The following is a 144179-nucleotide window of genomic DNA, read 5'->3' on the forward strand; positions in this document are numbered from 1 at the left end:
TATCCCCAGGTAAAAATCTTACAAAATTATTTGCAATTTAGTTCATTATCAATTAATTAGAAGGGTAATATATTTCACATCATTTTTTCTAGGGGTGTAACTTGGGTCTAGTTCAAACCGAGAACCAAACCAAACCGATAGTTTTGGGTGGTTTGGTTTGGTTTGGAACAAGTTGTGGCTCGGTTCCAGATTACGAAAATGGAGAACCGATCAATTTGGTTCGGTCATCGGATCAAACTTGTATAGAACCGAACCACTATGTAATAAATAAATATATATGTATATAATAATTATTATGAATTATTTTAAGAATTAGTACATAGATTAGTGATTTTTTTATGGATAAACTAATGGTTTTTTATGGATAGATTTGTGATTTATTATATGAAATTTTATGTTTATTTTTTTCATTAAAAAATATTACTTATAATTTATAAAATATTTGCAATCCGAGGAATTGAACCGAACCAAATCGACTTTAATTTGGTTTGGGTTGATTTGGTTCGATTTTGGTTCTTATTAAGTGGAACCGACCTATGTCAGTTTGGTTCCAATTTGACATCAAACCGAACCAAATTACACCCCTAATTTTTTCATTAGGAAAATTTTAGTTGGCTAATGCTGACTATCTATTGATGGATGAGTACTAGACACCTTATCTAGGTATTCGTTATTATCTATAAGAGTAGAGAAATGCACTAGCTAGTGTGAAGAAAAGATTATTCATTCATTTGCATGATTCCTTTCGTAATGTCATTTAACATTATTTTGTTGTATTAATGTTATTTTTGAAATGTAGGATTAGAGAAAATAAACAAAAAATTATGTGAAATAAAGTAACAAAATAAATTATAAATACTGTAAAAATATTATCTTAATGTTGAAATGAGCGAGGTTTGTATTAGACACAATAGTCTTAAGGCAGATTTTGCCCCTATGATGTGGTAACAGTCGTTGGACGTCTGTCTCTCAAGATACAACGCTCCACACGTGTACAAGGTAGCACTCGTAGTGTACACATACAATTGAACTTGTACTGTAAATTATACTCTCAAGGACACATGAAATTTTTTTTTTTTTTTTTGAAAACGTAAGGAGTTAAAAAGTGTGTTTGGGTTGTGACTTTTCGAACAAGCACATGTAGAGTTGAGATACCATTTGTGTCTCTTAGAACGAGTTGTAACTCATTGAGTTCAATTTGGTCCAACAAAATTTTAGCAAAAATGGGTCTTTCATGCGCATTCACTTGAAGATTTGCACCCCCTCCGGTCGCATTGCATCACATGCGCACTAAGATTTTTCGGACCAATGAGTTTAAATCCCTTTTAAAACCCATGAGCCCTCATGTGCACGTGGGCTTAACTCATATCTTTCTCATACTTACTATACTATGTGAGAGTTTTTATATAAGAGTTACACTTTTTAGTTGTTTTTATCCGATGTGAGATTAAAATTTTACACAAGTTACAAACAAACCACTTAACTCTTATGTTTACTTTTTTACTTTTACTTCCACTTCTATTCAAATATTGGGATAAATCCCACATTAATCCAATAATTAAAAGTTAGGTGACCAATCTTGAAGAACAAGCCTTCCTATACATTTGAGACATAATGTGACATTACAAAACTTCATCACGAAAGATGCATTAACAAATGCAGAGTTTGCAATATATGACAAAGAGGAACTCATGAAAAGAAGCAACAATTATGATGGTAATATCCTTCCAACAATGTCTAAACAATTGTGAAAGTACACGGGAAAAAAGAAAGACGTAATAGTAGATGCAATCATGATTGATAAAGATATAAACAATGACATAAAATTTTAGAACAATGTTTTAGTGTGTATGTGATATTAGTGTAACCAATTTGTACGGATTTAATTAATTATATTTAACTTTGTTGATGTTCAAGTGAATAACATATATTATGTTCTTTTGAATGATTATTGTTCTTTACTAATTTTGAATGAACGTCTTTTATTAAGATACATATATTATATCTTTCAATGAAATTAAAAGGTCAATCGAGATAACATTAAACCAAAAAAAAAAAAAAAAATACAAACAAGTTTAGATGGTTTGATTGATGAAAGTGTGAAACTTGGGGATCATACATAGATGGTTTGCTTATTTCGGCGGTGTTCGGTGGCAAGCTATACAATTTGGCAAGATAATTGGTGGGTTCTCTGTGATTCTTTTTTGGTCAATGCACATGAGTGAGTGAGTGAGAGAGAGAGAGAGAGAGAGAGACTTACAATGGGGAGAAGTCAACCTTCTAGGTGAGGAAGATGAAATGGGATTGAAGGGGGTAGAGTTTTAGACGTTTGGGTTTCTTGAGATCTTTTTTAATTTTTAATGTTTCGTGTGGTAAATCATTTTCCATGGAGGGATAAGAAAATGATTTGTTGCCTGAAGTAGAACATCTTGTGTGCGGGTAAATTCTTTTTCACTGCAAATTTGATTGCTTTTTTGAATCAAACACCATCAAATAACCCTTTTCCATGACAAATCATTTTTCATGGAGTTTGTGTCACAATAAAAAAAAAGCCACAAGTTTGTGTCACAAGTTTCATCTTAGTATTGTTTGTGAACGAGATAAGTATTTTCGTTGAGACCTTATTTCTAGTTCAAATATCATAAAAAAGAAAATTATACAATTTTGATATAATTGAGACGACTCAACGACTCATCTCAATATCTTTCATGACCGAGTTTTAAAACCCATGCTCTAAAGAAATAACCCAAAACTCACCAATATGCCGTCATCCGACACCTCATCAATGGGTGTGGGGCCGTATGAGACGTTGAGTGGGTCCATCTATTATTTTAGCGGTCCACATCTCTTGATTGCCTACTACATCCATGGTTAACACCGCACCTGTGACCATACCATAAGCGTGACAGACCGACCACGCAATAATCGTTTCGTACGACTTTGGTTTTATGGTCCATCATCACAAACTGCACACCTCGCACGTACCACAACAACAACATTGGACACCAAAGTGTCCAATGAACAACTTGAAGAAATACACGTGGGATGTCTTAATAATATGAATAATGCTGAAGTGACCTCAAGACTGATCCTCACATCCCACATCATGACTTGAAAGTTTATGAGAACCATAGATGCTTTTCATCGAGATACAAGTGAAAAGACATCTATGATTCCTATCCACTTTCAAGTCAAGAAGATGTGCCATATCTTATCATCTTAACCGTTCATTTGAAACAGAATATTCAACGGCATTAGATACTGTGACGGCTTTTTCTTTTTTTAATTAAAGAAAATTCTAATTCCCAATTAACGGCTGAGATTCGGAAAATTTTCTGTAACTGATTTTCTAGAAAAGAAACACAAATCCCTAGAAATTCTAAGGAATCTCTTAAGGTCCGAAGATGTTGGACACTAAAATTTTATTTATTTTAATTTTGACAACAAATTTCAAACGAATTACGAAAATGCAACGGAGAATTTTTAAGGAAAATCCTAGTAAAACCAACGAGCCGCTGAGATGTGAAAATATTCATAGGGATTCACGTAACTGATCCGAGACGAAAGCTGTGCTCTACACACTGCTGGGAAAAAAGTAAACAGTGGCATTATCGTAATTTTAAGAAAATTATGCTAACTAGACTTTAGAGGACTGAGATGTGAAAATATTCCTAGAGATTCCCAAACATCACGAGTGTCCAACGTCATTGGACTTGATAGAAAAAAGTCCCTCAAAGAAAAAAGGAGAAGGGTATTATCGTAATTAAGAAAAACTAGGGGAGCATTAACGACATTTCACAAACATGTTTATTCAAAAAGTACAGAACCCTATCCAATCCACTTTTTATTTCACACAACTCTCTACTTGTCTACTTCTATAGCTATTCTGTGATTCTCTCTCTAGCATTGAACCTGACATTCGTCCAACATCCTCTCTCTTCTGCGGAAATAGAGAGAGAAAAATCCTTCTTCAGCCCTATAGTAATGGCGGGACTAATATACCCTCAATCTTATCGCAAAATCCCTGACACATCTTTTTGTATTTCTTCCTCAGAGATTCTCCTCTTAAACGTCAAAGATCCCTTCATCTTCGTTGACTAAATTATAATATCTTTTTTTTTTTCTGCTTATAAGCTGGTTGTTAAGCGGTCCCACTTTTTTTTCTTTCTTTCTTTCTTGATCTTTTCAAGGTTTCTTCTTTTGCTTTTCTTTTAGATGAGAGAGGGTTTTATCTTGATTTGGTAAAAGAGAGAGAGAGAAAGAGAGAGAGAGATGGATTTGATTGAAGGAGTGGGAGAGAGTTCTTCTCCGTTACGGAGTGCTTTTGGGGGTTTTAGTGGTTACGATATAAGGAACGATGTTTATAATCGATTGGTGGAGAGCGGTAATGAAGACACGATTTGTAATCCAGAGTTTCGTGATCAGTTGGATGCTCACTTCAATCGGTTGCCCGCTCGGTAATGATCTTTAATTTCAATTTTTATTTATTTATATATTTATTTAAATAAAATTGATTTTGAGTGTTAAAATTTGTTATTTATTTATTTGGATTTGAATTCTGTAATTGAAGTTATATTGTTTGATTTTGATCAGTTTATTGGTATTTGAGTGTTGGAATTTGGTTTTGGTCATTTTGTTGGTATTTGGTTCTATTTGGCTTTGAATTTAGTAAACTGAAGTTCAATTTTTTGATCATTTTCTTGGTACTTGAGTTTTGGAATTTGGTTTTATTATTTAGTAAATTGAAGTTCAATTGTTTGATTTTGTTCATTTTTCGTACTATTTGAGTGTTCAAATTTGGTTTTAGTATTGGCTTTGAATCTAGAAATTTGAAGTTCATTGTTTGATTTTGATCAGTTTCTTGGTATTTTAGTGTTGGAATTTTGTTTTGCTCATTTTCTTGTATTTGAATGCTGGAATTTGGTTCTGTTTGGCTTTGAATTTAGCAAACTGAAGATCTATATATTTGGTCATTTTCTTATTATGAGTGTTGGAATTGGGTTTTTTTAGTGGCTTTGAATTTAGTAAGTTGATGTCTGTTGTTCGATTTTGATCATTTTCTTGGTATTGTAGTGTTGAAATTCATTTTTTTTTTTATTAGCTTTGAATTTAGTAAATTGAAGATCAATAGATTTTGATCATTTTTGTATTATTTGACTGTTTGAATTCAATTTCATTTGGGTTCAAATTTAGTAAATTGAGTTCAATTGTTGGATTTTTGAGTCGTAAAAAAAAAAGAGATATTGTGCTGTGCCCCCTAATCCTAACACGAATCCCCATGGTGAGTAATGAGGGTTATCCAGCAGGTAAATAATTCTCTCAAGCTAACAATCCCTAACATGCAAAGGTAATCATGCTAAAACCTTTGAAACAATAGTGTAAATTTCTCAGTTGAAAGCAATAGTAAATGTTTTATAAGTACTCTAGAATTGTAACTAAATCAATCTGAACAACTGAAAAGTAAATCAGTGAAACCAGCAAGTTATCTCTTATAGAACTAACTACAAACAATGATTGTGTAGTTGATAAGATTGTTGAGAATCACGACTAGATACCTCCCTGTCGGGATACAAAATTTTCAAGTATTTCACCGGTGTGCAACCCCTCTGTTGATTCCTGATTTTGTGGTCGATCGCTGCACTTATCATACTTGGATGACCATTTATCCCACTTAGGTTAGCCATTGACTTTGACAATAAGGTACAAGTCGATCACAAAGTGTCAATATGTTTGACTACTCTAGTTTGTTAATGAACATTGAATAGCCATCTTCGTCTAAGCCTATCAAGCAAACATATGATTCTCAAAAGTTGTCTCTACTCGTTCACAAACTAACTTTTACATTACATAGTTCACTGGTAAATATAGAACGAAATTTCCTAAATTGCAAGTATAATGCTATTCTCCTATCTATGCATCCCGTACTGCATAGGACTTTTAGCATCCTAACTGTATATCCTAGAATAGTATGCCACTTCGAAAGTAGATGATAAAATATTCCTTTAGGCTTTCATAGACTCTTTGACAGATCTCAAAATAGCTACATAACACAGTTTTATTTGAAAAAAAATGTATATAAGCATGCACGTCGCCTCGTGATAACAAAAATTAAATATTAATCCTATATGTCCATTCGCCAACACACATCCAAAGAGAGCCTACACTATTTTTCCAAAGAATCCAAAACATAGTACCTCCAATGCTATTATCCAAAACTCTAAATCCCAATCGTTCCTTTCCCATTTAAACCGTCAAGTATAATATTCTCTTTTAAAACAAATGAAAATAAAGTTTAAATAAAATTTAAGTCCCAATCCCTTGAGAAAAACACATTTTAAGAAAAAGCTAAAACATGTACAAAAACAAGGTCTAGAGGCATGTGGCAGTGCCACCGTTGTTGGGTGTGTCCGACGTTTGTAGAAACCTATTTTTGGGTCCACCTCCAATACAAAAGTTTTTCCCAAAACTTGATTTTTGGCCCCAAAATCGATTTTTCTTTGACCAAACCTTCTTTAATCCATTCTAAACTCAATTTTTATCACGAAAATAATCAAATAACATCTCCTAAAGATAATTTTTGTGAAAAACATGATCTTGCCTTGATTTTTAATAATAAAGCTAGGATTCTTGAATTAGAATTAACATGCATTGAAACTACAACTATTAGGAAGATTTAGAAGTTACCTACTTTGAATCCAAGAGGTTTAATTGATGAAACACGAGATTTTTAAGAGAATCCTTTCTCCAACTTTAACGAAAGCTCTACTTCTTTGGTTCTAAGTGAAGCTTGTGACGAGTTGATCGATTTCTTCAACTACCCAATTCCAAATGAAGCTTCTAGGTAAATGAATTTCGCGGAAGAAGGTAAAGTGTGACTACGGTTTTGTTTTGGAGAAGAAGAGAGAATGTTAAAAACCTATAATATCTTAAGTGTTGATATTTATAGTGTCCCAGGGACGTAAGCGTAATTTTAACGTTTGTTTCCTTTTGATGATAACTTGTTGCTCAGGACCCCAAATTTCACAAATTTATAGTCGATTCTTAGTAATTTTTCATTGTAGATCTAATGATGTGATTGGATGTTCCCAAAAGTCCCATTTTTGGTAGAAATCTGACACACAAATCAAGGATCTAGTAACTTTTACATTTGACCTCTGTTTGATGTGTGCATATAGGCTAAAGTATGTTTTTCGACTATTTCTAACCTAATGGTAATGTCCATTTTCCTCAAAAGTTTATAAATCAAAATCGTTATCCTTAATCATGGTAAAATTTTTAACTTCACAAGATCAAAACTTCAAATTCTTCCTTGTCATACGAGTTAAATATTTTTTTTTTTGATAAGTAAAATATCAATTCAATAGGGCGGTTGAGAAGACCGGCAAAAGAAACAATACAAAGAAAAGAAGAGAAAGGATTCAAGGGGGTTCAAGACAACAAATTCGCTCTCACGTAACTAGGAAATCTTCAAAGAAGACCCCTTTAAACTCCTTAAAAACCTTTGCACCAACAAAATAGTAAACCCAACACCGTAAGAATAATGTTATCCTCCTTCTTGCCATGTCCTTCAAAGACACGACTATTACGTCCCTTCCAAAGCCCCCAACAAATGGCGAAAGGATAACACTCCAAAGAAGTCTTTTTGAATTTCTAAACGAGTTCCCCAAAAAGCCCAAGCCTTGAATACGTCTTTGACCGACCACGGAAGACACCCTTTCACACCTAAAAAACCCACGGAATGGCTCCATATCCAGCTTGCTAATGGGCAATGTAGCAAAACGTGGTTTGCATATTCTTCGCTCTGCAAACACAAAATACAAACACTTGGCTCCATCACCCCTCCATTTTGTGTATTGGTCCATCGTTAAAATAAAGCACACCAAATGAATAAAGCCACCCTTGATGGAACTCTTGGACCCCAAACCGAATAAGCTAGGAACTTCGACAAAAGGTGATTCATCAAAGAACCATAAAAAGATCTCACCGAGAAAATGTCATCCCTCTCGCCTATCCAAACTCTTAAGTCTTGCACTCCACTCCTCAACTCTACCCCTTCCATCCTCTCAATCAATGAATTAACCCAAGCCAATTCCCAATAATTGAAATTTCTTCTAAAGCCGAAGTCCCAAGTCCACCCAATCCGAATCCCTTCCTGCTTAATGAAAGAAGCGACTGGCAAGCCCTACTTTAGAGACAACCTGAATAACTCTGGAAATTGTAAAGCTAAAGGAATATCACAACACCACTTATCTTCCGAAACTTAGTACGCTGCCCATCCCCTAGTTTCAAACCTACTGTTTTACAGAAGTCTGGCAAATGCTTGATAATCCCCTTCCAAAGATCACACCCATGTGGAGCACGAGAACTCCCACTCTCCCAACCACCTTCTAGCTCACCAAACTTAGCCACAATGACCCTCCTCCGCAAATTATCAAAGCCACTCTGCAATGATACAAGTTGAATATTTAGGTCATTACATATATGAAATTTAAAATTGGTCATTGCTGCTTTGGTTTATAACTGTATAATCTTGATCATGGTGTGTAATTTTGAGTTTCGTGACCAGTTAGTTACCTGCTCGGGAATGGTCATTTAAAAAAAATATATATTTAAGTTTTAGAATTCGGTTTTATTTGGATCAGAATTAGTAATTGAAGTTCAATGTTTGATTTTGATCATTTTTGTAGTTTATGAGTGCTGGGATTCCCTTTTTTTATTGGCTGCGAATTTAATAAATTGAAGTTCAATTGTTTGATTTTGGAGTTGTGTCAAAATAAGATACTCTATGAAATTTAAAAATTGATCATTGCTACTTTGGCTTATAACTATATATTGTCGACCACATTGTGTATTCGAAGCTTCACAATCATTAGATGCTCACTTTAATCTTTTCCAGTTTAGTAATTATCATTTTCATCATCTTTGAATGTCAGAATTCCGTTTTATTGTTGGCTTTGAATTTAGTAAATTTCAATGTTTGATTTTGAGTTGTCAAAAAATGAAGTACTTTATAGGATTTAAAATTGTTCATTGCTACTTTGGCTTATAACTGTTTAATCTCGATGATGATATGATATATGGAATTTTGCCTCACTTTAATTGGTTGCCTGTCCATTAATGGTTATTTTCATCATATTTGAGAGTTTGTACTCGTTTTTATTATTGGCTTTTGAATTCAATTTTTGATTTTGAGTCATCAAAAAGTTAGATACTCCATGGAATTTAAAATTGGTCATTACTACTTGGACTTATAACTATGGAATCTTGATTTTGGAATTCGATTTATCATTGGATTTGAATTTTGTAATAGAAGTTCAATGTGGTTTTTGAGCCCTCAAAAATTGAGATACTCTGTGAAATGTAAAACTGGTTCACACTTGACGCTACTATGGCTTATAACCATGAGTTTCACAATCAGTTTGATGCTCACTTTTATAAGTTGACCACTCAGCAATGTTCATTTTCATCATATTTGGGTGTTGGAATGTTTTTTTTTTTTTTGGTTGGCTTTGGATTTAGTAATTGAAGTTCAATGTTTGATTTTGAGTCATCAAAATGAGATACTCTCTGAAATTTAAAATTTGTCATTGCTACTTTGGCTTGTTACTGTTGAATGTCGATAATTTGGATGGTTTATAAGGAGTGACCTTGGTTTTGAAGGTATCTTCTTGGTTTAAAGGGTCTTGGAATGCTACGTTCAATGAATCTTAACTATACAGTTAACACTTATACTTTGATGTTCTTTTGTTAATTCATTTTGGAGGTTGGATTGCATTACTGGGTGACCTGAACACTTGAATTTGTGTTGCAGAATTTAACTCTTTATTTCTTGTTTGTGATGCAGTTATGGATTTGATGTGAATATTGAAAGAGTGGAGGATGTTCTGTTACATCAAAAGCTTCTTGCTCTTGCAAAGGACCCAGGCAAGCGACCTGTTTTCAATGTTCGTTTTATGGAGGTACCGTTTCTTGCAGGACCTAGTGTGGGATAGTGTTTTGTATTTAACTAATTCTATATTAAATTTAAGACACTATACCTGCATTTTCTTTTTAAAGAGAGAACTTGAGTGTTAGGATATCATATTTTGCTTTGTTTCTGTTGTTTCTTTTTACTGCTGACATGAATTTTGTTGAAGAGAAACCAAACATTAAAACATTAAAAGTGAGGACAGTGACCCAAGCAGAGTGTAGAAGAAGTGACCTATATTCAAGAATAAAGTATAAAAAATGTTGTAGATGTGTCCCTGGACATGGTCTCCCATAGGTTTTTTCCTCCAAAGTATGTGCTGGTAGGATGTGTTCATCCATGGGGTAAGCCTTGATTTCTTTTGTATGGTTCTCCAATTGTAAAATCTCCAATGATATTTTTCTAGACCCTACTAGGTTAATAATCTTCTTGAAGTCTCCCTTGATCATAATTGTGACTCCAAAAATTTAGAATTTGGAACATAACTTGACTATTCATTTAGGGCAAGCGTTTTGCTTATGGTATAAGTGCATTTTCCATGGTAATTGTCATTACCTTGGGATGCACTACAATAACAGTACATCATCTATACGTACAATGCGCCAATGGATCTCCCCCAACATATTTGCTATTAGAAAATTTTAAGGTAGATGTTTGATGTATGACAACCGTTGTGTCCCACATTTATGTCATAATATATGGTAAGTGTTAATAAATATTTTGCAAGTAAGGAAAAGAAAAACCCAAAGAAATTCCAAAATTGGAAATGCTTGACCAAAGTCTATGGAGTGTTGGGATTTGGCATGCATCCAACCTTGGTAATCTTGACATTTAGAAGAATCCATATAACAAAGGAAAGGAGTAACTCTTGACAGAATTAGTGCTTGTGAGATCTTCTCAACAAGAAAAGATATAACTACATACATGACATAATCATCAGTGCCTAAACTTTGACCTGATTATTGGGATATGCAACATGAATCCTATTTTTTCCATTTAACTTTCATGACCATGTCTTCAATAAAGGCATGCCTATTCATATAGTTTCTTAATACTTCCATTCGAGTCATTTTATATCTTCTTTGCCATTTTTTGAGCCCTTCACTTGCACCAAGCCACTCCTTTGTACTGTTGCTATTATTGGTCTTCATTGCACATGCCCAAAATATTTCAACGACTGTCCCTTTCTTAAATTTCCTCATCTGTAAACTCATTTCTAATTTTTTTCTTTCATACTCTTACCATTCATTCATCTCAGCATTCTTATCTCTACTTGCTCATTCTATGAATATGCTGTTTCTTATCAGCCCAGTATTCAGCTTGATAAAGCTTGGCTTGTTTTATTGCTGTCATGTAAAATTTTCTTGTAGTTTTATCATTATACGTTGATTAATAACTCCAGAAGTGATTCTCTTAATCCACTCAATACTAATTCTATGGGTTACATCGTCACTGGTTTCTCAATCTTTATGTGTGATCCTAAATAATGGAAGAGGTCTGTTTTAGGTATTACTTGCCAGCTAATCTTAACTAGTCTTCATCCTTAGAAGAGAAGAATTTGAGAATAATATTATCAAGTCTCTTTTTGAGAGCTTGGCAGAAATTTATATTAATTAAAAAGGTCAAATTACATAAAAGTCTTACGAATAATAATTAAATAAATGACTATCACTACTAAGAAATAATGACTAAAATAGCAAATAACTAAATTATTTTCAACACTCCCCCTCAAGCTGGGGAGAATATATCAACTAAACCCAGCTTGATAAGATGAGAATTAGTGATAGACGGATCAATAGACTTTGTAAGCATATCGGCAAGTTGATTTGAAGAAAGAACGAAGACTGTCTGAAGGTTACCAGATCTAACTTTCTTCCTGAAAAAGTGAATATCAACTTCAATGTGCTTTATTCTTTCATAAGAATGGAATCAGAAGCAAGCATAATAGCTGATTTGTTATCACAGAATAGAGTAGAAGAACCAGAAACAAGAAAATCCAACTCTGTCAGAAAAGATCGAAGTCAAAGTGGTTCACATGTACCAAGAGCCATAGCACGATACTTAGCTTCAGCAGACGAACGAGATACCACATTCTGCTTCTTACTTTTCCATGAGATAATATTATTACCATAAAAGGTACAAAAACCAGAGGTAGACCTCCTATCTGTAAGAGAGCTAGCATAATCAGCATCTGTAAAACAAGACAAATGCGGTTGAGTAGTGGAAGAGTAGAAAAGCCCAAGACCAGGACGTGACTTCAAATAGCGAAGAATACGATAAACTGCATCAAGATGAGATGTATGCGGAGTTTGCATGAACTGGCTTACCACACTGACCGCAAAGGACAAGTTCAGTCTAGTGTTAGTCAGATAAATCAGACGGCCTACAAGTCTCTGATAAAAAGAGGGGTGTGATAAAAGATTGTCAGAATTAGCTTGGAGACAATGATTCTGATCCATATGAGAGGAAGCAGGACGACAACCAAGCATCCCGGTATCCCGAAGAAGATCTAATGTGTATTTACACTGAGATAGTGATATACTACGACGAGAGCGGGCTACTTCTATTCCCAAGAAATACTTGAGTGGACCTAAGTCCTTAACCTCAAAGTCACGACCCAATAACATCTTAATCTTGTCAATCCACTGAGCATCATCTCCAGTCACAATGATGTCATCCACATAGACCAAAACAATAGTACAACAGCCATCCACTCGACGAACAAAACAAGTATGGCCTGAATAACATCTAGAAAATTCCATAGAAATAATAACCTCAGAAAACTATTGAAACCAGGCTCGCGGGGACTGCTTCAAGCCATACAAAGACTTAAGAAGGCGGCATACCTTCCCAGAATACTCCTCCTGAAGACGAAATCCTAGAGGAGGGTCCATATAAATAACCTCAGTCAAATCATAATTCAGAAATGCATTCTTCACATCAAGTTGGTAAAGTGACCAGAAGTTTCACGCAGCTAGGGAGATAAGAAGATGAACAGTAGAGAGTTTAGTAACTGGAGCGAACCCAGGAGTCTGTGTAAATCCCTTAGCAACTAGGCGTGTCTTATACCGATCAACAATATCGTCTGCGAGATATTTCACAATGAAAACCCATTTACAACCAACGGTCCGTTCCCTAGACGGAAGAGGCACAAGTTCCCAGGTATTATTGGTTTGCAATGCATCCATTTCAACAGTCTACTGAGGGTCTCGCAAAGCCTCTGATATAGACCGAGGGACTCGTATAGAATCAGTGACAGTAAGGTAGGCCTGATAAGAGGAAGAAAGACCATGATAGGAAATAAACTGGGCAATAAGGTGATCAGTAACACACCCCCGCTTATCGTTGCAAAAGGCAATAGGTAAGTGAGAGTCAGAAATAGACGAAATAAGAACAGGTATATGTGTGGAGGTAGAAGAGGGTATACCTGAATCCAAGGAGGAGATTGGCAAGGGTGTAGAGGGATGAGGGCGACGAGTGTAGATCTGAAGCAGCGGTGGAGACGGAGGAAAAACTGGAAAAGGTAGCACGATAGAAGACGAGTCTTGCAAAGTAGATGTAGCATGATAGTATGAAACATTTTCAAAGAAGGTAACATCAAGAGTGTAGATGACACGGTGAGAAACTGGATCATAACACCGATACCCCTTGGACATAGAAGAGTAATCCAAAAAAATGCATCGAATGGCTTTATTGTCGAATTTCGTACGATTGGGGGTCTTATCCTAAACAAAACACGTGCACCCAAATACGCGAGTTGTAATAGGGAACAGAGTACTAGCAGGTTGAAAGACATGAAGGAGCACCTGTCCCTCTAAGGTGCGACTTGGAACGCAATTAAGAAGGAAAGCCGCAGTAAGGACTGACATATTCCAAAATGCCTTTGGAACATGCATTCTGCGAAGAAGACATTGGACAATGTTCATGAGATGGCGGTTCTTGCGTTCTGCCACCCCGTTTTGTTCAGGATTATAAGGGCAAGTCAACTGGTGAAGCATACCATTCTCATGAAGATGGGAGCGAATGCCATCAGATATATATTTCCCCCCATTATCAAATCTAAGGGATTTAACAGTGATATTGTACCGAGTCTGAATCATCTTAAGAAAATTAACAAAAATTGGGAGCACCTCAGAACGTGAACGCATTAGATAAACTCAAGTGCAACGAGAGTAGTCATCTATAAATGTAACAAAATAGCGATGACCATTAAAGGCAATAACAGGGGAATGCCCTCACACATCAGAATGAACTAAATCAAATATGGCATTAAATCGATGCATACGAGCAATAAAAGTACGTGTGTGTTTAGAAAGTTCACACACAGAGCATTGAAATTTATGTCCACTACAAGCAGTTTTTACAGCAGGAAATAAAGAACACAAGTGTTGAAAATTGGCATGTCCTAAGCAAGCATGTCATAAGTCTAGAGTTTGTGATGTAAAAATATGACTGCCAGATGATGGAAGCATGGAAGCCGAAGCAACATTAGGCTGAGATCCAAACAAGTACAACCCATCCCTCTCATATCCCTTGACAAAAATCCTCTTTGAAGTTAGGTCCTGAAAAATGCAGTGAGTAAGAAAAAAGGTAACTGAGCAATTATGAGATTTAGTAATACTGCTAACAGAAAAAAGATTAAGAGAAAGGTGAAGGACATGAAGCACAGAATCTAGAGAAATCCCAGAGAATGAAGGGATGACACCCTTATTGTGGATAGGTGTAAGAGATCCGTAAGCAAGGCGAACCTTCCTATGGGTGGTAGAAAAAATAGAAGAAGTAAAGTGGTTAGACTCACCGGTCATGTGATCAAAGGCACCAGAATCAATAACCCATGTCAGAGGAGCAGAGCTAGACTAAGTGACATTGAATGCAGAGGATGTACCTGGAGTAGTAATACCTGAGGCCACAGTCGAAGAGGTTTTAGTATGAGCTTGGATTTGATCTCGAACAATATTGGCAATCTGAGTCTGTAGCTGTTGCAAGTCAATCGTGCCAAGTAAAGGAGGATCAGTGAGATGAACACATGAGGACTCAACTGTAGCAGCACAAGGAATAGTCTGTCCCAAAGATGAAGTGGAGGAAGATCGGGGTATCAGATGAAGATAAAGCTGAAAGCAACGAGCCTTCTCATGACCAGTCTTCCCACAATGACTACAAGTAAGACCATTCCCTTTACCACGACTACGGCCACGATTCCCTGAGCTAGGGGTACGGGGATCGGAGAAACTCGAGTTGGCAGTTAATGCCATCTGATCTGTAACTGGAGCAGAAAGAATGTCAGGAAGCTGAGTCTGAGGAGAAGCAATATGGCGACGACGCTCATCACTGTTAATGGTCGCAAATATCTTAAATAAAGAAGGTAAATGAGTAGTGTTGAGGATCTGTGTGCGAAGTGCCTCAAATTCTGGACACAAACCCATAAGAAATTGGTAGGTTTGATGTCAAGCAATCCGCTTGACAACATAATTAGCTACTTCTGAAGACAATTCAACCATAGACTCATAGTGAGAAAGTTCTTCCCAACGTGATTGAAGGTATTCGAAGTAATCAGCGACACTCTGAGTCCCTTGGGTAGCTTGGACAATGTCTCGATAAAGTTCATAAATTCTCGAGTCATTCCTGGCATGTGCATATGTCCGAGTAAGCGCCGACCACAAAGATGAACTGTCTCATGGTACATGAACATGGTATAAATACGTTGCTCCATGGAGTTAAACAACCATCCAAGGATAGTACAGTTGTCGATCTCTATGATTCAAATTTAGGATCCGTTAGAGGTGGTTTAGTAATAGTCCCAGAGAGCTACCCAGATTTCCCTCTGCTCCCCAGAAAGAGATGCATAGATCGGGACCATGACTGAAAGTTTCGACCATCGAGAAGAGCAGTGGTAATATGTGAGCTAAAGAGTTAGACCCAAGGACTGTAGCGGAAGTTGGAATTCCCTGTACCGAAGACATTGATTTGGTTTGAAGGGAGATCTGAGGAAGGAGTAGCAGCCCAAATAGCAGATCAATGTCCAAACTGCTATCGAACTCTGTCAACAGCCTGCTGCTACAATAACAAGTCGCAAAAAAAATTCTACTAATGTTCTACTCCTCCACAAGGTCAACTAGAGAAAACCAAAGTAAAAAAACAGAGAAAACATTGTCGCAGGCCCAAATTGAACCAGTAAATCAAAAAACAACAAAAAATCATAGTCACCTGGTTGCTGTGACGTCAAAAACACTGTCGCCTGGTTGTTGTGAAGTCGCAGGATCAAGAATGAAGCCAAAAAATTAGAAAAATCTTGTCGCTTGACTGCAGTGACTATTGTCTGGTTGCTGTGAAATCGTAGGACCAAGAACAAAACCAAAAAACCAGAAAAATTCCTGTCGCCTGATTGCAGTGACTATCGCCTGGTTGCTATGATGTCGCAGGACCAAGAACGAAGCCAAAAAACAAATGAATGACTGTCGCCTGACTGCAGTGAGGTCGCAGGGACCTATTGCAGGTTCAATCAAAGGCTCTAGGTTAGTCGCAGGCTCACAACGAGACCAAAACTGCTGTCGTTGGGTGAATCTGAAACTCTTAGGGCTGTCGTCTGGGTGCAGGACTGTCGTAGGTTCTAATAACAGTGGTTGAAACTCTTAGGGCTGTCGTCTAGGTGCTGGGCTGTCGCAAGTTCTAGTAACAATGCTTGAAGAACAAAAAAACAGCCACTATTGTGGCTCAGTTGCTATCGCACACAAAGAATTGGCTGTTACGAAGAAATAAACCCTAGCATAGGGTATAAACACAGCGCATTATTGCAGCATGTGATAAAACGAGAAGAAAAAAAAATATATAAAATACCCCGAAGGTGAGAAGATCGAATGAGATTGGCTCTAGATTAGGATTTAGTGAGTGAAGAGAAGAAAGAGGGAAAAGAGAAAATTCCTTGGCTCTGATACCAAGAAGAATTTGAGAATAATATTGTCAAGTCTCTTTTTGAGAGCTTGGCAGAAATTTATATTAATTAAAAAGGTCAAATTACATAAAAGCCCTTACGAATAATAATTAAATAAAAGACTATCACTACTAAGAAATAAAGACTAAAATAGCAAATAACTAAATTATTTTCAACAAGAAGTGGCTTGACAAAAGTTGCATTGTAAATATTTGATCACATTTTCCTATTTATCTTTGAACCCTTATTTTCTAATATTTCCCTCCATAGTTTCTATCTTGATCGGTGTACTTCAATTAATTCATACTGTCATGTTCGTGGGTATTGTGTAGGTCAGATGGTTATTGACACTTATAACTCTAGCTCCCATTCTCATTTATCTACATGGTTTGACTTTTCTGTTCATTTTTGTTCAGAACATATAGTTTTCGAGATCAGTATCATGACTTCAAAGTATATTTTCATGCTTGTTTTGGCATGCTTTTAACATTTTCATGTGTTTCAAACAACTTTCATGTGTATCTGTGCATTTCTACATTGGATCATATCCCAATGGCTGATTCTACACCTAAACTCGAAATCATTCTTTAAGTCACAGGAGTATCAGTTGATTTTTTTTCCGCCTCTTATGTTGTGTAGACTATTCAGACTAGAGGGGATGGAAATGATGACCTACAATCAAGAGACCCTTCTACTTCAAGGGCATGCTGTACTGCAGAACCCGAAGGAATTGTACAATCAAATAACAGGTATATTATCTCTGAAAAATCTTTTTATCCTGTTTATATAGTTTTCTATGATCTTTCCTTCTTTGGGTTTGAATGAATGAATGTGCTACTGCAGAATAGAGTTGACTGAAATGTTTTATCTTTCATTGGCATATGAATGCTGTTACTGGTTTACCTTTCATTTTGCATTTGATTTGATTGCTCATTAATTGGAGGCTTCTTTCTTTCTTGATGATTTGAAGCACTTCTATAAGCAGAAATAGAGATAGTGAGATTGATTTTGAACCTTGTTCAAAGCTAGAGGACTTAAATTTAGATGTTAGAAAGAATGCTGAAGACAACGAGAGAAGATGTCTCATGGAGAATTTTTCTGGAAGGTATTTTTTTCTGTGTACTTGCCTATTTTTCCTGTTGAACTTTTGTTGGTGTTTCTGAACTTTCTTTTCATAACATGTGTATTAATGATATGATGGAGCTTTTGGTTTATAAGTTCAATAGTTTTCAGTTTTCACTGTGTTGTTTTCCAAAATATGATTGTTTAAGTACGTTATTTTATTTCTGTCTTGTTTGTCTTGCTAGAAAATCTCCTCTCATCTTAGTAAAAGACCGGTTCTAATTATAAGAAAAGTCATATTTAAAAAGATACTATCAGTGGATGCAACTTTATGAGTATTACCCCATGATTCGCCATTTGATCCACTAGCGGAAAGAATTGGACTAATCTCTAAACATCTCGAGAGACCAACTGAAGAGGGGAGCTAACAGACTATGAAGAGAAACCATCTTCCATCATAACTTTTAGTGAGACACTTTTGGGAAAGCCTTTGTTTCATAGGGGGAGGCCAACCATATGAAATCCTCTAAAGCTATCGACACTTTTGATTGTAAATCTAGAGTGATGCTAAAATGGCTTGGGGTCCATCTTCTCTGTTAATTGTACAGCTCTTTGATTGCAACCTAGATGTTGTGTACTCCATGTTTCCATCCTGGCATACTTATCAAAGAGAGAAAAGAGAATAAAAGAACTGAAGAGAGATGTATACAACTACAACAACAAAACCTTATCCCAAAGATTTGGAGTTGTCTACATGAATCCCATTCCTCCATTCCTCTCTATTGAGAATCAAGTCTTTGGTTATTGAAAGTGAGATAATATCTTCTATCACCATCACTATCTCCATCAACATTCTTTTGGGTTTTCTTCTTGCTCTTGTAGGACCTTCAACTGGAATAGTTCTTCTAACTGGGGTGGTAATCGGATTTTGCTGAATATGTCAAACCATTTCAGTTGGCTTTCTCTCAAGTGATTGCCTATTGGATTTACTACATTTTTTTTTAATGTGTTCATTTATCATTTTATCTTTTCTAATCTTTCCATTCATCCATTGCAACATCCTCATATCTGCTATGCCTAATTTATTAACATGATACTTGTTGACTGCCCAACATTTAATTCCCTCAACGTTCAACTTCAAAAAGCATAACTGCTCTTACTCTCGTCCTATAAATTTTTTCCTTTAATTTGATTGGTATGCATGTGTTACATAACACTTCAGAAGCGCATCTCCACTTAACCATTCAGATCTGATTCTATGGGTAATACCTTCCTTAATCTCTTCATCCTTATGTATACTAGACCTGAGATAGAGAAAGTGATTGCTTCAAGTTACTTCTAGACCATCAATATTTACTGGATATTCCTCCTCTTTTGCGGCAAGGCTAAATCTACACTCCATATCTCGGTTTGGTTCTACTTATTCTAAAGCCATTGGACTCCAAATATCTCTCCATAATTTTAGTATTGTGTTGATTCCCTCTCTAGTCTCATCAGCAATACTACATCATTTGCACATAATATACCAAGGTACTTGTTCTTGAATATGAGCCATTTATAACTAGAGCAAGCGATATGAACTCTAAGCCAATCTCTGATGTAGACCAGTTGTATCTGGGAACTCATTCATCATCTCTTCATTTTTTCCTCACACTAGTCATAAGCCACTGCATACATGTCCTTAATTATATCAGTGTATCCATCCAAGACTCATTTATTTCCCAATACCCACCATATTAGCTCTGTAGGTGCTTTGTCGTATGCTTTTCTCTAACTCAATAAAATTTATTATGAAGGTTTTTCATCTTTTCTATATCTATCATTTGTCTAGTCTAAGCTAAAAGATTGCCGTGATGGTTGATCTACCTGGTGTAAAACAAAATTAGTTTTTTGATATATTTGTTTTGTTTTGCTTTTGTTTTTGTGTTTTTTTTCTAAGTTTTATTCAATCACACTCTCCCATGGTTTTGTAGTGTGCCTCATAAGTTAAATTCCTTGAGAGTTGGTACATCTCTGCATATATACAGCCAAAACTCAAATCCTTCGAAATGCTGTCAACTTAATTTTCCTTTAATTTTGGTACATTAATCATAAAAAAAATTAATTTGTCATGCTGCTTGCATATTTTCTCAAGTTATATGTCAGAATATTTGGCTATACATATCAGGTGCTTCTTTTTGTTGAATGTATTTTCATTTGCTTCTATGAAGAGAATAACTTCACATGGGGAACATAATGCAGGCAGGAAGTTTCACACGTTCCTATACATGAAATCATATTCTCTACCATCGACAAGCCGAAGCTTCTAAGCCAGGTACCTGGGAGAAGAATGCTATGGTTCTTTTCTTGTTTGTATATATGCTTCTGGATTAAATTTTATTTTCAAATTCAATTTTGAGCATTGTTGTTTGATTGACATTTCTTCATCCCATAGTTTCTCCTAAATTTCTGAAAGGATGGAACTCTATGACATAGTATTAATAGAATGATAAACAAGGTCCATGGAGGGGATATGTTACTGCATAGGGAAACCTTGTTAAATCATGTAACAACGTTATATAATCTCTTGGTTTTGTCTTGGAAACCTTGTTAAATCACAATTAATTCGAAAGATCCAACTTCACTTTTGTTGATATTATGCTTATATCAATACTATATATGAAGCTTCTAACGGCGTGGCATGGTCTCCTAGCTCTCTGCTTTGCTCTCTGACATAGGGCTAAACATCCGTGAAGCACATGTGTTCTCGACAACTGATGGCTACTCTTTGGACGTGTTTGTGGTGGATGGATGGCCTGTCGAGGTAGATTCTTTGTTTCTTGTTTAATTGAAAAATATAATATTTCCCCCACTATTAACTAGTGGTCTACCTGGCACTTTTTTTTCTTCTTTGCAAGACAAAAATATAGTTTTCTGTTTCTCAGCATTACTAATGTTATTTTTGTTTAACATTGATTTTTTACTATCTTGCTTGGTAGTCTCATCTGAAATGTTTTAGTGGTGTAAGATTTACTTCTTCTCTGCACCCATAGTTAAGTAACCAAAACTGGAGCTAGGTTCAAAATAATGTTTCATTTTGGTATTTTTGAGATATGAGAACAAAACATACAAGATTATTTTGAATGCTAGAAATTTTCGAATTCATATTGTTTCAATAAGTATTGATATTTTTTTATTTGTATTGTGACACATATTGATACAATATCAACGGAAGCTTGAGAATAAAAATCTCAAAAATCATGAATGTAACTCTCCTTGGTAAGTGGCAAATCTGGGTATCTGAATTTGGGTTGGGAAAACAGTTTTTCTAGATATTCTTACGGATGCAATGTTTGGACTTTGGATAACATTCTAAAAGTCTAGTTAGAATTTTAAAGATGCTTTAGATTTCTGATTAGTAAGAGAGATGTCCTCGTTTGGAGGGATTTATGGTGTGGTGGATCTCCTCTTCTTATAGCTGGCTTCTCAATTTTTTGAACTCTTCCCCACAAAGGAATGGTCAATGCAAGATTTTGCCATCTGGGATAAGAACAGTTTTTGTGGAACCTTGGATTCAGGTGGAATCTTATTGATCGGGAGATGGATACATTATCTTCATTCCTTTCTAGTGTAGCTGGATTTATTGGCACATCCTCCTCTTCTATAAAAGAATTGGATCTTGAATAAGATGGTGCCTTTATAGTTAGACCCTTCTATAGAGCTGTGTGTATACTTCTGAATTTATTTCCTTACTTAGACATTTAGGCATTATATTAGTGGGTTACTATCAAGCTCTATTAATGCCCTGAAATGCATGCGTCTTGTACCTTATCCTACGAGGACATTGACCTTATAATTTATTAAGGAGCATTGGTAGTCTATTTTTGTTATGACAGGGAGCCAGCCCAAATGTTGCTGACTTTGCAATGATGTGGTCAGGACACAGATGGTTTGCATGAAGCGGTGGAGAAAGCAGTTGGCAGAAGTGAGGTAGATTTTGTGACTTTATTCCAATGATATGATTTTCTTTTCATACCCTGTTGTTAGTTTGGTTCTAGTTTGCGGAATTTCTTTTCTTGTTTCATCTCTTTTTTGAGAAAAGCAGGTTCTTACATACAAAAACTTTTGAGCCATCATAATAGGCAAATTAATCAGCGTGGGAAAATACCTTCGCTTGCAGAATGTGTCACAATTATTTTACCAGGCTACCACTAGGTGTCAAAGAGTTGAACAAGACAACTATTCCAGTGTTTATGTGAAAGATATCTGGAACATAATGTAATGTTCTATAACGAGAGCCTGAACTTACAAAAAAGGAAAAAAAAAGATAAGAGAATTAACATCTTTTGGCGAATTGTTTTTTAGTTGATTGATGAGAAAAAATTCAGGCTATAATCTTTTGGCGAAAATTTAACAAATCCAGCACTATAATCTTTTGTCTACAATAAGGTATATCCTTTAAAATGGGCTTCAACTCGTAGCTCTGTTTATTGACATATTGAAAGTTAACTTTAAGGTTGTGGCTTCAAGTCTGGCTTACCCATCAAAAAGCATGTATTCTTTAATAGTTCTACATGGTATTATCTGGAGGTCCTTCGTGGGGGTAAGAAGCCATGGTAATCGATTCACATATTATTTGGTTACTATTCAAGCCTGAGCATCATTGTGTTCATGATTGATGATCCTTACCCGAGCTTTTCTTGGTGCTAAATGTCAAAGCTGATATCATACAATATTCTTGGTTTCTCCCATATTTTCATATTCATCTTTGTTGTATTTCCCACGAACATCTCATATATTTATCATGATTTGTATCCTAGAATCATTAGACTTTGGATGTAGTGCTTATTATGATGTTAGTCTTTAAAAATATTAGTTTGTATGCTCGCATAGTTTTAGAAACAGTGCTTTTGCTGCCCTGTGTACCAAGTAGATTGCATTTTTCTATAAAATGTTGTCAGATACCAGGGCCACACAAATATCTTGTTTTCAGCTATTATTCTAAGTCACTACCCATATGGATTTAATATGTATTACTTTTTTTCTCCTAATTGTACTTATAGTGCCTTTATTTTATAAGCTTAATGTAATTTTGAAATGTTTCTCTTAATATATCGGATCAGTTTGTCACAATTAGTATTTGATGGTTCCTGTCCATACCTTTTAGATTCATGTCCATGTCTAAGTTATTTAGCTAGTATAACATCTTTGGTTCACTTTTATTGCTTGAGAATTCATGTCATGTGTTTATTCTCCTTGCTTTTCTTAAACTTCCATCTCATGGGCTTACATGCATCTAGCACTTCTAAAATTTTATAACAACACTATTTCTACAAAGTTGGTCGAACTCTGTAATGGAGGACCACTATGAATATAATCACAACTCCTATCTGTTGAAAATATAGGGGTCATGGTCTGGTTCTTCCCCCTCTCATTCAGCCATAGAGAAGGCATTAGCTACACAACCGAAATCTGGAGATTGGGAGATCGATAGAAAATTGTTGAAGATAGGCGAAAGAATTGCATCTGGATCTTGTGGCGATTTGTGAGTTGGGAACTAAATAAGAAGCCAGCTCCTTTTGATCATTTTATTTTAAGTTTTCCATCCTTCTGTTGCTCACTTTTTCATGTTGTTTATGCAAAGATATCATGGAGTTTACTTAGGCCAAGATGTTGCTGTCAAAGTTTTTAGATCTGAGCATTTAAATGAAGCTTCAGAGGTAGAATTTGCTCAAGAAGTAACCATCCTAAGGTGAATGGATAGGCATCAATCTTCTTGAAGTTTACTTCATAATTTGTATTTGAAAAGAAGAATTATTTCTTTGTTGACCCATCTTACTGTAGCTTATTATTGTTTCACCTTCACTTGATAAATGAAGATCAACATGTTTTTTACTTGGCATTGAGGGTTTGCTAGATGCATTCTCTTGCTACAAATAGAAATTAGGTAACTCGACCTAAATTTATTCCCTTTTGTTTTCTTGTAAAGAATCGCATGAAAATGTTGAGACATTTTATGGATTGTTGAGGACAATTTAATGAATAAAATGTTTGAATTCTCTACTTTAGTTTTTAGAAACATACAAAAAATGGGTAAGTGTAATAGTTATAGGCGTAATATTAAATTTCAACATATTTCTATGAAATATACCAAAATATTTCCATTTTTGCAAGGTCAGACACGAAATTTAACTAACAACTTCTTTATGTACATATTTTGGCTTAAATCATTATTTATTTCGTGAAATATTTTGATGAATAGAGAATTTCGACCGAAATAAACAAATTTTAGGTATGAAAATGCAAGAAATCATTGGAAATATATCGATGAATGATAAACTTCGACCAAAAAATTCATATAAGTATGCTCATAAAATCGTCCATGTTTTAATTAGTTATATGTATAAGTAACTTATTCATACACATATTAAAGTGGCTACTAATCTTGTAGTTAATGTGACATTATTATTCTCATTTTCATGAAGCATATACTTATTTTATGTGTTGGAGTCGGATTCTTAGATACTTTTGCTAGAGTGTAGTATGAAAATTTCTCTACTAATCTTCATTTCCACAATTCATATGGCCGTTTATTGTAATTTGATAACTTACGATTATATTTTAATGTTTGTTCTATCATTTCCTACACTTTCAATGAAAAATTCCTCAACATTTCCATCATTTCATAATATTTCCATCTTTACCTTGAAAGCTGCATTGATTTCCACACTGGTCGAAATATTTCCATTTCCATGATGACCGTAATCGACATCAAAATTTAAATTTGATACCTTTGTTATATAGTACATTCTTTAAGCTAGTGTTATGTAAATTTTATTTGTTATTTAAGTCAATTAGTGCATTCCTTTTCTTTTTTTTTTTTTGCATCATTTTTAGTGGTGTTTAATTTTCTTACTGTAGGTTCATATTGTCAAGGTTTAAAACCTCATCTAGAGGCAATGTTTGGGTCAGGAGAATAATCATTAGACTTGCGACAGAAACTTTTTTTAGGTTTATTAGTAAGCATGTTTTTAATGAGATCGGTAACTTGATGTTGCTGGAAGTGTACCTAGTTCCATGTATCATCACCCATAGATGTTACTAACTAAGCTAGCTGTCACCTTCATCTCAACTGAAACATTTAATGTTTCGGATCAATGTTTCATCCCAGTTTTGGTTGAAATCAGAATGCTCTACTGAAACATTTTGAAGCATAATAGAGCATCTCTGTGTAAGGTGGATATTATTTGGTAGGTTAGAGTCTGTAAGGATAAGAAAAGGTCAAGGGATGGTGGATGTGTCAATTGAGAGTGGTAGGGTGTCTGTATTGAAGCAACACCTCATTTATGGATATCCTAATGTTGCAATTTGAGTTTTTGTTTAAGGAAATAAGATTACGAATGCGAAGACTTTTGAAAGGATAGATTGTAGATAAGCAAGTGATGGATCAAGTCAATGGTGCATCTTACAAGGTCATGATGCAGGACCACATCAGGAGCTAGAGACAGTTTATGATGCAGGCATTTTTGGTACGATTGGTTTGAAGGTGGTAGAGGGCGCATTATAGTCCTGATGCATAGAGTTTTCTCGCTTATAGTGGGGTACCAACTGCCTAGTAGAGAGTGAAATTAGTATCCAGTAGGCTGGATTCACTCCTCAATTTTTAAGGCAACTGGTTCTACAGGTATCAGCACAATGATTACTAGTCCACTTTTAGGGGTTTTCTTTGTACAAATAGCATGAGAGAGGCCACACCACAGAGCAAAAAGCTGCGCCTTGATCCATATGCAAATCAATGGGAGGATGCAAAATAGAAAAGATTCTTGGGGATGAGAATTTGAGGACGAATATGGAAAGAGTAGTGTCCAAACTCATCCATGTCAATTCATATATCTTTGATTGTTGCCAACTTATTGTATTATTGCATTATGTGAAAAGGCTGTGTGAGTTAAGCTAGGTATGAAGTCCGCAGAATGGGAGCGTATGATCACATTGTTGGAAGATGAGATGCAAAGAAGAAAGATTTCATAGTTGCTTGTAAAAGAAGTGGCTGACACAGAAGGTGACAGTTATTATCTAGGATGTGCAGGGCGTACAAGAATGTCAGTTATGAAATTCATCATTTACCATGATGGCATGATAATCATCCACAAATCCATCAATGCATTGAAGGTGAAAAGGATATGCATTACATTTAGAAGCTTAATAGTTTTGTGAGTCCGGTTAGGAGAGAGAACAAAGAACCTTGTGAATTTTCACCATCAGTTCTTCTTATGTGATGACTAAGAAGTACAACCTTTTTCTGCTGCTATTACAACCATGGCTATAAACCTTTTTTTGATGTCTAATAAATGTGGAGAGGTTAATTTGACCACTATTGATTAAGACAATGACAGTCTGTCAGTGTACATAGCCACTTGTAGAAGGTGGGCTTGAACATATCTAACTTAAAGGATTGGGATGTCTTCAAGTGAAATGGTTTTCTTTATGTGAAAGAGGTCAAGGAGATAGTGAATGTATCCTCCTTCTGAGACTCCATATGTTATGTTCCGATTACAATGGGTCTTGCTTCAAGGAACCTTGAGATGGTTGATGGAGACAAAAAGCCTACAGTGGTGTATCTGTACCATTCCATTGATCCCGTGATAGTTGATTAAAGTAGAAATGGATGGAACAGCTTGAACATCTCCTTCATGAGACTGATATGTTTTGTAGCTTACTTGAGACATTCATGGCATTTGCTGGTCATTGTTGCACTTCTAGGTTTGGTATTAGATTTCTTGAATGGATTACCTTGAATCCCAAGTGCTAGTACCCTCGGGATCTTGGTACTAGGGATGACTTTTTTTTTTTTCCGTGATGTGATGTTTGTTAGCAAAGTTGTTATCAAGTGATGCCAAATGATTTGAATGTGTTTTTTTTTTTCTAATATTTTAAAATTTTACTCGCATATTTATTTGATTTGTCCAAATAAAGTAATAGCTGTAGATATTGACACAAGATTCTTAAATTACAATTGAAGTATTTTGGAGATGTGACAGCATCATTTCAGCTAATTTACATCCATTAGTCTATTGTGCAAAAATTGAATTAATATTGTAATTCACTTTCATTTTATTACTAAAATAACTCAACTAAGAGATATCGATTTTTTCAGTATGGGATCTCTTTTGGAGTTGGTGTACTTCGGATTTCTTTCATAAGATCATATTTTGGAAATTGCTACCATTTGTTGCGTGTTGAAGCATATGGAGGGATCATAACAAAATGATTTTCTATGGAAAGGAAAGGAAGAGTCAATTAATATTTTGAATATTAAAACATCTTTCCTATTTCTGGTGTAGGCTTTTAGCTTGTAGAGATTTTCTATTCAAAGACGTCATATTCAGATGGAATGCTATTGTAGATAAGGATAGCTAGCTATTCTCTATTCCATGTGCGATCTTTATTTTCTCTTGTTTCTATTTCCTTGGGCAGGTCTTCTTAACATACTGGGATTGTACCTTTTCTTTTTCTTTCTTTTTTTTTATCTTATAAATATTTATCATAAAATACATGAAAAATTCCAATTTTCACTACATTAACTCGATAAAAAAAAATGTCCCCTTTTCCTTTTTTTTTATGGGTAAACTGGACGAAAAAAAAAAAAAAACTTTTATTAAGTTAAACAAAGCAAGTTTAATTTCTTTATATCATTTCTATGTATTACATATTTAAGATGTGATTACATTGATAATAATAGTTTTTGTTGTTTCATTGAACATATATCGGCCGCGTCCCATTCTATATTGTTCTTATTTTTTATATCTGATAATTCACTGAATAACAGATTTGTAGATTATTCTGTTTCATGTCGTAATTATAGCTAGACTGCTCTGTTGGTTTCATACTGTTGAAATAAGTTTAGATGTAGATGTCCTTTTTGGTCTTTTTACCTACTTAGATTATGTAAACACTTTAAAGCCTAATTAGGGCTAATTATTAATCTAATCTTTTCTCTCAACTTCTAACTTGGTATCAGAGCTCTACGATCTCTGTATCTCTGTCGAACCTCGTCTTCTTCCACTACGAACTAAATCGACTCATTCTCCTTAAAAGGAAAAACTCTACAGCACTTGTCTTCGACTCATATCACCCCTACGGGGGTTCTTTGTTGCTGCAAACCTCATGCGATAGGGAGTTAGAGCCTGCGATCACAGCAACGATGCTGTTTAGGGCCTGCGACACCTAAGGTGGCTGCATCTCAGTCGTGCGACACCCCTAGTGGCTGTCCTGCAGTCGTACGATACCCTTGGTGACTGTAGTAAGGTCAAACGACACCATTAGTGGCTGTAGTGAGGTCGTGCGACACTCTTAGTGGCTGTAGTGAGGTCGTGCGACACTCTTGGTGGCTGTAGTGAGGTCGTGCGACACTCCTGGTGGCAGTCAAGACATCTACAATCACAGCAGGTGATTTGTTGACGTGTTTTTTAACACAGCAGGTGCTGTTCTGACCTGTGCGACACAGCAGGTGGCTGTGTTTTTAATTTTTTGATTCCGTAGTGGTTATATGAAGGTGCCGGCAGTTTATTTGAACACCTACAAAGTTTTTCGATCACATCAGGGTGTTGTTTGAGGCTGTTCTCCCACTCATCTTGCACATTAATTCCGTATATTTGCCGTAATGGTTACTTGGATCACCCACAACAGTGCTTAATCAGCTCTTACAACTCTTTTGATCGTGTATTGTCACCTCTAGGGTGCTGCGATCACTTTATCATAGGGAGGTGTGCCCTCATATTCTCGAACTCTCTTCAATCCAAAGTACTCGGATTATTTAATGGCGTCTGAGTCCTCCTCTTCCTCGATCACTGGTACTAATAATGGATCGAGTGGGTTTCCGTCTCATTCAACCGATTTTCCTGGCATTCAAATCACTACCGTGAAATTAGATGGTCCTAACTATCTTCTTTGGGCACGATCGGTTGAAATGTTCATTGGTGGAAAAGGGAAGATCGGTTACCTCACAGGGGCGGACAAACAACCTACACAGACCGACAGTTCTTACTCCCAGTGGTTTGCTAATGATTCTATGGTTCGTTCTTGGCTGGTTTCATCTATGCAACCACACATTGCAGCTGGTTTTATGTTCTCCTCGACAGCAAAACAAATATGGGATTCCGCAAAGAGTATTTACTCGCAACGACAAAACAATGTCCGCATTTTTAACTTAGAGCGTGAGATTTCTCGTCTCTCGCAAGGTGACTCTTCTGTTACTACCTATATATCACAACTACGTGCTCGGTGGGAAGAGTTGACATTTTATTCCTCGTACTACACTTGGAAGGACCCTCTTGATGAAACATTGTATGCGTCAATTCTGGACAAGAATCGGGTTTTTCAATTTCTAGCGGGTCTTCGGGATGAGTTTGAGTATGCCAGGGTTCATTTATTGGGTATGGATCCTTTTCCATCCCTCCAGACTGCGTATTCTTATGTCTTGGCTGATGAGAGTCGTCGTGCGGCCATCCTACCTCTTTCTTCAGGAGATCATTCCGCGATGCTTGCTCGTCTACCTTCTCCACAGCCCTCTAGTGGATCTCTACCTACTCGTCAGCGACATAAGTGTGATCATTGTGGAAAGTTGGGTCATGTGAAGGCTCGTTGTTATGCACTTCATGGTCGTCCTACTCAGAACCGTCAACAGTTGCAACGATCTTCAGCTCATGTAGTCTCTCAGCAGACAACTGATTTAGCACATTCTTTAGCTCCTACTTCCTCAGTGGAGTCGATATCTCTATCCCAAGTCGAGCTTGACAAGTTCAGGAAATTCTTCAATCAGATGGAGACCTCATCTCAGCCGGTATCTACATTCGCTCATTCAGGTACCCTTGCATCTGCACACAGTGTTTCCACCATTTCTTCACCATGGATCATTGATTCTGGTGCCTCCGATAACATGACCGGTACGTCTTCGTTTTTTCAAACTTATAGTGTTTGTTCTGGTCATCGCAAGGTTCGCCTGGCCGATGGTTCTTTGTCTTCTATAGCTGGTCAAGGTCATTTTCCTGTTACATCCTCGTTATCCCTACATAACACACTTCATGTTCCTCAACTTACTACTAACCTTATATCTGTCAGTAGTCTTACTAAAAATTTGAACTGCAGTGTAACATTTTATCCCTCTCATTGTGTCTTTCAGGATCTGGGGTCGAAGAGGACGATTGGAACTGGACGTGAAGTGAATGGATTGTATCTCTTGGACGTACCCGGTTCACCTAGTACCCATTCTGTTTTTCAACTTAGTAGTAGTAGTCAGTCTAATAAGGCTCTTGTAATGCGGTGGCATTTACGCTTAGGCCATATTTCTTTTGGTTATTTGAAACACATGTTCCCTACTTTATTTACTAATAACAAGTTGCTTGATTTTTCTTGTGAAACTTGCCAATTAGCTAAACATGTGCGTTCGTCTTATCCTGTTAGTATGAATACTGCTGCACCTGCTTTATTTGACTTAATTCATTCAGATGTGTGGGGTCCTTCCCCAGTTGTATCCACCCTTGGTTTTCGATATTTTGTTTTATTTATCGATGACCATAGTCGTACTACTTGGGTTTATCTTATGAAACACAAGAGTGAAGTTTGTGTGATCTTCAAACAATTTCTTGTTATGGTCCAAACCCAGTTCGGTCGTACAGTCAAAACCTTCCGTTCTGATCATGGAACTGAGTACACCTATAGTGAGGTCTTAAAACTTTGTTTAGAGTCTGGCATTGAGCATCAAATGTCTAATGTTAAGACCCCTCAGCAGAATGGTCGTTCCGAACGAAAAAATCGTCATATTCTAGAATTAGCCCGTGCCATCTCTATTGGTATGAATGTGCCACAATCCTATTGGGCCGATGCCGTTCTTACTGCTGTATATCTTATTAATCGAACCCCCTCCAGGGCTCTTCAGTTTGCCACGCCTCTCTCTCAGCTTTGTCCAGATCGTCCCGTGTTTCCTCTGTCTCCGCGTGTGTTTGGGTGCGTCTGTTTTGTTCAAATTCTTGACCAAACACGTACTAAACTTGACCCTAAGGCTGTAAAGTGTATTTTTTTGGGTTATTCTTCTACCCAGAAAGGTTATCGTTGTTACCATCCTCCTTCTCGACGGCGTTTCATTTCTCGGGATGTTTCATTTTTTGAGCATACCCCATACTACAATGGGTCCGTTGGTTTTCAATCTGAGTGGTTTCCCCTAAACTCTCCTGATGATCCCTTGCCTGTCCCCTTTCCTCTCCCTTTACCTGTTCCTCCCTCTTCAACCCCTGTCAGTTTGTCGTCTCCTCCCTTACAGGTGTACTCTCGACGTCCACGTGATACTACCATCACTCCTATGCCAGCTCAGCTCGCCTCCTTGCCTCCAGCTCCGCCTCCTTCTGTTCTCTGTGATGATCGTCCTATTGCCACTCGTAAGGGTAAACGTACTTGTACTTATCCTATTTCTAATTATGTTTCTGATTCTGCACTCTCATCCTCCTATCGGAGTTTTCTTGCTTCTGTTTCCGCTATTTCTATTCCTACTACTGTTGCAGATGCTATTATCCATCCTGAGTGGCGAGCAGCTATGATTGATGAGTTGACTGCTCTTGAAAAGACTCAGACTTGGGAAATTGTTCCTCTTCCACCTGGACGGAAAGCTGTGGGATGTCGCTGGGTTTTCACTCTTAAGCATAATCCGGATGGTTCTATTGCTCGTTATAAGGCCCGTCTGGTGGCCAAGGGTTATGCTCAGACTTATGGGATTGATTATCAGGAGACATTTGCTCCGGTTGCCAAGATGACCACCATTCGTGTTCTTCTTTCTATTGCCGCTATTCGAGGTTGGTCTCTCTATCAGTTAGATGTCAAGAATGCATTTCTAAATGGTGATCTCCAGGAAGAAGTGTATATGGTTCAACCTCCTGGGTTTCTTTCATCAGCTTCTCCTACCCATGTTTGTCGTCTTCGCCGCTCGCTTTATGGACTAAAGCAGTCCCCCCGCGCATGGTCTGAGCGCTTTACTACGGCTATGCATCAGTTTGGATTCCATCAGAGCTCTGCTGATCACACTCTGTTTCTGCGTCACTCCCAGGGTAAAACTGTTGCGCTGATTGTTTATGTAGATGATATTGTTCTTACTGGAGATGATGATGATGGCATTGCTGCGGTAAAAACTTACTTAGGCCGTCAATTTGAGATTAAGGACCTTGGCAATCTTCGCTATTTTCTGGGTATTGAGGTTGCGCGGTCCCGGTCTGGTATATTTATTTCTCAACGCAAGTATGTCTTGGATTTACTGCATGACTCTGGTCAGCTTGGTTCTCGACCTGCTGATACTCCTATTGAGCAGAATCATAGGTTGGCTGATTCTGAGGGGGAGTGTGTGTCGGATATTGGTCAGTATCAACGTCTTGTAGGAAAATTGATCTATTTGTCTATGACTCGTCCTGACATTGCCTATGCTGTTAGTGTTGTAAGTCAATTTATGCACTCGCCTCGAACATCTCATCTTACTGCCGTTTATCGTATTCTTAGATATCTTAAGGGATGTCCTGGTCGAGGTATTTTGTTTAGTAATCATGGTCATCTTCGTGTTGAAGCATGGACAGATGCAGATTATGCTGGTTCAGTGACTGATAGACGGTCCACTTCTGGGTATTGTACTAAAGTTGGTGGCAATTTGGTAACATGGCGCAGTAAGAAGCAGGATGTGGTTTCTCGGTCGAGTGCTGAGTCAGAATACAGAGCTATGGCACTTGGAGTGTGTGAGTTGATGTGGCTCAAGATCTTACTAGCTGACTTGTGTCTTCCTGTGCCAATCCCATTCTTATTATATTGCGATAATAAATCAGCTATTAACATAGCGGCAAATCCGGTTCAACATGACAGAACGAAGCATATCGAAGTTGATCGTCATTTCATCAGGGAAAAAATTGTTTCTGGACAGATTTGTACTCCTTTTGTTCCTACATCTCAACAACTTGCTGATGTTCTTACCAAAGGTGTTAGCAAAATCACCTTTGACGGCATCATGTCCAAGTTGGGCGTTATTGATATCCACGCACCAACTTGAGGGGGAGTGTTGAAATAAGTTTAGATGTAGATGTCCTTTTTGGTCTTTTTACCTACTTAGATTATGTAAACACTTTAAAGCCTAATTAGGGCTAATTATTAATCTAATCTTTTCTCTCAACTTCTAACTACAATTATTACTGGTTGCATAACCTTTTCTTATTATAACACTTCATAATTCTTGTAGACAGATTTTATTTATCTCTTGGTTTTCTTTTTATGTAATCGCAGGGAGGTTCAACATAGGAATATTGTACGCTTTATTGGTGCATGCACAAAGCTTCCACATTGGTGCATAGTAACAGGTAAATAACTTCCAATTGGCATAAATTTATGTTAGTTTTCTTCTTCTGCAGTTACTTTTTTAACTTCACTGTTTTTCATTGTAAACCCCTAGGCATTCAGATTCAGATTACTATAAGATATCAATTTGGAAGTCATAGTATGAGTCATGCCTTGCACTCCTTTTGGTTTGAAGTGATAAACCTCAATCGGCCTACTCTAAAAAAATTGTGCATGGAACATATGCTTGATCGGAACTTTGTCACAAGAGTAGATTTTCAATCAAGATAACATATTCCCTTTTGAAATTGATCTTACTTCAAGTTACATGGCTAGGGATTCAATCACTCAATTTTCTGGCTCTGGAGCGGCCCTCTCTAGCAGCCATAATATATGGCTCTAGAGCTATTTTTTCCTGCAAGTTGTAGTTTCTTAGTCCTCTACCTATTCCTTTGTGTTGTGTGGTCCTTTCCTTTACTGTGTTTTTTTTTATTTTAAACTTTTTGATGGGTAAGCTGAACTTGAACCCATGACCTTAGAGTTGCTTTGCAATGTGCCAACCAACTGTGCTATGGGTCTAAGCCGGCCCATGCGGTACTTTTCTTTTGACAGGTAAAGATGTGTGTGTGTGTTAAAAGGGGTTCCAGCCAAAAATGCGAAAAGATCTTGTGAGATCAATATGACAAAAAGCTATCTTCCCACATTTACATTTGTGTCCAGTTTGAACACAAACTCACCATAGCAAAGATCTTTACAATCTTTGAAGAGCGAGGACCATCCAGACACTAGAGCCGACTTTTAGAAGAAAAGCACAAGCATGCCAACTCTGAGTTGCATCCATAGAGCAACTATTCATTTTCCAACACAAACCAAAGAAGTAGAAAAGCATGCCCTATACTTCCCTAGTCACACTAGAATGGAGGAGACGATACTCTATTGATTTACCTCTAGCTTTGCCCATGGGACGATAGATCCCAACAATCATCTTCTAGATATCAACTGTAGGAATTTTGTTCAAACTTAATATCCATTACAAAGAAAAACATTTAGTTATTATCTTGTGACCCCCACAAATATTCATAGGAAATACTTGATGGTGGACTAATCCATTGCCCTGCCGTATATAGTGAACATACTATAGAGGAACCTTTACAAACCCAAACCTAAATTGTCTTGTCCAATATAGAAGAAAGTATAACCTTATAGTGGAAAACTATGACAAAAAGAGATTATATCGATAAAAGTCAAGGGGAAGAAGAGTAGAAAGGTAGACAAGAATAATAGGAAGAACTGGAGATCATTAAGAGAGTTCTTATGACTCCAGAAACTTTTATATATAATATAATTAATCAAAGGGACAAAACTACCCCTAAACAATTAATAAAAGTACTTGCATATACATTAAAATAGTAAAATGACTATTCTATCCTTTCAACACTTCCCCTCAAGTTGGTGCATAAATGTCTACCACGCTCAACTTGCCTACACTGTTACGAAGTTGAATACCACTAACTCCTTTGGGGAGAATATCTGCAAGTTGATCTTCTGTCTTCACAAAAGGCGTGCATATGATCCTAGATAGAATTTTGTCCCTAATGAAATGTCGATAAACTTTTATATGTTTGGTTTTATCATGTTGAACTGCATTATGAGCAATACTGATAGCTGCTTTGTTATCACAATACAACCTCATTGGGTCTTCCACAAGAAGGCCAAGCTCTTGAAGAAGCGTCCTTAGCCATAACATTTCACATATTCCATGAGCCACAGACATGAATTTTGCCTCTGCACTTGACTTGGCTACTACATGTTGCTTCTTGCTTCTCCATGTTACTAGGTTATCACCTATAAATGTACATATCCTGACGTAGACCTCCTATCATCTAGAAATCCTACCTAGTCTGCATCAGTAAAAGACTCTTCCCTCATGTGCTCATTCTTCTTAAATAATAGACTCCTTCTAGGAGAAGATTTGGGATATCTCAGAATACAATATGTAGTTTCTAGATGTTGAGTGCAAAGAGAGTGCATGTACTGACTTATAACGCTAATTCTATATGCAATATTTGGGCGAGTGAAGGAAAGATAAATCAAACGCCCAACTAAGCGTTGAAACATACCAATATCCTATAGATGCTCACCACTTTGATTACCAAGCTTGTGGTGGAGCTCAATAGGAGTACCTACTGGTTTAGCCCCCCAACTTCCCTGTCTCATGAAGATCCAACACATATTTTCTTTGCAAAATGTATATTCCCTTACAAGATCTAGCCCCTTCTTTGCCCAGAAAGTACTACAAGTGCCCAAGTCCTTGATTTCAAACTCACTAGCCTAGTGCTTCTTCAACTGTTCAATTTCTTCTTCATTTTCCCTATCACAACAATATCATCTACATAAACAATAAGAATAGTAGTGATCCATGTCTAATAAATAAACTATGGTCTACTTGACTTTGTGTATACTCCAAACTTTGCGTTATCCCATTGAATTTTTCGAACCATGCTCTAGGAGATTGTTTCAGCCCCTACAAAGATTTCATAACCTACACACTTTCTTTTCTTCTCCTGATAGTCGAAAACCTGGTGTAGGGAACATATACACTTCCTCATTCAAATCTCCATGGAAGAATGCATTCTTCACGTCAAACTGATATAAAGGCAAATCCTGATTTGTTGCTAAAGATAGTATCACTCTTACAGAGTTTAACTTTGCTACAGGAGCAATGGTCTCCTTGTAGTCGATACCATAGGCCTGAGTGTACCCTTTAGCACTAATCTTGCCTTGTACCTCTCAACTATACCATCTGACTTGCATTTCACAGTATATACCCACTTACATCCCACATGTACCTTTTCCCTTGATAAATCAACTAGTTCCCACGTAACATTCTTTTCCAAGGCTCTCATTTCCTCAACCATAGCTTCCCTTTATTTTGGATGTTTCAGACCATCTATAACAGAGGTAGGAATAGACACAGACGATAATGACGTAACAAAAGACTTGTATAAGAGGGACAAAGCCTTATACAAGACATACTTCGCAATGGGATATTGAGTGCACTCTCATGTTTCTTCCCCAGGTCAATAGGAAAGTTAAAATCATCTACACAATGGTTATCAAAAGAAGAAGAATCACTAGTAGGAGACATGGAATTACCTGGATCCAAGGAATCGACTTGACCTAGAGATTTATCAGCTTCGGTTTTTTCTCCAATTGATAGTGTTTTCGGCTATGGACTTTAAGCTCCCGCTTTCCTCCAACACAACTATCATGATTAATAGCAATAATATCTGGAATATCAACAAAGGGGGACATATCAGAAGATAAAGGCACATGTAGAGGAATTGGAGGAAACCTCTCTTTGTTAATAATGTTGTTACTATGACTCTCTCCCATAAGAGATATAGGATTGCCTGTGGAGAAGAAATGAACAAAATCTTGAAAAATTACATCCATGGAGACCAAAACTTCATCATCTTCAACGTATCTTCATCTTTTTCAGTTTCATCTTCATCTGATCTCATCAAAACTTCATCCACATCCAAAGGCTCTTGACCCTCATCTTCTTCTTCTTGTATTTCATCTTCTTCATATAGTAGTTGTTGACTCGATCGGCCCCCTCTTCTTCTTTGACTTGAGCCCTCCCCGGGTACCGGTGTAAAAGTAGCTACCTCAACTTGCGACCAAGTGAGATTTTCTTATTCGAGCACTGACTCATCCATTGCATAAAAAATCCATGGATGATCTCCATTAAGCTTATCAAGGGAGATGGGGTCTTAGAACTCCAGTTGCTCCTTCCTCTGTGTTATTATTTAGAACATAAAGAGAGATTTAGAGGAGAAGCAATGAGAGAGACTCAATAGAAAATCATATTCTATGAGCCTCCTCTCTTATATTTATAAGAGAATTAAGGCTGCAATAAGTGGGACGTGTGAAATTGGAAAAGATCAGTTTGCCCCCACACGTCCTATACATACCAATAATACTCTCCTTTAAGTTGGAAAGTCCAACTTGGAACAAAAAACTAAAGGAAATAAACTAAACAAACTACAGAAAATAAACTACTAAAGAAAAGAAAATAAAAGAAACTAAAAAAAAAAATAACACTCCCCCTCAAGCTGGAGCATAAATATCAAGTAAATCCAGCTTGGAGCAAACAAGATTGAGACGACTACAGTTAAGTGCCTTAGTGAACATATCTACCAACTGACCTGCAGACTTTACGAACGGTGTACTAATTTCCCCACATAAAACCTTGTCTTTGATAAAGTGACAATCTGTCTCAATGTGCTTTGTTCGCTCATGAAACACTTAATTGGAAGCAATATAAAATGCAACTTTATTATCATAATATAATCGTATAGGAGTAGCTATCTTAACACCCAATTCTTCGGGAAAATTCTTAACCCATGTCAGTTCACATGTCATAAGAGACATTGTTCTATATTCTGCCTCTACGCTAGACCTTGCAACCAGATTTTGCTTCTTACTTCTCCAGGAAACCAAGTTTCCTCCTAAGAAAGTGCAATACCCAAATGTAGACCTCTTATCAGATGGAGAACTTGCCCAGTCAGCATCACAATACCCCTCCAAGTCCAAATGATTTTTGGACTTATACCACAAACCACGTCCTGGAGATCGTTTAAGAAATCGAAAGATTTGAACAATAACTTCCCAATGTGGAACCCTTGGCGTTTCCATAAACTGACTCACTACCCTTATTGCAAAAGAAATATCTAGACGAGTAATAGTCAAATAATTGAGTTTACCAACTAGTCTTCTGTATTTTCGTGGATCATCAAACAATTCTCCATTGTCTACTATCAACTTTGAATTAGGATCCATTGGGGTGCCCATAGGTTTACTTCCTAACATACTTGTCTCATCAAGCAAATCAAGAATATACTTTCTTTGAGATAGGTTAATACCTTTCTGGGATCTCGCAACTTTTATCCCTAAGAAACAATGCAACTTACCAAGATCTTTATTTGAAACTGTGTTTGAAGAAAGGCTTTCAGCTCCTCTATTCCATTAGTGTCATTACCTGTGATGATTATATCATTAACGTAAACTACCAGAATGATAGTCCCTGAAGAACTAAAGCGAACAAACACAGAATGATCTGTCTGACACTGTTTTAACCCAAATTGAACTACTACCTCACTGAATCTTCCAAACCAAGCTCGTGGAGACTATTTTAGGCCATAAATGGCCTTTTTCAACTTACATACCATGTCAGACTCGCCTTAAGCAATAAAACCAAGAGGTTGCTCCATGGACACATCCTCCTCCAAATCACCATTCAAAAATGCATTTTTAACATCCAGCTGACATAAGGGCCATTGAAAGTAGGCAGCAAGGGAGATGACAATACGAATAGAAGTCATTTTTGCCACAGGAGTAAAAGTTTTTGAGTAGTCCACATCATAAGTTTGAGTATAGCTTTTGGCCACAAGGTGGGCCTTCACCCGCTCAACAGTCCCATCAAGCAAATACTTCACCACATACACCCAATGACAACCAACAGTGTGCATACCAGCAAGTAAGGACACTAACTCCCAAGTACCATTGTGATGAAGAGCATCCATCTTAACTTCCATAGCTTGTCTCCAACCTGAATGAAACAAAACATCTTGTACACTACTAGGAATAGACACAGAAGAAAGAGCATAAACGAAACCACGATACAAAGCAAATAGATGAGATAAGGAAACAAACATAGATCATCATACTGTATTGGATCTGTAAAATATGATACAGAATAAAAAACTGTAACATCTACATTGACATAAACACGATGGGCTAAAGAATCATAGCAAAGATAATCTTTTTGGATACGAGAGTAATCTAAAAATACACTTCATCGAATGTGAATCAAACTTATCAAAATCAGGAGATGACTGATGAACAAACGAGACACAACCAAAGGTTCGTGGAGGTAAGGAAAATAAAGGACTCGAAGGAAACAAAACTGAATGAGGAGACTGACCATCAAGAACAGACATAGGCATACGATTAATCAAATAACATGTTGTGAGAATCGCATCCCCCCAGTAAAGTTTGGGAACTTGCACCTAAAACATCAGAGAACGTACAACTTCAAGAAGGTGTTGATTTTTACGTTCAGCAACACCATTTTGTTGATGGGTAAGTGTACAAGAAATTTGATGAATAATACCAAATGATGAAAAATAGTCATTCAAAGGTCCAGAATCGTATTCTTTAGCATTATCATTACAAAACAACTTGATTTGCACACCAAACTGAGTTTGAATTTTAGTATGAAACAATTTAACAATAGAAAATAAATCAGAGCAACCTTTCATTAAATAAAGTTATGTCATTCTTGAAAAATCATCTACAAAGGTAATAAAATACCGAAAGCCACAATGGGAAGCAATCCTATAAGGACCTCAAATATTAGAATGAACTAGATTAAACTGACTCGATACTCTAATAATAAACCTAGATGGATAAGAAACACGATGATGTTTAGCTAACTGACATGACTCAATCTAAATATAAATATGACTCAAAGTAAGAACCATCTTTTTTAAAAGTGGAGTGAAGGATGACCAAGTTGACAATGCCATTGTAGCAGAGTGATTGTGGCATGAAGAGCAAGTGAACTTCTACCACCATCCAAATAATAAAGACTTCTAGATTCATATCCCTTACCAATCGTCTTCGTCTTTAGATCCAGAAAAATACAATATGAGGGGTAAAACGTCACAGAACAATGAAGAGACTGAGTTAACTTACTGATGGGTATTAAACCGAAAGGAAATTTAGGGACATATAACCAAAGAGAAAGAAATAGTGGAACAAGGAACAACAATTCCAATACCAGAAACCCTAGAAATAGTACCATTAGCAAGCTTGACAAACTGAGACAAAGAGGAAGAATTTTGAATGGATGAAAACATACTTAATGACCCAGTCATGTGATCTGATGCCCATGAATCAATGACCCAAGGGGATGAAGATGAAGCAAGACAGGATATACCTGAGTGAGTAAAAGTAGTGTTGGAGGATGAGGCACCAGGTTGAGGAGGATAAAGTAATTTGGAATACTCATCACGAGAGATATTAACCATATCTGCATGGGAAGCCACTTGATGAAGAGGATTAACAGAACCACCACCATTAATGTCATTAAAAATAACCTGATTGGCCCAGTTTGTGGACTGACCATGTAAATTCCAACAGAAATTCACAGAGTGACCATCAAGTCCACAATGGGTACATTCCTGGTGCACCACGACCCCCACTAGAATTACGACTCCCTCCACGGTCTCCACCACGATACCCACAACCACCACCACCACTACGGCTAATAATATGGCCACGACCACGATCTGTACTTCTAGAAATAGTCAATGTTGATCGGTTAGATTCAGACACCAATGATGCAGCACCAGAACCACGAACAAAAGCTCTCTAAAGGTGAGAAAAAACTTCAGTAAGTGAAGGCAACTATTTATTGGTCAAAATCTAAGATTTAACAGAATCATACTCATATTTTAAACTAGAAAAAAACAAACAACATCCATCTCTTTCCGCTATCGACGTAGTACGGCCAAATCAGTAGTAAGGGGTTGATGTATATTGAGCTTGTTTCGTATATTTTGAAGGTGAGAGTAATATGCTGGCAATCTTTTGTCACCTTGTTGAACGGAAGAGAATCTTCAGGCAACTTATAAATCCGAGAAATATTATTCGCTCCAAAATACATCATGCCAACCTGAATCCAAATCTCCTTGGCAGAAGATAGGAACATCAAGTTGACACCAATGGTGGAATCCATACAATTCGACAACCACATCATAATCTGAGCATTTTCCTAAATCGACTCAAATTAGTGAGGATCGCCAATCTTAGGAGGATTATCTTTCAGATACTTCAACTTTCCCTTGGCAGTAAGGAACACCTCAACAAATTTCGACCAAGGAATAAAATTATCTCCATTTAATTTGATTGAGGTCATCTGAAGATTAAAAAACTCGGGAGGAGATAGAACGTTGGACTTCATCTCTATTAGAAATCACTCCACAGTAAACAGGTCGCACCAAATAAACCAGATCTGAAATACCAATCAGATATATTTTTTTTTATATAGCAGAACCAAATCTAATCGAATATGATCTATATACTTATAGATCAAATCATAGATGACAAAAGCCCCCCCTCCCTGCTTTTTTTTTTTGATAAATCACGGATATTCGAAAATTAGATCTGAATCTTCTACGGAAAAACACACCACCAAATTACAAAATACCAACTTCAAACATACTTACATATCGTAAGTATTCACCAACTAAAAGATTAAAATCCTAGGTTGTAATCAGAAGCCTAAGATTTTAATATCAACTAGATCAAAGAAGAAGAAGAAAAAAAAAAAAATAGGAAGAGAAGAGCAGGTTCTCAAATTTCAATACCTAAACCTTACTCTGGTACCATGTTATTGTTTAGAAGATAAAGAGAGATTTAGAGGAGCAATGAGAGAGACTCAATAGAAAATCAAATTCTATGAGCCTCCTCTCTTGTATTTATATAAGAGAATTAGGGCTACACTAAGTGGGACGTGTGGAACTAGAAAAGATCAGTTTGCCCCCACACGTCCTATACATACCAATAATACTCTGTAAGAATCTTTTGCGTAATTATTGATTGTATTGCACGAAGACCAAGTCATTGAGCTTTTTATGCTCAATTCGATTCCTCTTCTTGGTGTAAATCTATTATTTCTTTTCTTTATTTATTTTTGCTTTGGTAGGCCGCACGTACCAACCACCCTAGCATGTGTTCAACAGTTAAATATAGACACTTTTATGAAGAGTGACCTAGGAAGCAAATCTAGTCGCCCTTACCATCTCAATTCAAATAAACACGCATCAATTAAAATGTTTTTATTTGGTAAATTAAGAAAATAAAGTAAGAATTAAGAATTTAAAATTTAAAATTCAAAATTCAAAATTCAAAATTCAAAATTCAAAATATATATCAAAATAAAATTTACCATCTCAAATGTACTTCAGTTGCGCTCGCATCTGGATGCAGAACATGTTAGGCCAAGAATTCGTATGGCCAATTTCTTCAAACCTGGATACTTTTAAATTGGATCCACTCCATATTGTGCCCACCAATCAACTATCATATTTAATTAAAAAATATTTTAGTAATTTGAATTTGAACACTTGATGACTTGAATGAATCTAAATAAACCATTAAATATTTAATATTATTCTTACTTGGAGTTTTTGTTGTTCTATGTCTAATGACGATCTTTCTCCCGAAGATTCTTTCACTATTCTTGTATCGGTCTAATTGCAATGATATCTTGTCTTATTCATCTCTAGTTGAAATCATTCTTTCTAAAACATCAAGGAACCCAATCATGCATGTTGAATCTACTTCATCACGGTCAATGGCTTGAAAGTACACGGCTGAATTGAGAATTTACATAGTCGAATACAAGGCAGATGACATTTGGTTCCCCTATCTCTTGTTTATAATGTCAATTACAGGCTTATAACTCCTTTTTTAAATGCATGATTTTCTATTATTTTTAATTTAGTTTTTTCCATATAATCATAAATGTAAACCATTGGTGTTTTTTCATCACCATCCACCAATCTTATAATAGTAATTAGTGGTCCGGAATTTGTTAAGGCCTTACTACAATCCAAAATTTTTGAGAAAGAATTATTTGAACAATTATTTTTCTTTCATTATTTTTTTACCAAGGCCCATTATTCCAGTTGACTGACACTACAAAGCTTCTAAGTTCACTTTTTCTTTCCATATAAGGTTTGTAGTGTCAAAAAAGTCGTTGCAAATCGGGTAATAGCCGGTCTAAGTAAGTTTTCACCAATATTTTTTCTCATTCTTTACAACAATAAAGCTTGCTTATACATGAAAACAATAATTTTTCTAGCTCTTAACAATTTTAATATGTAACTTATCAATCTCTTTTAAAATAAGATTAATACAACGTACCGCACAAGGCGACCAATACAAACGAGGTCTCTTGTCCATTAACAAGCGACACACAACCACATATGCACTTGCATTGTCCGAGACCATTTGGACAACATTTTCTTCTCTGATTTCATCAATTACACTATATAGTAATTTATAAAGATATCCAGCCATGTGGGAATAGGCCAATGCATCGACAAATTTAAGAAATATTATTTCAGTCGATCAATTAACTAAAAAGTTAATTAATGTTCGGCTAGATCTATCAATCCATCCATCGGCCATTTGAGTACACGCATAGGTCTTCCATTTCTCTCGATATTCATTGAGGAAATCTTGAGTGGACTCTACTTTTTTCCTTTAGACACGATTCTCTAATTTCATGATTAGATAGTGCCTTAAGTCCCGGTTCAAATTGTCTAATTGCCTCAATCATGACCTTAAAACTTTTCAATTTAACAGTATTAAAGGCAATACCTGCTTGGTAAAGCCATTTTGCTATGTATTGGATACTATTTTTCTATACTTTACATGGCTCTCAATTGTGGTTTGTGCAGGACCTTTTCCCTTTTCTCTTTGGGTAACCACATCTTTGAGATGTGGCCTACACCATCTAGTTAGTGTATCTCTATGAGCTCTTTTAGATGCTCTTCTTGATGGTGCAATAGGTGGTCTAAAACGTCCGGTTGATGCGATCGTAGGGGGTATCATGTACATATGTCATTATCATCATCCTCACAAATCCAACCACTACCTCCACCCTCTATGTAATTTTCTAATATGGTGGCATCATCTCGTTTTTTCCTAGAGGTCTTTTCTAAATATTCCATTATTTTCCATTTGATTTCGAGACTAACTTTTGGACATGTCATAACATTTAACTCCCTGACATGTGAGCAAGGTGTTGCTTGTTGCTTGTGGCGTGCGATTCCTTCGTGGATTATGTTGCCACACTCCATTTGATTTTTTTTCGGTGGCACTACTGTAATGACCGTATTTTCAATCCGGATCATTAGATTTGGGCCTTAGGGAGGAGTTGGCTGATGAAGAAACCATGTTCTTCAAATGTCAAATAAAAAAGTAATTAAGTAAAATAATTTTATAAATATCTCAAGTCCAAGGCTTCAAGCTTATTGATTCTTGAGTCTTGAAACTTGGAGTCTTGCTTGCTCTTGAATCTTCTTGGATTTGGAAGAATAAGAAAAAGACTGTAGAGACTAGAATAGAGATTTCTAGAGAAATAGAGAATAGAGAGAGGAAAAATGGATTGGAGAGTGTAAATTTTTAATCTTTCTTCTTGAATAATCTTAATTGTTTTGATGCTTAGACTTGTTGAATGCTCAATGGAAGTTGTATTTGAAGTAGAATAAATGATGGTGTAAGAGAAGTATTTAGAAGCAAATAAGAAGACAAAAAATTATTTAAAAAATTAAGTTGCTGTCCAACGGCTATTTTTTTAGTCGTTGGATGCATATGCTATATGCGATCGTGTATTTTTTCTGTGCCATCGCATACATTGCAGCCTCTATATTTTCGCTAATATCACCATGGTATATGCGATTTACTCCTCAGATTTCGCATATGCGATCGTTTTTGACAACATTGGCCATGAGGTTTTAATTTCCACTCTTGGGTTGCTATTTTTTTGGACTAAGATAAACTCTGAGGGGTGTTATTTGAAGATTTTGTTTTTAGATGGGATTTGTTGTATGGTACTTAGTTTTTGGTTGGTCACCTTTACCGCCCTTTTTTATCTTTCTCTTTTTCTCAATAAAGTTTATATTTATAAAAATAAAATTAAAAAAACTGCATGTTGTTGCTTTTGTAGTGACTTCACAATTTGGATGAACGAATGATATCTGGGTTTATTTTGATAATTAAGTTGGTAGAGGATTATTAGCATTTTTGTCTATAATATAAAAGAAGTGTTCCTCTCGTTTTCTTTTTCTTTTCCTCCAGATAACATCCCAATTTTATGCTCTGTGCACCTAAAGAAATAAAATATGATTTGTTCAACATTAGGTATCTCCACTGTGAGATGTTGTGTGTTAACTCTTAGTTTAAATCACTTGATAGTGATTTTTTTTTCGTTCCTTCCAGTGCATGGATCATGTTTATCACCTTTTCAGATTATGGTTTAATATTCTTGTTTGCAGAGTATATGCCTGGTGGAAGTCTCTATGATTTTTTGCATAAGCATCATAACATCTTGGAACTTCCTCTGTTGCTGAAGTTTGCAATTGATGTCTGCAAAGGAATGGAGTATCTACATCTAAACGATATAATTCATAGGGACCTGAAAACAGCCAATCTACTCATGGACACTGAAAACGTATGTAGCATTTGTTAATTTAATGATTAACTTGAACTGCAACATGCTTGCCTTTTATATGTTTACTCATTATGTTATTTGTTTCCAATTGCTTGGGAAGTTGATATTTCTGTAAGAAACATTCTGCATACTGCATAGTGGAATTGTTTTAGATATTCTGTAACTTGAGAGAAGTTCGTCACCAAAATCTTATCCCAAAAATTTGAAGTCAGCGGAATGAATCTTGTTCCTTCATTCAATTCTGTCTAAAAGTTTTATCTTCGTTTCATTCTAGTGGTGTTCATATCTCTTGTTCTTCCATTCAACTCTGTAAAATCATATGTTTTGTTCATTTGCTCTCACTACATCAATATATGTTCTTTTGGTCTTCCTATCATTCTTTGAGAACCTTCAACATGCATGGGGATATAATTGGCTGTTGTTGCATATATATATTAAAGAATAAGATTTTATTAGACAAAAAAATAGGAGCATAGTACACCAAGGAGACCTACCAAATTTGAAGCAAAGAACGAAACAGCAGAAAGGAAAACAAATCAACACAGACAAACAACCACTTTACAATCCATCCCTATGCACGAGCTTCCACCTGAATATAAATTACTGAAAGATGAAATCCCTGAGTTCTGTAAAGGTTCTTTGCACAAACAAAACGAAAAGCCTAAATGTTATCATTAATGCACTGGAATGATTGAAAGAGTGCTCCTTCCCAGAAAATGTGCGGCTATTTCTTTCCATCTTAGTTGACTTTCCCTTAATTAATTTATCAGCTATTGGATTACTATATTTACCTGAATGCACTCATTTCCAATATCTTTCCTATTTTTCCACTCATCTATCTCAGAATCCTTGGTTCTGCTTCTTGTATCAGAAGTAGTTGGGTACTAACCACCATGTAAAGTATTTATTACGCAAGAGCATTAATATGTACATAGGAACAGCATGGAGACTATCTCTATTTTATTGGTTTCTGAAATCCAATTCAATTTTCTGATCAAGATACAATCACTAATGAAGGCATACTCAATTAGATCTGTTCCCAGATTCAGCTTGTTTTTTATTTATGTTCTACATACTTTGTTTTACCTAAACATGCCAATACTGTGTCATTAATCTCACAAAGTACGTATATCTAATGAATGAAAAAAGCATAGAGCATGGTGATTGGAACTAACAATCAGTATGCAAGATCTCAACAACATTCTAACATTGCAACTCACATGTCAAAGATAATAAAAACCCTTCATTAGGGTAATTAACCTTGTAAAAAAGAAGGCTCTTGGAAAATCTCTTTTTACTATGCATCAATATGGTAAAAGGAGTCTTTAATTGCCGAAGCGAAAACAAGTAATAGAGGGACTTTTTTAAACTGATGGAGAGTTTCTCTCAGATCCCAATAATAGGATAATTATCTTAACAAAGGCTAGAAGATTATGGTTGAAATATGTCATACTTGTCCTGCACAATTTCTTCCTGAGAGATTACGAAAGCCAAATTCGGAAAAGCTTCATAGAGGAAGGTCCAGTAAGATAGTAAAGAATGAACATGAGAGGATTAGGGATATTTTTTTAGGTGGTAAAGCTTTGGGATGGGTTCCACAGTTAACACAATATACGTGTAGAGATGGTCTCTTGGGGGGTATAGTAGGCCATTGTGTGATGCATCTGACCTTGTTTTCTGCTGGTCAGAAAATGAACGTGCTACCAACCTTTGTTTCTAACTGATCTAACTATTCTCCCTTCATTTAGACATGGCATAGCTATTTTTATTTAAACTTGGAAAATAAGCCAATCATTTTACAGATGCTAAGAATTTTAATCCTGAGGCAAAATATGCAATGGGTTGCTTGAGATTTAGACCTGGAAACACTCTACCTTAAATGCTTGTGGGATGCTTGGCGGAAGATCCTGTTTGGAGGTATAACAAGAATCCATCGATGGATTATCTTTTTGGATTGTGGACATGGTTCCTTCTTCTAATCAAGGTTATTGATGAAATTTATATCCAGGTCTGGAAAGCTAGCCAAGGAGGTGAAAGGGAAGAGAAGATGTTGATGGGGCGGTGGGTGGGCCATAGCAGCAGGTTTTTGGCAAATAATAATGAGGTGGACCAACCAGAGCGTACAAAGGTCAATTTCAAATCTAGATGGAAGGAATTTATAAGTTGAAGGTTCTAAAAGATTGAGAGGGTGGCCTAAAACAACGTGGATTGAGATATTGAAAGTTGATGTGAACACATTTACAATAACAAAAGACATGGCTCTGGACAGAATTTAATAGAGGAACATGCTTTCTTTAGCCATCCCAAAATGTTTCGGATAAGGCTTTGATGATGATAACTAGTAAGATATTAAGGAGGATGACGTGTAAGGAAAGTGGAGTATGTGTGCTTTAACTGGTATCAGTGTAAGCCTCTCCTGTGTAGGGGATCAAGAGGAAGGGTGTGGCATCTTGTTTGTAGGAGTGGGAATAGTGGAGTCAGCCTTTGATTAAGGTGTGGCATGAGGAAAACCATGGCTTATGGCCTTTAATATATAATTCCAAAATTTGAATTCTCTGATCCTTTTGAAGCACATTGATAATTCTGGAAATAGAAGATTATAGAATAAAAACAAGCAATCAGCTGAGATCCTGTAAGCATTCCATTCCAGGCATTTTTTTTCTTGGTGTAGGGTAGGTGCACTCTGAATTATATATCACAACACAAAATCTTGTTATATCAGTGAGCATCATAATTTGTTTTTCTCCAATAAAAGAGGTGATGGTGTAAAAATAGATAGTGTTATTAATGAAAGCGTTACCATAAATATACATAATGCTGAGCACACAATGTTGGCGAGTCCTGCACTAGCTACATGTGTCAGATTCTAATACCCATAACTGTCACACAGGCCACTAGAATATGGTGAAGGGTCATCATGTTTTTCTCTAATATCAAGAAAAAGGCTATAGTAGAAGTAAATTTTTTGTTATTTAGGGAATTTTTGTGTGCACATGTGCATGCGTCCAGTATTCGTGTGTGGAACTTCTTATTGTTGATAGAAACTGAAGGTATTTCTGGTTTCCCAACAAGTACAAATTGTATTTTTTTTTTTTTTTTCTCAAGGTTGTAAAGGTGGCAGATTTTGGTGTAGCCCGTTTTCAAAGTCAAGATGGTGTAATGACAGCAGAGACCGGAACTTACAGATGGATGGCACCTGAGGTGTTACTCTTTTAATTTTGCAATGTTTTTTTTACTGATTTATCTTATTATACTAAGCTTTGGAGTTTATGCATATGTTTTGAAATTCGGAATCCTAGTGACGTTCAATTCATCCAAACTAATTCCTTCTGCTGCTTTGACTTATTCCTCCTCAGTTCTCAATACGATATTTTTCTAAATGTCAATCCCTATATTGCGGTTTATATTGATTATGAATTTATCATTAATTTTCTCATGAAGCTTTTTTCATCTGGCACAAGGTTATAAATCATCAACCATATGATCAGAGAGCAGATGTGTTCAGTTTTGCTATAGTACTATGGGAGCTCACAACAGCCAAGGTACTCTAAGTTGGTTCAAGATCTTAAAATACAATTTAGTGATCAATTAAGTTTGGAACAGAGATTACTATCCTTGTGAACGAAATCTTCTTTAGCTATATCATTTGCACTGCAGATCCCATACGATACAATGACTCCTTTACAGGCTGCCCTAGGAGTGAGACAGGTTTGTGGTTTTTCCAGCCAAATTATACTGTTCACATTGCATAATTAAAAATTATTGCATCATGAAATGATCTTTGTCTCTACTACTTGCTTTGTTCAAAATCTCCCCTTTAAAGTTTAAACTTTGAAATGGGCTGTCTTCATATGAAAGAATCTGTACTGACATTGACCACCCCCATCATTGTCATCATTATGGATATCATTAAAGCCAGGCTACTTTCTTTGGTACTGGCAATCAATAGAACAGGAATGCTGTTGGTAGAAAACAAGTAGCTTATCTCAGGTAGCTTAGGGGAACTTGTACCCTCTGATTGGCTTAGCTGTTTAGACAGGAGAATGCGCCAAACAAGAAAGTGGGATCGGAGTACTACTGGTTAGGCAGCTAATAGTTGCTATTTGACTCCATTAGATGGCAAATAATGGGTTATAAGATAGGCCCTTTAATTATTACTGGTTAGGCTGGCAAAGTGAGTCCCAAATTAATATCAAGAGTTGCTTTGTAAACTCTTCATGACTGAAAATATGAGTGAAGTTTTCTGATGTTCCAGTGTTTGTGACCTCCAAAAATGGTTTAGTACTTTCAAACTGTATGGAAATAAATAAATTATAATTGTTTTCCAATTGTAGAGGGAAATAATTGTGTGTTAATCTCAACCGTACACGTGTCCAAATCGACTAAGTGGTACCAGGCGCAGAACAATATACAGGGCGCAACCCTACAGGCAAGGCAGGTCAGAGCAGGGACCTCCCTAGCCTGGCTGGCAGGGCAGCATAGCAATAAGTCAGACTAGGCTTGCCAAGTAGGGTAGGCCAGGTCATGGGAAAATCGTAGAACTGTTGCGTGCACGTCAATCCTGGAGATCCCGGAAGAGATCTCTGCAGGTAAGTACAATCAATTCAGAAGATCTCGATTAGGTAAATAACTTTGCAGAGTCGGTAGAAATCCCATGATTACAGCCTATAGAGGAGGAAACCCTATGGGCAGTTAGGGGGGATAAATAGCATAGTAAGCACTATTGAGAGGGATCTTTTCGGGGAGATTCAAATCTAACTAGTAAGAAGGATTATTCCTCTGCTTCTCTAACTTAAGCGTCGGAGTAATTTTGACAGGTACCACGCCACAGCGAGGAGGGAGGTGCTAGGAACGACTTCAGATCAGTGCGGTTGGATTCATCGTAGCCGTTCACTGGATTCTAACCACACACCAATAATATATATTTCTTTTAGAGTAGTTTGTGATGAAGTGAATATGTGTAATAATTTTTCATTGGTGCACGAAATATACAGGGAATCAGGGATAGGTCTTAAGAAACAAGGATTAAAGCCTTGCTTAGGGTCCCGATTGTTCAAAACTGTTTTCAATTCAAATCTGGTAGGAGGTCAAGTAATTTTGAAATGTCAAATTCGTTGGGGTTCACTCAGGTTATCTTGTGAATGACTTGGTCAATGAATCCAGTGCGAAGTGTGGTCAAATTGTGCAATAATCTCAAGGGAACTGACCTGTCTTGTCGGACTCCATGTTGTTCACTATTATGAAGGTTTAATACATCTTTATAACTTTCTGAAATATCACCATGTTGAATTAAACTTCTTGTTGGTATGCAAAATAAAAACCGAAACAAAACAGGATGCTAATGCTTTGCTTTGATATTTCTATTGCTATATTTTCTGAAAATTGGCTGTGCTGAGCACCCCTATCCTAACAGAGACACATACCTATGAATGAAAAAATATATATTTTTATGTCAAAATTTCACAAATACATGTTCTATGCCAGGGGTTGAGACCGACTGTTCCAGAGAATGCACACCCTAGGTTGTTGGACTTGATGCAGAGATGTTGGCAAGCAGATCCCAGTGATCGGCCTTCCTTCTCGGATATAATTATTGAACTTGAAGAATTACTTCAAGACATTCAGGTAGAATCAGTTTCTTGATTCTCGTTTAATGTTGTGAATTCCATTTGTGCAGCTATTGTCTAAATGGGTCCATATAATATTTTGAGCGGCGTACACTTGTGTTATCTTGAGTGCGGTGTTGTATTTTTCTTTTTTTCTTTTTTAACTTTTTCGACAAGGTGGGTTTGTCCCAGAGTTGATAGAGGTCACAGAATATGGAGGGAAAACAATCTGCAATGTTATTTTCAGATTCACTGACTGCTTTATGTTCACCACTTTGTAACATTTCATTGTGTAACGTGATTTTCATATTCCCACAGAAATATAAAAAGGTTTTAGATTCAACACCAGCATTACTTTCTTTTGCATTTTATAGTATATAAAACACCTACTTAATATGAATATTTGGTGCCTTAACAATTTTTCTTTGTTGTCTATGGAGGTGTTCATGTTTTTTCCACAAACGAAGCACGGCTGTGCTCCCGTTTGGGTCCATAATTAACAGAATCATAAATCAAAATGAGAACGATAAAAATGTGTTCTAAGAATATTTCAACTACAAGTCCAAGTCGATGATAAGGGTATTTTTAGTCCATTTTTTATAGTCTCTAATGGAGGACCTATATCACAAGTTTTAAAACCCGGTGATGGGCAGCAAAACCTGATTGATCTCGTCATTCACCTCTTATAGATGTAATGACCGTTATGCCCACCTTAAGTGGTGTTATTATTTTATGAATAATGATTTTCTGACGCCCCCATCACAGAATCATAGATCATTTGCCTCGGGATTTACAGAGTCATAAATCCTTGGGAGAATAGGGACCAACAGATTCCTTAATGGACTTTTAAAGACCCTGTTTTGGAAAACATTTTTCTATTATAGACTTTATGCAACATCCGTTACAATTTTTATTCAAAACTACAAGAAATACCCTTTTTATCTATATTATGTTATTATTTTTATCCTTTATTATTTAATAATTTACTGAAAATGCCTTTAACACTTTGTACGTTTCTCTTCCCCTCTCTCAAAATCTATTAAAAGAAGAGAGCTGCCATTGTTCTTAAATTATTTATCACATTTCAACTTTTAAATGTTGATACAATCAAGTTTTATTGCTTGACCCATTTTTCTTAAGGCAGATTTACCAAAACATGCACAACTTTTTGATTATTTAACAAAACGATACACTATAGCAATTAATTCCGAAAACAGTAAATTTACCGTCTTCGGAAATAATTTTTTTTACCAAATTGGTAAAAACAGTAAAAAAAAAAAAATTCAATTTCCGAAAATACCCTTTTTTGAATTTTAACTGAAATTACGATTCAGCCCTCTTGTCCTCTTTCATTATTCTGCTTTGGTGCTATGTGGCAAATCCTTGCGAGCCCACTTACTTGAATCCACTGGCCCAAGGGAGGCTGGGAGTAGGATTGCAACTCAACTCCAGGAATATAGGATCTTCACATAAATGGTGAAACAGTACTCATAGATGGCTAACCTTCAAGAGCATCAGCTACTGAGTTAAAGTTGTTAACTAGTTCCTTGTGAAGCTGTTCCCCAGCCCATATAGGATAAATAAGAATGTTCACTAGAACAGCTACAAACCCTCCCATGGCAATTGAGTATAACCGATCCATGGCAGTTCTCACCCGGTTCCCCGCTCGATAACCATAGACTATAATCAAACAGAAGGTGAACAGTATGACCCTGAAACCGTACTCATATGGGACGAACGACGACCACAGCTTCATGAACGACGTTAAGGTTCCTACGTATTTTTGCAATTTTTTTTGGATTTTAGAGGTGAAGAAGATGAAGTTCAGCTTTTTCTCAAAAACTTTTTTGGATTTTAGGTTCTTGTGAGGGTTATTAGTGTAAATCCACACTTAAATAAAAAAGGGCATTTTCGGTACATAATTTAATGTTTTTACTGTTTTTACCGTTTTGGTAAATATTTTCCAAAAATTTTATTTCCGAAAAGGGTAACTTTACCATTTTCGAAAATATTTTGTACAGTGTACCGTTTTGGTAAATAATTTCAAAAAGTCTACCGTTTTGATAATTTATTCTTTTTTAAAGTAAGATTTTATACTATTAATCAACAATTACAAATCCAACTCATTCTATTGGTTATGCAATTGCAAATCATTATCTCATGTTTTAATCCTACACTTCAAACATTGCTAAGATTTGTCTCAACATTACCAACCAATATAACATCAAACAAACAATTTTAGTAATTGTTAGGCTTATAAAATCCTAATCCCCAAAATAAATCTAGCAAAAAAAGAAAAAAAAGCTTCTTATGGCACCCCTACTTTTACTTATTCTCAATCATGGACTTAAAATGACCAAATCAAGAACTTGGGCCAACAATATTCAAATCAATTTTAAGGGTTAAAAAGAACCTTATAAAAAATAATGACTATTAGAAAAATCTTACATTAACAAGATTAAAAAGAGTCATATAAAAAATAGCAAATATTAAAAAAATCCTACAAAATTAAAATGATGCATCACAAAAATATAGTTCTTCAAAAGAAATTAGACTTCAAAATAAGAAGAATGTCATAGCTAAAAACCTATTTATATGGATGTTTAAATTGAAGCTTGGCATGTAAGACGATTATGCCCTTCTTCATGATAGCAACTGCAATGTATTGACCTTTTTTCAACTTCTTGTGACTTAATATGTCTCTTCTTCGGTCTACCTGGTGGACGATGAGTACGTGAAGGTTGTATGTCAGTCTCTAATGTGTCCACACAGATCGTATGTGATGTGAATAAATCATATATTGTGTATGCCTTTTATAACTATTATCGACATAAGGATAAACTGAACAATGTAATTTCAAAAATACAGCACATGCATGTATGCACAGAACACCGGTAAACATCCAATTGTAACATGAGCATGTCATGTCTTGTAGATTCACATAATGATATACTGATCCTCCACATACCTCAAATTGTGATGCTTGACAAACCTCCAAACTCTCGCTCCATGTATTTTTCTTTATTTTCAAATCTACTAAAGGACCAACTGTAGAACTGCATTGGTCTTCATGGCATCTATTAATCAAATCCATCATTTTTGTCCTAATCTTATTAATAAATCCTAAAATTGGCATATCGTGTGCTTCTATAATCCATTTGTTGCATGATTCTGCATAATTGGATGTAAACAAGTCATAACGCTTAGCCGGGAACTTGCAATTCTCCCAACATTCAGGTGATTATGTTATCACCCAATCATAGGCCTTAATTGAGATGAGCTTAATCTCATTCAATGTTTTTTTGTAATCCGCCTCAAACCTTGAATAAGTCGCTTTACTAAGTAGGTTATTCAAGGATTGTCGTGTTAGATATTTTTTCTGTCCCACATGACACTTTTAGTCTTTAATAAAAGGAAGTTACTGATCTAATCTCTAGAGTAGTGGTTACTAACATTTAGAGAAGTAGTTTTCCTCTATCTATTAACTTCTAACTTTGATGGGAAGTGGAGGGGCAGTTACAAAAACTACTCAGCAGTTACTAAAGGAAATGGGTCCTCTCTCTACCCATTTTAAGAGGCATCATACTATTTTCTATCATCAGTGAGTAAAATGCATTTTTTTCTTTTAAGAGAAAGGGTCAAGAGAGAGAAACTCATTGCCTGAAGAAATCCATATTTTCAGATCAACAATTAACAAAGAAATTGCTATGGATTCAGGTATGTTGTTTATCTTTATAAAATCATATATGTTATTTAAATTTGTATGTGAAAATCATGATAGTCAAGATCATAGAATATATTGATTGATGAATTTAAAATTTTACATGTGGTATCAGAGCATACTATTTTCCATCATCAGTGAGTAAAATGCATTTTTTTCTTTTAAGAGAAAGGGTCAAGAGAGAGAAACTCATTGCCTGAAGAAATCCATATTTTCAGATCAACAATTAACAAAGAAATTGCTATGGATTCAGGTATGTTGTTTATCTTTATAAAATCATATATGTTATTTAAATTTGTATGTGAAAATCATGATAGTCAAGATCATAGAATATATTGATTGATGAATTTAAAATTTTACATGTGGTATCAGAGCCACAGGTTAAGACTTTCTTGATTTTCCATTATGATCTATTTGTTGCAATCAATTATTTGTGGAAGATTTCATATATATATATGATATGATTTAGTTTTGATTTTAATTTTTTCTTTTCCGCTGCGATTATTAAAGTTTTCCACAAAATAAAATCTCATTTATTTTATACCCAACGTGTTTTCTATGGATTCTCATATATAAAGCATGATGTTGTTGGTTGCTTTAATTAATGGAGAAAATTACATATTTTAGTACATTTTCTACTTTCCATTTTCAGCATGATGTTACATATCAATTTTATTTTATTTTTATTTTTATTTAATTGATAATATTGCTCATGATTTGTTCTACAGTATAGAACACAACACACAAAATGTGTATCATTTATAAAAATCTGAATCATGTCCGAAATTTATGAGTAACATCTCTTGTATTGATTTGTTATAATAATAATAATAATAATTATTATTATTATTTTTTATAGTTTATTTGAACATGAAATTGTCATATGTATGAAACTGTTTAAATGATGATTTGATGTGATTAATGATAAATTATTTTACAAAGTGATTATTTCATCTTGAAATCCTATTTTATGAAATAGTTTGGTAATCACCAAAGTGATCCAACTAGAAAGTCATAGGTTTCAAGTTGTAGTTTTGATCTTAATACTCATATCCCAAGTATTAAGAAAAATGACTTTGCAAATTTTGAATAGATATTTATATGTATTATTAATCATGAGAATATTTTGGCTTGGCCCAAAGGTGCACCACTTTTCTTGTGATTAATATACTAAGGTAAAATAATTAATGTATATCCTTAATTGAGAAGTGGAATCGGATACCCAAAGGTAACGGACCTATCAGATTATGGATACATTATTAATTATTTATTTTATTTTAATAGGTGAAAGGGAATTACCATAATAGTTAAAAGTTTAATTTTTTGTATGTTGTAATTTTCATCCACAGATGTGTTACAACAATACTATTTATTGTTTATTATTTAACTCAAAGCATTAATGTGTGAGCATATATTTACTTGCAGTTTCAATTCCTGTTTCGTTTCATTCACATGCTTCATCTGTTCCGATCCTTAATGGAGCAAATTTCTCAGATTGGTCTGAACAAGTCCAGTTTCACCTAGGTGTACTGGATCTTGATTTAGCACTTCGGACTGAGAAACCGCCTGCTATTACTGAAGTTAGTAGTGCGGAAGAAAAGACTCTAAGTCATTCTTGGGAAAGATCGAACAGATTGAGCATTATGTTTATGCGAATGAGTATAGCGAACAACATTAAATCTACACTTCCTGTACCTGACACTGCTAAGGAATTTTTTAAGACTGTGGAAGAACGTTTTCGTTCAGCTGATAAGTCTCTTGCTGGGACATTAATGGCTGAACTCACCACCATGAAGTTTGATGGTACTCGTGGGATGCATGAGCACATCCTTGAGATGTCAAATCTAGCTGCTAAACTGAAAGCTCTTGGGATGAATGTGGATGAGTCTTTTCTTGTTCAATTTATTTTGAACTCCTTACCTCTTCAATATGGGCCATTTCAAATTCATTACAACACTATTAAAGACAAGTGGAATGTAAATGAATTGGCTAATATGCTTGTTCAAGAAGAGACAAGGCTTAAGCAACAAGGACATCATTCAGTTCACCTTATAGGCAAAGGAGCTAGTAAGAAGTGGAAGAAACCTAAGAAGGGCAAAATGGTAGAACCACCTAAATTCAATGGGCCTCCTCAAGGTATAGAGGCTCATCAGAGGGGACAAAACAGTATCAAGTGCCGTTTCTGTAAGAAGTTTGGGCATGTACAGAGAGATTGCCACAAACGTAGAGCATGGTTTGAAAAGAAAGGTAAGCCTTTAGCTTACGTTTGTTTCGAATCAAACCTTACTGAAGTTCCTTCTAATACTTGGTGGATTGACTCAGGTTCCACTGTTCATGTTTCTAATTCGATGCAGGGCTTCCTTACAATCCAGACTTTAAACCAAAATGAAAGTTCCATAGTCATGGGAAATGGAGTCAAAGTTCCAGTGGTTGCTACCGGAACATTTCGTTTATTTTTAGACACTGATTGTTATCTAGATTTGTTTCAGACACTTTATGTTCCTTCTATTTCTCGTAATTTGGTTTCCATGTCTAAACTTGACCTTGAAGGTTATTCTTTTTCATTTCGTAATAGAAGATTCAGTTTGTTTAAAAATTCTTCTTTCGTTGGTTCTGGTAGTTTATGTGATGGTTTATATAAACTAAATCTTAATAGTCGTTTTGCTGAAAGCCTTTTAACCCTACATCATAATGTTGGAACTAAACGTAACCTGATCAATGAAAGTTCTTCTCACTTGTGGCACAGACGTTTGGGTCATATATCCAAAGAAAGAATTGAGAGATTAGTAAAAGATGGGATTTTGCCTAACCTAGATTTTACTGACTTCAATGTATGTGTGGATTGTATTAAGGGAAAACAAACCAAACACATAAAGAAAGGTGCTACAAGAAGTAGAGAACTTCTTGAAATTGTCCATACAGACATTTGTGGGCCTTTTGACTCGCCATCTTTTGGTAAAGAAAAATATTTTATCACTTTTATTGATGATTTTTCTCGTTATTGTTATATCTATTTATTGCATGACAAATCTCAAGCAGTGAATGCTCTAGAGGTGTACATTGTTGAGGTTGAAAGGCAATTAGATAAAAAGGTGAAAATTATCAGATCAGATAGAGGTGGTGAGTATTATGGAAGATATGATGGATTGGGTCAACACCCTGGCCCATTTGCTAAACTCCTAGAAAAGCATGGTATATGTGCACAATACACTATGCCAGGTACGCCTCAGCAGAATGGAGTGGCTGAAAGGCGTAATCGTACATTGATGGATATGGTTAGGAGTATGTTAAGTAATTCATCTTTACCCATTTCATTATGGATGGAAGCCCTTAAGACCGCTGTTTATTTATTAAATAGGGTTCCTACTAAAGCAGTTCCAAAGACTCCTTTTGAACTGTGGACAGGAAGGAAGCCAAGTTTAAGGCACCTACACGTTTGGGGTTGCCCAGCGGAGGCTAGGATATATAATCCACATGAAAAGAAATTGGATTTCAAAACCATTAGTGGTTACTTTATTGGCTATCCAATGAAATCCAAAGGGTATAGATTTTATTGTCCTAATCATAGTACGAAGATTGTTGAAACGGGTAATGCCAGATTCATTGAGAATGGTGAAATCAGTGGGAGTAATCAATTACAAAAAACAAATATTCAAGAAGTTAGGGTGCAAGTCCCACAACCCATAACTTCTAAAGAAATTGTTGTTCCTATAATTGCAGAATCATCTGACAATGTTGAACAACAAATTATTGATCAATCACTCCCCAATGAGATTATCACTAATGAACCAATTATGGAAGAACCACAAGAATCAACATTAAGAAGGTCTCAAAGAGAACGAAGACCTGCTATTTCTGATGATTATGTGGTGTATTTACAAGAATCTGATTATGATATTGGGACCAGTAAAGACCCGATTTCATTTTCACAAGCCATTGGTTGTAATGATTCTAATAAATGGATTGATGCCATGAATGATGAATTGAAATCAATGGATCAAAACAAAGTTTGGGAACTTGTCGAATTGCCTGAAGGATATAAAGCAGTTGGTTGTAAATGGATCTTTAAGACCAAACGCGACTCAAAAGGCAATATCGAACGACATAAAGCCAGACTTGTGGCCAAAGGTTTCACTCAGAAAGGAGGTATTGATTATAAGGAAACCTTCTCTCCTGTATCAAAGAAGGATTCACTTAGAATCATTATGGCTTTAGTTGCTCATTTTGATTTAGAGTTACACCAAATGGATGTGAAAACTGCTTTTCTGAATGGGAGTTTAGAAGAAAAGGTTTATATGGATCAACCTGAAGGTTTCTCCATAAAGGGAAAAGAACACATGGTTTGTAAATTAAATAAGTCAATATATGGACTTAAACAAGCTTCTAGACAGTGGTATCTTAAATTCAATGATATTATTACTTCCTTCGGATTTAAGGAAAACATCGTTGATCGGTGTATATACTTGAAGGTTAGTGGGAGCAAGTTTATATTTTTGATCTTATATGTTGATGATATATTGCTTGCCAGTAGTGATCTTGGTTTATTGTACACAACTAAAAAATTTCTCTCTGAGAATTTTGAAATGAAAGATATGGGTGAGGCAACTTACGTGATTGGAATAGAAATATTCCGTGATCGCTCACGTGGTTTGTTGGGGTTGTCTCAAAACCGATATATTGAAACAATCTTAGAGAGATTTGGTATGGAGAACTGTTCAGCTAGTGTTGCCCCAATTCAGAAAGGGGATAAATTTAGTCTCATGCAATGTCCACAGAATGAATGGGAACGTAAACAGATGGAAAGAATTCCTTATGCTTCTGCTGTAGGAAGTTTGATGTATGCACAAACTTGCACCAGGCCAGACATCAGTTTTGCAGTTGGTATGTTGGGCAGATACCAAAGTAATCCTGGAATGGATCATTGGAGAGCTGCAAAGAAAGTAATGAGGTACTTAAGGGGAACAAAAGATTACATGCTTACTTTTAAGAAGTCTGATAATTTGGAGGTGATTGGCTACACTGATTCAGACTTTGCTGGATGTGTTGATAGTAGAAAATCAACTTTTGGTTATGTATATTTGTTGGCTGGAGCAGCAATTTCATGGAAAAGTGCTAAGCAGACTACTATTGCTGCATCCACAATGGAAGCTGAATTTGTGGCATGCTTTGAGGCCACAGTTCATAGTTTATGGCTGCGAAATTTTATCTCAGGACTTGCTATTGTCGACACTATTGAGAAGCCGCTGAGAATTTATTGTGATAATTCTGCAGCTGTATTTTTCTCCAAGAACGACAAATACTCTAATGGTGCTAAACACATGGAGTTAAAGTATTTTGCCGTTAAGGAGGAAGTTCAGAAACAACGGGTGTCTATTGAACATATTAAAACAGAGCTCATGGTTGCAGATCCACTAACTAAAGGGTTACCACCAAAGACATTTAAAGAACATGTTAAAAGAATGGGTCTTGATTGTAACCTTTGATGCCTGTTATGTTTTGGATTGCAATGTTTATGTTATTAGACATTTTGAGATCTCATTATTCATGTTTCTGATTTTTCCTGTTTTCCATTTTGTACGTACATCTATGAGAATGGATAAAAGATAACAGGAAGTCTTTTACAAAGACAATTTTGTCGGACCAATTATGGATACTTCTCATTTATGAACTATGGTTGATTGAATTGCTAGTTTTATAGTACATGGAAGGGACTATGTCGTCTTATTGATGTACAACCGCCATGACTTATACTAGTGATTTATTTAACTATAGTATTTATGATGACCAATTTAAGTTAGAGATTGATTAGTGTTTTATGCGCATAATGTTTACTTCATTGAGGCTAAAATGAAATTAGTCATATGGGCCAAGTGGGAGAATGTTAGATATTTTTTCTGTCCCACATGACACTTTTAGTCTTTAATAAAAGGAAGTTACTGATCTAATCTCTAGAGTAGTGGTTACTAACATTTAGAGAAGTAGTTTTCCTCTATCTATTAACTTCTAACTTTGATGGGAAGTGGAGGGGCAGTTACAAAAACTACTCAGCAGTTACTAAAGGAAATGGGTCCTCTCTCTACCCATTTTAAGAGGCATCATACTATTTTCCATCATCAGTGAGTAAAATGCATTTTTTTCTTTTAAGAGAAAGGGTCAAGAGAGAGAAACTCATTGCCTGAAGAAATCCATATTTTCAGATCAACAATTAACAAAGAAATTGCTATGGATTCAGGTATGTTGTTTATCTTTATAAAATCATATATGTTATTTAAATTTGTATGTGAAAATCATGATAGTCAAGATCATAGAATATATTGATTGATGAATTTAAAATTTTACATGTCGAACTTGCTTCGAGAAGTGACATCCCACTAAGTGTTGCATAAAATCTTGCTCCAAATAGCAATAACAATGTGAATAAAATCTAGACCCAAAAGTATTTTCCACAACACAAAGTATATTTTGGTTCCTATCTGAAACAAATATGATATCCCGATCATCATTCAATGTCATCTTTAGATTTAATAGAAACCATTTCCAATCTTCATGTCTCCGAGCTAACAATAGAAATGCTATTGGAAATATGCCATTACCGGCATCGACAATTGTTGCTACAAGTAGTATTCCCTTGAATTCTACCTTCAAAAATGTCTCATCGATAAATAAAATGAGATGACAACCAGACTGAAAACCATGGAGGGATGTGTGGAATGCAACAAATAATTGGTGAAAACGTGAATCCTTTGTTATTGTATGAATTACTATGAACCCAAGGCCAAACTCCATTATCCTATTACAATACCATGGTAATCGCATATATGAGTCTGTTGTTGCACCATGAATTTCGTTATTTACAAATTATTTTCCTCTCCATGCTGGCTTATATGGTAAGTTAATAACATAACCTTGAAAAAAAATCTTTCATTATTTCCATAAGTTCATAAGTTGGCGTATCCCTAATTTTGTAACTCACAACACTAACAACCAACTTCTTCGAGATCTTTAGCTCTGGAGTGACATTATCTTCTGCATTGTGTGTGTGCAGACTCATGTACTTGTAAATTGTGAATCTATTTTTCATATTAATTTTGATGGCGAATACCTTTCAATCACACCCCTTAACCGAGCATTACGTTATTTGTTGTTCTTTATGAAAGAGTAGACAAATTGATGAGCAATGGAAAATTTCTTCATTATCAATTGAAAATCTTCGCCACTTTCAAATATTTGTCCTACACATTTAATTCCTTTTTCTCATAGTATGGACAACAATGATTTTGTTCTCTCGGTGACTTGATTTGAGTTAGTTGCCATATTCATAAACATTTAATATAATCTGTGCAAGAAATAAATGATATTTAATAAATGAAATCACAAATTGAAATGCAGTTGTTATGCCATGAAATACACAATTTGAAATCTAAATGACGCAATAATAATTTTTTATCAAAGATAAATAAATAGTGAGAGTTTCATGCCTTCATCCAATATACAAAATCTTCAAGGAAATATATTAGAAGAAAAATATTGAATAAAAATCAAATGAAACCTGAAAATTAGGTCTTCCATTGAATTTCTTTTTCTTTATGGGAGAAGAAAATATTAGATTAATAATCAAAGAAAAAACCTGAAAATTAGAGTCTTCGTTTGAATTTCTTTTTTCTTATTGGAGATTAACTTATACAATCGATTAATGATATAAAATTCAATTTTTTAATAGAAAAGATTCATATAATCATATCTAATTTCGTCAAGGAAAAAAGAAAAGTAGATTTTCCATCAAGAACACAATAATACTCGAAAGTGGGAACAAGAAGAATTCCTAATGTTGACAAAATTCATCCGAACTTGAAAAGCAAAAAATTAAAGAAAAGTTGATATGATTCAATAATCAAGAAAACATGCAAATGCAAGGTCAGAAGATAAAGTTGATCGTCTTGGGTATTCTCATCAGTCTTATTCTCATCATATTTTTGATGTTAGTGGGAACATCATTTTCCCCCCAAACCTTCACCCTACAACCATTGCAGTTGATTAGAAATGCCATAGTAGATTTTATAATATAACTTTGATGTCATAGTAGCTTACTAAGTTAGTAAGGCTAGGTTTAACTCTTTAATATTGTAATATGAGTTGAGTTATGAAACGCACTCCAGCACCACTTTTTTTTTTTTTAATGCAACAATTGATCTACCCATAAAACTCTCTTTGTTTGAATTTCAGTGGGTATGATGTCCTCCGTTTGAGAACATGAGGTGGCATTTCTAATATCAATAAAAATTTAGGTATGAATCACTAATTTTTAATTTTTAATTTTTTCCAAATTACCAACAGGGGAGAGAGAGAGATGTTATAGCGCATCTAAAAAATTAACAGTCAATAAAAAAAAATTAGAATAAATCATACCTATTTAGAATTCGATGAAGACAATGTCGAACAAGATTAATGGAGTTTTAGTTTTATTGTTTTAATTTCAATGGAGATTGAAGAAGACGTCTAGGCATCCATTTAGGTTCTTTAGATTTTTTTTAATATTAATTTAGGTGTTTTAGTTAAAAGATGGTACTTTAGGTATTTTCTTAATGATAATAAGACGGAAATTTTAAAAGACGTTTGCAAAGGACAACGATTCAAAAATAATCTTTAAAGGTCCGTACTCTATAACTAAGAATCTTTTGGTTCGTATTTTAAGAAATGTGAAGAGTAATTTTCCCTAAATCTTTTTCTTGTGTATCCGGAGACTAATGATTTACTGTTCTATGATGGAGGGTGTCAGATTATCACAGCTCTGTATTTTATTTATTTATACCTAAAACGATCCTGTATGCCTCCTTTTGACCTCAGCCTACTTTGAAATATTGATAAAATAAAATAACCCAAATACCCTCATCTTCAACCTATGGCCAAATTCCTTTATCTCCACTTAAATGCTCCCATGTACAGTTCTTTTACCCTTGTTTTCAACCATGGCTTTTAAACTCGGTATCACGTCTCATCTCGTTTAGCTCCGATACCGAGTCATCTCGGACGAGTTTTTCGATATGTTTGAAATGACTTGTGAGATAACTCAAAAAATTAAACGTGAAACATAAAACTCGATCAAAAAATAACTTTGTGAGTTAGTCTCGTTCAGTTCTGATATCGAGTTAACTCGGACGATATGTCTCGGTCTCGAACGAGTTTAGAAATCATGTTTTCAATCTTAGGATTCCCTCCCTCTTTCATCTAGGCTGCAATTTTATTACCTTAAGTTTTTAACTTTCAAACCTCAAGAGCAAGATATGCCTTTTATTTTTAGGAAGTAAAAGATAATTTTTTTTTTTATCAAAGATAAATCACTCCCCAAACCCATCATCCAGCTATACCTTTTTTTAATCTTGATTTGATAAAGACTTTTAAGAAGAAAAAGATGATGGAGCTTTCAATAGAAATGAAGGGTTCTCTGAAAACCAAGTTGAAGATGAAGGATTGAAGGCAAGGTTGAATAGGTTAAAATACTTATGGAGAAGACGGAGATTAAGGGAAATATTCACCAAGCCACGTCTAAATAAGAAGGAATTATCAAAACATAACAATAAAATTGAAAATTTCTCCTATTCAACAGTGAATTTTTTTTTCCCCAACTATAAGGGAAATATTTCAATTCCGAAAATGGTAAATTATTAACTTTTAAATTAAAATGAGCAATGTACCATTTTGGTAATTTTTCAATTTTCAGTGCATGTTTTGATAAAATCATCCTCTAAATAACCCCAATAATCTGCCAACAGCTATTCATATTGGAAAGGAGCATTTGTAGTAAATCTTACAATAGGCCACAAATTGACATGCACGGAACGATAATGGATTGTTGTAGAAAATATTTTAAAATTAAATTAAATTACTCAAGAATTTTTAAAGTCAGAACCACCATGGGATCTGTAGATGTCACAATGACCATACAAAATTTCTATCAATAACAAAAATTACTTCTTTTTTCCTGGAGTTATGATATAGTATTAAGATATCAATGAAGCCAGCTTAAGCCTTAAGCAAACATTATACATCTAATGCTGTATTTGGTCTAAAAATCAAGTAACAGCCAAATTTTATTTATAAAATGCAAATAATCATGCAATCAAACTGATAGATCAATGTCAAGTGTGTTTCACAAACAATTAGTAAAATTATTTTATTTTACATATAAGGGCAATCTTATCGTTTTTCATGAATCTGACTTTTTAAATTGCACCTTCTCAATCCAAGAAACTAGCAATATTACCAGATAAGTCTAGAATGATAGTATGAGAAGAAGTGATTAAATTACCAATGAAGGGATCTTGGGCGACCAATGAGATGATTTAATACAAAGTCAATATCTTTTGATGTTTATGGGATGTTAAAAAGGAAAAAAAATTAAGTATATTAATAAATAAATCTAGTGAACAAAATCAGAACTCAGAAATTCAAGTTTTTTACACCATTTAATAAAACCATTCTAAATACTCCCTCTCAAACAGGGATCCCCTATAATCTCTCCTCTAATTTGTTGTACAATTTTTCTAATGCATTATATGTCGAGAGAAAGTTGAAGGAAAAGTAGGTACCATAATTAGGGGAGAAAGAAAGAAGGAATGATCATATGCACTCATTGATTGAGGTGTTATAAATAAATAAATAAAAATAGGTGTGGCAATGTAAGCTCTCAAATAAATAACTAAAAAAGAAAGTAACAAAAGATAGGGTATCAGATGAAAAAATTGGCTTGGTTTATACAAGAAAACTGTAAATCAATAAAAACATTATACACCATACACCAAACAGCACAGCGTTCTGATACATCCCAAATAACAACTTTCTTGACAAATATATGATACAATTGTATCTAAACAAAGTTGCCAGACACACCTGGGGGCACAAATTGGAAAGAAACAGCAACCAAGCTACCTTTCCGGTCTTGAGTCTGCCCATGTTCAATCAAAGAATCAAATCCACTTCAAAAGACAAGAATGACGAAGATCCGCAAGTTTGAACGACTTTCAACACGGTTTATGAACAAAAGTTCTGTTGTGTGTATGAAGCTCAAACATCAATAATTCAATATAGGGTAGATTCTTTACCTGTGTGAATGGCCATATTTCTTATCTTTGGTACAAAATATCCATTAGAACCACCTTCTGTACAGTGGATGCCAAATGAAGAGGTAGTATGCTTGTATATTCGCCGATTTCAACCAGCAAAGCCATATGAATTCCATTTTTCATGAGAGAAGCAATAAAGACAAAATCACTCAGTATAATCTGCCGATACAATTAAACCTTTCTCACGCTCAGTAAAAGTAGACTAGAAACCAATAGTCTTCCCCATTCTCAGATTCAACAAGAAACTTTCAAGCCATCTCCCAGGACCCCAACTACTCAACCATACCCAAAACTGTTAAACAGATGGAACTTTCAATGGAAGAGTTTTGGTTCACTGATTTGTTTTGAGGAAAGGATCAAGTAAGGGGAAGTTAAGAATTGATTGTAACTTCACAATATTCCATTCAAAACCCGCTGATAGTAATCATACTGCCGTGTCCGCCATGCGTCTAAGCTGCTACTGATAAGGGATAGCACCAAGGACACACATTGCTGCTTGAAATCATTGAATACAAATGTGAGGACCTTACCAAATAATGAAAATGTTGCACAAGAACAAATAAAAAACGAAGGAAATGGGGAACCAACCTCTTCGGTCAAACTTAAATGAAATCTTTTCCTTAGGTTCTGTATTGTCCGTGGACCGCCTTTAAAGCATGGGTAACCGGAATCCTAAAACCAACATTACAAAAAGATTAGATGTTAGATTTGTACATAGTATGAAATGTTGTACGGTATGTTTTGTATAATCACATGGTTCGGGGTTGAGAAATGTGGTGTGAATGAGTTTAAATAAGAATTATTGGAATTATGTGCAAATGATATCTTACAGGCCCCTTTATAATCGTGAAAATATAGAGGAGACTATGTCCAATTTTTATTACACCACTACTGGTTTAATTGTTATTAATCACCCTTGAGATTTTGGATAATACAGATCTCAGATCTTGGAGCATGACAGTTTAGGAACTCTCGTTAAAAAAGATGGATTCAACCTATTGAATTCTTGAATAGCCTGACTATTATCATTCGATGCTTGTGGCTGATTATTATTATTATAATTATTTTTTGATAAGTCAAAATTTTTATTAAAAAAGGGGACGAGATGGCCCCCGAAAGAAACAACTTATCAAAGAGAGCGAGGACAACCCCTTTGTATTTGCTTCATCATCATAACCATGTTTTCAAGCACATTGTAAAATCCTTCTAGTCTAGGATTTGTATTTGATGTACTCATCTTGAATTCCTATGACCATAATTAACAAATTATTATTACTTTTCTCGATTCCTATATCACTCCTAAGACTTACGAACCAAGAGCTCTGATACCAAAATGCCATGCCCCAAGATCTGGGATCCGCATCATCCCAAATTTTGAGGGTAATTAATCACAATTAAACCAATAGTGGTGTAAGAAAATTTGAACAGAATCACCTCTATATTTTCATGATCATTGAGTGACCTGTAATATCACTTACACATAATTTTAATAATTTCTACTTAATTAAACTTATTCAAACCACAGTTTTCTACCCTGAACCATGAGATTATATAGAGCATAATGTATGAGTTTACTTACTATGTACAAATCTAACATCCAGTCTACAAACAAAACATATAGATATATCCAAAACTCAAATTCGTTGTACACTGATCTCCGAAAATGTAATACTAGTATATCACATGTTCAACTTGTATAATTTCTAATGTGAACTAAAATCACATTTGTAAGTGATTTAGTACTAAACTCAAATGGAATCTACTTTATCCAAAGTACAATTTACATAATTTATAAAGAAAATGAAAATTTCTAATTTCAAGTTCATATAAATTTATTTTTCCAACATAATAAAATCCGTACCAAATCACATTTAAGTATAATATTTTTTCAAAACAGAATTATATAGAATTCTAACTGAATCAGTTGACACCTCACACCGAACATCATAAGCACAGTTCCAAATTAAGATAGTTGGGGTCCACAAAACGACCCGAAAGTCACATTTTCCCAACTAAGAGAGTTGGGCCCACAAAAACCACCAGGTCAATAGTGTTTTGCACCCAAGGGAGTGTTCCCCACTTTTGTAAATACCCATAGCCCGATATGCTATCTCAACTGATCAGACCAGATTACACAATCTATTTATCAAATTAGATAATCTAATTATGCTCAACTTTGATGCGAAAACACTTTTTTTCAAATCTGATTCCAACCCCGTAACAAAGTATGTTTGATTGATAAATGCTAAACATTTAAGATCAATTTCATCTCAATCATTAACCCAAATCTAGCAAATCCAATTAAATTTTAAATCTTAAATCTAATTTTTCAGACATGAATTTATAAACATTCGATTTGCAAAAACCCAAAATTTTAAATTTAGAAAATTAAAGCAACACTAACTCATTAATTAATAAATCAAAACAACCCTATGAACTTGACAACTCGATGATCTGAAGAAATAATGTCTTTGAATAAGAAATCAATGGAATTCATACATTTAACATCATTTTTAAACATAAATAAATAATTTTAAAAACTATCAAAACCTTAAAATAGAACAAAATTTACTTACCTAGTTATCAATAGGTCAATAAAAACTATCAATCACCAATATTGACGAATTTTCAACGAAATCCCCCCCCCCCCGACAACATTTCTTCTTCTTCTTCTCTCTCTCTCTCTTCCTCTTCCTTCTTTTTTTTCCCTTTCCTTTATTTCCTTTTCTTTCTTTATGTTCTTTGTTGTTGCCAATGAGACAAACAGAACAGGGCGAAGCCCTTTTTAAAATAAAATAAGGTGGGGATGGGTCCACCTCTACCCAACCACACAACCGACTTAGTGTGTGCATCAATATATATATATATATATACTTTTAGGCCCATCCCAATAAGAGAATTCATAGGACTTAATAGAAAATAAACCATCCTTGTTACCATCCCAAAACCTTCGATCTTCCCTGACAATGGAAGGAACACAAGAAGATAATAGTCAAGGAGAAAGTATGTTTCATTTACCTACCAATCATTAAACCGTCTTCTAAAACAAAAGTCCCAAGCGATTTCCCCAACACTAGGGTTCAGGAAGGCATTCACCAGCATTCCTTTCTTTGAGGGACATCGAAAAGAGAACGGGAAAAAAAGTTTGAAGGGGGAGTCAGTGTAGAAATTGATCTAGGGTTTAGAGAAGATAGAAAGAAAGAAGAGAAGAAATTCAAGAAAAGTATTTTTTATTCTTGCTTCATTCCTATTTATATATTACATGATAAATAGGAAAAGATGGAAAAGGACATGACATAAAAATATAAATAAAAGAGAACTATCACTGATAACACTCCCCCTTAAGCTAGTGCAAAGATATCACACATGCTCAACTTGCCTATAAGATTATCAAAATTGACATGACCCAAGGCTTTAGTGAAGACATTGACTAATTGTTGTGTTCTAGGAACAAAGATGGTGCATATGTCACCAGAAGTAACTTTCTCTTGAATGAAATGGTGGTCCACCTCAATATGCTTGGTGCGATCATGTTGAACTGGATTATAAGCTATGTTAATGACTACCTAGTTATCACAGTACAACTGAAAAGGTGTAGGAGGTGAACAACCTAGCTCACGAAGCAACAAGAGCCATGGCTCTAAACTCAGCTTCAGCACTTAAGCGAGCAACTATAGATTGTTTCTTACAGCACCAAGTTACCAAATTACCACTCACCAAGTGCAATACCTAGAAGTCAAACGACGATCAGTAATAAAACCCGTCCAATCAACATTTGTTCATGCTTCCACATGCATGTGACCATGTGAACAGAATAATAAGTATTTCCCCAAACATCCTTTCATATATTAAAGGATCCAAAGGACAACATCAAGATGTGTCATATGAGAGGCGTGCATGAATTGACTAACAATGCTTACTACATAGGCAATATCGGATCATGTAAGAGATAAGTAGATGAATTTACCAACCAAATGTTGACAACTACTAATATCTTCAAGAGTTTCACGATTACTTTTACTCAATTGGTGATTTGGCTCAATTGGAGTATCAATTGGTTTAGGCCCAAGTTTGCCAAGCTCCTGGAGCAGATCTAAAACATACTTGCGTTGTGAGATAAAAATGCATGTCTTGGATCGAGCTATCTCAATACCCAAAAAATATTTCAGAAGTCCAAGGCCTTTGACTTCAAAGCGATGTCCAGGAAGATGCTTCAAAGTTTGAATATTAGTAGGAAAATTTCATATTATGACAATATCGCCAACATACACAACAAGGATTGTAGTATGAGGTCCACTATGTTTGGCAAGTAGTGTATGATCAGCCTGACATTATTTGCAATCCACATCCTGCATAATAGAGCAGAACCACTCAAATCATGCCCATGGGGATTGTTTGAGACCATAAAAGGATTTTTTAGATGACACATTTTCCCATCAACATTGGAAAAAAGAACTCCTAGAGGAGTATCCATGTAGACTTCTTCCTACAAATCACCATGCAAGAAAGCATTCTTCACATCTAGTTAGTGAAACTCCCAAGAAAAATTTGCTGCCAAAAAGAGAGATACGAATATAATACATTTTGGTTACCGAGGCAAATATTTCTTGATAGTCTATGACGTATGTCTGGGCATAACCCTTGGCAACCAACTTAGCCTTGTACCTGTCAATCGATCCATCTGACTTGTACTTACTGTGAACACCCACTTACAACCAACAGATTTCTTCCCTTGTGGTAATGACACTAACTCCAAGGTATCATTCTTTGCAAAAGCTCTTATTTCCTCATCCATAGCCTATTTCCACTTGGAATTGGAGAGAGCTTCTTCCACACTAGATGGGATGGAAACAAAATACATAATAGCTACAAAGGAGCGATAAGATGGAAATACATCATGGTAGGAAACAAACTGAGAAATAGGATACAAAGTACAAGTACGTTTACCTTTTTTATGAACAATGGAAACATTGAAATCTAAAGAAACTGGATTTGGCTTCTCAGTGGTATGGCATGGTGGATCAACAGTAGCTTGTTTTCCCTTTATGGTGTAAGTGCGTCCAAAACAATTAGGCACCGGCTGAGTTGGTTTCAAAGCTCCCACAGTAAATTTTGGAATAATTGGCAAAGATAGTGAAACTAGGAAAGATGACTCTGGAAGGGACTTATGATTAGTGGATGGAACAAACCACTCCCCCTGAAGAGATTGTCGATCAGGACTACGAAAATAACACTGGCCTTCAAAGAACATGATGTCCATTGTGACAAATCGACGACGAGTAAGTGGATGATAATTTTATAACCCTTCTGAAAGTTAGAATAACCAAGAAACACACACTACAACGCCTTAGGATCAAGTTTAGTGCAAGCATGATTGAAGATATGAGCAAAACAAACACACCCAAAGACTCGTGGAACCACAAAAAATAAAGGACGGTCAAGAGAAAGGAACAACATAGGAGGTTGAAAGTTCAAGACACTAAAGGGAGTACAATTGATAGTGTAACATGCAATAAAAACTGCTTCAGACCAAAAATGCTTAGGAGCACTCATCCCAATCAACAAAGCTCTTTTTAATTCAAACAAATGAAATTTTTTTCTCTCAACGGTACCATTTTGTTGGGGTGTGGAAACACGTAAGGTTTGTTGTCATATCCCATGAGTAGCAAAAAATTGTTTCAAACCTCCATAGGAATACTCTCCGCCCTTATCGAAACGGAGGATTTTGATCTTTACTCCAAATTAAGTAAGAACCATCACATGAAAGTGTTGAAAAATGGAAAAGACATCATCTTTTGTTTTCATTAAATACATTCAAGTACATCTGGTACAGTCATCCACAAAATTAACAAAATAGCGAAAACCCCAATAAAGAAGTAACAGTGGATGGACCCCAAACATCAGAATTCACAAGAGAAAATAAAGAGGAACTTCTTTTATTTAACTTGGTTGGATAAGAAAGACAATGCTAGAACAATTGACAAAACTTCAAATTGTAACTCTGACAATGACATAGACTGAAAGAAAGAAGGAAATAGATGTTGTAACTACCGAAAAAAAACATGACCCAATCGAATATACCACCGCATTATTCGAGATTTATTGACTACCTTACGACTACTCTGAGAAGCATGAGCATGTGGAATGTGTTGAGACGTTGGGATGATGAGAAGGTACAAGCCATCTGTTTCATGACCACTGCTAATCACCCTCTTCGTTGTCAAATCTTGAAAGACACAATGAGGGAAAAAATGTAACACAACAATTTAGATTTTTTGTAATACTACTAACAGACACAAGATTAACAATGAGATTAGGAACATGAATAGCTCATTTACTAGCCATAGATGATAAAGAACCATCAACTAGACGGACTTTGTCCTTGTCTGAACAGGGGCTATAAGACTAAAAGAATGAAGACATACCTATCATGTTATCTGAAACTCTTGAATCAAGAATCCAAGAGTTGGCTTGAGATGAGGAAACATGATGAGCAGTGACAAGGGTACCTATTTGTGTGAAGGAAGTGGTTGTAGTGGAACCATCCATTAAAAGCCTTCAAACGAATAATATCGTCCTGGGAGAAAGGCATATGTAGCGCTAGAGGCGGTAGCTCAGAACTCGGAGAATCATCTAATATATTAGCATAATGAGCTGAGGAAGATCAATCCTTAGGCTGAAATGAATCAAGATGACTTATCAAGTCCCAACACTTTGTTCGAATATGCTCAAATTTGCCACAGTGGTCATATTTCGGCCTCTCTCTACTATTGGATGCCCAAGTGGATTTATCAAACTTCTTCTCTCTTAGACCTTGTCATTTTCCCTGCTTACTAGCTACCATGACAGATCAACCACTCACAAGAATATCCAAATGGCCCATAGTCAAGTGTCGACTTTCTACACTTTGGACATAAGAGTACACAGTGTTCAAAGGAGGTAAAGGATCTCTGTTCAAAATATAAACTCTAATCATCTCAAACTTGGGATTCAGACTGGCAAGAAACAGAAATGCACGACCTGTCTCAACATGTTTGTTGAACTGTACACAATCTTTAGAGTTTTCCCAGTTGAAGGGTAAATAGTGATCGAGCTCTTCCCACATGTTGCACAATTCAAAAAAATAGCCTGAAAATGTCTTCTCCCCCTGTTTGATGCGATATATTATGTTCCAAATGGCAAATTTTAGCACTATCATGAGCTTGAGAATAAGTTTAAGTCACAAATTCTCAAATTTGTAGTGTTGTCTTCAAGAAAAGATATCCTCTACTAATATGAGGTTGCATTGAATGCAACAACCAAAACATAGCCAAAGCATTCTCAGAATCTCATCATTCATACTTAGGATATAAGATATTAGGTTATTTCTCTTTCCCATTCAAATAGCTTGCCTTCCGTCTTCCATGGATGGCTAGTTTCACCCACTCCAAGTAGTTTGTACCATCGAGTTTGACTAGGGTGATCTGGAGGTTAGGATTTTCATCTTTGACTTTCGAGGATCCAAACCAACCATTGGTATAGACTGTCCTAAAGATACTTTTGACATGACTTCGGAGAAAAAGAAACTACTCATAGAAAATCCAGATCACACGAGAGATTACTCGTAAACACTAACGAACCACATACAGCATTAGAGTTGAATCTATCTCCACATCCAAAGAAAAAAAATTCTGACTCACCTTGAAGGCTGTTACAACAATGACATAGACTGTACTAGCCAATCAAGTGTGAATAGTTACCCAATGGAGATCCACAAAACCCCTAGGTGACTTGAAGCAACCCTAGGTGACTGGAGGCAGCTCTAGGAGGTGGCTGGATGATGTGTGACAACCACTATGGGTAGCTGGATGATGTCCGACAGCCCCTAGAGGTGGCTAGAGTGGCGCGACAGCCTTAGTGGGTGACTGTTGATGTGCGACAGCCCCTAGAGGGTGGCTACTGATGTGCAGCAACCCCTTAGATGACTGTTATGTGGCTAGCGACAGCCCTAAAAAGATGGACGATAGCCCTAGGGCTGCAGAAAGGTGGAGATGAACCCTCTCTTTGTTTTGAAACTCTCTTCGATCTTCTCAGTCGTCACAAAAGCTCTGATACCATGTAGAAATTGATCTAGGGTTTAAAGAAGATAAAAAAAAATTCCAGAAAAGTATTTTTTATTCTTACTTCTTTCCTATTTATATATTACATGATAAATAGGAAAGATGGAAAAGGACATGACATAAAAATATAAATAAAAGAGAACTAAAGAGAACTATCACTAATAACAGTCATTACACTAGTGGTCCTCCTAGAACCAAAAACTATTACCTATTTCGACCTGAAAGCAGATGTGCTTCCCAAAATCTAAACCAATTTTGCACACCCCTTTCCACACTATAACCATAAAACATTTAGCATCCTTGCTCTCCCAACCCATCAGTCTCTCTCCATATTTATTGTTGATCAATTTCCTCCACAAAGCATTTTTCTCTTACCCAAACCTCCACAAGCATTTCCCCAACATAGCCTAATTGACCAGTCTAAGACTTATAATACCTAGACCTCGTGCTTTCCTTGGCCTGCAAACAAGCTTCCAATTAACCTAATAAAATTTCCTCTATTCCACTATCATTCCAAAAAAAGTCCTTTAACAACTGTTCAAACTAAAGTTCTACCTTCTTTAGAAAAAAAAACAAGGCCAAGAAATAGGGCGAAATACTCGGTGAAGTACTCAATCACTGTCACCTTCCCTCCTTTTGAAAGAAACTTTGCTTTTCACAAACTCAACATTTTCCTTACCCTCTCAAGAATTTGATCTCAAATGAAAGATGACCTATAAGCCACCCCAAGAGGAAACTTCAGATAAGTTGAGGGGAAGCTACTAACTTGACAACCCAAAAAATTCGCCCACACGTAGATATTAACACTATCAATACCAAAAATCTTGTTCTTCCTAAGATTGATAGGAAGACCAAAAGCCACCTCAAAACAGTAGAGAGGCCCCTTAAGAAAGCATACTTGACTAGGCTCAGCGTCTAAGAACAAGAAAGTGTAATCAGCAAATTGCAGATGGGAAATTTTGGACCCCACCTCCCGCATACCAAAACCTTTCAAAGTCCCCACTTTCATGGCTTTGGCAATGATCCTCCCTAATGCTTCACCGACAATGTTAAACAGAAATGGAGAAAATGGATAACCTTGCCTTAGGCCTCTTGAACTTTCAAAACAATTTGTTGGACTACCATTAAACAATCTGCTGGACCCCACCTCCACCATACCAAAACCTTTCAAAGCCCCCACTTTCGTGGCTTTGGCAATGATCCTCCCTATTGCTTCACCCACAATGTTAAACAGAAATGGAGAAAAGGGATAACCTTGCCTTAGGCCTCTTGAACTTTTAAAACAATCTGTTGGACTGCCATTAACCAACATAGAGAATAACGAGACAAAACACACTTGGCTGTCCAAGAAATCCACTTTTCACCAAAGCCCGTTCTTCTCAACAGGTACCTATGAAAATCCCAATTCACATGGTCATAGGCACAATATTAAATTTCGACATATTTCCACAAAATATATCGAAATATTTCCATTCCCACAAGTTCCAACACGAAATTTAACTGACAGTTTCTTTTTGTATATATTTCAGTGGAAATCATTATTAATTTCGTGAAATATTTTGATGAAAATATTTCGATGAACAGTAAAATTCGTCCAAAATACTATTCTTTTAAAAAGGTTATCATTGCTTTTAGAAAGAACTTGTATATCACATAATATTTACTAATAAAAAATTGCATATAACATTCATCTGTTGGTATAAATAAATTGAGATTAGTTAGTTATTTATTTATCTTATTTTAATGTATTCTAAGCATATTAATGCGTTTATATAGGCACGCATACAATCAACCATGTTTTTTTACATATTAAGTTGGGTTGATTCATTGCAAATCAACTTTGAGGTTGTGGGTTCAAGTCCAGCTTACCCATAAAAAAAAACTTGTATATTGTTATTTCCATGTAAATTAAGTATTATTATTTTTCACAGTTGGACTTTGAATATATGTGTAGGAAAATGTTGTTGATCTTCAAGTTCACACTCCATAGGATTGTTTATTGTATTTTAATGACTTAATTAGTCTGTTTTAATGCCTATTATATCATTTCCTATATTTTCAATGAAAATTTCTTCAATATTTCTGTCATTTCCAAAAATTGTATTCATTTCCATGCTAATAGACATATTTCCATTCCCTGACTAACCGAAATAGACATCGAAATCGAAATTTAATACCTTGGTCTCATAGGTCTTCTCAATACAAATCTTGCACACAAGACCTGCCTTTCCTTTTCTCCTTGAATCTATACAAACTAGACTAATTGGTCTGAAATCCTTCAACTCCCCCGCACCTTCTTTCTTAGGAATCAAGGATACAAAGGTGGTATTTGAGCATTGATCCCAAAAGCTCCAATCCTCGAACTCCTTAAAGGCCATAAATAAATCCCCCTTCATCGCATCCCAACATGACTCATAAAAAGCCATAAAAAAGCTATCCGGTCCCAGAGCATTGTCCCCACTCAAGCAATTAATGGCATTCAAAACCTCTACTTCTCCAAATGGTCTTTCCACCAAATCCTTCATCTCCACCGAGATGGACTTAAATCCTAGGTTATCCAAAAGAGGCCTCTCCTCACACTATTACGAATAAAGATCCCGATAGAAATATACAATCACCTCTAATACTCTCATCTTCCAAGAGCCTTCTATTGACATTTAATTTGGCTATGAAATTAGATCTCTTGTGAAGATTGGCCACTTGATGAAAGAATTTTGTATTATTATCGCCCTCCTTAAGCCATATGATCCTTGATTTCTGTCTCCAACTGATTTCCTCCATCAGGGACACTTTCTAATTGGTAGGATCTACATGAATGATGATCCTTATCTAAAGAAATTAACTACATTGCATTAGACATAAAAAATTCTTTCATATGAGAATTAAATAATCCAACTATCAAAGAATTTTGACTTTTCAACTGTTAAACAAATTCATACCAGGAAATGTGATCCAACTAAAGCAAAATAAGATCAATCTCCTGGTGTACGCTCAGTACAACAGAGGTTCTACGAACAATTCCAAGAAAGGCGAGAAAATTCATGATTCTATGATCCTTACCTCTCTTCACGAACAGAACGCAAAACACTTGTGGCTTCCTTACACAATCGACAAGCCAGTTGATGGAAACATCATAGATCGTGGACTGCTACTTAGTAGATTTTGTAATCCATTAATGGGTTTGACAAATTGTAGGGATATAAAAGTCTTTTTATTAATTGTACTTCTGTTTGTATGTTCAGTTGTTCACAAATCACAACTAAATTAATAGAAAATCTATGTTTTTTCAAATGTTTGAATTTTGAGTTTGTGCAATCTTTTATACTTGTTAAACACACAAACACGAAAATTATAACAAATTTTGAATAAAATTAAATAGTTCTCCTAGAGTTATTTAAGTAATTACAATTTTCCTATTTTTTGCATTTTCTGGTTTGTTCTATTCTAAAAAGAAAATTTAAAAAAATAAATGATGAGCAACCACATATGCCATTGAGCGATTGCATATGTGCACAACATGTCATATGTTATTTAACATTGTACTGCACACAAGGTAGTAATACCCACCATTCAATTTGTCAACAGAATATTTTCCAAGGCTAAAGACAATTCAATCCTATGATTCTGGCCATCCAATCTATTGCATTTTTTTGCATGGTCAAAACTATACATCTTACTTTACAGGAAAAAAAAAAAGCGTCTAGATTAGATTATTAAGATCATAAGTTCTAACCAAGGAGATCTCCTTGAGACAGATATAATAGATAATATGCATATACTTTGTGGATTAGGAGAGGTGACTCCTTTGCATCCTAAATAAATTACATCTTTTCGTTTTACGATATACCTATACTTTCCAAATAGAGACCCATGTGCATTGACCGCTCATATTATTCAATTCAAGCAAAAAGGACAAAAACAAAGGTTACATTCGGTACAAAAAAATGATGGTCCGTCCTCGTAGCTGCACTTGTAGAGAGATTGGACTCACTGTTTGATGGGCCCTAGATAGTAGATAATGTAATGGCATATCCATTATCTCACATTCTCTGGGGACACGTAAGGAATGACAGGCACTCAAGAAAGAATTTGAACTTAGAAGTCTAGACCAGATGGTTAATTAAGGTCATTCAATCATGTCCCAACACAATGTTGTACACCACTCATACAGGTATCCACCACATATGCATGCATGTACGAGAATGGTAGGATAACTCAAATTTGAACCAAAAATTGAACTACCCAGCACAAACAGTTTGGACTCATAATAATGAAATCAAAGCAGAAACAAAGGCCAACATTTCACACATACAACAACGTACTCCAACTCGAGGAGACACAAACACAGACTATTACCACTGCTACAACCTATATAATAAAACACAACTGTAGGGCCCACTTTTGTGGGGGACCAACTTCCATCCAGCTAGGATAAACATCCCATCCAACTATAGTTTTTGTGAGGGCCACTTTATTGCCTTTCCTCTTCACCCCTTCTAACTTTACTACATTTCCTCTTTTACTCCTTTAGCCCACGTTATTATTTTTCATCTTTTACCTCTTAACCTAAAATTTTTTTAATAATACCCTCTAATTTTATTTTTCTCCACTTTATACCCCCCCCCCTTTTAAATCCCAAAGAGGATGCCCGTGCGAACTCTAGTATATTAGAAATAAGGATTCAGTGTTCATGTCGTGTCGTACGCCTGAAACTAAATGCAATGCTGCTTACACGGTAATCATGGAATTATATGCATGTAACACAAGGTATCAAATGGGAACATTCCAAACCCGAATGAAGATTAGTCCAATTATAGGTGATAACTACATAAAGAAAATCTGGAGCAGTACATATGCTGGGTTTGCATCCTTTATTAATGTCCATTCAACACACCTCAAAGTCCTTGAACACTTTTGAGTTGTGATGAATAGATAAACGATATCGGGTTTGCACACCAACATTTATTGACCAGGTATCTATATCTACTATAAATGTCTAGCTCATTAGAAAACGAATGGTCAATTGAAGTGATATTGGTCTTGTTACCTGCATCATTTCAACAAGAAGAATGATTCGCTCTGCATGCTTACGGCATGTTAGGAAACCTTGTATGCATAAAACCTGAAGAGATGGGATAAATACCATAAGATATTAGTTTGAAATAAGAGACTTTTAAGACCAATAGTGGATATAGCATTAAAGAAGAAGAAGAAAGAACAATGGATGAGTCCCCACGTACTTTAAAATAGTCAAAGAACTCGCTTGGAATTCCCTCAGCATCAGAATCCATGACCTATAATGGGCACAAAATATAAGCCAGTCAAACTTTAAAGCTAAACAAAGTCATTAAGGATGCAAAGATCACAACTACGTCGATTTTATTTACTGCCACAGCATCATTGACTTTAATAATAAGTTAAAAGATAGAAGTTCAGTATAAGTTAATATCTAACCTCAAGAAGTTCACGAGTTAACTTAAATGGTGCACTCTCAAAATTCACACCCCCTGGTGAATTGGATAGCATAAATCCAAAATCTATATGTATAATATGCCCTTCTTCATCCATCAATAAATTTCCATTGTGCCGATCCTTCACCTGGACAACCATAAACAGGCCATCAATAAGGACACAGAAAATTGCCACTTATTCAAACCTAGAAATATCAGTACACTAAATGGTTGAAGTTAAAAAAAAAAAAAAAAAGACAAGTATTTTCATCAGCGGGAAAAAGAATAACATTAGATTGGCACATCATCCAATTTGGAGAAAAAACTGTGTTGATGAACTGAGAGATGGTTGAAAAATGATGATGCTGACAACATAGGTCATGTCCGGATCCTTTCTTTTTCGGATAGGTAAGCTGGATTGAACCCACGACCCCAAAGTTGTTTTGCAATGTGTCGAACCAACTGAGCTAGGGGTCTAAACCCAATATAGAACCAGAGCTACGGATCCATTGGAATTGTACAACATATAGAAGCAGAGGTTTCCATATGAAAGGACACTTTTTGTCATGGAAAAATACTATCTGGTTTCTTACTTGGTGGGAGCTGATAGAGCATAAGAAATATAAACTCCCCTTTAAACAATGAAAAAATGTTAAAAATTGATAAGCAATTATAGATCTTTTGTGCAAGATAAGTTTATAGACCAAATTTAGAATCCCAAGATGGCCATTAAGTGGAGCACATTTAGGATGCCAATATCTTGCAAACTTTAGTACTAATTCATAAAAAACAACCTGACCCCAATGTACTCTCACCATAATAGAGAGGAACGAATATTTTTTGCATGCCAATTACTAGAATCAAATCTTTTGAGAAATGAAAACTAAATGCATCATTGAATTTATTAATATGAAGAACAAAAAGGTAACAAACATGTAACCAAGTACACAATAACTGAGAAAATAAAACAAGAAACAGTTTCATCATAGAACTTTATAAGGGCCAGAAAACCTAACAGAAGAGACTATAAAAGGAGGTGTGGGTAACTCCACGTGCATGAGAGAGAGAGAGAGAGAGGCAACTGTACCTGCAGAAGGTAACACAATATGGAATACCCAGCCATACTCTCAACAAAATTCCTCTGCAACAACAACCAAACACTCAAAAAATGGAAATAAAGAATTGATATTAAGATAAAACTAAAATCATAATTATTTATTGAACCCATGGAATTATAAACAGACGGTAAGAAACAGATGAATTGGGAACCCCTAATGATGTAATCTTTAAGCAATATATCCTACATAAATATTATATATATATACCACTTCTACAGCAGTAAACATAATACAATATCTTATAGGCTTACTATTATGTCCACATGTTTCCTTGAAATATAACAAAATATTTTCATTTTCCACAAAATTTAACTGGCAGTTTCTTTTTGTATATTGATTGAAATCACAATTCATTTTGTGAAATATTTTGATGGACGGTACATTATAACAAAAATAATCATATTTCAGATATAAATATGCAAGATTTCGATGGTAATATTTTGATATAAAGTGAGTCAGCTGAAATATTTATTTAATCATTCTAAAACTATTGATAACATTTACAAAATAAGATAATACAGATAATGGTAGAATTGATTAGTAAATTACACATGATATTCATTCATTGGTAGAGATAAATTAAGATTTGTTAGTTATCTATATATCTTCTTATTTTACCGTATTCTATGCATAAATAGCACATTCATATAAGCACACACACATACAATGTAGTCTCACTTGTGGGTCCCATGTGAATAACATTTTAGACCATCCAACAACACAATGAATTGTCCATGCCTTGAAAAAGATCTTAACAAAATTTCAATATATTATAATCTACATTATTTCACTAGAACTTGAACAAGAATTTGAAGAATTTGGACAGTTCATTTAAATCGTTATTTATATATAACGTAAGAATGTAGTACTTAATAGTGGTTCATTTAAGCAAGTATTTACCTATGTGTACGGAGTTAATGTGACATTATTATACCCATTTCCATGTAGAATATAGTTGTTTTTGCATGTCAGGCTCCCCGATATTTATACAAAAGTTTAGCAGAAGCTTACTCATTCATTTCTCCCAATTTCGAAAACTACCAAAACATTTTCATCATTTCCATGACAACTTACCAATTTCCACACCAGTTGAAATATTTGAACAAAATGTTTCCACTTCCAAACTAACCGAAATAGACACCAAAACAGAAATTTAATAGCTTTCTTATAGGAATCATTTCAACTGAGATTTAGTGAAACTGTGCACAGCTTAAGTGAGCCACCTTGAAAGGATGTATACATCCAAGAAGAAACTGAGATAGATCAACAACCAATCATTTGAATAACCTCATCAGGTTTCCAGTTATATCCCAACTTATCCATTGAAAAGATAAGACCTTCAAATGCTTTTTCAATACCTTGATCCATTTACTTTTTTTCAACCTTCCACTTCAGTTTTAAAACCTTCAAAATGCAACTCAACACACAAATTCCTTTTTTTCCCTTGGTAAAAGTATTTATATTAAATGAAACTAATGCTAGCACATAAAACTCAAAGAAAGCATACCAACATAAAGATGATGCAATATAAAAGACACCATCCAGTCATTAAAGTTGTACTTGTGGTTACAACTCAACACACAAAATCCTTTTTTTTCCCTTGGTAAGAGTATTTATATTAAGATAAAAAATTTAATACAAGGAAGGAGATCAAGAAGACCTGCCTAAAGATAATCCACCCCACAGAAGCAACTAGGAAGAAATTTCTAATATAATCCCATGTCCCATGTAAATAAAAGTCTCCAAAGAACAGCCCTTCACCTTCCTCACAAGGTTTTGGACCATAAGAAGAATTCAGATTTAATATTGAAAATTATCTAATGAACCAGTCTCCTTTACCCGTGGCCATTCCTTTCAAAAACCCCGACACAGCATGAGAAGGTTCCAAATGATTCATCCCTTGAAAGAAGAAAAAATATATATGAAAACCAATACCAGAATAGGTTCTGGATCAAAGGGGGAATAGGAAATGTCAAATGAAAAATGAAAGGTGGTCCAAATTTCCAAGCTAGTAGACGAAGGAGAAACATATGACCACAAGAGTATGCACTGGACTCGCAAAGAAAGAAAAAGGTAATGATGCCCCAGGTCCTTAGAATATCAATTATCAGGATTTCACATAAGGCGAAACACTAGGAGAAAAATGCCAATTTTAACGGAAAGTTCAAACCCCATATAAAAGAGGTCGGGAAGTCTGAAGGGATGAGTCCCATGAAATACCTTTAGTTCACAAGCACATTATAGGAGGAACTAACTAAGAAAAAAGTAATCTCGGCATGGCAACCACACATCCCTATCATCAGCTTCTTTATTAGACATAATGGAATCACTAATGTTACATATCAATCTTGCAACAAGCTCAACCACCTAATCATTAAGATTCCTTCTAAAATCGAAGTTCAAAGAAAGAGAATCTACCAGTACAAATTGAACACCAGCTATAAATAAAGGCTTTAAAATCAGATAGCTACTCAAGCATGCCTAGCTCCACATCACCAGTCTTCACAAAATCGAACATTGATCCATTCTTTTGAATGTCGAAAATAATATCGGTTTAGTCGATTTGAAATGGAATTTCTGAATTCATTCATTACTGCTTAGTTGAAATAACAATTCAATTTGATCGAACTGACTATTCAATTTGATCGAACTGACTAGAATTTTTTTTTCTTTTTTTTCTTTTTTTTGTTGTTGTTGTTGTTGTGGATCATGCTTCATTTTAAGATTTATTGAAATACACTTTTGTTTCTAGTTACCAACACTCCGAATGATCCTCGTAAGCGAGCATGTGAGTAACCGACTGGATTTCCGCTACCCCTCTTGAATCAAAGCTTCCTACAGAACTCCATGAATCAATTCTTATTTCCTTTCCACACCACATCCAAGTGAGGATCTGACATCCCTAGACTCCGATCCAAATTCACTAGATCCGTACTTCCCACAATGGTCCGTATCCATAGCGTTGATGGCTCTTATCCAAATCCCTACAACCATTTCCCAAGGAAGACTTGATTCATTCAGTGGATTTCACCGATACCATGACCACCTCTCTTCTTTACCACATACAACATTCCAATTCACCAAATGAAGCTTGTGATTATTCTCCCTATCATCTCAAAGAAATTCTCTAAACTTTTTATCCAGCTCTTTAGCTATAGAACTGGAACTGAATAAAGAAGTACACCAGAAAACTCACCAACAAACTTTTAACGAGGACCGGACGGCCATTCCCCTTTTGGAATACCAAGGCCCAAATGATCTATGATCAATATGGGGACACATACAAACACAAAACATTTAATGAATGAATCGATGTCAATTACATCACCACGATTTTGTTTTTATCTAAAGTAATCCTTAAACCAAAAACCAACTCAAAACAACAATGGGAACCTCTCAGAAACATGGAATTTTGATGAGATCCATCCAAAAAGATTAGGGTATCTGTCATTTGCAAATTGTAAATTGGTGATGACCAACAAGATTACAACATATGTTACCCAAAATGGTAAAAGCAGAGCACAAAAATGGCTAAGTATGGATTTCTAAAATGCTTAAGTACAACCCTCGTGACTTTCATAGTATCTCTATCTCGTGAATCAAAATTGGATTCATCATTTACATTGGCAGCAAACGCATGCTAGCTCCAGTCAATTTTTAGTTGCTCAAGTGGCCCCCTAATGAGGGCTGAAGCGCATCAAGCATTAGGCATAGGTATAATACAAATGACAGTTTTATTTTTCTTGATAGGTCAGATCATAGTTTAAAACTTGAAACAAAGGGGTCGTTGCCAACAATACTTTAGACCAATCAGCCCAGAGTACTCCTATTTCTAAAAGCAATATGCAAATAAATGTCGATATATGTTATGCAACAATTATACAAAATATGGAGGTAATAATAAATGTCAAAAAGAACCAGAGTTTCAAGTATAATATCCAGAATCTAACCAGTAAATAATTGCTGCTTAACACATAAACAAAGCACTAATCACTGCAATACCAGAATGCATATCTGGAAATTTTCAATGCTCGATTATTACCTGGGCAAGCTTAAAACTTGGAGAATTTTCTTGATACTTGGCCACAAAGAACTCACGTAAGCTTGCAATGCTAGGAAACCTACTCTTGATAGAATGAATTGAGGCCTAAAAACAAGTAAGACCTTATCAATTTCATAGCCAAAAAAAATTGAAATACAATGCAAGAGTAAGAAGTGCAAAAAACAAAAAAACTACCGTATCTGGAATTGTTTCGATGAGAGCAGTGTAAGAAGACGTAGCTAGGACTTCATAAGGGCGCAACCAGAGTGGAAGACCAGCTTCTTGAAATATATCTGGCATCAATAACCACCAAAAAAAAATATAATAAATTATAGTTAAAAAATAAATAAATAAATATATAAAAAATAGTCCAACTAGTAGGCTTTCGATCATCCCATTGTTGGCTTCCATTAACTAATTTTTTTGTTCCCTGCACCAGTTGTGATGAAGTCAAATTTGGATGGGTGTAAAACTATCAACTTTTTTTTATACAACCTAAAGAAACATCTGACTTATTAAAAAGGTAGCGAACAATGCTATTTTGCAAGCCCATAAAATATTATTACTTTTGGATAAAGGACTCAGTTTGAAGCAAACACCTAGGGATCAGACACCAATGAAAAGTATCATTAAGAATAATTATTTAATATACTCTTGAAACATTTTATAACTGTATGAAGAAAAGAAATGATGAATTATGGACAATGACAACCCAACAAATATCATTTGAAATTTAAAGATACCTACCATAGAAGTGAGAAATCAGTTGCACAGCAAGATGCTCCTGCCTACAATCATCACCACTTTTCACAATGACCTATGTCCAAACAAGAGAATTAAATACATTTAATGGTGAGAAAAAATAATATGTACCAATCACAGAATAACAGTTAAAGAAACACAATTGAATAGGAATAAGGTAAAACCATGGGAAGCAAGAGTAATTAGGTCAGTAATATCATAACAATAAGAGTAACCCATAAATAATAATCATGGAACACATCCAATGAATATAATTTCCACCCATCCAAATGTACACATGCCACAGAACCAGTAAAGGATACCTTAGAAAGAAAATATTCACGTAAGACCAGGACAAAATATATTCAATGAAAGTTTTTAGCACGGATGCTCACACCAATGTGATGTTGGTAAGATTGATAGGCAAGAACTACAAGAAAATGATAGTTTGGGGTTCGATAATAAATAAAAATCAAGGGATTGGTGGAGATGTTACCCATAGAATAACTGTTGGGTGGGTAAAGCAGGACTGCATTCCGGAGTATTATACAACCGAAGCACATTGTCACAGACCTCGACCCCATCACCTAGCACCTGTGCAACACTTAAAATAATCCAAGCTTCAAGTGTTAAAATCAAAGTGTGCAAGTGAGTTGGGGAACTAGGACTCTTTGGGGAAGCTAACTTGAGCTATATCACGACGATTAGTTCAAGTGTGGCAGCAGGGGTGCTGAGGAATCACCCCCACACCCTTCAGATTTGAGAATATGTGGTTAGAGCATCAAGATTTTGGGGAGTTGGTCCACACTTGGTGGAATGAGCTATCTTTTGAAGGCAGACCAGGGAAAGTGTTGAAGCCGAAGCTAAAGGCTATCAAAGAGAAGTTAAAAATCTGGAATAAGGGAAGCTTTGGTTCTATGAACGCAAGGAAGAGTGTTGTGTTGTTGGAATTACAAGTGCTTGAGGATAAGGAGGAGCGTGGAGGCTTGGGGGATGAGGAGGGGTTGTGACGTGTGAATCTTAAAGTTGAGTATCAAAAGATAGCTGCTAGGGAGGAGATCTGTTGGAAACAAAAGTCAAGAATTCGTTGGCTGAAGGAAGGGGATAGAAACACTTCCTTTTTCCACCGTATTCTTAATTTTAATAGTCGGGTGAATTTTATTTCGAAGCTTAAAGTTAATGGTTGGTGGAAGGTGGGTGAGGAGGAGGTTTGTGAAGGGGTGGTGCAATTCTATAATAACCTTTACTCGGAGGAGTATGTGAGTAGGCCTACGTTAGACTCCCTTCATTTTGATAACATTTCCCTGGATCATCAAAGGTGGCTTGAGAAATCGTTCAAGGTTGAGGAAGTGTGGGCAATGGTCAATGGCATGGCTAGTGATAGGGCTCCGAGGCCAGATGGTTTCTCCCTAGGTTTTTTAAAGCATGTTGGGAGACAGTGAGAGATGATGTGATGGCAACCATGGAGGACTTTTATAGGGAAGGTTATTTAGACTTGGGTTCTAATTGCACTTTTATTACTTTGATCCCGAAAGTATTGGGTACAAAAGACATCACAGATCTTAGACCGATCAGCTTGGTAAGTTCAGTCTATAAGATTATCTCGAAGGTTTTGGCTGGGAGGCTGAAGTCGGTGCTTAGTAAGATTATTGGTCCGGCTCAAGAAGCGTTTGTAGCAGGGAGAAATTCTGAATGGGGTTCTTATAGCAAATGAGTGTATTGACTCTCGCAGGAAAGCTAAAGTCCCGGGGTTAGTCTGCAAAGTGGATTTAGAGAAAGCCTATGATCATGTGAACTGGAATCTGGTGAAGTATTTGCTGAGAAGAATGGGATTTAGTGACAAGTGGGTTTGATGGGTCATAAAGTGCATTTTCACTCCGACCTTCTCGGCTTTAGTTAATGGATCCCCAACGGGTTTCTTTAGAAGTTCTAGGGGTCTTCGTCAAAGAGATCCGTTATCGCCTTTTTTGTTTGTAATAGTTATTGAGTCTCTGGAAAGGATGCTGTCCAAGGCGGTGGTTGAGGGGGAGCTCACTGGTTTATCCACTAGGGTGGGAGGACATGTGATTTCTCATCTCCAGTTTGCGGATGATACCTTAATTTTTTTGGACCATTCGCCGAGACAATTGAGCTTTCTTAGTGGTTTGCTAGGGTGCTTCGAGGCAATTTCTGGAATTCCGATTAATCTTCGTAAGAGTAAGTTATTCGGAGTAGGAGAGGTGGATGGGGTGGAGGTGGCGACGGCTTTGCTAGGAGTCCAGAGGAGTGTTCTTCCATCCACGTATTTGGGACTTCCCTTGGGTATGGGTTACAATGGTAAGGAGATTTGGGAGTCGGTAATTGAAAGGATGAGGAGAAAATTAAGCTCCTGGAAAGCAAAGCTTTTATCCAAAGGAGGGAAGATCACTCTCATAAAAAGTGTTTTGGCTAGTGTTCCCATTTATACTTTTTCGCTGTTCTCCCTTCCTAGGAATGTGGAAGTGCAATTGGATAGAATATGTCGGGACTTCTTGTGGCATGGAAAAGAGGGCTCAAGAAAACATCACTGGGTGAGTTGGAGTAAGTTATGCTTGCCTAAGAAGAATGGGTGTCTGGATTTTCGCAAATTTGGTTACATGAATTCGGCTCTTCTGGGGAAGTGGCTTTAGAGGTTTGGGGAGGAGGGAGAGAGTCTGTGGAGGAAAATTATCGTGGATAAATATGGGGTGAACGAAAATGGGTGGGAGAGCAGTCTGGCTACAAGTGCGTCGGGGTGTGGGGTGTGGAAAGGTATTCTTAAAAGACTTTCATAGGTGGAGAGGGGAATAAGGTGAAATTCTGGGAGGATTAGTGGTGTGAGAATGGTCCTCCTAAAGATTTCTTCCCAAATATTTTTTGCTTTGCCGTTGAAGAAAAATCAAGTTATCTCGTGCTTCAAAAGTCATGAGAATGGGGTGACTAATTGGGATTTTGGGTTTAGAAGATTTTTTAATGATTGGAAGGTGGATAATCTTGGGAGTTTACCTTCTTTGGTGGAGAGTAGTTGCATGGAGAGTTCTTCGGAAGATCGGAGAGTGTGGGGAGGTACTAGGAATGGGAAGTTTATGGTCAAGTCTTTGTATGATGGTATTGCCCCTAGTACAGCTCCGTCTTTTCCTCACTCTTTTGTCTGGGGTGGCAAGATTCCTCCGAAAATTTCGACTTTTCTTTGGATGGCGGCCTTATGGAGACTCGCAACTATGGATCAGTTAATTAAGAGGGGCTTTATTTCACCAAATCAATGTTGTATATGCAAATCTCAGGTGAAAATGGTGGATCACTTACTTACTCATTGTCGGGTGGCTTATCACATTTGGGTGCATTTTTTATCTTTGTTCAGTATCGTGGGCTGTTTTCCCGGATCAGTCAAGTTGACTTTGGAGTCTTGGTTGACGTGGGGAGGTTCTTACTTGTCCTCCAAACGGATTCTTTGGTTTTTGGTCCCTTTTGCAAGTTGTTGGGGTATTTGGAATTATCACAACTGCTACATTTTTTAAGGAAAAGATTATACTCTGTACGGTTTAGTTGTTTCTATTTTGGAGCTCATATTTTCTTGGAGCAAACTTTATAAGGTGTTTAAGGGTGTCTTCTTCGAAGATTTTGTTATGAGATGGGACAGGATTTGTTCGATGTCGTGAGAGTTTTGTTGCTTGTCCTTCGTTGTTTTGCTTTTTTGTTTTGTTTCTTTTCAATGTTTTGGGTTGGTCCACTCGACCCCCCTTTTTTTGTCCTTCTTCTTTTAATAAAATTATCTTTACCGATCAAAAAAAAAAAGTGTGACAATGGCAAGTGGCCAGTTCCATAACACAGCAATGCAAAGTTTTTTTTCGCCTCGGCTGTCTTGACCAACATTGGCTTAGAGCTGACCTGAAAAAGATATTGGGGATTTACCCCCGTTTTTCTTACTTATTTTCTTGGTTTGCCTTGCACCCTCCCCGTAGAGACATCTACGTTCTTCAATTGACCGAGACATAACTCAAGACCGAGGCCTAAAACCATACAAATGCACATCAATCTAAATAAAGGGGAAATTTTTCAAGAAAAAAATAAGACCAACTATGATTTATGGAGGTGAATGTTGGGCAATCAGGAAACGACATGTTCAAATAATGGGTACCAAGAGATGATGATGCCATGTAGAAATTACACCAAATTATGGGACTATTCCTTAATGTTTGATTCCTTCAACCTATCTAGGGCTCATTTAGACATTTTTTTAAAGTCGATTTTCTCTAGAATGTGGAATACTTTATTCAGTTTGCAAAAAAGAGCTACAATCAAGTTTCGAAAGTAGTTTTTATTTTTATTTTATTTTTGATAAGTCAAAGATCTTTATTAAAAGCACGGTCGAGATGACCATGAAGCAAAGAAGATACAAACCACAAACAAGAAAAAAAGAAAAGGAAAAAACCCATCCAAATCAAAGCTACTACACACCCACTCCCACTTGGTTACAAGGTCTTCAAAGAAGACCCCCTTAAGTTTCCTAAAAAACCTTACTCCACAAAAGAAAGAACCCAAGATGGAGAGTAGGATTCCTTGAACCGAAGACTCCTTCCCCTCAAAAGTCCTAAGGTTCTTTTCCTTCCAAATCTCTCAACAAATCACAAACAGAGCAAGGCCCCACAGTTTTTTCTTAAAACCCGAAAAACCCATACCAATGGCTAGCCAACTATCCACTAGAGCACGAAAAGAGCACGGAGCACACCATGCCACTCCAAAAATACTCAAGTGTTAGTACCAAATCCCTGAGGCCACCTTGCAATGGAGAAGTACGTGATCCACCAACTCACCATCCTCCTTACATAACCCACAAAATTTGACCGAGATGATGGCTCTCTTCATTACATTATCCAAAGTCAAGATCTTCCCTAAGGAAGCTACTGAAATAAAAAAGACAACTTTTGAAGGAACTCTGGGCTCCACACTTGTATCATAGGAAAGGTCCTAGCTTGCTCCCCTGCCAAAACACAATAAAAGCCTTTGACTGAAAACACCCCATTCTTACCCGGATCCCAAATGCAAGACTCTTCTTCCCTTAAGCTTATGACCACAAAATCAACAACCGCGACAAGACTAGCCACCAAGTCCACTTCCTAATCGTTAAAGGCTCGTCTGAAACCGAAGTCCCATGCCAAACAAGAGTCCGACATAGTCAAGAAAGAAGAAACACCGCCTTTTTTCAAAGACAAAGCAAAATAGATCCGGAAATTGCTCACTTAAGGGTTTCGAGCTGCACCAATGTTATCCAATAGCATATGTCACCAGCATATGCTGCCCACATATGTGAAATCGCATATGGCATATGAGGTCGTATATTGCACAAAATATTTTCTTATTTCAAATATAAAAAATAAAAAAATAAAAAAAGTAAAAAATAAGAAAAGGGGGGAATGTTTAAAAAAACATAAAAATATAAGAAAATAAAAACAAACCTATAACAATATATTTGAATTTTGGATAGCACTCATTTTTCAAATAGAATAAAATTGATTACATGTAGTCATTTAGTAACAAGAATAAAAGAACTCAAGAAACTAAATTGGTCAATAATATATAAACTATTCATGATACGAAGGTGGCCTACTTTAATTATCAAGTTCTAGTTCTAGTTCTAGATAATTAAAGTGGATTTTGCTTTAAAAGTTTAATCATTGGATACTATGATCTCATGTTAGAATACAAAAACTCAATGTTTTTAAAAAAATAATAATAATAAATAAGATTTAAAGAGAATATATGCAAGTAAAAGAATAAAAGAAATAGCTTAGAATAATACATGAATAGGGAGTGGAAATAGGGTAGTTGTAGGAGAAGATAGATTAAGAAAAACTTGAATTTAATGCTCCAATAATCAAATCATTGCCCATTGGAGTAATATGCCATCACATACTTTTGTATTCCATGGCATTATGAACCAGAAACCCTAAATCGCATATGTCATCATGGCATATACGATTTACTCATAGAAAATAGCATATGCGATCGCATTTGACAACACTGAGCTGCACCAATAATCCTCCCAGAATCTCACCCTTAACTTGTTCCCAAACTTAAAATTGACCTCCTGAAACTGAGGGAGAACCTTTAACATACATTTCCACACTCCACAACCGTAAGGACCTCGAGAACCGCCACTAAGCCACCCAAATAACCCCTTTCCAAACTTTGCTTCTATGACTGCTCCCCAGAGACTATTACACTTGGTTCCAAATCTCCATTATCACTTGCCTAGAAGAACTTGGTTCATCTTCTTAAAATTCTGAACCCCAAGGCCACCAATCTTTCTAGAAAGACAAACACACTTCTATTTCAAAATTTGTTACTGTTTTTCCTCATTTTCCCCTCTTGTTCCGTTTCTCAGGTTTCTCTAAGTTTCTTAGTGACAATAAGTGAACGTATTCTGCTTAAACAGTAAGCACAGGCATTCAAAAGAACTGAAGTGACTGAGCTTGCAGGGTGCATTTTACGGCTGACAATGTGTCTTTGAATGTACATACATTATGAGCTTGTGCTTAGTTTTATAATATACACAGAAATAAATTCCCATTCCACTTAATTCTGAAGTTACCGTTGCTTTAAAAAATACCATAAGCAAAATAAACAGATAATAAAATAGACAAAAGACTTACCGAACGCAAATCCCAACCAGGTGACTTTCCGTATACTGAAGCCTTGCATATCCTCCCTTTCTTTGTTTCCCAAAGTTCACCAGATAAGGCATCAGTCGCCTTAGGCACACCGCCATTTGTAACCTGTTTAGAATGAAAATCCAAGTTCTTAAGAAATGAAATTCCAGATAACCATGGTTATTTGCTTAAGCATAAACATGAAGCCTTCAGCTAGTGTCCACCTTTGGTTGTGCATCGGATGAATCTTGACCTGCCCCTTTTAAAGGGAGTCCAGGAGGTGCTTCGCCTTTTGCAGTAGCAGCCTACAAAAGGCAAAACTGGAAATTGATTACCAAAAAGAAATGCTAGGATGCGTCAGACACAAAACAGATGGATAAACAAAGGAAGTTGATTTCAAGAGATATGATCGAGGTACACAAGCTTGCAAAATATATCAAAATTATCCTAAGTTGGGCTTGAAACTTGAATGGAACCAAAAAACATGAACTTGAAAATTTACACCACTAGTGCAGATCTATGGATCTCAAACAAAGTTTCAGTAAATCAACCAATCAGTAAATGAGGGCTGAATTGAAAATCATACCAATGTTCTTATACGCCTTCACCATACATACAAAAACCAAATATAACTAATGTAATAACATAAGCAAGCTGCCATATAAACCAAGCCTATACAAGAAGTGCCGCTTAGAAGTGGAAAACATTAGGTCGGCATACTAGTATGAACATCAAACACTTGAAAATAGCTAATTTTCATTACCAGCAACTAAGGTATTAAAATTCCATAATTTCTCAGGAAAATAAAAAACAGCAAACAAACAAACAAAACATCTCCCTTCAAATGGCACTTACATTTTTTCATGTAAATTGCAGTTAAAAATGGTATTCATTTTCTAAAAATTTTGTGAAGTGCATTTCCTTTGAAATTTTAGGATTGCAAATAAAATTGCACTGTTTCATTAAATTATGACATAATTTACTAAGTTTAGTAATCAAACTCCTCAGCCCTTAAAAACGCCCAAACTCTATAGCTTCCTTACAGATTTGATCCTACGTGCATTAGAGATTAGAGTTGAAAACGTATAATCCACATAGAAAATTTTCTTTCGCTTGGAAGTGTGGACTGAAGGCAAATTGGTTTTCTCTCGATTCCAAGGTACAGATGAACTAGCTCAGTCAAACGAATATTCTTGTAGTTAGTAGTTACTTGATAGAAATAAGATATGGCGCTTTATATGCATCCAGTCTACAGATAGATGATGCATCACAACATCATATTTTCATGCACAGCCAAATTTATTGGTATCAATTTTCAACCTTACCCACAACTGCATGTGTATGAATTATATGTTTAAAAAAAATTCTGATGTATAACTTGGTTGAAGTAGAATTAGGAAATTATTTCATTTGGTTTTTTTTTTTTTTTGGGATAAGTAGGAAATTATTTCAATATTAGACAAATTTCCTCAATCTTGTTTTGATAAATAAATTTCCTAAAAAAAATTCCTTTCTTGAAAGATCGAAATCTATCTTTTTTAATAAATATTAACAAAATACGAAAGGAAAAGGCTGAGAAAACCCAACTCAATACAAGAGAAAAAAGGGGGGGGGTGGGGGACAAAAAAAAATGATACCCAAGACCGTCAACTAACTTCTTTCAATATAAAGAAGACCCCAACTAAAAAGAAAATTTTCAAAAAAGATTCCCTTGAAATTGTCAAAATGCTCACTCCAAAAGACTCCCGCAACATAACATCATCAAAGGAGAATAGAAAATACCTTAATGACAACAAAAATAAATATAAATATATATTGTAGCAATCTTAGACAATGTTACAATCAAATTCAAAGTTTTGTTCCATTTCAATATGTTACAACCAAAACAAATTGATTTTTGACATGCAAAAAATGGAACATTGTAGAATGCATGGATCAAAATTATGTGCCATTCTACATTTTGACTTTGGCCAAAATTGGAACAAAATATTGAATTGTTTAGAAATGTTTTGGACAAGACCATTTCAGTTATTCGACCAGCCAAAACATTGCCTCCAAATGAGATTCTAAACCTAATCCAAAATTTGAAATGTATCACAATGTATAGTAAGTTTTGGTGTGTTTTGTATTAGTATAGTAGTTGTTAGGATATATAATGTAATAAGTGACCAAGGCCAATAATACGGTCTTTTAGTTAATCTTTATAATCTAAAGAGAACCAAAGGGAGTAATATTTTTCAATTCTCGCTCAAATGTAAGAAAGAAATATTTTATATGAATAATAATGTATGGCAGTAAGACTAGGAATTTGATTATGTGGATTTGAAGCTTGAAATTTGAAAATCTCTGGTGGTTGCCTCAAGGCTTATTCCTTCAACCATTGGCCAGTCGAGCACCCTGCCTCATGCATCAACGCCTGAAATAATTCTACTAAACTACACAAGTCTGATGCTAACTACCTTGAGTGATACAGGCACACTTCTCTCAGTTCTATTTTTCTTTTAATAGAAAAAATAAATAAACGATCCCACTACCAGAGTGAATACTAGACACTGTGTACTGGTCCACGTATATTTGGTAAAAAAACATGGACCAATACAAGCTCGAGTATTTCTCTGTATCATATACGAGGTCACTCCCCATTCCTGTACAGAGTATAGATAAGTAACTTCAGGCAATGGTGTAAAATTATTGTACTTTTAATTTTATTAATTTAACAGGCTACTACTACCATATGTTCTTTTATTTTTTTATAAGTATAAGATTTATTATAAATAAATAACTAAAAAAAGAGGGAGGCAAGGCCCACCTTTATTTCCTCAATAGCAATTGTGCTTGGAACACGGCGGTGCTCCTTTCGACGGGGTGACCTTTGATCCTCAATGTCTTCCATGTTGACCCCAGGATCAGCTGTCAACACAACTCGAACCCGTTCCCAATCATGATCTTGTTCTGCTCTGAAAACTGGCATTGAATACCCTGCACCTTCACCATTATTCATAGGGACTTGCAAAGAAACTAAAGCAGGCAGTAAACTACCATCATCAGTGCTGCATTCTGAGTTAGGTACTTCACTTTTCTTCGGCTGGTTATGTAACCGGTTTTCCACAGAAAGACTCAAATGTACGAATTTCACTTTGGCCTCCCATAAATGAGCCATAGCTTGGTCAATTGCTTGAGAAGTAGATCTCAACATCCGACCGGTACCATTATGATTAACATCCTGTGGACTCCATAAAGGGTATGCCCATGGAGGAGGTTTAGGCAATTGCGCATCTCCATTTGCTAAAGGAATCCCTCCTCTAGAAAGCTTTTGAGCATTGGATGTATCTTTTGCATGGCTGAAAAGAAAATAATGGGTAACAGATAATTTATCAGTTACTACAATGCAAACCCACCAGAGAACCATAATGTTTAACTATTATTAGATTTGGGATCTACAATTTCATTTAGCTTTTTAGATCACAAATACCTTGGTGCTTCACATTTTAGAACCTCGACGCATATCAGGTATGGTGCTTTTTCCCTAGAATTCAAAAGAACGGCCTCATCTTCAGGTATATGAACCACTCGATACATTCCCTTCCCCATTGGAAAGCATACTCCTACAATTACATGAGGAAAATATTTGAATGAAAGGATGCATGTAATGATTTGCTTTTAGGCCTATAGGTAACATGTAAGAAAGAAACACTAGGAACTGGGGGAAATTATATGGTGAATCTAGAACTAAGTGTAGAGTGCAACCTATGTCCAAAATAAACTGATGAGCAGCCAAGCAGTTCAAATTTATACTGACACATGCATCTAAGATACCCACCTATAGATAAAATAAGGAAACTACATGGGAGAAAGGATACAAGTCCTTGTTTCCAAAGTTCCAGGGTACAAATGGAGACGTGCATCACATCAAGTAACCTGGTACCATGGCTTAATTTTATGTTTTTTAAGCTACGGGTTTTTTTTTTTACATAATAAATAAATAAATATATATAGGGATGAGGACAGGGGCAGAGCCAGGATTTTCTTGTAGTGGGGGCAAACTATGATTAGTTGTATAGTTGAAGAACTTGAATGGAGGGAGGTGAGGGTGTGGGGGCAAAAATTGGAGGGAGATGAGGGTGTGGGGGCAAATGGGGAGAGAGGTGAGGGAGTGGGGACAAATGGGGCATGTAATTAGTTGAAAATATAGGGGTGTCTCAAAGTTCTGTGGGGGCAATTGTCCGCACCAGCTCCTTACTAACTAGCTCCACCCCTGGATGAGGAGACCTGCCTATATATAAATGATTTTTTTCTTTTTTTTCTAAAAGATAGATATAACAGATATCAGCACTACCATCCTGGGTCTAAGCACAAGAGATCCCATTTAAATAGAATTCTAATATTACAATGCTACCACCATAAGACTTGGTATAATCTACAATTTACACATGTTCGTTGTCAAACCAAACAAGGAAACTAAACAAAACACAATATGAAATGAGAAAATTCTAAATAGAAGTATACCTGTAGTGCCCACAGCATGTATCCCTATACTATGATGTTCATAAAGGCGCGCTAGGCATATTGACGCATCCCAGTATAGTAGACATACATGTGTTAGAATCAACAATTCTCTATAAGTTGGCTTAAATTATTTCAAAAACTTACTTTAAGCACCATTGGATGGTAATAGGTAGGGAGCTCATGAATATAAAGGATAACTGGACTATAGCGCTAACAGCACTTTCATCTCCTAGATTCCAAAAAAGCAAGCATAAAGGATTTTTTTCTATCTTAAACCCATAATACTTGTGGATTGTGGCAAAGGAAGATGAGGTGAAGCCATTTGATGGGAAATCAAACTTTACAGTGTGGCAAAGGAAGATGAGGAATATTCTTATCCAACAAGGGCTTCATAATTGCATCCGAGCCATTGAAGCGAAGCTAAAGAGTATGTCAAATGAAACATGGGAGGAGTTGGATTTGAAAGCTATTAGTTCCATTGAGTTACATGTTTCTGATGAAGTCATGTACAACGTCATGGAAGAAAAGACCGCAAAGGGAAAGGGAACATGGAACAAGCTTAAAAAGCTTTACATGAGAAAGACTTTGTCAAATAAATTATTCCTTAAGGACCAACCCTATGGCCTGAGAATGGAGGAGGGACAAGACATCATGGAGCACTTGAACACGTTCAATCGGTGTTTCAGTGATTTGTTGAAGGAAAAAGTGAAGTTCGAAAAAGAAAACAAAGCATTGATTTTGTTGAATCACTTCCAAATTCCTTCAAACACTTTTGGACTACACTTATGTTTGGCAAGGAGACTCCCAAATTTAAGGAGGTGGTTCAAGAGCTTATCACTCACATGACCATGAACAAGTCAAGTGACAAAGATGCTCAAGGAGAAGGACTCTTTGCAAGGAGTTCCAGTGAATGAGGCTGAACAAAAAAGAAAAGAAAATATTCTAGATCCAAAACCTAGAAGTAAGAAAGAAGTGGAGTGCTATTATTGCAAGAAGAAAGAACATTATAAAAAGATTGTAAAAAGTACAAAGCGGAGGTAGAAGAAGGGAAGAAAACCGAGTTAAACTCCACAGCAAGCACAGCATCGAAAAGTGTGATGGAGCGCTATTAGCGGCATCATCGGGTAATCTTACCTCCAACTCTTGGATTTTAGATTTCGGGTATACTTTCTATATGTGTTCCAATCGTGATTGGTTTGACTCTTATGAATCTCATGACGGTGGAGATGTTCTAATGGGTAACAATGCGTCCTGCAAAGTCATTGGAATGGGTACCTTAAAGATAAGAGTGTATGATGGGGTTGTTAGAACCTTGGGCAGTGTTAAGCATGTGTCGGCACTCAAGAAGAATTTAATATCCTTCGGCCCATTCGACCCAACTGGGTGTTCATTCTTGACGAATGATGGAGCACTCAAGGTGTCTAAAAGAGCCATGTGATAATGAGAGGTGTGAAGCTTGCAAATAACCTCTACAAGCCTTTGGGGAAACAATTCTAGGAAGAATTGCAATATCCACGGAGGAAAATTCTAGCAGAGATGAAAATCAATTTTGGTCCTTAAAACTTGGCCATATGAATGAAAAAGCAATGCAAGAATTACTCTGACGACAATTGTAAAGGGTGTTGAAACATGCATGCTAGAATTTTGCAAGTTTTGTGTGATGGAAAAATAAGTAATGTGTCATTTAAGGATGCAAATAAAGAATTCAAGAGTAAGGAATTGCTAGATTACATTCGTTTCGATGTGTGGGGGCCCACACCTACTAAATCAAAAAGTGGAGCTCACTACTTTATCACTTTTATGAATGATTTTTCAAGAAAAGTTTGGGTCTACTTTTTATGAAGGAGAAATCCGAAGTTTTTGTCAAGTTTGTGGAATGGAAGGCCGAAGTAGAAAATCAAACAGGGAGAAAAATCAAATACTTGAGGAGCGTTAATGAAGGTGAGTAAAAAGATGGCAAGTACTTGAAGTTTTGCAAAGAAAAAGGCATCAAAAGACACTTTACCTTGAAGAAAAATCCTCAACAAAATGGCACGGGGCCGAGAGGATGAATAGAACTATAGAGAGGGAGAGATGCATGAGGCTACATGTGGGGTTGCCTGAACCATTTTTTTTTTTAATTGGTTAACCATACTTGCTATTTGGTTAATCGGTCACCATCAAAATTACTTGAGCTTAAATGTGTCGAAGAGGTATGGACGAAAAAAGAAGTAAACTACTCTACATTGAAGGTGTTCGGATGCAAGGCATATGTTCTCATTCCTAAAGATGAGAGAAACAAATCGCAATTAAAGTCACTTGAGTTTATCTTCCTCAGATTCAAGAAGGGAGTGAAGGGATCCAAGCTTTGAAATCTAATAAATAAAAAAGAAAACCTTTAGTAGAAATGTGGTATTTGATGAAGGTTCTATGGCAAAGAGAGAATTCAAGAAAGATGATGGTGAGAAGTCGATTGTTGGTGACAAGGTAGTTGTTACCGAAATTCTGATTAGCGCGGAAAAGACTACAAGAGAAGAACCTCAAATTCAATTTGAGGAGGGTAGCACATCTGATAAGGAAGAACAACAACAAGAGAGGGTTCATAATGAGCCTTCTAGCATAGCACATGGAAGGCAAAGAAGGACCATCAAATCACTTCAAAGGTTTTGATGGGAGGATGAAGTGCACTTTCCTCTAGTGGCAAGCAAAGCAGATCTCACTAAACCAGTTACAAGGGGCAAGTTCGAGCATTGCTTGAACTTGCTTAATCTCATTTCCCACTTGAGGTACATGGAGACAAGAGGTTTCTCATCAAGATAAAGGTGTTATAAACACGTTGAGGTTCCAACGTTTCTAAGGGTTGAAAAGTTTTTTCGCCAAGGTGGAGAATGTTAAAGTATGGCTCAAAACTATTAGGCCCAATCCAAGTATGTGTGTTTTTTGGGTCGGTCCAAGTAATTTGGGTTGGGCTTGTAACTTATGTAAGTGGCACACTTTGTGATGCTTCTAAAAGGAAGGGGTTTTATATTATTTTGTCGTAACTCTAAGTCCAAGTCTTTTCTAGAGAGAAGGGGGTAGAGAAGGAAAGAAAACCTAGAAAGGAGAGGTTGAGAGGTTTGGGAAGATTAAGATCTAGAAGATGGTGAAGCTAAGTGATAGACGTGACTCCTTGTATCGATTTGCCCCATTTTCTTCATAATAAAATAAATCTCCAACGCATATACCTCCATGGACGTAGCCTTTGAGTGAACCACGTAAAATCTCGTGTTGTGGGTATTGTGTTCTTACTCTTTCTTTGTGTGATTGTTTATCTTTTTTGCATTTGCTACTATTAGTTGGGTTATCCTTCATTGCCATTATCAAACAAGGTCTTGGAAAGTGTGGCATATAAGGTGTTTGGTTAAATATCCAATAGGTGTTTGATCAAATTACTAAGTTAGCTTCACAAAGGTGTTCACATGCACAATGGAAATAAGATCTCAAATTTGAAGTTCCCAGCTAACACTTATGTCTGTAAGAGCTTCTCTACGAGTTAATAATTTGAGAAACTTCTTCTGTTTTGAGATGATATTGGTGTTAGCATTAACTAGGAAAAAATAGTGAAGTCCAAGTATCACTTGGTTGAGTAAAAGGTGGTGTGTTCTCATAAAAACTAGGATGGCTATGAGTTAGGAAAAATTCAGTGATGAATATTGCTTTGTTAAGAGGTTGTGGAGGTATAAGGAAGAAAATATCAGTTTAGATAAAGAGTAACAATACGCAAACATGGTAAATATTTTGGATGGTAAGTAGTGAGCAGCTTAGCATATCATATAGGTGTAGTGGATGCAAAGCCATCGTGAACATGTTGCCTAAGTTTGAGAACATGAACTGGTATCAATTAGGCAAGTGTGATAAGAGTTCCATTTTGGGGGAAATGGTGTGGTGAATCCTCTATTAAAGATTATTTCCCAACTCTTTATTATATATCATATAAGAAGGATCATTCAATGCATCACTTCATTACTTATAATAGGTAGGGTATGCCCTGGGATTCTTACTTTAGAAGGAACTTGAATGATAGGGAAATATGCCTCATTGCCAACTTGTTGACATGTATAAACGGCCGTTATTTATCTGTCAGCTGTTGATAAATTGTTGTGGTCCAAAAATAAAAATGACTCCCTCTCAGTTTGTCCCTTCAATGCTTCGCTAACCACCTATACTCATGTTTTCTTGTATGCCTTTATTTGGGAATGGACATGTCGGGGGTGTTTGGATCGGATTTAGAATCTGATTTTGGCTCATAATCAGATTCTAGAATCCAATACATCATTTTGTTCGGATTATCAACCTGATTTTTTCATATTGGGAACCAAAATCATGGAGAATCAAAAACAGTTCTCAAACTGTTTCTCTTGATTCTCACAAACTATCCATTTATGACGATCTTGAAATACATATTTTTTTATAAGCAAACAGAAATATATTCACAAGGTAAAGATTTACAAAAAGGAAGATGAGCTACACAACCCGGAAAAAAAAAAAAAAGAAACAACAAAACACGAAACAAAGAAAACCGACCAAAGACATGTTACTCCTCCTCTTGGTTACAAACCCTATCCCATCTCACTAGGAAATCCTCAAAGAATACCCCTCTAAACACCTTATAGACCTCGCTCCAATAGAACAATCACGCCAAAATCAAGATGATATTGTAATTAGCATCCATTTCTTTCCCATCAAAAATCCGGCTATTACGTTCCTACCATATGGCCCAACAAACGGCAAAGGAGCATAAGCTCCAAAGAATTCTCTTTGCCTTTGTAAAAGAGTAGCCCCACTGATTCCAAACCTCAAACAAGTTCTAACAATCCCAAACAAAGATAAGAAATTATCCCAAATATGTTTGGCAAAGTTGCAATGAAGAAAAATGTGATTCGAAGATTCCCCATTTGATTTGCAAAGCCCACAAAATTTTGGCATCATCCATCGCACCTATTGAGTTGGTCCGTGATCAGGAGACGCTCCAAAGCCGCAAGCCAAATAAAGATTGATAGCTTAACTGGTACTTTCGTCCCCAAATAACCATTCCCGGGAAGGCCTCCTCGATGGATTGAGTACAAGAGTTATACAAAGAGCGCACCAATAAAGACCCATCCTTCGACACCACCCAAAGCCTTTTATCCTCCGAAATAGGGTTTGAAGTCAAGCCCTCCAAGCACCTTAATAATCTCCCTAAATCCTCAATCTCCCAATCATTGAACCTTCTCCTGAACCCAAAATCTCAAGCAACCGAGTCATATTCTCCAAATTTGAAACAAAAAAATTGGTTTACCCTTCTTCTGAGAGAGCAAGTAAAGAGAAGGAAATATATCCATAAGAGAGCCATCACCACACCAAATGTCTTCCCAAAAACGGACCCTATTAGTAGTAATAGTAATAATAATAATAATAATAAAATTATTACTTTAACAATAATGATATTAATAATATAATAATATAATTAATGACAATAGTAGTAGTAATAATAACAAAAGAAATAATCATAATAATAATAACTAATATTAATACAAAATTATAGTTATCAAAAATAACAACAACACAATAATAATAATAATAATAATAATAATAGTTTTTAAAATCAAAATACAAAATCATCATAATTTTTTAGGTAATCTTAATCTTATAATGTTCCTTAACAAACAATTCACTTGAAAACTAATAGAAAATGACCTAAAGATCACCTTTTTCCACACTTTCCAAAAATCTTTGATCTTTTTTTCTTAAAAATTCATTATCTTCAATCTTTGGGACAAGTATTTTTACTCACACTTTCAATCTCAAGATGTGTAATTGGATTCTGGAAATCAGTTTCTATAATCTGATTTTGACAATCCATAATCAGAATCAAGTATCAGGATCAACAATCTGAACCAAATGCCCCCTTCTTTTGTTTGTGATGGTGGTCATCTCAATTTGCATAATACTCAACATGCCGTTGATTGTCCAACATGATTTACATTTAGACCCCAAAATTCAAATCATTTTTCATGAGGTTAGGAATGTGGGTATAGGCTTCTTTTGTGATGATGATCACCACTAACTCATTGAGGTTGGATTATCCAACATGATCTCTACATAGAACCCACCAATTCTACAGGTCAAAACAGATCTTGTTCCATTGAACATCACATTTATTACCATGTGAAAACCCTAGCACTGTTCATTGTGAAATTGTAACATCAAAGAGCTCGCATGAAGAAAAATATATATTACATCATACATCATATCCATAAGCTTGATTGAAGCATCTTGATTGTATTCTCTCTAATGTGTAATTGATAATGATTCAGCCGATTCTATAGTTAGGATGATAGCAAAAATGTTATCCCATTCAAATAAAAAGGAACTGCATATACAAGTTAAAAAAAAAGGAACATAAAGCTATTCTTCCAGAAAAACTTTGATAGTTTCTTTTCTTTTAAGTAAAACTCTCATTACTTGTAATCAAAGAGGTATCATAATGATGATGATTCAAAAATATCCTCATACTTCAAGGAAGCAAGACTCCATTTAAAGCATTTCAACAAAACGGGCCATAGGCTTTATCAATCCAAAAGCATAAGAAACATAAGTGTAAAGATTTTCCCTCTTTACAATTATATTTCTCAGTAGAGTTGGGTCTCAACAATTCTTAACATATTTTAATCTTTATCTATCTAAAGTATATATATATATATATATATATATATGAAAGAAAGATTGTCCCTCTTTGACAAATATCAAATAAATTAATTAACTCAAATGCATGGGATTTATGACTGTAGACCAACATCGACATTTTCAAAAAAAGAAAAGATCAAAATAAAATACCTCCACTATTTTGAGCTGTCGAAATATGGGAATTGATCTCCGCGAGTGACTAGCAACACAATAATCACAATATCAGTACATGCTGCTTGCATACATCCAAGCCGATAATGTAAATTACAAAATCACAAGAAAAATTGAGAATACACATAGCAGCAACCTCACGAAGAGAATGTTTGCGATCTTCAATCGGAAATATATCCACCAGACCATATGACGTATCACACAAGGATTGAACAAAATCCAATGAAACATGATATGCCCCTTTGCGGATCTGGGACGTGACATTCATTGGCAATGGGGGCTTTGAATGTGATTTTTCATTCTGCTGCTTTGGTGAGCCTGGATGCTTCTGCCAAATAAAAGCACAAAAAGAAAAAAGTATAAAAATGTTTTTTTTTTTTGATCGGTAAATATGAGTTTATTGATAAACAAAGAAAAAAGGAGGGGGGTCGAGGGAACCCACCCAAAACAAAGAGAAAACAACAAAAAGAAAAGTATAAAAATGTTATGATCATAAAACAAAAGATGGTTCTGAAGATAGCAAACCTACTAACCACTTAATAATACAGTCTAATATTGTCGGTTAATGTACAGCCATGACATTTTCTTGTGACAAGAAGCATCTAAATACCCTTATTGAGTCATGTCACTATTGTTAGAAGGCTTGTTTAATTAAGATTACAAGAAGGAAAAGATTGAAAAGTCCTAAACAGAAAGGCTGACTGTACGCTTGAAGTCTTTCTCGTCCTACAAAGGACTAAAGTTCAAACAGTCAAGATACAATTTATTGTTTAAATTAAGTTGGAAAACTACTATTGAAAAGCATGGAGTTGAAATTATGAAGGATCTTTATTTTTCTTTGATAACATCATATTAATTAATTCAAGAAAAGGCATAACTCAAAAGAGAGATGCAAAAATACAGTAGGGTGAGAAAGGTTCTCATCGCGACCAAAAATACTACATTTCAAAAGTATCCCCCCTCCCCCCAAAAAAAAAATTAATAATAATAATAATTTGAATCTGTTGAGGCCTTCACTTTCCAAGATTGAAGCAGCCCAATAGAAAAGTGCTTTGATTGCCATAAGAACAATTTCCAAGTCCCCCTCCTTATCCTCGAAAATCATTATTCCTTTCGTTCCATATAGCCCAGCAGCCAGCAAATGGAATCAGTCTCCAATGTGGCTTACAGCTCTTACACATCGAATTGAATTCTTTAATTCCCCATCATGATAGTGTGTCCAACAAGGACACTGAGAAAATCCAGGACACCCCTAAATACTAGAAATTCCCAATCAAGGATCTAGAGAAACTGTTGTAAAGGAAAAGATGGTGGATTTGTTCTCCATCACTTTTCCAAAGGAATCACACTCTCAGAATTATCTTCTTCCCAATTCTAATAGAAATGTCTGAACTTTTGTGATTTGCTGGGATTTTTTAATGGTGGGGTCTTTGAAGGAAAGAAGGGTATTTTAAGTTATCATCCGACATGTCAAGTCGACAGCTTCTATCAAACAAAGCAATGAGCAAAATGCAGGGTCATTTCTTTGATGAAATTTTTAAACTGGGGTCTGGTAGTTCTTGGATAATTTGTCTCTCGTTGTACTTAGCCTTTAGGTATTTTCATTTTTTACCTTGAAGGTCTCCCCGAACTCCAAGGTATTCTTTTCTTGGAAGTTCTCTTTTTTAGGTTTTCTAACAAACTTTGCATTTGTAAACATTAAGTTACCTTGCCAAGAGAAGCTGTCCACATAAAAAAGCTGCTTTTGCAGTCACCGACTGGCACCCCACTACCTCAATCAGGCATGTTTCCGCCACAATAAATATTGTGGTAAAATGACTTGACTAAGAAGCTGCTAATATTGCTCCCTCTCCAGACCCTCTAGTATTCTTCCCCATAGTCCACCCAATCTTCTTGAATGATTGCCAAATGCTAATAATCAACCCAATATTTCCATTTCCCAATCATTAAAATTCTTAGTGCCTAAGTTCCAAGAACGATGATATGTATCAAGCCTCAGTCAATCACAAAGCACTTTTGACTCCTTCACAAATTGCCAGTCATTAACCCAATAAGGTTAAACACTCTCTAATCGCCTAGTTTGGTAATAATATTTTTTCCAAAGCACTTTTGACTCCTTCACAAATTGCCAAAGTCATTAACCCAATAGAACTCTTTCACATCTTGAATTATCTCAAAGTTCTGTACTTCTTAAGATGATAGAGCTTCCAAAATCTGACTAAGTACTATTTCAACTCATCTTGTCTATTCCTAATCCTCCATAGGTCCTTACTCATCTTTTGCAATCTATTGGATACAAAAATAGAAATATAGAATAAGGACAAATAACATAGGAAGGCTTGATAAGGTAGGTTTTTCAATGTTGACTTACCTCCCCAAGAACACAAAAACCAATCTTCTAGGAAAAGGGTCCTCTTTCAAACCACTCTACCATTTCTAGGAAAAGAGTCTTCTTTCAAACCACTCTACCATCAGGTCAGAAATAGCTTTAGATCCACATAACACCCCAAAGGTAAACCCAAGTATAATTAGGCAAATTACCTACTTTGAACCCCAAAATCTACACTAATCTCCAGATTCTCCACTAAGGTCTATACAAGTACATAAAATTAGAAAAGTATATGAGTCAACCCTAGAATGCTTAGGATTAGGCATTAAAGGTTTATTTTAAAAGTGAACAGTCTTGTCTTAGGTTTGTGAGAGCTTATACGTATGACAAATTTTTTATTTTTCTTAATACCTTCTTTTCTTTTGACAAGTATGAAGGTTTTACTAAAGAACTAGGAAAAAGAACTACATCCAGAGAGACAAGATGAACTACAAAGGGAAAGGAAAAATGGCAAGACTTCAATTCACCTTTAATAAGATTGAACGTTACTGGTGAGTATTATAGTGACCATACAATTCAGTTTCCTTTCCTTGCCATTTTTCTCCACTTTGAGAGAATTAGTTGTTTTTCTAAAACAGGGGAAGCAATTAAAGGATCAAGTGCTGCAAAAATGAGAGTCATGTTTGGCAATAACAACCTACAAAGGAAATAAATGAAACCCAAATTGATATCTAATACTAACCTCTTTGTGCTTCTTTGAACCATAGAGCTCCGAGTCTTCCATAGAGCGGTCCCGATCTCGAAACAGCTTGTGAAAAAAGTTCTCGGTTCCCGGACTGCTTTCAAATGAAGCACCAGAGTTACCATTTTCACTCGGAACTGCAGCTTTGGTCTCTTCCGGATGCACACGAAACAATCTACGGAACAATGAAAAATCCGAAGGCTCTTCTTCCTCACCATTCACATTCCCATTATCTTCATCATTAGTTTTATCACTCCCATCTTTCTTCTCCTCGGATTTCTCCTTGAAAATTTTACGAAAGAACCCTTCCTTTTCATCATTTTCTACAGGTTCATTTTTATTATCACGAAATAACCGTTTAAAAAACCCCTCTGAGCTCGACATCAGCTCTTCATCCCCATCTTTACTGTCTCTAAGAAGCCTTCGGAAGAACCCATCTTTTTCTTCATCTTCTACTGATTTTGAACCAATTTTTTCTTCAGAATCAGTTTTTTCACGGAACAACCGCTTGAAAAATCCCTCTGAGCTTGAAACCAGCTCTTCATCCTCATCTTTACTCTCTCTAAGAAACCTCTTGAAGAACCCATCCTTCTCCGAATCATCATCATCCTTTTCCACTGATTTTCTAAATAGCAACGCATCCCTGACTTTCGAACCCGGAATAAACTTCTTGAAGAGCTTATTCTCATCAGGGGAAGGTGAGGGCTTACTACTCTCTTCTTGCAAAGAGTTGGTTCCCAATGAAGGCGAGAACGAAACTGATCTTTGGGTTGGAGGAGATGAGGTTAGCGATAACCACCGCTGCTTTGACGAAAGCAGTTTGTTGAGAACCTGATTCTTACTCACAGGGCTCGATGGAGGATTCTGCGGCCGTATCAAAGGCGGCCAATCACCCATCAAAGTTGCCGCTATTTGGCATTTTTCCTGAATTCTACTAATACCCTCATTATCATCGGAATCCTCGAGTTCCGCCATTAAAAACCAATGTACCTTAAGTGCAATCTGTAAAGACTTCGAGCACATATCAATGACGAATTTATCCAACGACGGGCTAGGTTTATGGACCAACATGTAGCAAATCTGAAAGAGATAACTCTCAACTCCTGAGAGAGGAAGTGTGTACATGCGGTTACATAGGTAGTCTCGGACACCAGGGTGGTCATGCTTGTAGAGGTAACTAACTGCAATCCACTCACAGAAGAATGCCGAATCGAAGAATCGGATAAGCCATCCATTCTCACCGCTCTCACTTGTCAGATTTGAAGGAGTAATTTCTCGAGGTGAGTCCGATTCACCACGGTTCAATCCCAGAAGTCGCACCATTATGATTCTACCATCATAGATTAAACAAACTCTAGTTTTCAGGAAATTCAACCAAGTAACTTCGGAATCTAATCCAGAAATCCTGCAATAACCTTTCTTGTATTGAAATTCCTCGAATCCCTAACACTAACAACCTCAAACACTGATAAATTCGGTGAAATTCAGATTGATCGTGCACTGCAAAGCCTTAGAAGAAACCCTAGGTTTTTTCTTCTCTTTTGCCAGAAACTCTGATTTCAAATTAAATCTAATCCAGAAACCCTGAAATAACCTTTCTTATACAGAACTTCCTCGAATCCCTAACCCTAACTATCTTAAACACTCATAAATTTGATGATTTTCAGATTGATCATGCACTGCAAACATTAGAAACCCTAGTTTTTTGCCAGAAACTCTGATATCAAATTTGTTCAGAACTGAAAAATATTCGATTTCTCAGAAACCAAAGAGAATCCAACATCCAAGGAAGAAATGGTCGAGATTCAATTGAAGAAGACTGAAATTGATTTCTCACAAAATTAAATAATAGAAATCTGGAAGAAAATCGGAGAAAGAGAAATTTGAGATAGATTTCTCTTACCCGGACAAGCTTTTTGGAGAATCTATATTTACATAAATGAGAAAAGCGAAAGCAACTGTGAGAATCGCTTTTTATTTCCTTCTCTGCTGTCTTCCGTCTTAAACGTTGTGTTCTTCTTCGTTGTTGGAGAATGGAGAGAGAGAAACGAACGCGAAGGACATTAAAATTTACAAAATATAAATCTAAAAAAATCAAATTAAAAATGCTAACTTACGCCGCGTAAGTAATGCGCATCACGGGAAATTTAATTTCCCCCTAGAGGAAGCGTGGAGTACGCGGTTGAGCGCATAATTTCAAATCAAACCCAACAAAAAAAAAGGTGATTTAGGCTGTCTTTGGATTGAGAGAAGGGGAGGGAAGAGAAACTCATTAAGGGAAGGGAAGGGAAAGGAAGGGAAGGGAAGTTTCTCTTCACCCTGTTTGGATTGAAAGAGAAGAGAAGAGAAAAAGTCAAGTTTCTACTGTTTGGTTAAGATTCATAAGAGAAGAGAAGAGAAATTATTACTGTCAAATGACAATTATACCCTTCATAGTCTAAAAAATAAAATTCTACTTGTACAATGATACAAAATATAAACACCTAAACTCATTTGACCTTCTTTGTTCTAAGAAATATTTTAAAAATTGAAACGGTCGGGTTAAATTAATCGGATCCAAAAATGTAATATTAAATAGATATTTTTTATTTCTTTCTAAAATAAAGTAACTTCAACTTCAAAACCATGATCCAATGCCATAGGATATAATCTACAAAGAAGCTCTTTTTGTAATTTTGGGTCTTAAAAGGTTCAAAGATGATGAAGAGAAGCTCAATAAATTCATCAAAATGCATGTATTGAGGCTCTTGAAGGTGGACATGATTGTTGTCTCATTGAGCTTGAAAGGCAGGAAGAAGTCACTTTGGCTCTCAAGGTGCTGTTTTTATGCCTAATAAGTTCTACTTTTTGTTTTCTTGAATGATTTTATGATAAATACTCGAGATTTCTTACTTTCAAGGATAATTTAAGGTTTTCTTAAATGGTTTCAGATTTTTCAACTTGTAGTTTAATGCACCAAGTTTTGTCTAATTGTAATTCGTCCTTCGGATTGTAAGGAAAATCCACAAAATTAAGGAATATTTGCTATAGTGTACTTAAGAACATAGTGATAAAAATCTGAGTTTTTTATTTATTTTAAATATCTCAATTAAATCATGATTTAAATAGTTATCGATTAAATCATCACAAAGTTTTTGAAAAAAAGTCATGATTAACCATGATTTAATCGAGGATTTAAAAAAAAAATCACATATCATTTTTGTTTTTTCTTATCATTTTTACTTTTAAAGTTATCCAATGTTTTCCCGACTGTTTCCAAAGCTTTCTCTTGTCAAATTATTCTCAAACCGTGACTTTGTCACTGTGGTTAAGAACCATGTATAGCTAGTGTTCAAGTTCTGGTTTGTTCTGCTTGATATTCCATTTGTTTGTCAAGCTAATTTACAAATGTAATTAAAAATGAGAATTTCTATTTTCACACCAACCCTTGAAGACTCCAATTAATGGAATTATAAATGAAATACCTAGTAGCAATACAAGCATACACTAAATATCTCCTCCTTGAAAGAAGAAAAAGAATGAACATTAGAAGATTACAAATACCTAGAGAAAGATGAACGGGATGACAGAGATTACCTTTTGGGTAATTGTTAACATTCATCTCAACCCATTGTTGACCCCCCTGTTCCTCATTTTAGTGTAAAAATTGTTTGTACTCAGACTTCAACCTCAACTCGTTATCTCCTTCTAAGCAATCTTAAAATCACAAAGAAAAAGATAGGATATTTGGGAACACATAATAACATGATTTCTTAGAGAGGTCTCAAGAGGTATTTGAAATCAATCATATATCACTTTGGGGAAGAACAACAATATTTCATTGCTACAAACTTGAACTACAGTGTATAGACATGATTTTTTCCGTGACATTGGAATTGGAAACCAAACATGTCTCAACAAAAACATTTAAGTTACAAGTTTGTGTATACATTGCATTCACAAATTAAGCTCTACGCCTGCTTCCCCATAACCACCATAATTGTTGCCATTGCTAGTACCACAAGAACAGTTCATGTGGCCGAGTCTTTCCATATATTGTTTCCATAGCTATTTCCCTCGATTGGATTTATATGGATGCAATGAAACAACTCTGATAGATTTTTCACCATTGCCAACACTCTTAACTTGATCGTTTGCATCAAACTCATGGCCGAGCTTCCAAATGGTTCTCCAATATCGGGATTATTTTCTGGACTTTTCTCACCTTCAATTCCTGATGTAGATTCGCCCATGTTCTTGTTCATTTCTGGAGTAGAAGTAGAACAACCACAATGCAATCAGTATTTAAGAACACAAATATGAAAAAGAGTTTATAAATAGCATAATTTTATATAACTCCATAACCTTCTCTTACTTCATCATAGCTTCCTAGACATTTTTATCAGAGCTCAGTGAGGCAACAACATTCTACAAACAGAACAAAACCACATCATTCGGATGAGAACATGAATCACATTGGCCATCTGTAATCAGTGAATCATTCTTTTCCATTCAATTCTATCTAGATCTAAATCTTACGTCAAGGCACGAGTCTTTGATATTTTGGAACAACTCATAATTTATGTCACTTTCAGCCTTCTTCTCTGTTTAGAACCTTCAACCAGCATTGTTAGTCTTAGTTAGACAAGCCAAAACCATCTTAATTGAATTTTTTTACCTCTTCTAATAAGGCTACTACTAATTCATCGGGTTGTTCTCACTTTTATTTCATCTTTCCTAGTCTTTCCACTCATCTATCTCGATACTATCATTCCTCCTACAGCCATTTTAGATGGGACAACTTTCTGCGGCCTAAAGAATATTTCGTCATATTGTTACGATGTACAATTTTCGTTTTCCCTTTGGTTTAATCAGAGTACACATCAACTCCAATTAAACTGAAGGAAATTATCAGGGATACAAAATGTGGACCAATCCTTCTTTAATGGTTGCTAGTCAGAAATTTCAAGTCCATCTAGCTAATTGGAGTTGAAATAAAAGGAGAACGTAAGTAAGCGTTTTTGGGGTTGGTGGATCAATGACAAGTGGAAATAAACCTATAGCATTGTGGGAGGCCTTCACTTTTCTTTTTTTTCTTTTAAAGGATATGGTATCTCCTAAAGTAGATATCTCAACAAGATCAAATGGGCATCAGGATTTAAAGACTTAGCCAATAAAATAAGAAAATTTAAAGAATAAAACTCAAATTCTCTTACTTTGAGTTTCTTCACAGGATCAAGTTGATACAAGTCATTGAGAGAGATAATTGTGCATTTACAAACAAATATTCTTCATAATTAAAATTTGAAAAAAAAAAACCCTTTAAGAATAGTTAATGAAGATTTGCATGAATACATATGACACCAAGAACCAATTCCCTAACCGAAGTACACATTCAAAGATTTCTCAATAAAAAAATATATTTGCTGAACCTCTGTTTTAATCTAAGGTATCAAAAAGTATACACCCAGAAACACAAACAACATACTCCAATAAACATTTGTTAATAAAAGGTCAAGTTCACAGTTGAACTTCAGGGCTGTTTTGCAACATTGAAAATGCCTGAAAAGCATGTTCGGAATGTGAAGTAACACAAACTTCGGAAGGCCTAGGGGAGGTAGATCTTTGAATGTTCGTAGAGGAAACATCACTTCCAGCTCCGGAATTACGGGAGAAACACATCCTAAAAAGATAATAATTTCTTAAATTTTTATCTTTTATTTTTTTATTTCTTTATGTATTACATATGTTACACATATGAGTCAGGTTAAATCTACATCCAATCCAACAACACAATAAGTTTGCACCACCATGCCGATTATAAATGCCAAAAAATAATTTGTTTGTACAATGTTGAGAAGGTTGGGATGCCAATATAAGGTCTCTTTCTTTTTTCTTTTTTTTTGTTGCAAGTGTTAAGCTGGTCCTTAGAAGGATTATACCCAAAAGTTTACCAATCTAACATGCCTACTACTCCAACATACCAGCACATTCCTATGACCTTGTTACTGTTGATCCATCCATATCTTAGCTCATTATCAGAAAAGAATTATTGCCTGATTGGTGCAAGCACCAAGCACAATGCATTGCATGCATCATGAAACCAAAACATGTGTTAAACTGGACATTAGAAGGGTCATCCCATAATTTTACCAATCTAGCAATCCTATCATTCCAACGTATGGGCATATTACTTATTTCTTTACAGCCTATTCATCCACGTATTAGCTCATTATCAGAATGTAATTGTTGCCTGATTGGCACAATCTTAAGGTCATGACCATTCTACAAGTTGCATATCATTTACTCGATTCACATCATGAACACAAATAATAATGAACGACAAAAGGCCCAAAATACATCTTAAGTGTCTTAACAGAAAGAGACCAAGGTTGCTCTTAATAACCTTTACAAGCATGAGAGTGGATTTTAACAGAACCAACATGATGAACGATCGAAACAGCATCATTACTCTACATAAAGTACAAGCTAATAAAAAAAACCCAAGAATAATGAATAATATAAAACAAAGACAAAATTCTACCTTTTATGCTTTTTTATAGAGCTTTTTTTTTTTTTTTTTTGGCTTTTCTTTGGAATAAATGTATAGATAATCATTTGCATATATCAGTAAACATGAAAACAGTGTTAAGACTACATATCGATATGTTACTTGAAATACAAATTGATACAAGGGTATTCCTATAAGTATAATTATTCTTCAGCAAAAATATTTTTGTAAATCGAAGATGATAATTTCCCACTATTACAACAAACAAAAAAAACAAAAACAAAGAGTGAGGATTTTCGAAAAAAGAAGAAGAAGAGGAAGGTGTGTACCGTTGAAGAGGGTTTCTTGAAGAAAACCAGAAAAATGAGAGAGAGAGGATATCTCAAGTCTTCTCCTACGTTCGGCTTCTTCGTTCTACACGTCTAGGGTTTCTGAAATCAGATTAAATTTGTTTTTCAGGATTTTTGAAAAAAAGAAGGAGAAGAAAAAGGTGTGTGGGGTTGAAGAAGAGAAAGGTGAGTGCCGTTGAAGAGTGTTTCTTGAAGAAAACCAGAAGAATGAGAGAGAGAGAGGTCGTCTCCTACACGAGTTCGAGTTCGGCTCCTTCGTTTTCTACTTGGGCTTCTGAAATCAGATAAGTTGTTTTATTACTTCGGGTGTAACTAGTAATAATTGGCCTGCCAATATCATATTTCTTAGGAAATTTTGAAAATGATGAGGGTAAATTTGGAATATAAAATTTATTCCCTTCCCTTCCCTCCTCGTCTCTCCACTTTTGGAGGGAACAAAATTCAGCACTTTTTCCCTTCCCTTCCCTCCGTTTTTCTTCTCTTCCCTCCTTACTTAACAATCCAAACAGGAAAAAGGAAGAGAAAATAGCATATTTTCTCTTCCCTTCCCTCCCTTTCCCTCAATCCAAACACAGTGTTAGACTTACCCTTCCCCCTTTCGGTAAATATTTGAGTTACCGCTATATGCTTAAACTGATAGATTAGTAAAAATTTACCTAAATACCCTCGTTTTCTACCTCTGTCCGCAACCTTTTATTTTTCTTACCAATACCAGTTATATAATTTTACTGCATGGTTACCAATAAGAAAAAAAGGGTGATTAGACATTATCCCTCCACATTTTGCCAAATATTTGAGATATTCCTATATTTTCAAATTGTTGACGTACCCTCTTATCTCCTTCTTCTCTTATAGTATAATAAAAATGTCTTAAATCCCCCTTATCTTTGATTTGTAACTAAAACATTATATTTTTGTTCCTTAAATTAATCGTCCCCATGTTCTTCAACCAATATGGTAAATAATTTTTAATCTAGTGAACCTCATCCTTAGTGCATCATTTTCAACTTCACCTTACTTGTAAAAAAATTATTAATTTTTTTATCAAATTTTTTACAATCTTCTACTTCAAATATCATATCTTGTTCTGCAGGTTTGAAGGTTGAAAAGTAGATAAAAAAAATTTAGGTTGAAAAAAAATATGTCAAATATCCCTATCTTCAACATCTAATTAGAGTCGGGTCTAAATGGAAAGGAACCGATTAGGAATCAAGACCAATTTGTTCTACCCGATGGGCACTCATGGATACCCATTACCTATTTATTTCACCGTCATTTTTTTTTTACATTAAAACTAGTTGAAGATTTCATACCCTTTAGAGTTAATATTTTTGCTCGCATATAAGAGAAATAATGTGCATCATCCTAATCTTTCGATCCCTCTAAATAATGTTTTCCATTAGGAATAAACATCTCGGTAGTTGAGATATTTGTAATGTTTTGTTAGTAGGGTGAGTAACAGAAAAGTTACTCAATAATAAACTCATATTTAAAATTAATAGTCCTAATATGTGTAAACACCTCATTTTTGCATTTGTCTAATTAATCAATTCGTCAATCCAATCACAACGATTCCCAATAATGAATAAATATTATAATATTTTAGTTTTTATTATATATGTTTATAAAACTCGGATGAGATGTATTTAAAGCAAACAAACTTTAAAAATCACATTATACTATAAAAATATGACCTAAAACATAAAAATCATCATTTTGAGATAAAAATAAGTTTTACGAGAAAAATCACTAAAACAATATCAAATTATCAAAATACCCCTGACATTAGAACATCCCTAGAGCTTACATTACGCTTAAGAAAATCCTTTCAAATACATATAATAACAAACTAAAATCAAATGAACTATTTTGTCAATTTTCACAAAAATTTGACAAAATTATGAAAACACCCCTCATAAATACATAAGTGACACAAACTAATACTCTCATTGAATTCCTTATGAAAAACTGAATCCAAAACATTTCAAAACAACCTCTCAATGCAAAAATATTCTTTGAGAGTAAAACGATAATTTTTCAACCCAAAAATTCAAAAATTCGATGGTGGTATATTTGATAAGAATGACGAGGTATACGATCGATACAAAAGTACTGATCTGTATATCGATACTCTGGTACTTAATTAGTGTAGAACTCACAATTACTTCTTAATTTTATAGTCGATTTAATAATTTACCATAATTGGTTGTCCATGTTTTTCAGCTCAAGTTGACTGTTAATTCTTAACGGAGATCAATCATTTAATTACTATAAACTATTAATGATTACTTGACAAGCTAACTTCATCGTACATTTGTGGTATGTATGTGTCTTCAATCAATTTAGTCATCTACAAATCATCTTTACATTATAATTTATTATTTTTTAATAAAAATAAGATAAAATTTTTTTCCATTTGTTACATTTGTCGTATGCATTCGTAGTTGGGTTTTACGCGTCCTTACGATATTAAAATGATTTTTCAAACTAATTGCTTCGACGATTTGACTAAATAATCCAATGAGTAATTAGATCTTGACGTCGCGAATATTATGTTTTTCAGTACCGAATCTTAATTCACATCGAAACACATTTAAATCTAAATAAAAGTAACATACATGAACCCACTATCAAAACTCACTCGTCTCTGTTTCTCTAACAGTATGAATAAACATCAACTTATATTATAATATATAAAAGGAATAAACCTAGGTATATAATCTATTAACACGTAAAACTTATAATATATTATATTATTATATAATATGATATAATAATATTTATTTTATATTAATTACACCTTGCCCCTTTAACACTTCAATAATTTCAAATCTATCCCTCTTATAAGAATAATTATAACTAAATCTAATTTTATAATAAAAATTATTTTTATATTTTTAATAATAAAATAATAAAAAAAATTCATATATTTTTATTAATAATTTTTTATTAATTTTTATATTTATATTAATTAACCTTACCCCTTAACACTTCAAGAATTTCAAATCTAACCCTATTTTATAAATAATTATAATTAAATTAAATTTTATAATAAAAAATTATTTTTATATCTTTAATAATAAAATAATATATATTTTTTCATATATTTTTATTTTCTTTGCAATGTCCGTTACATTAGACCAATACGAGTTGTGTATCTCGGATTTTCGAAATTCCTCACAAATTTTTTTCTATTAATAAAAATATCCCTTACTATGTAAGTTTTCTTGATAAAATTAATATTCATAATTTATCATATTAAACTTGGATTTAAGCATGTTAGCAATCTAAATTATATTTTCTAATGTTTTTAAACTTGATGGTAATGTCCATTTGACCAAAAAAGATTTATATAAAATTTTGAGTTTAATCTACTTTAACTAAATGCTCTAATTCTTCGATCATAATCTTAGTAAGGTTCTCTGAATTGTACATTTCATTTATCAAATTTTCCTTGTAGCAAATCCTTATTTTAGATTGACAATGTTATGATTTATTTTTATTTATTTTATTTTAAACTTAATAGGAAAGCAGGTTAATACAATTGACTTAATTCCTCGATTTAAATAATAAATTATCTTGACGTTCAATGAGTGCTCAAAAATACATATTTCTCAAATGAAAATGACAGTTATGTCCCTAATATAAAGTTATTCTTATTTTTTGATTAAGTTATGATTTCCCAACTACAAGGATTCATCAAAATCATGTCAAAGGATAAATATTTTTTTGATTATGATATTTGCAAATTGACTATACTATCTTTGGGTGACATTACATTTTTACCCCTAAAGAAAAAAAAATTATAAATGTAGAAAATGATAAAATAAAATTCATATTTATATGTTATCAATATTATATTTATGCACTTAATCATTTTTTAGGGTATTACAATGCGATTTTTCTTGGATCAATGTGAAGTCTTCGACGAGAAGAATTTTTTCTTCTCCTTCATCGAGCCTTGAATACCACTTTACGATCTTTAAATTAGAACATATTGTTCTAAGGAGGTTAAGGTTTTATTCTGGAGAAAATATTAAAATTCTATAAATTTTCTCTAACTTTAGTATTTATAGAGACCTAAGGATGTAATCATCATTTTTGAATTTGTTTTATTTTATTTAAAAAATTTATTTACCGAGCTTAAATTTTTGTAAACTTATAGCCTCTTTTGGATATTTTTTTGATACAAACCTAATGGTATTATCGAATTTTCAAGAATCATTTTCTAAAAAAAAAAATTATTTCTAAGTGACCAAACTTAATTATCAATTATGATTCCTTGAGATATGTAATGGATTTTTAAAACATTACATTGGGAGATAACAATACCAACAAACCGAGACCCTTTCAATTCTTCAATTTTTGGGTGGAAGATAAAAGGTTCCTGGACGTCGTGAAGACTAGTTGGGATGAACATGTGAGAAGGAACCCCCCATTTACAAGGTGGTTTTAAAGCTTAAGATATTGAAAGCTATATTAAAAGCTTGGAGTACTCAACACTTTGGAAAGTAGAAGAAGGTTTCTAAATATACCTTTGAATAATTGGAAAGATTTCAAAGAGTCATTCAAGAATAGCCTCTCGACAAGGATCTAGCTAATGAAGAAAATATGATAGCTTAGACTTATTAGGAGGTAACAAGGAGACATGAAGCTACTACAAGATAGTAGTTGAGAATAAACTGGTTGAAGCTTGGGGACTCAAACACCTTGTTCTTCCACAAATCCTTGTTAACAAGGAGAGTGAGAAACATGATTAATTCTCTCTAAGATTGCCCTTGCTACCAACAAGTTAATTCTCCCTATTGAGGAAGATGAAATTAGGTTGGCCATGTTCTCTATGGATGGAAATAAGGCTCCAAGCCCAAATGTTTTCATGATAAGTGCTAGAAAATATCTAATTATCAAGATTTCCAACCAAAAGTATTGTTTTAAATGAATAAATCCCCCAAAATAGATTTTTAATTTAATTTAATGGTTTTTAGGATAATTAGGTCATTTTGCTTATTTAATTTAATTTTTGGATATTTAATTTTGTGCAATATTTGTGTTTCAGATACTAAAACAGACCAAGTCAAATATGGGTACCAAAAAAGTAAATAAATTCAAAGTTTGAAGTCAACCACAAAACATCAGAGTTAAAGACACATAGTTGACTCAGTGCAAACTTTATGCGACACGATGAAATCAACATGAAAAAAGCTACAATTTTGTGTACGTATTTGATTATACAGAGTTGTGGCAAAATAAAGTCCGAACCTCATCAAGAATGATTCAAATTTATAAATAGAGATCAATATCTATTCTAGTTTTCTCTCTCTTTGAAAATCTTCTTCTTCTTCTTTTAGATTTTATTTTCTACAATTTTAGAAGATCATTATTTAGGATTTACTTCAAGGAAGTAGAAGCAATAAAAGTTAAGTTTATTTGTTCATATATATTTCGTTATTATTTTTCATAATTAATCTTGGCTAATCACCCAATTTAGGGAGATTGATGAAGCCAAGATAATTAATTAATTTTCAATTTAAATTTAAGTTCTGATTGTTTTCAAAATTTTAATCGATTTTTATCTTCATAAAAACTTTGTTGCTTCAATATTCTTTATTAACACTTCTTATCCCTCATCTCGGTGTGATCTATTACTATTGGGAAGAATCTATTTTATCGGATGCTCACTATGACTTAGGATCATTGGGTGATAAAACCTTCGAAAGGAAGGAGATCTTAGCTAGTGTTGAAATAAATAATTTAGATTTTAACTATTACATCTTCCGAATCAAGAACCTTTGCCGGTCTCTTATTTTGAGTTATGGAAATAACTTAAAAATTAGTTTTAAATTTTGTTTGCAAGTCAAAAACCTTTTTTAGAAAATTAGATATAATATTTAGATATTTCTTTTAGTTTAAAATTGATTTACTATGGATCTTTTTCTCCGTGGATCGACCTTTACTTAAGTTATCAAGTTAAGGTATTTAATTTTTTTTTTTTTGGAAGACCCTTACAAGTGATTTACAAGAACGTTTGAACACTTCATAAAAACATTCTTCCAAAAGACTTGGAGCATCATCAAGGATGATGTGGTGGCAACTATTCGGTACTACTTTTAAAGAGAAAAACTGGTCAAAGAGGTGAATACCACAACCATTACCCTCGTGCCTAAAACTGATAGACTAATCTCCATTGATGAATTCAGTCTCATTGGTTGATGTAATGTGCTTTACATGTGCATTTCGAAAATCTTAGCCAACAAATTGAAGGACACATTAAGAAATTCGGTTAGTCCCTTCCAATCTGCATTCATCAAAGGAAGATCTATCAGAGACAATATGTCCCATGAGTTTGTAGGAAATTTCCATAGAGATAGGAGGCCCTAAATGTACTGCTTAAATGGATCTAAAGAAGGCTTATGACTCTGTTGCATAGGAGGTGATTATTTATTGACTAGAGAAGATGAAGTTTTCAAAAAAATTCATTGCTTGGATCTAGGGTTGCATTTCCTCCCCCATGTACTTTATATCCCTTAATGGAAGCCTTAAAGGTTATTTTGTTGAAAAAATAGGTATTCTCCCTATACCTACTTGTACTTGTGATGAAGCTGCTATCCCATAAACTTATGGAGTTCACAAGAAAAGGCAGACTGAAGTTGATGACAAGGTGCAAGGACCCTAAAATCAACCACTTGATCTTTGTTGATAACCTCATGATATTCTTCAAAGGAAACCCATCATATGTTGAAGTTATCAAGATAGCCCTGGATTGGTTTGGCAAGCTTTCTAGCCTGGAGAAGAATGTAAGCAAGAACAATGTCTATTACTCTAGGATAAAAGACAATGACAAGAGGAAAATCATCAAGGTATTTCAGATCTCTGAAAGGGGCCCTTCCTATTAGATAACTTAGAGCTCCCCTCATCTCCTCAAGGCTTAAATTTATTGATTGCCAACCTTTGATAACCATGCTAGTTAATAGAATCAAGACATGGAAGGCTAGATTTCTGTCATTGGCAGGTCAGATGGAACTAATTAAGTCAGTCCTAAGCAATATGGAAGTCTATTGGACCAATGTCCTGATGATACCAAAAAAGTGCTTAAGGGGTTAGAGAAGATATGTTTTAGTTTCTTGTGAGTAGGCCCTAACATGGGCAATGAGATGCATTGTATTAGCTGGAGAAGAATTACAAGAAATATGAAGGAATGAGGTTTACGGATTCGAGATTGGAGTTCCAAAACAGTGTTGGGATAGCCAGGTGGATCTGAGATATTGCCTCCAATAGGAGCAACATCTGGGTAAGTTGGATACAAAAAAACATGATAAGGGGAGGTCATTTCTAGGCCATCCCAATTCTTATAGATGCATATTATGTGGAAGAAGGTTCTTCAAGCTAAGGAATCTATCTAGAGCCTATTGAAACATAGAATTGGGGATGGGAGAGACTTTTACATCTTGCTTGGCCACTGGACTCCTGAAGAAGTGCTATTGAACAACACTCAATAGGAGGCTAAATACAACCCAAGTATTCAGAAAGAGGCCAAGGTAAGTAGCCTGATCAGACAGGAGAATTGGAGCCTACCTTTGCACCTTGCTTCTAGTTTGGGGGGTATATGAGAATAGATCAAATCCTTGGACATGGATGGCTCTAACAAAGATAAGGTAATATGGATATCAGATTTTAAGAGGAAATTCACCTTGATGTTTTCCTATGGGGCCATTCGACAGCCAAAACCCCCATGTTAGTTGGCATAGGCTTGTGTGGTTCCCCAACAACATTAAAAGGCATAGTACTACCTTTTGGCTGGGGTTAAGTAAGAGGCTCAAGACCAAGGAGAAGTTGATGGCTCTAAGCATCATCCAACAATTTAGTTGTTGCTTCTACAGGAATTCCATCGAAGATGAAGACCACATCTTTCTCGGATGTAACTTCTCTCGACCTGTGGCAAAGACTGCTAAGAAAGTCTAACATAAACCATGATAACAAGGATTGGAATGTTGAAGTAAAAGGGCTATGCAACAACACCAAGGGGAAGTCTCTGACCTCCTTAGTAAAGAGGTTGGCATTTAATGCCTTTATCCACCATGTTTGGCTCGAAAGATGCAGATAATTGTTTAGGAATAGGTTCCTTCCTCCAGACCTGCTAGAAAGCTTTATAGAGAGAGATCTTCAACTCATAATCAAAAGTATAGAGACCAACACTGATGACAATGCCTTGACAAGGGCTTTTATGAACTCTTGGAGTCTGGACCCAAAGTTTGAGGTTAGGGTGCTAGTGAGATGCAAATGGATCAATCCTACGAAAGTCTTTCATGCGTTGATTTTTGATGTTAAAGAAACGTGGTAAGAGAGAGAGCAATAATCAGAGAGAGTAGAGGAAGGACTATTAGGGCGCTTGCTGACAATACCCAAGAGAAGTCATTTCCCTTCCATGAGTTGCAAGCAATCCTAAAAGGAATGATCATGGTTGCATTCTTAAACATTAAATCATTGAAAGTCAGAGCTAACTCTAAAGTAGTTATTGATTGTATAAATAGGGCAAGCACAGTGCCTTGGAGGGAATAAAGATTTGTAAAAGCCATCAAGACTAAAGAGACCCAATTCCAAAATGTCAAATTCTCCTTCTACTTTAAGGAAAGTAATTAAGCTACCGACAACCTAACATCCTACATAAGTTCCTTAGGTAGTATTACTTAAAATCCCATGGACCTCCCTAGTGATTTAGTAAACATTTTATGTAAGGATGCATGTGGGCATGTCTATGAAAGAATGTAGCCTTCGTTTTTCTGGTTGGGGGTTTACCCCTCCCCCCCCCCCCCCTTTAATCTAAAAAAATAAAATGAAAAATACTTTTGTCTTTTTTACTAAAATAAAAAAAATGGGTTAGGTTATTATTGAAAAAAAAAATGTGTTGGATAATCCTAACGTCCTCATGAGGTCTTGGATGTTAGCATTCTCAATGTAGACATAAATAACAAACACATAAATTATTTTACATGAAAACCAATCAATCTTACCAAATTTCATAAATAGGGATTAGATTTCCAAAATGTCGGGTAAGTCATCTTGGATATGGTACTAATCAATGTGTGCTATAGGAATACAAATTTTCTATTTAAGAAATATTTGTGCTAAGCTAATGAATTAATGGCATGATGCCAAGTGTATTGGAAAAGCAAGCATTATTGGTTGGTGAAAGGGAGAATTTCGGAATAGTTAGGAGTTTGGAACTTAAGTGCTTTTTACAATACATGTGGCAACATCTTATTGGTTCATCAATTTACCACAAAAATTTGCATTTGTGGGATAGACTGCATTGGAGACCGAGTTGACTAGTTTGAATCAACTCGAAAATTTCCCATTCTAAATAATGATGATGTCGTACTAAGAAAGACATTCCTTCAAAATGTAGAGATGGATGAATGGTGTGGTGTGAATCTATTGTCTCTGTCTGTTCATATCAGCTTCTTAAGTACTTCAACTAAATTCCTAAGATTCTTTGCTTTGAAACTAAGTCAGCCAAAGCTCTTATGTCTATCTACCGTCATTTTGATTAATGATCATCTAATGTAGTATTCTGTATTGAACCTTCTATTAGAAAAAAAATGATATTTATTTACTTTAATATAGAGCTAAATTTAATATTTAACTACAAAAATGCAGTTGTTCTCGACTCTAAAATCCCTTTAAAATAGGGTAAAATAGGTGGTTAATCAAAAGTGCCTATAAAAAAAATTCTCAAGAGATGATAATATTAAAAATGCCTCTATATTTTTTTTTTCTAATTGTTATATTATTCTTTTGTTACTAATATAATTCTTTTATTTTATAAAAATTCATGTTATATTAAAGTAGTAGGAGAAAGATATCTTGAAAAACATAAAAATATAATTATCAAAGTAATATATCATTCGGATTTAAGCGGATATAGGGGTAGATCCGTATTTGACTCATGTCAAGGGACATCAACCCATATTCAACCCATTTTTTTTATTTGGATGAACTCCAAAGAACCAAACCGACTAAATTTGGATTCAGATCACTCTGATTTCAGATAAAATCTAACCCATTTTATGCCCTAGCACCCAACATTTGTGCTCACTACACCCATCAATAGAGATGGGTAGATTTTCTTTTTCCTAATGGAAGTACAACATATTATTGGTTCTTTAGTCTTTATAGCTTGTAGAAGTTTTGAAACACTGGACCTTAGTGGGGATCTGAATTTAAAGGAGTGCTAGTCTTGTTGATAGCTACTATAATGATAATAAAGGTCCAATCTGTGCAAACAAGCATCTCGATTCTACTAAAGCTCACTTGGATGGACCAAATTTGAGGATGCCTGGATATTTTAATGATGATGTCGTCTTGAGCCTAGTTGTACATTGGGATTGTAATCCTTTTTGGTAAGATGTTGGTAAGGTTTTTCCAAATTTCTTTGTGGCTGAACCTAAAGTAACTTTACAAACTTGCACGTATCAAAAGTGGGATCAAGTAATAAGAGCATCTCCAACAATGCTCTTTAAAATAAAGAGCATATTTTGTTGAAATCTAACAAATGTTGTTTTAGCCAGCCTAAAATTTCTTGAGTGTTCTAACAAATTCAACAAATCTTTCATTTGTTGAAAATTGACTTACATGTTAATAAGAGTCGTGACCTCACATATTGGAATCCCAAAACATGATCTACTGTCATAAGCTTCTAGAGAACAAAATTCTAAGAACTTTGAAAAAAAAACATTATTTTTCACCATTGAATTTTAATTTTAAGTTTTAAGAGTTCGGTAGCTATCCATCTCCAACACCTTCGATCAAGCTCGAAAATATTATTATTATTATTACTTTTTGTGAATATGAGTTTTTCTTTAAACTCTAGAAGTATATTGTGTTCGATTGTCAATGTGATAATTCATGTAGGCCCAACAACCTTTAGTAAGATTTGAAATCTTATTAAATGAGTAAGGAAAGTACTTTTATATTGTATTTTTATTATAATGAGCCAAAGTACTACGCTACATGTGACGAGTTCTCTTCTCTGTCCATGTGTTCGTTACTTTAACTGGAGGAAATAGAAAGTCTATTGGACTCTCATTTTATTATTTGACTATTTATAATAAAGATTATCTGACATGTAAAGAGACTATTGAAGTTGCTCTAATGTGATTAAAGGGTAAGTTTTGCCTAGATAACTCTTTTGAGTTTTAGATCAAGTATACAATTTTGATTGATCAGATTATTTATAATTTTGATTCATGTAGGTGTGGGCTTGGTATGGTGCAATTTGGGCATATGCAATGCAACGTTGTACATTTTCAAGGTTGGTACCGCTTGATGAACTTGCCATTGATGGGGCCAAGGTGGAGCCCACCCGATATTGTAATAAAAATAGGCGTTGTTGTGTAAAGTGTAAGATTTTTCTAGTATGTGGAAATAATTTGTCCATTATAAAATAAATGGGGAAATAAGAGAATTCTATCATTTATCAGTTTTCTTAAAAGGTTACCTCAAGTATTTATAACCACGTGTGGGATTAAAAGGGGTTGACATACTCTTTGGAATAGAGTCCATAATACACACCTACCAACGAAAGCACCACATCATAAGTGACACGATCTTTGATGTGGATTTTGATTATGTAAGAGTCCAATCACTTCTATTCCACTTTTTCCCATAATAATAGTGAGGAAAACTCTAACTAAAAAAATTATTTAGACATGCCCCAATGTTTTAGTGAATATTATGGATACCCCTAAGTTTTAAAGTTGACCACATGCTTCCTTGACCTCAAATCTTCTTTATTGATTAATAAAGAAATACCTAAATGTCCTTGTGAAAGTGCTTTAACACTTTTTCTTGATTAAAATAAAAAATATGAAATAATAATTAGGTGATTTTTAGGGAATGTGGAGTTACCACCAAGTTTAGGTCTAGGAACCATAAAATAATTTTAAACGGATTGGATCGGTCTACTAGTAAGAGATATGGACAAGGGGTCAAGTTACGGATTTCGAAAAGTATTAGGCACCGAATCTGCCCGATCAAGGTGATTGGCCTCTACTATAATAATAAAAAAACTCTTAAAGTCAAATGAGGAAGACTAGAATCAAGTTAAGGTCCAATGGTTGAATATGGGAAAGTCTAAGTCAAGGCCAAAGTCCAAAGGTGTGGACCCAATCACCATCATCAATTTATATCTAGTTGGCTAATCAAATCCTATGGCTATATATATGATCTCAAATATGACATGATTTCTCGAATTTCGTATACAAAGAGAAAATGAATAATTTAAAAAAGCCTAAATCATCCCATGCTCTAAAGCTTATATAACAAGTTTTTATAAAAATGAAATTCAGTTAAAATGGCTCGTGCATAAAATTCTCCATGTGCACAAATAATACCGAATAGGTCAAAATATACAATATGCACCAAAGGTTAAAATTCGAAATGAATTAACATATATTCATAATTTCCAAATTGGTAAAATCTTACATGCATAAACAAATTCTAAATTGGTAAAATCCCACATAAATAATTTCTCAATCGAGTAAATATCATTATATGCACAATTAATTTCTGAATTAATAAATGTCATTACATGTATAAAAGAATTTCTGAATTGGTAAATGTCATCACATGAGTAAATTATTTTCAAATTGATAAATATTATCACATATACAATTAATTTTTACATGAGTAAAAATTGTAGTATGCATAATTGATTTCCCAAAATGATAAGATATTGCCATGGATACAAATATCACTAAATCAACTAGATCATCATATGAATATGAATAGTAACAAATCGACCGAATTATCATAGGCATGAATATCACCGAATCGATCAAATTATCATAAGTTTTAATACTACCAAGTTGATCTTAATGATGAACAATACCAAATTGATAATATCACTATGAGCATGAATAACATCAAATCAATCAAATACCATTACATACATGAATATCATCAAATTAATCAAAACATCATGAATGTAAATGTTATCGAATCAATATGAATATCATTAAACCAATGAAATCATCATTAACATGAATAATATCAAATCATATAAATATGAATGTTGTTGAATCAACAATAAGAAGAGCAAAAGAAGAATTATGAATAAATAACATGAATGTGGTGATCATTCAACAATAAAATCATCATGTTTGCATAAAATCGTGAACAATGGCATATAATGAAACATATAATAATAGGGAACAATTGTCAAAAAAGAAGAAGAAATGATTAGAAACTTATCTTGAATGAACAACGTAGATGGCACTACTGTGGAAGCGCTCCTCCAGAGTCGTTTGACTTCTTTTGAGAGAATATCGAGAGTATTGAAATCGAGAGAGAATGGGATATAGAGGTGGAAGAAAGACACCGTAGTGGCTACTAGAGGTCATACATGGCCGTTGGACTGAGAAAAAAAAGAGGTCGGGAGTATGAGGTAGAGGATGGTTCTTAAGTTGCTATGGGATGTAAAAAAAAGAAATGAAGATGGTACTTGTAGATGCATTTTTTTGCTCTACCTCAAGATCTCCCTTGAAAGATCTTACCTAGGTGGGCGGCCTGCAACAAGACCACTCTGCCAATCAAGTTAGAATTAGTGCTGAGTTAGTAAAGAGTTTACAGAAAAGATTTTTTTTCTAACCCTTGACATGAGCTGCAACTTGGTATTTATAAGGGTCTTGATTGATGGATTTCCCAAGATATCCTCAGTGATTTTTCTCAGAGTTATTGCACATGTTCTCTGACCTGACAACTGCAGGAGTTGCTATACTGCCCTTACAGGTCTGGGGCAGCTGCAACCGATCTGTCAGGTTGTGAGTTGTCGCACCTGTCCTATCAGTGATAGCGTTGTCGCACTTGTCACATTAGCCTCAAGTGATCCGACCTGTATTTCACATCAGACATAACTTGGTGGGTTAGTAATTATTTCTCTTGGTTGCCACATGTCAATAGCTACGAGAATTACCTTCTATAATACCCTCTCTCGAGGGTTTGGATTTATATCCGAGGCCCTGAGATACGAAAAATTTACATGTGGCAGACGTCAATTGGGTATGGGTTTTTCCTGGCTCATTAATTGCATTAACTTTTGACGTCTGATAGTACATTTTTCGAGGACGATGGATGATATAATTGCCTTTGTGATGTGTGCTCCCAATTTTTTATTTGAGTGGCACAATTATGCACCGCCTACATGTGGCACTCTATGATTGGTTGATAACGTACACGTGTTTGAGGTTTTTCAAGCCTATATATACCCCATTCCCTATTCCCTTTCATTTTTCATTTTACCTTTTGGTTTCTATGTTATTTTTGCTTTCTCTCGTTCTATCTATGTTCTTGTATGTCCTTTCAAGTTCGGCCCCAGCGAAGGCACTACGAGTTCTTCAAGTTTTTCCATGGTCTCGATGATTTCTTCAAAGGTTAGAGGTTAAGGCCCCCTCCCCTCTCTCTTAAAACCTTTTTTTTTTGCTTTTTAGCCTTCGCTATGGCCAATGGGAAGTCTTGTTCCCTTGTTCGCCCTCTACTAGATGTAGTCAAGGGTACTTTTGTTATCCCTGAGAATGTGGGTATATCCTACACTTATGAACCTTCAACATCCCAAGATTTCTCCCTAGGCACCACCGTGGTACATTGGGGACAACTCAAAGCAGACCTCCGAGTTCCTTTAAGTAAGTTAAGTCAAGAGGTCCTGAACTTTTATCAGAGGGCCCTCGGCTAAATGAGTGGGAACTTCTTCCGCTTGATTCACGCTTTAGAACAAATGAATAAACCATTGGAAGAAGGCCTCCAACTTGGGCTTTCTGACATCATGGCACAGTTTGCCTTGAAGAGGTGCCCAAACAGGTAAGGCTTCTTTTACCTTTCAAAGAGGAGTGAGAAGCTATCATTGATCGAGCTCCTCGACTCGAATAAGGAATGGTTCTTGTTTCCGATTGAGTTAACTAGTTGGTAGGAAAGTGCTCCAGGGGACGAGCTTCCCCCTCTTGCCCTCTACTCCTTCAATCACCAAGGTGGGTACACCTTCTTTTCCTTCTTCTCGCTTCCCTTTGACTAATGAGTTTCATCTCTCATCCATTTTTTTTTATATATTTTAACTTCTCATTCTCTAATGTTGCAGACCCGAGAAAAGACATTAGCGTAGGGGATTCGATTGTTATTACCCACCTTCTGTCTAATCCAACATTGTACCACTATGCCACTGAACCCTTTCTCCCCTCCAACCGACGTTGACCCCCAACCTTTAGGCGAAGAAGACATGGCCCTACGTTCAAACTGTCCAGCCCCCACCACGGACTCCAACTCTGATGCTCTATTTGGAAAAGTTGTATGTAAAGTTGCTGATGCTGAGAGAAAGTTGTTGTTGCTGTTACTAAAGCAACTTGCTGAATTAAATATATTATTTAGTAACATACTGTCTAATTGTGTTGTTAAGATGTTGAAGTGTTTGGTAATCTGTTGTCTAAAAATTGCTGGATGAAATTAAAAATAATATTAAAAAATATATATTATTTATCTGATATAAGTAATAATATTTTAATAATAAATATAAACATAGGATTTAATATTAAAAAATAAAAATAAAAATTCAATTTCATTTTTTCTGTACTAACATATTTAATGTTTATCAAATAAATAATAATTAATTAAATAAAATTTTACATCAATTATAAATTTGTTGAGCAATTTCATCTCGTATAATATTCATGTCAGCAACCAATTCATCATCAAATTCATTTGGTGTCGTCTTAGATGCGCCTCCTCTATCAATGTCAACATTTTCATCTTCATATTATGTAAACCAACTATCAATAACTGATTGTTGTTGGATGAACTTATGTAAAGTCATGAACACGCATATAATACGTATTTAAGTCACAGAAGAGTATGAAGCCATCTGTTTTAAAACGGGAATCGTTTATTCAGTATACCGAAACAATGCTCAATAACGTTTCTACACGAAGAGTGATAATAATTGAACCACTTCACCTTCGTTCTTGGCTCATTTTCTCTACGAAAATCATGAATGTGATATCATGTATTACGATATGGTACAAGATATCCTCGCATATTTTGGTAACTCGCATCAACCATGTAATATTTTCCTAAAACAATTAAGATATTTTTTTTTTCAGTAAATTTAAATTACCTTAATGGATATAAAAAATATTAAAAATAAGAAAATAAAATAACGTTTTATTACCAGCAGAAGAATGTGGGAAATTCAAACTCGGATCGCTAAGCGCAGATTGAAAGACTCGCCAATCGTGTGCCGAACCTTCCTATCCAGCCAAAACAAAAGTGAACTGCATGTCAAATAAACAAATAACCAAGACATTTTGTATGCATTCGATTTTTCTTCTTAATTGAAATGGTATTTATTTGTCAAATGGTATAACTGCAGGTATATGAGTCTCATCAATTGCACCAACGCAATCCTATTGCATTTAAAAATAAACATTAAACAATTATTATGTTATTAATTATATTAATTCAAATATTACATAATTAATTACCTTAAACCATGGAAAATATCGTCGATCTGCTAATATTTTTGGTGGTGTGACGTTCAAGTTAGGTATTTTTATTAAGTCATGGCAAAACTATATAATACTTACAATACGTGATGAAAATATCGACTTATCGTTTCACCAGAATGTTAGAATCTATCATGATTATTTCTATTCCTAATATTATGCCCAATTGTATATAAAAAATTATAATTTATTATTCAACTCTCATCACTCTACTATCTTGAAGTAATCCTCTATCTCTCATAAAATAAATAATCTATTGAAGACATACTTATCCATACGAAAATTGTCATAACAAGGCACTGGGTTGTCTAAATCAAGTATTTCTCTAACATATTAATCACCAGAAAGTAGTGAAATTCGATATGGTTGCTTCATGCGTCGATTCCTTATACAGTAATAATGTCACAATAAAATAAAAAAGAAAATTTTCTTCTTTGTGCCATCATCCATCTGTTATTGCATATATGCAAATCAAATGATTATAAACATATAACAATTCAAAATCATCTAATCATATAGAGTTTAAATGAAAAATAAAAAAGTTAAACACAAATATTTGTACCAACTATAATGTAAAACTATTAAGTAAAAAATAAATTTAAGAATTTAATAATCTAAAATAATGTTTTCTAACAACTATGATAATAAAAAAATAATTAATATTACTATTCTATTATAGCATTTAATAGAATTTGTAATCATAAATCTACCCTATTCTCATAAGATTGTCCCTTACGAGATCTCATTAGCCTCTTCAAACTTCATTTTAATCCACTCTGATGCAGACATATGGTCAATATCCATCAATCCAATAAAAATCTCTCTGCTAGAAGACTCTTTAAATAATTTGTCAACTAAAAACATCCATACTGGTCCGCATCGATCCATGTAATGGAAAGTACTTAACAGGTTGATGTATGAGATAATAGAAGTGTCTTTCTTTGCGTTCTGCGTCATTTCTTATTTTTTCAAATTCGTCTCTATATTATCAGTCATCACACAAAGCATTCTATGAATTTCAACATCGTCTATTTTTGCATTCTTTTTCACATTCACACTTGTGGTAAAAAATGAGTCAAACTCACTCGATCTCTTATGATGTCTTGTAGGCATCTTTTCAATAGATTTTTCAACTAGATCAATTGAAGTATTTGGTGTTGACCTTTCATTTACATTATCAATATCTATATCAAAATCATTAAGAGAAACACGACTATCTTGCATGATTGAAGAAGACGTCTTGTTTGGGGTCATACAATATTTTTCAGTTGGAACGATCCCACCAAATGTTTAGTCTAGTTCATCTTCGTACTCTAGTACCTTATATCGAAATTAATTGGAATGCTTATTTAACTGATAAAAGATATAAAACATAATTAGAAAAAAAATTAACTGACTCATTTAACTTCAATTATCATATGAAAAAAAATATCAAAACATATGACTTCCATTATTCATCAGTTGCTTCAAAGGATCTCGTATTCACATCCCATTCTAATATAGATTTCATCCTAAGATTATTCATGCTTTTCATCTATCCTTCACGTAATCCCATGATGCTTGTATTGAACTTTGGTGTAAGATTTTTTTGACTTTTCTTTAAATATAGTTATAAAATAATCATGTCATTTTGAGGTTAGACCCCCTCATCCTTTACCATACTTTTGAGCTGCTTCAATATAACATTCCACCCAAATTTTATGTATTGTTGAATCCCAATCTGCCTTTACTGATTGTTGACTAGACATTATTTTGACAAAAACTATAAAAGTAAAATTTAAATTAAACAAAAATTAAGAAAAAGAAAATAATAGATTAATCCACACACAAATTTGTCTATGCATCAACCTGACTAAGTTCTTCTTCAACTTACTTGTAGAAATGTCACCAAGCACTCTAATTAAAAAATTATTATAAGTTAAACATAGAATGAGTTTGCATTTTGTAGGACATGACTTTGAATTTTCATTCACATATGGAAATTGGATTAAAATTTAATTATCTGGATTAAAGGCTTAAATTTCTATCAAATAATTTAATATTTATGTCCACTTACAATATCAAATATGGATCAAAGATGTATCTTTTAACTTCTTTGCAAGTTTTCTGTATTGTTATGTTCTAGTTTCTTTATTTATTATTAAGGTTTGCCTTTAATTACAATCTCAACAGAATAAAATATTATAGCACTCATTCAAACAATTTCAATAGTTTTTTACAATTAAAAAAAAGATTCATATAAAATCTTAAATCTAAAACAAAAGAATCTAAGGAAAAAAAATGAGAATTTCTATTAGCACCCCAACTTTTACTTATTCTCAACCATTCATCTATTTTCTTTATTTATTACTAAGATTTGCCTCTAATTACAATATTAATAGAATAAAATATTATAGCACTCATTCAAATAATTTTAATAATTTTTTATAATTAAAAAAAATATTCATATAAAATCTTAAACCTAAAACAAAAAGAATCTAAGGAAAAAAATGAGAGTTTCTATTGGCACCCCAACTTTTACTTATTCTCAACCATTCACTTATTATCTTTATTTATTACTAAGATTTGTCTCTAATTACAATCTCAACATAATAAAATATTATAGCACTCAATCAAATAATTTCAATAGTTTTTTACAATTAAAAAAAAAAGATTCATATAAAATCTTAAACCTAAAACAAAAGAATCTAAGAAAAAATAAATTGACATAATAACATGATAACAAAATCCTAAAAACATATATATACACACTTAGATTTCTTAGGAAATATCTTCACATCTCAATGGTTTGTTGGACACTACAATTTTTCAAGAAAAATTAAAGGATACGAAAGTGTTCACTTTTAAAAATAGAGATCTTCTATTGCCACACCAACTTTTATTAAGAAGAACGCAAGATAGATGCTAATTCTTATTGATATCATAAGAATGGTAATGTTGTTAGTAAAAGTTGTCGAGACAATCGAGTCTCTTTAAAAATAACATTATTATTAGTTTTACACGCGCTTTGATAATGTCCATTAAACAAACGGTTGAGATGGGTGCATAGTCACAAAGATTTTCAGAAAATTGTAGTTCTAAACTAATTCCTAAAAAATAAGAACTCATTTGTGAAAATTTTTAATCTCTCCACTTATCTCAACCACCTTTTAAAGGAGATCCCGGGCCTAGCAATGAATCAAAATTTTTTTCAATATCCAATCTAATCTGATAAATATCCGAACCGTCATGTTAGATCCTTCTCAATCCAATGGTTGTAATGTTAAGGAAAAAAATATGTCACACCCACGTTTACTAAATGCACAATAATTCACATTGTTACTATTAAATTTCATCATTATCTCCAAATCTATAAGAAAATGACAGAACCATCAAATTGGATAAGAAAATAACAAATTGTGAAATACGTTTTGATTTGTTGATTATTAGGATGAGCTTCAATCATTATTTATTTCCAACTATAATTGGACTCTACTGCAAAACGTTTTTTAAAATTTTAAAAGATAATATTTATTTAATCCCTTTAAAAGCATTTCAATGCATCTTATTTTATATTTTTTTTATTTAAAAAAATAGAAAAAAAATCTAGGAAATAAGTATCTCAAATTGCTGCTTCATCTCTATTTGTTGTCAAGCTAGTGAATAGTCTCTAGAAAAGTAAAAAGACTTTTAAGTAAAATAGAAGGAAAAATTACTTACCTTTTAAAACCATGAACTCAAATTATCAAAATTAACATTTTAAATTGTTGATCTCGATGTTTCATGTTAAAACGTTGGGATTGGTGATTGTTCAATGTCAATGATCAGAAAAAAGTTGGTGTAGTGTTAACAAAAGTTGGTGTGGCAATATAACTTTATTTGTTAACTCTGTTTCTATCACACAATTATTCTTTGGCTGTGGGAAAACATTGTTGTCTTTAGGGTCTCATGTTTGATTCAGATTCAGAGAGGTGTGTGGGTGAGTTCTGTGGGTGCTGTCGAGAGCCCAAAGGCTAGTTGAGTGCGATGAAGGTGGGTTCCATGGGTGAGTCGTGAGTGAGAGAGGGTGTTGAGAAAGTTGGCCATTAATGGATGGCTACAGTGTTGTTGTGCAACTGAGCGATTATTTGGTGTTAAGAGAGTTGGCCAATAATGGATGGTTGCGATGAAGGTATGTGAGTGATGAGTGATAAGACAAGGATGTTTGTGTGTTAATGGTGAATATGAGTGAATGAGGGAAATGAAGGTGTTGGGACGAAGAGAATGAGGGTGAGTTTGGGTTTGATTGAGCTATTGGAGAAGATGACAATGGTGTTGAGACTGAAGGTTTGTAGGTGAGTGAGCATTGAAATCGATTGGTGAATGGAGTGAAATTTCTGTCTTACTCTTTTTTTTTCCTCTTTTACTTCTAGAATCTCTGAAAATTTTTGATTGAGCTATTGGAGAAGATGACAATGGATTGCTTAAAGCACGGACATTGAAAAAAAAAGTTGCCTACCTGAGAGAGTTGCAGTAATGTATAATTGATTATTAGATCAGAGCGAGAGAGATGACGCCAAATTGTTTACTCTATTTTTGTCGACCCGGTTGATTTTGCGGAGCCTCGTTGAAGTGTTGGTAGTCGAGAGAATCGACTAGTTTTGACGAAAGAGTCGACAATTAAAAAGAGTTCCAATCCATTCCAAACACTGAAGTTTCTAAAAATCAAGCGTGTTCAGATGAATTTGACCGTCATACGGCGTTTCCAAACGCAGTATAAGTAGAACGTGATGGAGGTGCCCCCAGCCAATCCCAAGGACGAAGAAGAAGATGAGGGTGAGGAGGACCACCAATGTCTCCTCAAAAGACTCAGAAGGGGATCTGATTCCCAACATCTAAAGATGCTTCTTCTTTCCGCCCACTCTCCACCTCCTTCCGTCGCAGTTGGCGCCAACTTGAACCTTGCCGAGCCATCCTAAGCTTTGGCTTTGTCAGTTGGGACAGGTCAGTAGAGGGAAAATATCCATCTTCCCTCTCCATTGATGGTCAACCCAAAAGTGGGTAGCCAATCAGTTACAGACCACGACTCCACGCTATCCGACCCACAAATAAGGAGTGCAATCTTCGAGGCATCAACCCTCCCGATAGACTTGGCGATTACAACCCAAGGCTTTTTTGGAGATCCAACTAAGTTTTTCAATGATACTTCACAAAATTTGATTGCGCTAAGACTTTCTTTCTTTGTGACTCCTCTTGTTTCACTTTCTTTAGGGTTCTAATACTTCTTTTTAATAAATAATTTCATTAATATTCCGAGCTCTAATACTTGCCTAAATAAATTTCTTATTTATATGCAATATGTCGACCTCCACAAAGCGAAAGGTCAGGCTAAAAAATTTCAATTGGAGAGGGATGCTGCTGCGGTGAATTTCTTAAAGCTCCAAGCAAGCTTGGACAACGCACTATCCGAGCTGGAACAAAATAAAGAAGGACTAGCATTGATAGAGGGGGAAATTGCCTTTCTTAAGAAGCTTCTAGAGGTCAAGGACATGGAGAAGGTGCTCGAAGAGCAGTTGGCTTCCCTCCAAGCTCAGCTTGATGCCTCAGAAACTGCTTGGGAGAGGGCATACAATAAGTACAATGCTAAGGTTAAAAAGGCCAAGACATCTGGGAAGCGCAATGCAGCTGCCCCTTCCGAACATGGAGTTGTGCAAGCTACCGAGCATACTCCTGATGATGCCAATACCGCTGCTGACGCATGATCTTTTGTATTTGTTTGTTTTCTTTTTTGCTTTCATTTTTGATTTTGTAACTTGTTCCCCATGTATGTAACTAAACCTTCTTATTAATGAAAGAGTATGTTTTCGTGCCTGTCTTTTGTTTGCTACTTCCGTTCCTGAGGCAAATATAGTCGTCTCTAAAAGATTTCTCATAAGGATCTGATCGAATTGACTTAATCTGAGTACCCCGACTTAATTACTTTGACTCCTTTAATAAAGTATAAGTATCCCAAATTAATCACTTTATCTCAACTAATAATATTTTAGTACCTCGGCTTACAGCTTCCTTGCGTCTAGTGAGGGAAGGCTTTTACTTTTCGAGCATGTGACTTGAAAGCTTTTTGTAGGAATTTGATAATAATGACTAATCAATCCCTCCCGTGTCCATCGTGGGGGCCAAGCCTTTTCGCTATACCAACCCCTTGGTTGGGCTCAACACTTGTAAAGGGCCAAGGCCTTTGCTTTACCAACCCCTCGGTTGGGCTCGGTACTTGTAAAGGGTTAAGGCTTTCCACTATACTAACCCCTTGGTTGGGTTCGGCATCTGTAAAGGGCCAAGGCTTTGCTTGAATGACAAAACGCAATAGAGTTTGGAGATAAACGCTTCATTGATAATATTTTTTTAGGTTGAAAGCATTCCATGATGTTGGGATTACATCTCTTGTCATTATTTCCAAATGATACACTTCCGTTTCTCCGACTTGATAAATAATGTACGGTCCTTCCTAATTGGCTCCAAGCTTCCCATCATTGAGTTTCTTTGTGTTGGCAAACACTTTTCCTAAAATCATATCTTCGACCTTGAACTCTCTTCTTCTCACCTTTCTATCGTACGGCCTCTTCAGTTGTTGTTGATACTATGAAAGTCTCTCTGCTACTCCCTCTCGAGTTTTGTCCAGTTAGTCCAAGTTCTGTGCTATCATTTCTTCATTCATACTTGTCTCTGCGACTTGTGTCCTGACGGTAAGGACTTGTATCTCGGTAGGGATGACGGCTTTTGTCCCATATGCTAACGCAAATGGTATCAGTTCGGTGGCTCTCCTCGATGTCGTTTGGTATGTCCACAACACACTATGTAGCTCTTCCATCTATCTTCTCTTGTGCTCAGCTAATCTTTTCTTCAAGTTGTCGAGGTTAGTTTTATTAGAAGCTTCTTCCTATCCATTACCCTGTGGATACCTGGGAGATGACTGGAGCGAATGGATACCATACTCTTGGTAGTACTGCACTCGGTTTCCTTTGAACTGTGTCCCGTTGTTTGAAATTAGTGCCTAAGAGATGCCAAAGTATGTTATGATGTGTTCCTAGGTAAGCTTGATGACTTCTTCCTCTCTGATCTGAGTGAGGGGGGTAGCTTCTACCCATTTGGTGAAGTAGTCTGTGGCCACCAAGATAAAAAGTTTACCCCATTTTCCACGAGGCAAGGGTCCAACGATGTTTATTCCCCAAATGGAGAATGTTTGTTGCACTGATTTGCGACTAGTTGAGAATCGGTAAATACTGCAAGCCTATCGATCTTAAGGTCTTTGGCCATTTTGAGTCTATTTATGTCGGCTTCATATTCTACCTCATTGTTAAAAGCCCCATACCCGAGCTTTAGCACTTTCTCAAGTCTGTCGTTGCTTAGGGTTACCAACACTATCCTAATTCTTGACCCATTAACAAACATCCTCCAACCTGCCTGTATGCTCTAGGCATCTGCCTCTTCAACAATTTCATCTTCCTCTTCCTTTTCTTCCTAGTTGTGATCTTCAATCGAGAAGTCCGCTAGGAAATCTGCCAATACTTGTTCCTTCAAAGTTGTTTACGCTTCGAACTGCAATTCATACTCCCTTAGAGTTATCGCCCATTTTTCCTTCGACTTGGATTTATCCGACCTATACATCATATCTTTTAACGGGTGATCAGTTACTACCTAGATTCGGTAGGACAGAAAGTAAGGTTTGAGCTTGTGGGACGAGTAAACCAAATATAAGCCGACCTTCTCAGTATCGGTGTACCTGACATATGACGGTCTAAGTGTCTTGCTGACATAATAAATAGGGTATTCTCACCCAAAGTCCACCTTAAATAGCACCGATCTTAGAAACATCGCAGTGGTCGCTAAATAGATTCCTAGCTCTTCTCCTTCTTCTAGTGTACTGAGAATGGGTGTCTGTCCCAAGTATTTTTTCAAGTTATTAAAAGCTGTCTTACACTTTTCATTCCACGCAAATCCCCTACCCTTCTTCAGTAAATTGAACAACGATCAACATCTGTCTAAGACTTGAGAAATGAATTTGTTCAAGGCTATAATTCTTCCTGTTAGTGTTTGCACCTGTTTCTCATTCTTCGAACTCGACATTTTGATCAGGGATCAGATTTTGTCAGGTTTTGCTTCAATAGTTTTCTTGGTGATGATATGTTCGAGGAACTTTCTGGAGGCTACCCCGAACACGTATTTCTTCGGATTTAGCTTCATCTGATATCCCTTCAATCGCTTGAACATCTCCTCAAGGTCTTGTAAGTGATCTTTCACCTTTTTACTTTTTACTAGCAGTTCATCGATGTACACCTTGACCTCCTCCCAATCATATCTCCAAACATTTTGGTTACCAGCCTCTGATAGGTCGTCTCGGCATTTTTCAGGCCAAATGGCATGACCTTGAAATAGAACAACCTTGCTCGATCGTGAAAGATGTCTTTTCTTGGTCCTCTCTACCAGGGGGATCTGGTTATACCCTGAATATCTGTATATGAATGAAATTTTCTTATATCCTGAAGTTGCGTCCACTAGTCTATTAATCCTCAATAAGGAAAAGTTGTCTTTTGGGTAGGCCTAGTTGAGATTAGTGAAATCGATGCATACTCTAACCCTCTTGTCCTTTGGTACAGTGACTATATTCGCTACCCACTCGAGGTTTTCCATTTCTCTGATGAATTCCACTTTCAGAAGCTTGTCAAGCTCTTTGTTCACCCCTTGCCTTAGGCGCGGCGACAATCTTCTAGGTTTCTATCTAACTGGGCAAAATGCTTTATCAATGTTTAACCAATGACATGAAGCTGAGGGATTTATCCCGGCATATCATAGAAAGACCATGCGAACATGTCCTTATTTGCCCTTAGTAGCATTAATAGCATGCCCAACTTTTGCTATGGTAATGTTGTTCCCATGCTTACAAGCTAATCTCTAGTAGTATTGGGGTCTACCTGTTCCACCTCCTTGGTTGTCATTACTCGTTCTTGCCGTGGTTTATGTTATAACTGCTATGACTACTTCTTTCTGATGGATGGCTAATTCCTCTTCCTCTAGGACTCAGTTTCAGGACACTTCATTGGCTTTAGGGCAAAGTTGAAATAGTTTTGCACCATTTTATAGTTTTCCCTGATTTCTACACACCTTCTTCGCTTGAAAATCGGATTACCTGATGGTAAGTTGAGGGAACAACTTTCATCTCGTTGAAAGCGCCCTCGATCCGCGGGGTGCACGAATCCGTTTTTGACCCTTAAGGTTTGGGAGTCGCCACCTAGTTATTAAGGTCTAGGAACCAAATTGACTCTAAGAAAGGCAAACATTACTAATCTACGAAAGAAAAAAGGGTTCGGGGATCAAGTTACGGGGTTGGAAGGTGTTAGGCACCAACCCCGCCCTACCAAAGTCGATCTCTACTAACTTCCCAAATAAATTACATTGCTAACAAAACCTAGATAATAAAAAAAATAAGAATTATACCTTTCCGATATCAAAGACTTTGTTCCCTCAGATCCAACAAAAACTGCTCCTTGTACCGTACTCCTTGCTTCGTTCTATCTCCAGATTTGATTTCTGATCTCCGAGGCAAGGTATCTCATTTTTTTAATCTAGATTCTTCAAGTTTTTTTATAGGTTTTAGGTGTTTTTGAAGGGGTTTTAGGTGTTTTTTAGGCTAAAATCGAAGAAGGGATGTTAGGTAAGGAGTTAGGGCTCCAAAACTAGGGTTTATGGGAGGCTAAGGGGACTTTTAGATCTACTTCTCTTAGGGTTTATGATTTGATACGAAAATAGGGTGTGAGGACCCCTATTTATAGATTTTTTTAAGGGTTGATTTAGATAGAATTAGTGTTTAATTAGAGTTCTTTTAGTTAGAGTTGTATTTTAGTTAGAATAGTTTTAGGTAGAGTTGTGTTTTAATTAGAATTGTTTTAGGTAGAATTGTATTTTAATTAGAACTCTATTAGATAGAGTTATTATTTAATTAGAACTCTATTAGGGTTTTGACTTTTGATTTTATTTGATTGACTTTAATACCTTGACTTTAGTCTTAATTGATTGACTTTAAGATTTTGACTTTAGTCTTATTTGATTGACTTTAATTTTGACTTTAGTTTTACTTGATTGACTTTAATACCTTGACCTTAGTCTTGCTTGATTGACTTTAATTTTTTGACTTTAGTCTTGCTTAATTGAATTAAAATTTTTGGAGAACCCCTCTTTATTATATCTTTAATTCTTTGGACTCCCAAATGGAGGGGTCCTTAAAGAAATATCTTGCGAACCCTAAATAATTTTACTTGAGAGTCCGATTGATTGATTTTTTTAATTCAAAATTTTAATTTAATTTCATTAATGTTTCACTTTAATTATTTAATGTATTATTTTTCATTTCGAAATTTTTAATTATGAAAATTATGAAATTACCGTTTTACCCCCGGAGAGGACTTTTCACGTTTTAAGTCGGTTTTTAATGTTCTAGGATGTTTTAGAATCGATTTTTCGTAAGGAATTTAATGGAAATATTAGTTTGTGTCATTTATAAAAAAATTTATGTGAAATGATCATGAACTTTATAAGGGGCATTTTCGTAATTTTGTCAAATTCTGTGAAAATTGGTGAAATGATTTATTTGGTTTCGATTTGTTGTTTTATGTGTTCGAAAGGATTTTCCTAAGCGTAACGTAGGCTCTAGGGTTATATTAAGGTTAACGGTATTTTGGTAATTTGATCATTTTTTAATGATTTTTATCGTGAAATTTCTTTTTATCTAGAAAATGATGATTTCTATGTTTCTGAGGTCATATTTTCTTAGCATAACGTGGTTTCTACAGTTTTGTCAGTTCGAGATACCTCATCCGGATTTCAGAAACGTATCTGGTAACAAAATAAAGCAATGGAATAAACATCCATTATTGGGAATCATTGCGATCGAGTTGACGTGTTGATTAATCAGGCGAGTGCAAAAATGGGGTGTTTACACTCGTGTATTTATTTTCTTCCGAGAATAACATTATAGCCTGAATCCGAGTCAATCACTACGAACCTTGTCTTGACCACCTTTGCCCTCATTGTTACATGGAGAGTAATTTCTCTTACCAAGCTACAAGGAGCTCCATTGAAGCCAAACATTGTGGATTGGGTCAAAAGCAGACTCTCTGACACTTCCATTTTCTTTGTTGCCTCTAGGAAGAGGATGTCCATTACCCTTCCAACGTCAACAAGGATTCTCCCGAGGTCCACATTTTCAACTAGGAGTGCTATGGCGAGTGCATCCTGATGTGGCAAAGTTATCCCTTGTAGGCCGTCCTCAATGAATACTATCGCCTGTTTTCCCATAGCTGGGCTTGATATTCTCACCCTACTGACCTCCAAAGAGATCTGATTAACGCCGACTTCATGACATATCTTCATCACTCTCGCTTTTATCTATTGCTTGAACTGCATGTCCAACTGGTGTTCCCCCGTGATAGTGTGTACCACTTTGCATCCCTTGGGTTCCTACCGCCTTTCTACCCCGACCTGTTGAGGTGGAAACTTTCGATGTACTTCCATCTGGGCCTCTCGTATACCTCTGCCTGTAGAGACCACATACCTCTTGAGTTTCCCGTTCTCGACCATATCTTGTATGATGTGTCGAAGCTTGTAACAATCCTCGGTTGGATGGTCTTCTATCCTATGGTACTCGCAGTATGGTTTGTCTAACTTCCCTTGATGGTCTCGAGGTAGTTGTACAAAGCCAGTATCATTGCGTATGTGCCTCACTATCACTGATAGCTTTTCATTTAAGTATGTATATACCCGTCATCTCTTCCACATTGACTGTACCTTTGGGTTCCATCGCCTCTTCCTGCTACCCCCTTCTTTTAGATAGGTGATTGCCTTTTGGGCTCCCTAACCATGCTCGTTGTTAGGGACAGTCTGTTCCCTTTGACCCCTACTCTTCATTAACTCTTCTACCAAAATGTATTTCTTCACCTTTGCATATAGGTTTTCAAGCCGTGTGGGGTCAGATTTTATCAATGATTGGTGCAATTGTGTCCCTAAGATAATTGCCACCACATAAACTGCACACGCGATTACCTCGTTCATACCTTCAATGGCTATTGCCTTTGTTCGGAATTGGGTGATGAATGATCGTATACTCTTGCCGACCTCTTGTCGTAGATTGAAAAGTGTGTTCACCCTGACCCTTTTCTTCCTTAAATGGACAAATTTTCCGACGAATAGCTCCTCTGATTCAAAGAAACTTGTCACCAACCCAGCCGCGAGCCCTTGGAACCATGATATGGCCCCATGCCTTAGTGTGGATGGGAAAAGTTTGTAGAGTAAATAATTGTCACTCTGGTACAAGACCATTTGACTTCGGTAGTGGAGGACGTGGTCCATAGGATCTCTTATCCCGTAGTATATCTTGAACTTCGGCGGATGGAATACTTTTGGGGGATCAGAATTCATTATTGTTGATGAGAACAAAATCCCCCTAAGCTCCCGAATCGGACTTTGTGCATTTTGCCCAGGGTCCCTTCCTCGAGAAAGTTCCTCATCCCTTTTTCTTAGCTCTCATCAACTTTCCTTAATCATTAGATTCCAGGCTTCAGAACTCCCTTGCTGTGTCCTTATTGCTACGGAATCCACAGTCTGGTCAATCTCAGTTTTCTCCACTGCTCAGACTGTATGCTCCTAGTTTTTTTCTCCATCTATCCCTCCTCCAGTCTTAGTTCCCTCGCCTAGCCTTTGCCTGAGCTCTTCGTTTTCCCTTTGTATTGTAGTGATCTCGTCATTCTGCTTCTCAAACCCCCTCATTTCTATTAACAAATGATACATCACAAGTATTGGATCCCACGGTGACAAAAGTGGATCTGCAGGTAGGGGGTTTGATGGCTCTCTGTGCGCTTCACCTCTAACTCTTACCATACTAGTCATTTTTCTCCTTGTAAGTTTCCCACAAACGGTGCCAAATTGTAGATGCATTTTTTTGCTCTACCTCGAGATCTCCCTTGAATGCTTTTAACTCGGTAGGCGGCTCATAACAAGACCACTCCGACAATTAAGTTAGAATAAGTGCTGAGCTAGTAAAGAGTTCACAAAGAAGATTTTTTTCTAACCCTTGACATAAGCTGCAACCTGGTATTTATAGGGGTCCTAATTGATGGATTTCCCAAAATATACTCAATGATTTTTCTCAGAGTTGTTGCACTTGCTATCTGACTTGACAGCAGCAGGAGTTGCTACATCTACTCTGACAGGTCTGGGGCAGTTGCAACTACTATGTCAGGTTGTGAGTTGTCACACATGTCTTATCAGTGATAGTGCTGTCGCGCTTGTCACTTCAGCCTTAAGTGATCTGACCTATATGTCATGTCAGACATAACTCGGTGGGCCGGTAATTATTTTTCTTGGTCGTCACGTGTTAATAGTTCTGAGAATTACCCTCCATAGTACTGTCGGGTGTGGACAGAAGAGGCTGAGAGGGTTGTGTTGTGGCTAAACCAAAGATAGCTTGAAGGATGGCTGTTTAGGGTGGCTCAAACAGAAAGGAATAAGAAGGAAGAGAATGGGGGGGTATGGTTGCTAGTTTGGTAATTCGATGAAGGAGAATGTTGCATTTTTAACTCCTAAAGAAGTGGAGATAAAAGTGGTTCGACTGTCCTATTTTTTTTTTCTCCTTTTTTTCCTTTTATTTTTAATTTTGTTTCCCCTTGTTGTAGTTTTTGTTGCGTGAGAAGAAAGAGTGGGAGAGAGATGTGAGGGAAGGTTGGCCTATGAGTTCATGATCCCAGCCCCCCTTGCTGTCATATGTGAAAGAGAATGGAAGAAAGCTCTTTTTTTCTAAAGGATGAGGGAGGAGTCTTTTTATAGTTATTTTTATTTCCAAATCTTTTCTTTTCTTTCTTTTTTCTATTCTTTTTATTTTATTTTATTTTATTTTTATGTGTTGTAGTTGATTGAACTAGAGAAGGTGGAGATTTTTCTTTCCATTTCTTTGAAAAATAACATGTGTGTATAAAGAAGGGGTGATCCCACACTGCTCTCAGTTTTGATGGCATTCCAATTGGTTATTCAACTATTGTTTCGATGACTTGATAGGTTTTATTAATTCATTAAGGTTTTCGATCGATTAAGATTTTTCAGCTAAAATTCTTGAATTAGATCGCATTTGTTAATTTTTTAATCGATTGGTTGATGCTTTAATTTGTCTATCCATCAATGGTTTAAAATCGATGATTGATTGGTCGATGGTTGAT

The 144179-nt window shown here is 35.4% G+C and overlaps 4 protein-coding genes and 1 long non-coding RNA gene across 11 annotated transcripts; 2 read left to right on the plus strand and 3 right to left on the minus strand.

Annotated features, from left to right (window-relative positions):
• The first annotated feature begins 3864 nt into the window (after positions 1-3864).
• Positions 3865-51555, plus strand: LOC147409768 (serine/threonine-protein kinase STY17-like). 5 transcript variants are annotated; one of them, XM_086431827.1, is made up of 15 exons: positions 3865-4457; positions 9845-9959; positions 17535-17644; positions 17881-18000; positions 20199-20271; positions 20650-20760; positions 21876-21926; positions 23342-23481; positions 23581-23688; positions 33243-33316; positions 45431-45606; positions 48712-48807; positions 49068-49148; positions 49264-49314; positions 51091-51555. In XM_086431827.1, the coding sequence occupies exons 1-15, from the start codon at positions 4273-4275 to the stop codon at positions 51247-51249; spliced, it is 1650 nt and encodes a 549-aa protein (XP_086287953.1). In that variant the 5' UTR covers positions 3865-4272; the 3' UTR covers positions 51250-51555. The 5 variants fall into 5 exon arrangements, with proteins under 5 accessions (XP_086287953.1, XP_086287955.1, XP_086287954.1 ...); XM_086431829.1 differs by lacking the exon at positions 51091-51555 and adding an exon at positions 50424-51082 and having other exon boundaries at positions 17866-18000; XM_086431826.1 differs by having other exon boundaries at positions 3866-4457; positions 17866-18000.
• A 4690-nt stretch (positions 51556-56245) lies between these two features.
• On the plus strand, positions 56246-57676 carry LOC147409769 (uncharacterized). The gene is made up of 2 exons (XM_086431831.1): positions 56246-57180; positions 57288-57676. Exons 1-2 carry the CDS (start codon positions 56577-56579, stop codon positions 57320-57322), a joined length of 639 nt encoding a protein of 212 aa, XP_086287957.1. The 5' UTR covers positions 56246-56576; the 3' UTR covers positions 57323-57676.
• Positions 57677-65681: 8005 nt separating this feature from the next.
• Positions 65682-108645, minus strand: LOC147409770 (phosphatidylinositol 4-kinase beta 1-like). 3 transcript variants are annotated; one of them, XR_015175379.1, is made up of 16 exons: positions 106583-108645; positions 103648-103839; positions 103491-103539; positions 95623-95755; positions 94960-95491; positions 92375-92455; positions 92154-92276; positions 85510-85579; positions 84958-85055; positions 84763-84867; positions 80690-80743; positions 79607-79750; positions 79393-79446; positions 79200-79274; positions 66033-66725; positions 65682-65875 (listed from the first exon to the last, which is right to left on the minus strand). XR_015175379.1 is itself a non-coding variant. In XM_086431834.1 (16 exons), the coding sequence occupies exons 1-16, from the start codon at positions 107903-107905 to the stop codon at positions 66444-66446; spliced, it is 3219 nt and encodes a 1072-aa protein (XP_086287960.1). In that variant the 5' UTR covers positions 107906-108644; the 3' UTR covers positions 65682-66443. The 3 variants fall into 3 exon arrangements, 2 of the variants coding, with proteins under 2 accessions (XP_086287960.1, XP_086287959.1); XM_086431834.1 differs by having other exon boundaries at positions 65682-66545; positions 66642-66725; positions 106583-108644; XM_086431833.1 differs by having other exon boundaries at positions 65682-66725.
• Positions 108646-110353: 1708 nt separating this feature from the next.
• On the minus strand, positions 110354-113997 carry LOC147409771 (uncharacterized). The gene is made up of 2 exons (XR_015175380.1): positions 113402-113997; positions 110354-110828 (listed from the first exon to the last, which is right to left on the minus strand). It is a non-coding gene; the product is annotated as an uncharacterized LOC147409771 (long non-coding RNA).
• A 27331-nt stretch (positions 113998-141328) lies between these two features.
• Positions 141329-142389, minus strand: LOC147409772 (uncharacterized). Its single transcript, XM_086432006.1, has 3 exons — positions 141831-142389; positions 141504-141701; positions 141329-141453 (listed from the first exon to the last, which is right to left on the minus strand). Exons 1-3 carry the CDS (start codon positions 142387-142389, stop codon positions 141329-141331), a joined length of 882 nt encoding a protein of 293 aa, XP_086288132.1.
• Between the last annotated feature and the right edge of the window lie 1790 nt (positions 142390-144179).

This window comes from Akebia trifoliata, chromosome 2, assembly GCF_017979445.1.
Source record: "Akebia trifoliata isolate Shusen 1 chromosome 2, ASM1797944v1, whole genome shotgun sequence".
Lineage (NCBI taxonomy): Eukaryota > Viridiplantae > Streptophyta > Magnoliopsida > Ranunculales > Lardizabalaceae > Akebia > Akebia trifoliata.

Bases quoted from the DNA above. Each gene is read 5' to 3' on its own strand.
- LOC147409768 (XM_086431826.1), top strand. From the start codon at position 4,273: ATGGATTTGATTGAAGGAGTGGGAGAGAGTTCTTCTCCGTTACGGAGT. The intron at 17,645-17,865 runs GTATATTATCTC...GATGATTTGAAG, and splicing joins ATTGTACAATCAAATAACAG to CACTTCTATAAGCAGAAATA. The intron at 49,149-49,263 runs GTACTCTAAGTT...TTTGCACTGCAG, and splicing joins GGGAGCTCACAACAGCCAAG to ATCCCATACGATACAATGAC.
- LOC147409769 (XM_086431831.1), top strand. From the start codon at position 56,577: ATGTTTATGCGAATGAGTATAGCGAACAACATTAAATCTACACTTCCT. The intron at 57,181-57,287 runs GTAAGCCTTTAG...AATTCGATGCAG, and splicing joins AGCATGGTTTGAAAAGAAAG to GGCTTCCTTACAATCCAGAC.
- LOC147409770 (XM_086431833.1), bottom strand. From the start codon at position 107,905: ATGGTGCGACTTCTGGGATTGAACCGTGGTGAATCGGACTCACCTCGA. The intron at 80,744-84,762 runs GTAATAATCGAG...TTGTTGTTGCAG, and splicing joins CAAGTTTTAAGCTTGCCCAG to AGGAATTTTGTTGAGAGTAT. The intron at 66,726-79,199 runs GTAACAAGACCA...TGTTGGTTTTAG, and splicing joins TTCTTGTTGAAATGATGCAG to GATTCCGGTTACCCATGCTT.
- LOC147409772 (XM_086432006.1), bottom strand. From the start codon at position 142,389: ATGAATTCTGATCCCCCAAAAGTATTCCATCCGCCGAAGTTCAAGATA. The intron at 141,702-141,830 runs GTTAGGGAGCCC...AAAAGCTATCAG, and splicing joins TGTCCCTAACAACGAGCATG to TGATAGTGAGGCACATACGC. The intron at 141,454-141,503 runs GTATACGAGAGG...CCACCTCAACAG, and splicing joins TGTGGTCTCTACAGGCAGAG to GTCGGGGTAGAAAGGCGGTA.